The sequence below is a fragment of the Pseudophryne corroboree genome, chromosome 1 (assembly GCF_028390025.1).
Source record: "Pseudophryne corroboree isolate aPseCor3 chromosome 1, aPseCor3.hap2, whole genome shotgun sequence".
Taxonomy (NCBI): Eukaryota; Metazoa; Chordata; class Amphibia; order Anura; family Myobatrachidae; genus Pseudophryne; species Pseudophryne corroboree.
The window spans coordinates 140,775,018-140,908,742 of record NC_086444.1 but is presented as its reverse complement, the minus strand read 5'-3'; the positions used below and the strand labels follow the sequence as shown (position 1 = coordinate 140,908,742).

General features: G+C 48.3%; 1 protein-coding gene across 2 annotated transcripts; it reads left to right on the top strand.

The window, feature by feature from the left end:
- Positions 1 to 13,169: 13,169 nt before the first annotated feature.
- On the top strand, positions 13,170 to 92,228 carry KGD4 (alpha-ketoglutarate dehydrogenase subunit 4). Of its 2 annotated transcripts, none has more exons than XM_063963335.1 (4): positions 13,170 to 13,273; positions 39,166 to 39,229; positions 77,669 to 77,877; positions 91,977 to 92,228. In XM_063963335.1, exons 1-4 carry the CDS (start codon positions 13,172 to 13,174, stop codon positions 91,992 to 91,994), a joined length of 393 nt encoding a protein of 130 aa, XP_063819405.1. In that variant the 5' UTR covers positions 13,170 to 13,171; the 3' UTR covers positions 91,995 to 92,228. The 2 variants fall into 2 exon arrangements, with proteins under 2 accessions (XP_063819405.1, XP_063819410.1); XM_063963340.1 differs by lacking the exon at positions 13,170 to 13,273 and adding an exon at positions 13,302 to 13,630.
- Positions 92,229 to 133,725: the final 41,497 nt, after the last annotated feature.

The window sequence follows — 133,725 nt, the reverse complement described above, 5'->3', positions numbered from 1 at the left end:
CCCTCAATCCATACTTGAAAGTTTTCAAGTTCAAGATGGAATCCCTTCGAGCGGTAATTGCCAGCCTGGAAGGGGGGGATTTTATGGCGTCAGTCGACATAAAGGATGCCTACTTACATGTCCCGATATATCCTTTGCATCAGGCCTTCCTCAGGTTTGCGATACAGGATTCTCATTACCAATTTCAGACGTTGCCATTTGGGCTCTCCACGGCTCCGAGGATTTTCACCAAAGTCATGGCGGAAATGATGGTTCTTCTTCGCAAACAAGGGGTTACAATTATCCCGTACTTGGACGATCTCCTGATAAAGGCGATCCGGGGCAGTACGGATGGTGTAATTGTTAGCATTACTGCCTCACAGCACTGAGGTCATGGGTTCGATTCCCACCATGGCCCTAACTGTGCGGAGTTTGTATATTCTCCCCGTACTTGCGTGGGTTTCCTCCGGGTACTCCGGTTTCCTCCCACAATCCAAAAATATACTGGTAGGTTAATTGGCTCCCAACAAAATTAACACTAGTATGAATGTGTCTGTGTACATGTGGTAGGAAATATAGAATGTAAGCTCCACTGGGGCAGGGACTGATGTGAATGGGCAAATATTCTCTGTACAGCGCTGCGGAATATGTGTGCGCTATATAAATAACTGGTAATAAATAAATAATAAATAAATAAGACGAGGTCCAAGGAACGGTTGCTGAGAAGTGTAGATTTGTCACTGTCGGTTCTACGACAGCACGGTTGGGTACTCAATTTGCCAAAATCTCAGTTGATTCCGACCACTCGGCTGCCTTTTCTGGGCATGATTCTGGACACGGATTTACAGAAAGTATTTCTTCCAGAAGAAAAGGCTCTGGAACTGCAGGCGATGGTCAGGGAACTTCTGAGGCCGACGAGTGTGTCAATCCATCACTGTACTCGGGTTCTGGGGAAGATGGTTGCGGCGTACGAAGCCATTCCATTTGGCAGGTTTCATGCCCGGGTGTTTCAGTGGGACTTGCTGAGCAAATGGTCCGGGTCTCACCTGCACATGCACCGGAAGATAAGTCTATCTCCCAGAGCCAGAATTTCTCTCCTGTGGTGGCTACAAGATCATCACCTCCTAGGGGGACGCCGGTTCGGTATCCAGGATTGGGTGCTTCTAACAACAGAATCCTTCGCTGGGCGGAACAACACGTGAGCGCCCTGTCAGCAGTCTTCCTACCGGGAGTGGACAACTGGGAAGCAGATTTCCTCAGCAGACATGATCTCCATCCGGGAGAGTGGGCTCTTCACAAGAGGTATTTGCAGAGGTGACAAAACGTTGGGGAATTCCGTTGATCGACATGATGGCGTCTCGTCTCAACAAGAAGCTCCTGAGGTATTGTTCCAGGTCAAGGGACCCCCAAGCCAGTGCAGTGGACGCCCTGGTGTCTCCGTGGGTTTTCCAGTCGGTGTATGTGTTCCCTCCACTTCCTCTGATTCCAAAGGTACTGGGGATCATTCGACGAGCAAGGGTTCAGGCGATTCTCGTTGTTCCAGATTGGCCAAGAAGGGCCTGGTACCCGGATCTTCAGGAATTACTGGTGGAAGATCCTTGGCCGCTTCCTCTAAGAGAGGACCTGTTGTTGCAGGGTCCATGCGTGTTTCCAGACTTACCGCGGCTGCGTTTGACGGCATGGATGTTGAGCGCCAGATCTTAGCTCGTAAGGGTATTCCCAGGGAGGTCATTCCAACTCTCATTAAGGCTAGGAAGGAGGTTACGGCGAAGCATTATCACCGTATTTGGAGAAAGTATGTTTCCTGGTGTGAGTCTAAAATAGCTCCTGCGGAAGATTTTCACTTGGGTCGCTTTCTCCACTTTTTACAGGCGGGAGTAGATGCAGGCCTGAAATTGGGTTCCATCAAAGTGCAGATTTCGGCTTTGTCTATTTTCTTTCAAAAAGAGTTAGCTGTCCTCCCAGAGGTTCAGACTTTTGTGAAAGGAGTAATGCATATCAACCCTCCGTTTGTGCCTCCTGTAGCTCCATGGGACCTTGATGTAGTCTTACGGTTTCTCATGTCTTCCTGGTTTGAACCTTTGCATAAGGTTGAGTTGAAATTTCTCACTTGGAAGGTAGTTATGCTATTGGCACTGGCGTCTGCCAGGCGGGTGTCAGACTTGGCAGCCTTATCTCATAAGAGCCCGTACTTGATTTTTCATTCGGATAGGGCGGAATTGAGGACTCGTCAACAATTTCTGCCGAAGGTGGTTTCTTCGTTTCACATTAACCAACCTATTGTGGTCCCGGTGGCTACGGAAGCTGTGGCGATTTCAAAATCTCTGGATGTTGTAAGAGCGTTGAAGATCTACGTCACTAGGACAGCTGTTGCTAGGAAAACTGAGGCGCTGTTTGTCTTGTATGCTTCCAACAAAATTGGTCATCCTGCTTCAAAACAGTCTATTGCACGCTGGATTTGTAGTACGATTCAGCAGGCTCATTCTTCAGCCGGACTACCGGTGCCGAAGTCAGTAAAAACCCATTCTACCAGGAAAGTGGGCTCATCTTGGGCGGCTGCCCGAGGCGTCTCGGCGTTACAGCTTTGCCGAGCAGCTACTTGGTCGGGTTCAAACACTTTTGCTAAGTTCTATAAGTTTGATACCCTGGCCGATGAGGACCATGCGTTTGCTCAGTCGGTGCTGCAGAGTCGCCCGCACTCTCCCGCCCGCTCTGGAGCTTTGGTATAATCCCCATGGTCCTTTTGGAGTCCCCAGCATCCTCTAGGACGTAAGAGAAAATAGGATTTTGGTACCTACCGGTAAATCCTTTTCTCCTAGTCCGTAGAGGATGCTGGGTGCCCGTCCCAGTGCGGACTATTACTTGCAGTGTTTTCTTGCTGGTTAAATTAATTTATACACGGGTTGTGTATTTCTTGTTTCAGCTTGTTGCTGGTGTTAATTCATACTGTTATCTGGTTTAAAGTTACTCCGGTTGTACGGTATGTTTGTGGTGTGGGCTGGTATGTTTGTAGCCCTTAGTTTAAACAAAAATCTTTTCCTCGAAATGTCCGTCTCTCCTGGGCACAGTTCCTATAACTGAGGTCTGGAGGAGGGGCATAGAGGGAGGAGCCAGTTCACACCCAGATTAAGTCTTTTAAGTGGCCCAAGCTCTTGCGGATCCCGTCTATACCCCATGGTCCTTTTGGAGTCCCCAGCATCCTCTACGGACTAGGAGAAAAGGATTTACCGGTAGGTACCAAAATCCTATTTCTCTGACGTCCTAGTGGATGCTGGGAACTCCGAAAGGACCATGGGGAATAGCGGCTCCGCAGGAGACTGGGCACAACTAAAGAAAGCTTTAGGTCACCTGGTGTGCACTGGCTCCTCCCACCATGACCCTCCTCCAAGCCTCAGTTAGATTTTGTGCCCGGCCGAGGTTGGATGCACACTAGGGGCTCTCCTGAGCTTCTAGAAAGAAAGTATAGAATTAGGTTTTTTATTTTCAGTGAGACCTGCTGGCAACAGGCTCACTGCAGCGAGGGACTAAGGGGAGAAGAAGCGAACCTGCCTGCTTACAGCCAGCTTGGGCTTCTTAGGCTACTGGACACCATTAGCTCCAGAGGGATCGACCGCAGGCCCAGCCTTGGTGTTCGGTCCCGGAGCCGCGCCGCCGTCCCCCTTACAGAGCCAGAAGCAAGAAGAGGTCCGGAAAATCGGCGGCAGAAGACATCAGTCTTCACCAAGGTAGCGCACAGCACTGCAGCTGTGCGCCATTGCTCCTCATACACACTTCACACTCCGGTCACTGAGGGTGCAGGGCGCTTGGGGGGGGCGCCCTGAGCAGCAATAAAAACACCTTGGCTGGCAAAAATACGACAATATATAGCCCCAGAGGCTATATATGTGGTAAATACCCCTGCCAGAATCCAGAAAAAAGCGGGAGAAAAGTCCGCGAAAAAGGGGCGGAGCTATCTCCCTCAGACACACTGGCGCCATTTTCTCTTCACAGTGCAGCTGGAAGAAAGCTCCCCAGGCTCTCCCCTGTAGTTTTCAGGCTCAAAGGGTTAAAAAGAGAGGGGGGGCACTAAATTTAGGCGCAATATTATATATACAAGCAGCTATTGGGGAAATTTCACTCAGTTATAGTGTTAATCCCCACATTATATAGCGCTCTGGTGTGTGCTGGCATACTCTCTCTCTGTCTCCCCAAAGGGCTTTGTGGGGTCCTGTCCTCAGTCAGAGCATTCCCTGTGTGTGTGCGGTGTGTCGGTACGGCTGTGTCGACATGTTTAATGAGGAGGCTTATATGGTGACGGAGCAGATGCCGATAAATGTGATGTCGCCCCCTGTGGGGCCGACACCAGAGTAGATGGTTAGGTGAAAGGTATTAACCGACAGTGTCAACTCCTTACATAAAAGGGTGGATGACGTAACAGCTGTGGGACAGCCGGCTTCTCCGTCCGCGCCTGCCCAGGCGTCTCAAAGGCCATCAGGGGCTCAAAAACGCCCGCTCACTCAGATGGCAGACACAGATGTCGACACGGAGTCTGACTCCAGTGTCGACAAGGTTGAGACATATACACAATCCACTAGGAACATCCGTGACTTGATCCCGGCAATAAAAAATGTGTTACACATTTCTGACATTAACCTTCTAAAAATGGGTTTTTATGTTGGGGAGAAAAAGCAGGCAGTGTTTTGTTCCCCCATCAGATGAATGAATGAAGTGTGTGAAAAGCGTGGGTTCCCCCCGATAAGAAACTGGTAATTTCTAAAAAGTTACTGATGGCGTACCCTTTCCCGCCAGAGGATAAGTTACGCTGGGAGATATCCCCTAGGGTGGATAAGGCGCTCACACGGTTGTCAAAAAAGGTGGCACTGCCGTTTTAGGAACGGCCACTTTGAAGGTACCTGTTGATAAAAAGCAGGAGGTTATCCTGAAGTCTGTATTTACACACTCAGGTACTAGACTGAGACCTGCAGATCGTGCTGCTGCAGCGTGGTCGGTGACCCTGTCAAACATGAGAACATATTAAAGACGTCGTCTTATATATGAGGGATGCACAGAGAGGGATATTTTGCCGGCTGGCATCCAAAATGAATGTAATGTCCATTCTGTCAGGAGGGTATTAGAGACCTGTCACTGGACAGGTGATGCTGACTTTAAAAGGCGCATAGAGATTCTGCCTTATAAGGGTGAGGAATTATTTGGGGATGGTCTCTGGGACCTCGTATCCACAGCAACAGCTGGGAAGAAATATTTTTACCTCAGGTTTCCTCACAGACTAAGAAAGCACTGTATTATCAGGTACAGTCCTTTCGGCTTCAGAAAAGCAAGCGGGTCAAAGGCGCTTCCTTTCTGTACAGAGACATGGGAAGAGGGAAAAAGCTGCACCAGTCAGCCTGTTCCCAGAATCAAAATTCTTCTCTCGCTTCCTCTGAGTCCACAGCATGACGCGGGGGCTCCACAGGTGTAGCCAGGTATGGTGAGGGGCCGTCTCAAAAATTTCAGCGATCAGTGGGCTCGCTCACAGGTGGATCCCTGTTTCATTCAAGTAGTATTTCAGGGGTACAAGCTGGAATTCGAGATGTCTCCCCCCCGCCGTTTTCCTCAAATATGCCTTGCCGACAACTCCCTCAGGCAGGGAGGCTGCGCTAGAGGCAATTAATAAGCTGTATTCCCAGCAGGTAATACTCAAGGTGCCCCTACTTCAACAAGGACGGGGTTACTATTCCACACGGTTTGGGGTACCGAAACCGCATGGTTCGGTGTGACCCATTTTATATTTAAAATCCTTGAACACATATATATAAAAAAATTTAAGTTCAAGATGGAATCGCTCAGGGCGGTTATTGCAAGCCTGGACGAGGGGGATTACATGGGATCCCGGGACATCAAGGATGTTTACCTGCATGTCCCCATTTACCATCCTCGCCAGGAGTACCTCAGATTTGTGGTACAGGATTACCATTACCAAGTCCAGACACTGCCGTTTGGACTGTACATGGCACCGAGGGTGTTTACCAAGGTAATGGCCGAAATGATGATACTCCTTCGAAAAAAGGGAGTTTTAATTATCCCGTACTTGGACAATCTCCTTATAAGGGCGAGGTCCAAGGAGCAGTTGCTAGTCGGGGTAGCACTATTTTGGAAAGTGCTACAACAGCACGGTTGGATTCTAAACAGTCCAAAGTCACAGCTGGTTCCTACGACACGTCTACTGTTCCTGGGGATGGTTCTGGACACAGACCAGAAATAAGTGTTTCTCCCGGAGGAGAAAGCCAAGGAGCTGTCATCTCTAGTCAGAGACCTCCTGAAGCCAAAACAGGTATCGGTGCATCATTGCACGCGAGTCCTGGGAAAAATGGTAGCTTCCTACGAAGCAATCCCATTCGGCAGGTTCCATGCAAGAACTTTTCAGTGGGACCTGTTGGACAAGTGGTCCGGATCACATCTTCAGATGCATCGGCTGATAACCCTGTCTTCAAGGACCAGGGTATCTCTACTGTGGTGGCTGCAGAGTGCCCATCTTCAAGAGGGCCGCAGGTTCGGCATACAGGACTAGGTCCTAGTGACCATGGATGCCAGCCTTTGAGGCTAGGGGGCAGTCACACAGGGAAGAAACTTCCAGGGACTTTGGTCAAGTCAGGTGACTTCCCTACACATAAATATTCTGGAACTGAGGGCCATTTACAATGCCCTGAGTCAGGCAAGGCCTCTGCTTCAAAACCAGCCGGTACTGATCCAATCAGACAACATCACGGCAGTCGCCCATGTAAACCAACAGGGCGGCACAAGAAGCAGGATGGCGATGGCAGAAGCCACAAGGATTCTCCGATGGGCGGAAAATCATGTGTTAGCACTGTCAGCAGTGTTCATTCCCGGAGGGGACGACTGGGAAGCAGATCTTCTCAGCAGACACGACCTCCACCCGGGAGAGTGGGGACTTCATCCAGAAGTCTTCCAAAGGATTGTACACCATTGGGAAAGGCCACAGGTGGACATGATGGCGTCCCGCCTCAACAAAAAGCTATAAAAGATATTGCGCCAGGTCAAGGGACCCTCAGGCGATAGCTGTGGACGCTCTGGTAACACCGTGGGTGTACCAGTCGGTTTATGTGTTCCCCCCTCTGCCTCTCATACCAAAGGTACTGAGAATAATAGGAAGGCGAGGAGTAAGAACGATACTCGTGGTTCCGAATTGGCCAAGAAGAGCTTGGTACCCAGAACTTCAAGAAATTATATCAGAGGACCCATGGCCTCTGCCGCTCAGACAGGACCTGCGGCAGCAGGGGCCCTGTCTGTTCCAAGACTTACCGCGCCTACGTTTTGACGGCATGGCGGTTGAACGCCGGATCCTAAAGGAAAAGGGCATTCCGGAGGAAGTCATTCCTACGCTGATTCAAGCCAGGAAAGATGTAACTGCAAAACATTATCACCGCATATGGCGGAAATATGTTGCTTGGTGTGAGGCCAAAAAAGGCCCCAACAGAGGAATTTCAACTAGGTCGATTTCTGCATTTCCTACAAGCAGGAGTGTCTATGGGCCTAAAATTAGGCTCCATTAAGATACAGATCTCGGCTCTGTCGATTTTCTTCCAGAAAGAACTAGCTTCAGTACCTGAAGTTCAGACATTGTAAAAGGAGTGCTGCATATTCAGCCCCCGGTTGTGCCTCCAGTGGCACCTTGGGTTCTCAACGTGGTGTTGAGTTTTCTTAAAATCACATTGGTGCGAGCCACTAAAAACCGTGGATCTAAAATATCTCACGCGGAAAGTGGTCATGTTATTGGCCTTGGCTTCGGCCAGGCGTGTATCAGAATTGGCGGCTTTGTCATATAAAAGTCCTTATCTGATTTTCCATATGGATAGGGCAGAATTGAGGACTCGTCCCCAGTTTTCCCTAAGGTGGTATCAGCTTTTCACTTGAACCAACCTATTGTAGTGCCTGCGGCTACTAGGGACTTGGAGGATTCCAAGTTACTGGACGTAGTCAGGGCCTTGAAATATTATGTTTCCAGGACGGCTAGAGTCAGGAGAACTGACTCGCTGTTTATCCTGTATGCACCCAACAAACTGGGTGCTCCTGCTTCTAAGCAGACTATTGCTCGCTGGATTTGTAGCACAATTCAGCTGGCGCATTCTGCGGCTGGACTACCGCAGCCAAAATCTGTAAAAGCCCATTCCACAAGGAAGGTGGGCTCATCTTGGGCAGCTGCCCGAGGGGTCTCGGCTTTACAACTTTGCCGAGCTGCAACTTGGTCAGGGGCAAACACGTTTGCAAAATTCTACAAAATTGATACCCTGGCTGAGGAGGACCTGGAGTTCTCTCATTCGGTGCTGCAGAGTCATCCGCACTCTCCCGCCCGGTTGGGAGCTTTGGTATAATCCCCATGGTCCTTTCGGAGTTCCCAGCATCCACTAGGACGTCAGAGAAAATAAGATTTTACTCACCGGTAAATCTATTTCTCGTAGTCCGTAGTGGATGCTGGGCGCCCATCCCAAGTGCGGATTGTCTGCAATATTTGTACATAGTTATTGTTAACTAAAGGGTTATTGTTGAGCCATCTGTTGAGAGGCTCAGTTGTATTTCATACTGTTAACTGGGTATAGTATCACGAGTTATACGGTGTGATTGGTGTGGCTGGTATGAGTCTTACCCGGGATTCAAAATCCTTCCTTATTATGTCAGCTCGTCCGGGCACAGTGTCCTAACTGAGGCTTGGAGGAGGGTCATGGTGGGAGGAGCCAGTGCACACCAGGTGACCTAAAGCTTTCTTTAGTTGTGCCCAGTCTCCTGCGGAGCCGCTATTCCCCATGGTCCTTTCGGAGTTCCCAGCATCCACTACGGACTACGAGAAATAGATTTACCGGTGAGTAAAATCTTATTTTTTTTTGGCCACCTGGAACTTATCTCTGTCATTTACTGGTGTAGTTATGCTTAGTTACCCTGTACTTGTCCTATATTGTCTTCAACTGTATGTCACTGTTTTCCTGTTTTGATTATGTGCATATGTACTCTGTAATTGGGCGCTGCGGAACCCTTGTGGAGCCATATAAATAAAGGATAATAATAATATACACATCAATTCTCACCATAGAGGGTAGATGCTAGAATCAAGTTGGAAAAAGGACCTCTGATGTCAGGGGGAGGAGCTAGGTCAGCGGGATAGTTATTTTACTATCCACGTCATAAACTACTCCCTTTAGTAACCCGGTGGCGAGCGTACATTTCGGGTACCCTGTTCGGGCTTGGCCGACATCAGAGGTTCCTTCCCCCAACTTAGTTTTAGAACTAACACATCAAGAAGAGGGAAGCAGTTCCTCGTTCTAGCCTGGAGGGGTGGAGTTTCTATGTGATTGACAGGCTGAGCCTCCATGAGTAGGAGGAAAGGGAAGGGGTGGCCACCACACTGTCTGCATGTTCCAGAACACTGAATGCAGATTCCTGACAGCCACGAAGGTTCTTCTGACAAACCTCCCCTCTTCCCTAACTACGCACTGCACCTGACTCTCTGCACATCAATCAGTGACAGGGAAGAAGCAGGCAGTGTGGTGGCCACCACTTCCCTCTCTTCCAGTCATCTCCCCCTACCCGAGTCTCTGCTCCCAGCTCTGTTATAGAGAGCAGGCGCCTTCTGTCCCTGACGGAGCCTGGAGCTCGAGCTCCATTCGCTCCATCCTTGCTACGCCCCTCTATATAGGGTATATACATTGCCTCCCAACTTTACATTCTTGAGCCGTGGGACAGTTCTGCGCAGCCAAACCGCGCATGCCTGAAAAGGGGGCGGGCGTTTGCGGTAAATCCACGACCGCCTCCTATTATCGTCACAGTGGGGCATAGCCAGCGCTCTGTTAGCTGCAGGCATGCTCCCCAGTCCCTCTTGTCTCCTGTGAAGAGTCTATTCACTGCTGAGTGAAAGACCTCCCAACTGCCCACCACCACCACCTCGAGACACTGGTGGGACTGTTCCACAAAAATCGGGACAGTTGGGCGGTATGTGTATGTGTGTATATATATATATATATATATATATTTTAATATGTAGTGTGTGTGTGTGTGTGTGTGTGTGTGTGTGTGTGTATATATATATAGCACAAGTTGGTGGGCGGCACTCCAAGGGTTTGTAAAAAGATTACACAGCTTCACAAGCTTATTCAATCAACGTTTCAGACGCTTTTATTTGCGCCTTTCGTCAGGATACAAACAATGTACAAACCACATCCCTTTATACTACCAGAGCGTGAGAAATCCCTCTTGCCGCTCCCGCGTTTCCGGCACCAGCGCAATGACGTCATACGCCCGTCTCCGTCCCGATGGTAACCATAGGAACCGTGGGCGGGACTGTATCCACAGCAACCAGGGTAACAAACCCCCGGACCAACTGGCCCCACAGGTTTGCGCTAGCTAACGAATCATGGAGAACCAAGAGGTGATTTAGATAGAAAGACACCGCTAGATGCACATGCATAACTCCTATCTCCGCCACAATGAGCCTGCGCGACCGCACACACGGCCCATGCGACTCAAGGAATAAGTCCCTATTACTAAGTGCTACCTCCACCTCCAGCCACCTAGTACAGAAACCAAAGAGTGAGAGCATAAATTAATCCAAAACTGTCCAACCCCTGTGGGGGTACCGTCATCATGACCCAGGCCCATATATCAACCTAACAAAGGTTCCCAACCCCACAACAAAGGGGAGGGGATAATTGCACATACCGGCCCTGATGATAACCCCCCACAAGAGATGGAAATAAATTTTACAAAAGGTAATAATTTTCTTACAACCCTCATAACACCCATATAGAGCTTGGAAAGGCAAACGACACATAAAGAGAAAAAGGACAGGAAAAAACATGTCAAGGATAAACAAGCGAAGGCCCGCTCAAAGAAAACAAAGGTTCTCGTTGAGGCCAGAAGGTGCAACCGTATTGAATTCAAAAATCCATCGTGCCTCCAATTGCAACAACTTCCTGTTGCGATCTCCTCCTCTTGTCATTAATGGAACATGGTCGATCAATTTGTAACCCAAGGCCGCCATTGTATGTCTTGCTTCCTTGAAATGCCTGGCCACAGGCTGGTCGATCTCTTTGCCTTCCAAGGCCTGTCTTATAGCTGATCTGTGTTGCGCAGCCCTTTCCCTGAACGTACATGTGGTCTTGCCAATGTAGGCAAGGCCACAGGGACACTTGATGATATAAATTACAAATTTAGATGTACAAGTAAGAACATGTTTGATCGCTGTCTTCTTCCCCGAATGCGGGTGTAACACCACTGATCCGATTTCAAGGTATCTGCAGGTCGTGCAACCAGTGCATTTGTATGATCCCGGTGCCTTCGTAAGGAAGTGTGATCTCAATTCCCTTTTCAGGGCAGTGGTGTCATTGTGTACCAGCCAATCCTTAAGGTTACGTCCCCTCCGATGGCAGTTTCCTTTGCAGGAAAGAGAAAACGTCAAAGAAGGTGATTCCATTAGTAACCACTTACAGTACGGCCAGTACTATAGTAAGGAACAAAGCGAAGAAGCTGTGGCCAATTATCAAGACGGATAAGTCGTTGCCAGCCTTGAACCAATACAAGGTGTTGAACTGCCATCGGAGGGGACGTAACCTTAAGGATTGGCTGGTACACAATGACACCACTGCCCTGAAAAGGGAATTGAGATCACACTTCCTTACGAAGGCACCGGGATCATACAAATGCACTGGTTGCACGACCTGCAGATACCTTGAAACCGGATCAGTGGTGTTACACCCGCATTCGGGGAAGAAGACAGCGATCAAACATGTTCTTACTTGTACATCTAAATTTGTAATTTATATCATCAAGTGTCCCTGTGGCCTTGCCTACATTGGCAAGACCACATGTACGTTCAGGGAAAGGGCGGCGCAACACAGATCAGCTATAAGACAGGCCTTGGAAGGCAAAGAGATCGACCAGCCTGTGGCCAGGCATTTCAAGGAAGCAAGATATACAATGGCGGCCTTGCGTTACAAATTGATCGACCATGTTCCATCAATGACAAGAGGAGGAGATCGCAACAGGAAGTTGTTGCAATTGGAGGCACGATGGATTTTTGAATTCAATACGGTTGCACCTTCTGGCCTCAACGAGAACCTTTCCCTCCTTTGTTTTCTTTGAGCGGGCCTTCGCTTGTTTATCCTTGACATGTTTTTTCCTGTCCTTTTTCTCTTTATGTGTCGTTTGCTTTTCCACGCTCTATATGGGTGTTATGAGGGTTGTAAGGAAATTATTACCTTTTGTAAAATGTATTTCCATCTCTTGTGGGGGGTTATCATCAGGGCCGGTATGTGCAATTATCCCCTCCCCTTTGTTGTGGGGTTGGGAACCTTTGTTAGGTTGATATATGGGCCTGGGTCATGATGACGGTACCCCCACAGGGGTTGGACAGTTTTGGATTAATTTATGCTCTCACTCTTTGGTTTCTGTACTAGGTGGCTGGAGGTGGAGGTAGCACTTAGTAATAGGGACTTACTCCTTGAGTCGCATGGGCCGTGTGTGCGGTCGCGCAGGCGCATTGTGGCGGAGATAGGAGTTATGCATGTGCATCTAGCGGTGTCTTTCTATCTAAATCACCTCTTGGTTCTCCATGATTCCTTAGCTAGCGCAAACCTGTGGGGCCAGTTGGTCCGGGGGTTTGTTACCCTGGTTGCTGTGGATACAGTCCCGCCCACGGTTCCTATGGTTACCATCGGGACGGAGACCGGCATATGACGTCATTGCGCTGGTGCCGGAAACGCGGGAGCGGCAAGAGGGATTTCTCACGCTCTGGTAGTATAAAGGGATGTGGTTTGTACATTGTTTGTATCCTGACGAAAGGCGCAAATAAAAGCGTCTGAAACGTTGATTGAATAAGCTTGTGAAGCTGTGTAATCTTTTTACAAATCCTTGGAGTGCCGCCCACCAACTTGTGCTGTCTGCTGGGCTCTATAGTGCCACGGGAGGGCACCCAGGTATTTATGCTGTGCTGTTGGAGTGCCGGTCATACATGTGTGTGTATATATATATATATATATATATGTGTACTAGTTTGTGTCTGTGCGTGTAATATATATATTTACATGATAATTAAAAAGAAAAAAAAGTATGTACCCATAGACAGCAGTGGCACAGCACCATCAGCTGTCTGGGTCCCCACGAGCCAGGTGCAAGGTTATTCCAAAGTAGAAGGCTAACTTGAAGAAGGATGAAAGTCACATGGTCGCCTCGCTGTTACCCGGATGCGGAAGTGCCACTGGGGGTCGCCATCATGGGAAGTAAGATGGCAGCGGCCAGCAGGGTCGTACAGGTAAGGTTGAGAAACGAGAGCCCCCCCGGGCCTCATACCCCCAGTGCCCGGAGGGTAGGGCAATGTGCACATCACGGCCCAGCCGGACGGCGTATTGCTTCAGTGTCAGGGCCGGCTGCTCTGGCAGCAGAGGAGACCTGGGGGTGACCTGCACAGAATTAACCACCCTGGGACTCTAAGGTGTCTGTCTAACTAGAAGTCCCAGCATACTTCCTATGTAGTGACCACTGCTGCTTATCCGATTGTACAGCCCGGTTGTAAAATCGGGATTGCATTGCATCGCACAGATCGTGTAACCAGTGAAGGGCATGCGATGCAATTCGATCAGATCCTATGATCCTGCACGATTGCACTGTGGTACGTGTGATACTCGGTCCTGTTTTGTTCTGCAGCCAGTGGATCGGTGCTGTCTCTTAAATACGTTTGGGTTGCTTTTATTTATTTTATATTGCATCCTTAAAAAACAAACGTGTTCCATGTGTAATCATGGCCTCTGGTGGAGGAGACATGAGGTCAAACTGGAAATCCTTTCATTGCAAGAATAGAGAATGATGTAGGTGAGCCAGACCAGGCTTTGAGATGTTATTTACTAGAGTGACCATATTATCCCTTTTTCCTGGGACGCTCATGGATTACACAGGTTCTGTGGCTGGCTGACTTCAAGCCTACATTTCAGCTGGTTTTATTCAGCCACAGAACCTGTGTAATCCATGAGCGTCCCAGGTAAAAGGGATAATATGGTCACTATAGTTGCTCTATGAAGGTCGCAGCGCATACCCCTGACATCATGGCCCCATGAAGCCTGGTCTGTCCTGGAGATGTATGTAACCTGCTCACTGTACTGTCACGTTCCTAGGACTCCTGTAATGTGAAATAATTAGCATGGGTCAATCATTAGTGAGAAAGCTTAATACAGTTCTGTCATATCTGTCAGATCACAGTCAGGGTCACTATATACTGTATCATGCTAAACCTTTGTGATCTGTAGGGCCACTGTTGGCCAGAGCAAATGGACGGTCGCCACAGCTGTTCATTCCGGTACCACATTTCATTTTTAGTTATTGCTTGAAATACTTTAGTCGTTGATCAAATGCTCTGGGCACTGCCAGGCAGTAACTTGAGATTACCGAGAGGCAAACTGAGGCACTTATGGGGAGCCATGATTGGTCCTCAAGCCTTAAAAAAAAAAAAAAAAAAGCCACACAGCAGTAACTTTAAAAAAATGAATACATTTAATCAGAGACATCTTTTAAAGTGTCAGTCTATGTAAAATATGATAATAAAGCAGGAAGGTTCTAGGGGCTGCAGGTGAAGGCCAGTTGGCTGTGACTGCCTTACTGTAAACACCTTTCTCAGATAGTGCTAATAAGAATACACACATTTGCTTAACAGCAGTTGAACCTGATCTGTCAGATGTAGGTCGTTGACTGAGTTGAAGATACAGGTGTACTGTAGTAGGAGTTCCCAACCATGGTCCTCAAGACACACTTAGGCTGGGGCCACACATTGCGGCCAAGCGGCTTGGCCGGGAGGGGTGTTCTGTGTGTATACGGATCCTGTTCTGCCGGATCCCGCAGAACAGGATCCGGCCAGTGACACACGGGATTTCAATGGAACACAGGATTTCAATGAGAACACATACATTTCAATGTATGTGTTCACACGGCCGCACTGTCATCCAACGTTGGAGCTGGCGTCGGCGGGACTGCCGCACATGTGTGGGCGCCTGCATGGGCGTGCGTGTGCAGTCTCCTTGCGGCCAAGTGGGTCCCGATTGGCCCCTATGTGTGGCCCCACACTTATAGTCCAGGTTTTAAGTATAGCCATACTTGAGAACAGGTGTCTTAATTAGTACCTCAGTTATTTTGATTTAACCATCTGTGCTCAAGCATGGAGATCATTAAAACTTGGACCGTTAGTGTACCATCAGGACTGTGGTTGGGAATTCTGTTCTAAATCCTAATTTCTCTATCGTCCTAGTGGATGCTGGGGTTCCTGAAAGGACCATGGGGAATAGCGGCTCCGCAGGAGACAGGGCACAAAAAGTAAAGCTTTTAACCATGTGGTGTGTACTGGCTCCTCCCCCTATGACCCTCCTCCAAGCCTCAGTTAGGTTTTTGTGCCCGGCCGAGAAGGGTGCAATCTAGGTGGCTCTCCTAAAGAGCTGCTTAGAAAAAGTTTAGCTAGGTTTTTTATTTTACAGTGATTCCTGCTGGCAAAAGGATCACTGCAGCGAGGGACTTAGGGGAGAAGGAGTCAACTCACCTGCGTGCAGGATGGATTGGCTTCTTGGCTACTGGACATCAAGCTCCAGAGGGACGATCACAGGTTCAGCCTGGATGGGTCACCGGAGCCGCGCCGCCGGCCCCCTTGCAGATGCTGAAGACAGAAGATGGTCCAGAATCGGCGGCAGAAGACTCCTCAGTCTTCTTAAGGTAGTGCACAGCACTGCAGCTGTGCGCCATTGCTCCCAGCACACTTCACACGGCAGTCACTGAGGGTGCAGGGCGCTGGGGGGGGGCGCCCTGGGCAGCAATGAGAAACCTTTTTTAGGCATAAAATACCTCACATATAGCCTCCGGGGGCTATATGGAGATATTTAACCCCTGCCTGAATCCATTGAAGAGCGGGAGACGAGCCCGCCGAAAAAGGGGCGGGGCCTATCTCCTCAGCACACGGCGCCATTTTCCTCTCACAGCTCCGCTGGTCAGGAAGGCTCCCAGTCTCTCCCCTGCACTGCACTACAGAAACAGGGTAAAACAAGAGAGGGGGGGCAAAATTGTGGCATTATATATATTTAAAGCAGCTATATAGGGAGCACTTATTATAAGGCTATCCCTGTCATATATAGCGCTTTTGGTGTGTGCTGGCAGACTCTCCCTCTGTCTCCCCAAAGGGCTAGTGGGGTCCTGTCTTCGTTTAGAGCATTCCCTGTGTGTCTGCTGTGTGTCGGTACGCGTGTGTCGACATGTATGAGGACGATATTGGTGTGGAGGCGGAGCAATTGCCAAATATGGGGATGTCACCTCCTAGGGGGTCGACACCAGAATGGATGCCTTTATTTATGGAATTACGGGATAGTGTCAACACGCTAAAGCAGTCGTTTGACGACATGAGACGGCCGGACAATCAATTAGTGCCTGTCCAGGCGCCTCAAACACCGTCAGGGGCTGTAAAACGCCCTTTGCCTCAGTCGGTCGACACAGACCCAGACACAGGCACTGATTCCAGTGGTGACGGTGACGAATCAACCGTATTTTCCAGTAGGGCCACACGTTATATGATTTTGGCAATGAAGGAGGCGTTACATATAGCTGATACTACAGGTACCACTAAACAGGGTATTATGTGGGGTGTGAAAAAACTACCTATAGTTTTTCCTGAATCAGAAGAATTAAATGAGGTGTGTGATGAAGCGTGGGTTGCCCCCGATAAAAAAATGCTAATTTCAAAGAAGTTATTGGCTTTATACCCTTTCCCGCCAGAGGTTAGGGCGCGCTGGGAAACACCTCCTAGGGTGGACAAGGCGCTCACACGCTTATCAAAACAAGTGGCGTTACCCTCTCCTGAGACGGCCGCACTTAAAGATCCAGCAGATAGGAGGATGGAAAATATCCAAAAAAGTATATACACACATACAGGTGTTATACTACGACCAGCTATAGCGACAGCCTGGATGTGCAGTGCTGGAGTAGCTTGGTCAGAGTCCCTGATTGAAAATATTGATACCCTGGATAGGGACAATGTTTTACTGTCTTTGGAGCAAATAAAGGATGCATTTCTTTATATGCGTGATGCACAGAGGGATATCTGCACGCTGGCATCACGGGTAAGTGCTATGTCCATTTCGGCCAGAAGAAGTTTATGGACGCGACAGTGGTCAGGCGATGCGGACTCAAAACGGCATATGGAAGTTTTGCCGTATAAAGGGGAGGAGTTATTTGGAGTCGGTATATCGGATTTGGTGGCCACGGCTACGGCCGGGAAATCCACCTTTTTACCTCAAGTCACTCCCCAACAGAAAAAGACACCGACTTTTCAACCGCAGCCCTTTCGTTCCTTTAAAAACAAGAGAGCAAAGGGATATTCATATCTGCCACGAGGCAGAGGAAAGGGGAAGAGACAGCAACAGGCAGCTCCTTCCCAGGAACAGAAGCCCTCCCCCGCTTCTACAAAAGCTTCAGCATGACGCTGGGGCTTCTCAAGCGGACTCGGGGGCGGTGGGGGGTCGTCTCAAGAATTTCAGCGCGCAGTGGGCTCACTCGCAGGTAGATCCCTGGATCCTGCAGATAATATCTCAGGGGTACAGGTTAGAACTAGAGACGTCTCCACCTCGCCGTTTCCTGAAGTCTGCTTTACCAACGTCCCCCTCCGACAGGGTGACGGTCTTGGAAGCCATTCACAAGCTGTACTCTCAGCAGGTGATAGTCAAAGTACCCCTTTTACAACAGGGAAAGGGGTATTATTCCACTCTATTTGTGGTACCGAAGCCGGACGGCTCGGTAAGACCTATTCTAAATCTGAAATCCCTGAACCTGTACATAAAAAAGTTCAAGTTCAAGATGGAGTCACTCAGAGCGGTGATAGCGAACCTGGAAGAAGGGGACTTTATGGTATCCTTGGACATCAAGGATGCGTATCTCCACGTCCCAATTTACCCCTCACACCAGGGGTACCTCAGGTTCGTCGTACAAAACTGTCACTATCAGTTTCAGACGCTGCCGTTTGGATTGTCCACGGCACCTCGGGTCTTTACCAAAGTAATGGCCGAGATGATGATTCTTCTTCGAAGAAAAGGCGTGTTAATTATCCCAACCTTGGACGATCTCCTGATAAGGGCAAGGTCAAGAGAACAGCTAGAGATGGGAGTAGCACTGTCTCAAGAAGTGCTAAAACAGCACGGGTGGATTTTGAATATTCCAAAATCCCAGTTAATTCCGACAACACGTCTGCTGTTCCTAGGGATGATTCTGGACACGGTTCAGAAAAAGGTATTTCTCCCGGAGGAAAAAGCCAAGGAGTTATCCGAACTTGTCAGGAACCTCCTAAAGCCAGGAAAGGTGTCTGTACATCAATGCACAAGAGTCCTGGAAAAAATGGTGGCTTCTTACGAAGCAATTCCATTCGGCAGATTCCACGCAAGAATTTTCCAGAGGGATCTGCTCGACAAATGGTCAGGGTCGCATCTTCAGATGCACCGGCGGATAACCCTGTCTCCAAGGACAAGGGTATCTCTTCTGTGGTGGTTGCAGAGCGCTCATCTATTGGAGGGCCGCAGATTCGGCATACAGGATTGGATCCTGGTGACCACGGACGCCAGCCTGAGAGGCTGGGGAGCAGTCACACAAGGAAGGAACTTCCAGGGCGTGTGGTCGAGCCTGGAGATGTCTCTTCACATAAACATTCTGGAACTAAGAGCAATCTACAATGCTCTAAGTCAGGCAGAACCTCTGCTTCTAGGAAAACCGGTGTTGATCCAGTCGGACAACATCACGGCAGTCGCCCATGTAAACAGACAGGGCGGTACAAGAAGCAGGAGTGCAATGGCAGAAGCTGCGAGGATTCTTCGCTGGGCGGAGAATCATGTGATGGCACTGTCAGCAGTGTTCATCCCGGGAGTGGACAACTGGGAAGCAGACTTCCTCAGCAGACACGACCTTCACCCGGGAGAGTGGGGACTTCATCCAGAAGTTTTCCACATGCTTGTAACCCGTTGGGAAAGACCAATGGTGGACATGATGGCGTCTCGCCTCAACAAAAAACTGGACAGGTATTGCGCCAGGTCAAGAGACCCGCAGGCAATAGCTGTGGACGCGCTGGTAACGCCTTGGGTGTACCAGTTGGTGTATGTGTTTCCTCCTCTGCCTCTCATACCAAAGGTATTGAGAATTATAAGGAAAAGAGGAGTAAGAACGATACTAGTGGCTCCGGATTGGCCAAGAAGGACTTGGTACCCGGAACTTCAAGAGATGATCACGGACGATCCGTGGCCTCTACCTCTGAGAAGGGACCTGCTTCAGCAAGGTCCCTGTCTGTTTCAAGACTTACCGCGGCTGCGTTTGACGGCATGGCGGTTGAACGCCGGATCCTAAAGGGAAAAGGCATTCCGGAAGAAGTCATTCCTACTTTGATTAAAGCAAGGAAGGAAGTAACCGCGAAACACTATCACCGCATTTGGCGAAAATATGTTGCGTGGTGCGAGGATCGGAGTGCTCCGACGGAGGAATTTCAACTGGGTCGATTCCTGCATTTCCTGCAATCAGGATTGTCTATGGGTCTCAAGTTGGGATCTATTAAGGTTCAAATTTCGGCCCTGTCAATATTCTTCCAAAAAGAATTGGCCTCAGTTCCTGAGGTCCAGACTTTTGTTAAGGGTGTACTGCGTATACAGCCCCCTGTAGTGCCTCCGGTGGCACCGTGGGATCTAAACGTAGTTTTAGATTTCCTCAAATCCCATTGGTTTGAACCACTAAAAAAGGTGGATTTGAAATATCTCACATGGAAAGTGTCCATGCTACTAGCCCTGGCTTCAGCCAGGAGAGTGTCAGAACTGGCGGCTTTATCTTACAAAAGCCCATATCTAATTTTCCATTCGGATAGGGCAGAACTGCGGACGCGTCCGCATTTTCTCCCTAAGGTGGTATCAGCGTTTCACCTGAACCAGCCTATTGTAGTGCCTGCGGCTACAAACGACTTGGAGGACTCCAAGTTGTTGGACGTTGTTAGAGCTTTAAAAATATACATTTCAAGGACGGCTGGAGTCAGAAAATCTGACTCGCTGTTTATACTGTATGCACCCAACAAGCTGGGTGCTCCTGCTTCTAAGCAGTCGATTGCTCGTTGGATTTGTAGCACAATTCAACTTGCATATTCTGTGGCAGGCCTGCCACAGCCTAAATCTGTTAAGGCCCATTCCACAAGGAAGGTGGGCTCATCTTGGGCGGCTGCCCGAGGGGTCTCGGCATTACAACTCTGCCGAGCAGCTACGTGGTCGGGGGAGAACACGTTTGTAAAATTCTACAAATTTGATACCCTGGCAAAAGAGGACCTGGAGTTCTCTCATTCGGTGTTGCAGAGTCATCCGCACTCTCCCGCCCGTTTGGGAGCTTTGGTATAATCCCCATGGTCCTTTCAGGAACCCCAGCATCCACTAGGACGATAGAGAAAATAAGAATTTACTTACCGATAATTCTATTTCTCGGAGTCCGTAGTGGATGCTGGGCGCCCATCCCAAGTGCGGATTATCTGCAATAATTGTACATAGTTATTGTTGCCTTCATCGGGTTATTGTTGTAGGAAGCCATCTTTCAGAGGCTCCTCTGTTATCATACTGTTAACTGGGTTTTAGATCACAAGTTGTACGGTGTGATTGGTGTGGCTGGTATGAGTCTTACCCGGGATTCAAGATCCTTCCTTATTGTGTACGCTCGTCCGGGCACAGTACCTAACTGAGGCTTGGAGGAGGGTCATAGGGGGAGGAGCCAGTACACACCACATGGTTAAAAGCTTTACTTTTTGTGCCCTGTCTCCTGCGGAGCCGCTATTCCCCATGGTCCTTTCAGGAACCCCAGCATCCACTACGGACTCCGAGAAATAGAATTATCGGTAAGTAAATTCTTATTTTCTCTGACGTCCTAGTGGATGCTGGGACTTCCGTAAGGACCATGGGGAATAGCGGCTCCGCAGGAGACTGGGCACAAAGTAAAAGCTTTAGGACTAGCTGGTGTGTACTGGCTCCTCCCCCTATGACCCTCCTCCAAGCCTCAGTTAAGATTTTGTGCCCGGCCGAGAAGGGTGCAATCTAGGTGGCTCTCCTGAGCTGCTTAGAAGTAAAAGTATACTTAGGTTTTTTATTTTCAGCGAGTCCTGCTGACAACAGGCTCACTGCAGCGCGGGACTAAGGGGAGAAGAAGCGAACTCACCTGCGTGCAGAGTGGATTGGGCTTCTTGGCTACTGGACATTAGCTCCAGAGGGACGATCACAGGTTCAGCCTGGATGGGTCCCGGAGCCGCGCCGCCGGCCCCCTTACAGAGCCAGAAGAGCGAAGAGGTCCGGAGAAAGCGGCGGCAGACCTGTCTTCAGATAAGGTAGCGCACAGCACTGCAGCTGTGCGCCATTGCTCTCAGCACACTTCACACTCCGGTCACTGAGGGTGCAGGGCGCTGGGGGGGAGCGCCTTGAGACGCAATAAAACTTGATAAAAACCTTATGTGGCTAAAGAAATGCATCACATATAGCTCCTGGGCTATATGGATGCATTTAACCCCTGCCAGTTTTCCAGAAAAAAGCGGGAGAAAAGGCCGCCGTGAAGGGGGCGGAGCCTATCTCCTCAGCACACAAGCGCCATTTTCTTTCACAGCTCCGCTGGAAGGACGGCTCCCTGACTCTCCCCTGCAGACTACACTACAGAAACAGGGTAAAACAAGAGAGGGGGGCACTATTGGCAGCTAATATATAATACAGTAGCTATAAAGGGAGTAACACTTATATAAGGTTATCCCTGAATATATATAGCGCTCTGGTGTGTGCTGGCAAACTCTCCCTCTGTCTCCCCAAAGGGCTAGTGGGGTCCTATCCTCTGTCAGAGCATTCCCTGTGTGTGTGCTGGGTGTCGGTACGATTGTGTCGACATGTATGAGGAGGAAAATGATGTGGAAGCAGAGCAATTGCCTGTGTTAGTGATGTCACCCCCTAGGGAGTCGACACCTGACTGGATGGTTGTATTTAAAGAATTACGTGACAATGTCAGCACTTTGCAAAAAACTGTTGACGACATGAGACAGCCGGCAAATCAGTTAGTGCCTATTCAGGCGTCTCAGACACCGTCAGGGGCGCTAAAACGCCCGTTACCTCAGATGGTCGACACAGACCCAGACGCGGATACTGAATCCAGTGTCGACGGTGAGGAGACGAACGTAATGTCCAGTAGGGCCACACGTTACATGATCACGGCGATGAAGGAGGCATTGAACATTTCTGACACTACAAGTACCACAAAAAAGGGTATTATGTGGGGTGTGAAAAAACTACAAGTAGTTTTTCCTGAATCAGATGAATTAAATGAGGTGTGTGATAAGGCGTGGGTTTCCCCCGATAAAAAACTGCTGATTTCTAACAAATTATTGGCACTATACCCTTTCCCGCCAGAGGTTAGGGCACGTTGGGAAACACCCCCTAGGGTAGATAAGGCGCTCACACGCTTATCGAAACAAGTGGCGTTACCGTCTCCTGATACGGCCGCCCTCAAGGAACCAGCTGATAGAAGGCTGGAAAATATCCTAAAAGGTATATACACACATACTGGTGTTATACTGCGACCAGCAATCGCCTCAGCCTGGATGTGCAGCGCTGGAGTGGCTTGGTCGGATTCCCTGACTGAAAATATTGATACCCTGGATAGGGACAGTATATTATTAACTATAGAGCATTTAAAGGATGCATTACTATATATGCGTGATGCACAGAGGGATATTTGCACCCTGGCATCAAGAGTGAGTGCGATGTCCATTTCTGCCAGAAGGGCGTTATGGACGCGACAGTGGTCAGGTGATGCAGATTCCAAACGACATATGGAAGTATTGCCGTATAAAGGGGAGGAGTTATTTGGGGTCGGTCTATCAGACCTGGTGGCCACGGCAACGGCTGGAAAGTCCACCTTTTTACCCCAGGTCACCTCTCAGCAGAAAAAGACACCGTCTTTTCAAACTCAGTCCTTTCGTTCCCATAAGAACAAGCGGGCAAAAGGCCACTCATTTCTGCCCCGGGGCAGAGGAAGAGGAAAAAGACTGCACCAGGCAGCCTCTTCCCAGGAGCAGAAGCCCTCCCCCGCTTCTGCCAAGTCTTCAGCATGACGCTGGGGCTTTACAAGGGGACTCAGGCACGGTGGGGGCCCGTCTCAAAAATTTCAACGCGCAGTGGGCTCACTCGCAAGTGGACCCCTGGATCCTGCAGGTAGTATCACAGGGGTACAAATTGGAATTCGAGACGTCTCCCCCTCGAAGATTCCTGAAGTCTGCTCTACCAACGTCTCCCTCCGACAGGGAGGCAGTATTGGAAGCTATTCACAAGCTGTATTCCCAGCAGGTGATAATCAAGTTACCCCTCCTACTACAGGGAAAGGGGTATTATTCCACGCTGTTTGTGGTACCGAAGCCGGACGGCTCGGTGAGACCAATTTTAAATCTAAAATCCTTGAACACTTACATAAAAAGGTTCAAGTTCAAGATGGAATCACTCAGAGCAGTGATAGCGAATCTGGAAGAAGGGGACTATATGGTATCTCTGGACATCAAAGATGCTTATCTCCATGTCCCAATCTTCCCTTCTCACCAAGGGTACCTCAGGTTTGTGGTACAAGACTGTCATTATCAGTTTCAGACGCTGCCGTTTGGATTGTCCACGGCACCCTGGGTCTTTACCAAGGTAATGGCCGAAATGATGATTCTTCTTCGAAGAAAAGGCGTCCTTAATTATCCCTTACTTGGACGATCTCCTGATAAGGGCAAGGTCCAGGGAACAGTTAGAGTTCGGAGTAGCACTGTCTCGGGTAGTGTTACGTCAGCACGGGTGGATTCTAAATATCCCAAAATCACAGCTGATTCCAACAACACGTCTACTGTTCCTGGGGATGATTCTGGACACAGTCCAGAAAAAGGTGTTTCTCCCGGAGGAGAAGGCCAGGGAGTTATCTGAGCTAGTCAGGAACCTCCTAAAACCAGGCCAGGTGTCAGTGCATCAATGCACGAGAGTCCTGGGAAAAATGGTGGCTTCTTACGAAGCGATTCCATTCGGAAGATTCCATGCAAGAACGTTTCAGTGGGATCTGCTGGACAAATGGTCCGGATCGCATCTTCAGATGCATCAGCGGATTACCCTATCTCCAAGGACAAGGGTGTCTCTCCTGTGGTGGTTACAGAGGGCTCATCTTCTAGAGGGCCGCAGATTCGACATTCAGGATTGGATGCTGGTGACCACGGATGCCAGCCTGAGAGGCTGGGGAGCAGTCACACAGGGAAGAAATTTCCAGGGCTTGTGGTCAAGCATGGAAGCGTCTCTTCACATAAATATCCTGGAACTAAGGGCCATTTACAATGCCCTAAGTCAAGCAAGGCCTCTGCTTCAGGGTCAGTCGGTATTGATCAAATCGGACAACATCACGGCAGTCACCCACGTCAACAGACAGGGCGGCACAAGAAGCAGGAGGGCAATGGCAGAAGCTGCAAGGATTCTCCGCTGGGCGGAAAATCATGTGGTAGCACTGTCAGCAGTGTTCATTCCGGGAGTGGACAACTGGGAAGCAGACTTCCTCAGCAGACTGGTAACACCGTGGGTGTACCAGTCGGTGTATGTGTTCCCTCCTCTGCCTCTCATACCAAAGGTACTGAGAATCATAAGAAAGAGAGGAGTAAGAACTATACTCGTGGCTCCGGATTGGCCAAGAAGAACTTGGTACCCGGAACTGCAAGAGATGCTCACGGAGGATCCGTGGCCTCTACCTCTAAGAAAGGACCTGCTCCAGCAGGGACCTTGTCTGTTCCAAGACTTACCGCGGCTGCGTTTGACGGCATGGCGGTTGAACGCCGGATCCTGATGGAAAAAGGCATTCCAGATGAAGTCATCCCTACCCTGATCAAAGCCAGGAAGGATGTAACTGCGAAACATTATCACCGCATTTGGCGAAAATATGTTGCGTGGTGTGAGGCCAAGAAGGCCCCCACAGAGGAATTTCAACTGGGTCGTTTCTTACATTTCCTGCAAGCAGGACTGTCTATGGGCCTAAAATTAGGATCCATTAAGGTTCAAATTTCGGCCCTGTCGATCTTCTTCCAGAAAGAACTGGCTTCAGTGCCTGAAGTTCAGACGTTTGTCAAGGGGGTACTGCATATACAGCCTCCTTTTGTGCCACCAGTGGCACCTTGGGATCTCAATGTAGTTTTAGGGTTCCTAAAATCACATTGGTTTGAACCACTCACCACTGTGGACTTGAAATATCTCACATGGAAAGTGGTAATGCTGTTAGCCCTGGCTTCAGCCAGGCGTGTCTCAGAATTGGCGGCTTTATCATATAAAAGCCCTTACCTAATTTTTCATTCAGACAGGGCAGAATTGAGGACTCGTCCTCAATTTCTCCCTAAGGTGGTTTCAGCGTTTCACATGAACCAACCTATTGTGGTACCTGCCGGCTACTAGGGACTTGGAGGACTCCAAGTTACTGGACGTAGTCAGGGCCCTGAAAATATATGTTTCCAGGACGGCTGGAGTCAGAAAATCTGACTCGCTGTTTATCCTGTATGCACCCAACAAGCTGGGTGCTCCTGCTTCTAAGCAGACGATTGCTCGTTGGATTTGTAGTACAATTCAGCTTGCACATTCTGTGGCAGGACTGCCACAGCCAAAATCTGTTAAAGCCCATTCCACAAGGAAAGTGGGCTCATCTTGGGCGGCTGCCCGAGGGGTCTCGGCTTTACAACTTTGCCGAGCAGCTACTTGGTCAGGGGCAAACACGTTTGCAAAATTTTACAAATTCGATACCCTGGCTGAGGAGGACCTGGAGTTCTCTCATTCGGTGCTGCAGAGTCATCCGCACTCTCCCGCCCGTTTGGGAGCTTTGGTATAATCCCCATGGTCCTTACGGAAGTCCCAGCATCCACTAGGACGTCAGAGAAAATAAGAATTTACTTACCGATAATTCTATTTCTCGTAGTCCGTAGTGGATGCTGGGCGCCCATCCCAAGTGCGGATTGTCTGCAATACTTGTATATAGTTATTGTTACAAAAAATCGGGTTGTTTATTGTTGTGAGCCATCTTTTTAGAGGCTCCTAAGTTTTATCATACTGTTAACTGGGTTCAGATCACAGGTTGTACGGTGTGATTGGTGTGGCTGGTATGAGTCTTACCCGGGATTCAAAATCCTTCCTTATTGTGTACGCTCGTCCGGGCACAGTATCCTAACTGAGGCTTGGAGGAGGGTCATAGGGGGAGGAGCCAGTGCACACCAGCTAGTCCTAAAGCTTTTACTTTGTGCCCAGTCTCCTGCGGAGCCGCTATTCCCCATGGTCCTTACGGAAGTCCCAGCATCCACTACGGACTACGAGAAATAGAATTATCGGTAAGTAAATTCTTATTTTCTTTAACGTCCTAGTGGATACTGGGGTTCTGTACTTTAGTACCATGGGGTATAGATCGGGTCCACTGGAGCCTGGCACTTTAAAAACCTTTAGTGTGTGTATGTGTGTGCTGGCTCCTCCCCTCTATGCCCCTCCTACCAGACTCCATTTTAGAAAATGTGCCCAAGGAGCCGGGTGCATTTCTCTGGAGCTCCAGAGAGTTTCCTTTATTTTTGTTTTAGTTTGTTATTTTCAGGTAGCCCTGGCTACCTGCTTCGTGGGACTTAGAGGGGGGGGACCGAACTAACCTCCTGAGGGTTAGTGGTTCGTAATCCCAGCTGACAGGACACTGAGCTCCTGAGGTACTGATCACACATCGTTAGTATGTGTGCCCACACCAGCAGCTAGCCGCCACCTTCTAACAGATGCTGAAGTTTCAAGGTGCGGTGAGTGTTACACCAGGGTCCCGGTTAGCGGGTCCCCTGTGCAGTTTGGCAGCAAGTCATGCGGGGCCCAGAGCTGCGGTGCCCAATGCGGACAAACTGGCTCAGGGCTGATGCCCCACAGTGTTCACTGTCACTGAAGGCTTTGTGTGCACTGTATACATTTTCTGATGTGTAAATAACTTGGCCAGTATAATCTATTACTCGGGGATCGTGTGCCATTACAGGCGGCAGGGATTCCCGGAGCGGGACCTGAGGCGGGAAGGCACCATTTCCTGCTGCTGCGGATCAGTCAGGCTGCATGTACGCTGCTCCTGCGGTGACCCACGCTGCTACAAGACTCTGTACTGGTACCAGGGGGCCATAGAAGGGGGAGCATACCAGCGGCAGCGCTACTGCACTATTGTCAGGTCATACATTTACGTTAAACATTTTACTTCTGTGTGCTGGTGTCCACTCCTCCGTTTCACTCTAGGGGATCTCTAGGGTCTGTGTGGGGTTTTGGTCAGTGGGCTGAGCTGTATTACAGTTGTGTAAGATGTCTGTTGACATGGTTCTGTCTGCTGCTTGTATCTAAACCCCGTCTTCAGCGGGGTCACTCAAGTGTGAACAATGTTCCTTACTCCACAGGGACACAGTTCACAGGCACCTGACTGGCTAGATAGTTTTAAAAGCATGATTCAGAATTAACTGCAGCTAAAAAAAGGGAGAAAGGTGTTAAAACACTATTGATAGTGTGGCCAAAGCAGCAGATACCAGAAAGGCTTCTAAGCCCCCTCTAGTGGTTTCACATAAATGCTCACTGCCTCAGGTGCTCCAGTCTGATTCTGATCAGCCTGATGTGGATGATGATGATATGGATGAGGACAGCTCTCTGTCCCATGGGGTGGAGGCTCTCATTTTTGCTGTAAGAGAGGTCCTTCACGTACCGGATCGGGAGGCAGAACGCGATGAGGAGTTTTACTTTAATGTTAGACCAAAGACCTCAGCAACTTTTCCTGTGTCTAAAGAATTAAACTCCCTGGCCAGGGAGGCTTGGTTAAACCCTGATAAAAATGTTTACATTTCTTAGAGGTTTTTAACCAATTTTTTCCCTCCCAGCTGAGGACAGAAAGATATGGGGGGAAAAAACCCTGTCAGTCGATACGTCTGTATTAAGACTGGTGCTGCCTGTACCAGGGGCTATATACCTTAAAGAGCCAGCTGACCGTAAAATTGAGACCACACTCAAGGCAGTTTATATGGCAGCGGGCGTAGCACAACGCCCCACAATTGTTTGTAGGTGGATTTCCAGGGCAGTAGTCAAGTGGTCTGATATAGTTATTGACGGTTTATACTCTCTGCCCCGTGAAGAGGTCATTACTCAGCTGCAACATAGACATGATTCTGCAAAATTTATGAGCGAGGCTATTAAGGAGTTGTGTACGATAAATGGCCCCACTTCTGCTATGGCTGTTTCGGCGTGCAGAGCTCTGTGGGTACGTCAGTGGTTGGCAGACGCTGATTCCAAAAAGGGTGTAGAAAATCTTCCTTTTACAGGTGATGCCCTGTTTGGAGACCAATCAAATAAATGGATCTCCCAAGCAACGGCGGGTAGGTCTGCCTATCTGTCGTCGGCTGCGCCACCTGCTAGACGTTCTTACACAGGACCCTCCTTGCAGTCCTTTTTGTGTGGCAAGGTTCAGAGGCAGGGGCCGAGGGGTCTCCACCACTTCCAGAGGATCTCGTGGTAAGTCCCGTAAGCCTGCCACTGCTGTCTCCCTGGACCAGACCACCGGATCCCCAGCCGCTAAGCCTTCCTGTGTGACGGTTTGCCCCAGCAACAAGGCGACTTTCAGGTAGGTGCTTGTCTTCAACACCTCGCCCAGGTGTGGGTGGAGTCCTGCCGGGACCCTTGGGTGAGGGACCTCATTTCCCAAGGTTACTGGCTGGAATTTCAAACACTCCCTCCTCACAGATTTTTTAAGTCTGGCTTACCAGCTTTACCCGCAGCAAGAGTTTCCTTGCAAGAAGCTATGCAAAAACTTTTGCAAACAGGGGTGGTGGTTCCAGTACCTCCTCCGTTACGCAACAGGGGTTTTTACTCCAGTCTTTTTGTCATTCCCAAACCAGATGGTTCAGTATGCCCCATCTTGAACTTGAAGTCTCGAAACCTGTATCAGTGGGTGTTCAAATTCAAGATGGAATCCCTGCGGGCGGTGGTGTCCTCTCTGGAGGAGGGGGAGTACCTGGTATCTCTGGATGTCAAGAATGCTTACCTACACATTCCCATGTGGGCTCTCCCATCAGGCTTACCTCAGGTTCGCCATATTGGATGACCATTTCCAGTTTCAGGCCTTACCCTTCACCAAAGTCATGGCGGAGATGATGCGGCAACTGCGCAGGATGGATGTCAACATATTTGGACGATCTCCTTATAAAGGCTGTGTCCAGGGAGCGTCTGCTGCACAGCATCGATCTGACGACTCGCCTACTTACGGATCATGGGTGTATCCTAAATTTTCAGAAATCTCACCTGGAACCGACCCAACGTCTTCAGTTCCTGGGAAGGATACTGGATACAGTGTCTCAAAAGGTGTTTCTCCCGATGGACAAGGCCTTGTCTATCCAGGCTATGGTTCGCTCGGTGCTCAGTCCTCGCAAGGTATCCATACATTTTTGCATCAGGTTACTGGGCAAGATGGTGGCTGCTTACGAGGCAATCCAATACGGCAGATTTCATGCCTGACCATTTCAGCTGGATCCGCTGGACAAATGGTCGGTGTCTCACCTCCTACATGCATCAGGAAGTGATATTATCTCCGAGAGCCTGGATTTCTCTGTTATGGTGGCTACAAGTTCCTCACCTGGTGGAAGGCAGGAGTTTCAATATCCACTCGTGGATTCTACTGACAACGGTTGCCAGCCTCCGGGGTTGGGTGGCTGTGACTCAAGGGACCCAGTTCCAGGGGATGTGGTCAAGACAGGAATCTGCTCTACCAATAAACATCCTGGAACTCAGGGCAATCTACAATGCTCTTCTGCAGGCTTCTCATCTACTGAGGGATCGGGCGATCCAGGCTCAATCGGATAACGCCACGGCGGTGGCGTACATAAATCGACAAGGGGGAACAAGAAGCAGAGCAGCGATGCAAGAAGTGTCAAAAATCCTACTCTGGGCAGAGGCCAACGCAAGGGCCGTCTCAGCCATATTCATTCCAGGAGTGGACAACTGGGAAGCGGACACAACCTCCATCTGGGGGGATGGGGTCTACATCCCCAGGTGTTTCAACACTTAATTTACCGGTGGGGCTGTCTGCAGATAGACCTGATGGCTTCTTGTCTCAACAAGAAGCTATGCCACTACTGTTCTAGAACGAGGGATCCCAGGCGGTAGCAGTGGACGCGCTGACAACACCTTGGCCGTCCAGTTTGTGTATCTGTTCCCTCCTCTACCGCTCATCCCAAGAGTTCTCAAAAGACTACGAAGGGAAAGCGTTCTAGCAATTTTAATTGCCCCGGATTGGCCTCAACGGGTGTGGTACTCGGACCTCCTAACCATGGCTCTAGAGGATCCTTGGCCTCTACTGCTCCAAAAGGATCTTCAACAAGGTCCGTTCATCTATCCAGACTTACAGCAGTTACGTTGGACGGCTTGGAAGTTGAGAGGGAGATTCTAGCAAGAAAAGTTCTTTCCTCCCGGGTTTCCACCATGATCCAAGCAAAGAAGATGGTGACGTCCAAACATTAACATCGTATCTGGAAGAAGTATGTTCCTGGTGTGAAAGTAGAAAGGTGTCCCTTTTCCTGCAAGCGGGAGTGGATCTGGGCCTACGTTTAGGCTCTTATCAAAGTACAGATTTGTGCACTTTCTATTTTCTTCCAAAAGCAACTCGCCTTATTGCCGGAAGTACAAACTTTCCTTAAAGGTGTTTTTCATATGCAACTGCCCTTTGTACCTCCCACGGCTCCGTGGTATCTCAATGTGGTTCTATCCTTTCTTCAGTCGTATTGGTTTGAACCCTTACATAGGGTGGAGTTAAAATTTCTCACCTGGAAGACGGTGATGTTATTGTCATTGGCATTTGCCAGATGTGTCTCTGAATTAGGGGCATTATCCAGTAAGAGCCCTTATTTGACTTTTGCCTAAAATGGTGTCAGCTTTTCATGTGAATCAACCTATTGTGGTTCCAGTGTTGTCTGATGTCCTTGGATGTGGTCAGGGCTTTGAAGATTTATGTCAAAAGGATGGCCCGTCATTGGAAATCTGACTCGCTGTTTGTCCTTTATGACGCCTCCAAGATTGGTCGGCCGGATTCTAAGAAACTATTGCTCGCTGGCTCTGGTTGACTATTCAACAGGCCTATACTTTGGCGGCTCTGCCTTTGCTGACGTCTATTCAAGCCCACTCGACGAGGTCTGTGGGTTCTTCCTGGGCGGCTGCCCTGGGTGTCTCGGCCTTACAATTGTGCCGAGCCGCAACTTGGTCGGGTTCGAACACGTTTGTTAAATTCTATAGGTTCGACACCTTGGCCAAGCATGACCTTCAATTTGGTCAGGCGGTTTTACAGGGGTTTCAGCGCACTCCCACCTGCTTGGGAGCTATGGGACCTCCCCATGGTACTAAAGTACAGAACCCCAGTATCCACTACAGAAAAGGAATTACCGGTAGGTATTAAAGTCCTATTTTCCCCAAACACATTCCTCAAAAGCCATTTTACAGTCCAGGCTTTTAATGACACCCATGGTTGGGCTGAGATTGTTAACTCAAAATCAGTGAGGTGCTAATTAAGTCACCTGTGCTCAAGCATGGATATCCTTAAAGACAGGACTGCGAATGGGCTTTCTCTGACGTCCTAGTGGATGCTGGGGACTCCGTAAGGACCATGGGGAATAGCGGCTCCGCAGGAGACTGGGCACAACTAAGAAAGATTTAGGACTACCTGGTGTGCACTGGCTCCTCCCACTATGACCCTCCTCCAGACCTCAGTTGGAATCTTGTGCCCGGCTGAGCTGGATGCACACTAGGGGCTCTCCTGAGCTCCTAGAGATAAAGTATATTTTAGGTTTTTTATTTTACAGTGAGATCTGCTGGCAACAGACTCACTGCAGCGAGGGACTAAGGGGAGAAGAAGCGAACCTACCTAACTGGTGGTAGCTTGGGCTTCTTAGGCTACTTGACACCATTAGCTCCAGAGGGATCGACCGCATGGAACCGGCCATTGATGTTCGGTCCCGGAGCCGCGCCGCCGGCCCCCTTACCGAGCCAGAAGCAAGAAGTGATCCGGAAAATCGGCGGCAGAAGACTCCTGTCTTCAACAAGGTAGCGCACAGCACTGCAGCTGTGCGCCATTGCTCCTCATGCACACCTCACACTGTGGTCACTGATGGGTGCAGGGCGCTGGGGGGGGGGGGCGCCCTGAGCAGCAATATAAACACCTTGCCTGGCAAAATGATCACAATATATAGCCCCAGAGGCTATATATGTGATAATTTACCCCTGCCAGTATTCCTGAAAAATGCGGGAGAAGTCCGCGAAAAAGGGGCGGAGCTATCTCCCTCAGCACACTGGCGCCATTTCTCCCTCCGCTCCGCTGGAAGGAAGCTCCCTGGCTCTTCCCTGCAGTCTACACTACAGAAGGGTAAAAAAGAGAGGGGGGGGGCACTAATTTTAGGCGCAATATACATATATAGCAGCTATAAGGGGAAATCATTTAGTTAATCCCTGTATTATATAGCGCTCTGGTGTGTGCTGGCATACTCTCTCTCTGTCTCCCCAAAGGGCTTTGTGGGGTCCTGTCTTCTGTCAGAGCATTCCCTGTGTGTGTGCGGTGTGTCGGTACGGCTGTGTCGACATGTTTGATGAGGAGGCTTATGTGGAGGCGGAGCAGATGCCTATAAATGTGTTGTCACCCCCTGCGGGGCAGACACCTGAGTGGATGGACTTGTGGAAGGAATTACGTGAAAGTGTCGACTCCTTACATAAAAAATTTGACGACATGCCAAATGCGGGACAGCCGGCTTCTCAGCTCGTGCCTGCCCAGACGTCTCAAAGGCCATCAGGGGCTCTAAAACGCCCGCTACCTCAGATGGCAGACACAGATGTCGACACGGATACTGATACCAGTGTCGACGACGAAGAGACTAATGTAATGTCCAATAGGGCCACTCGTTACATGATTGAGGCAATGAAAAATGTTTTACACATTTGTGATGTGACCCCAGGTACCACAAAAAAGGGTATTATGTTTGGAGAGAAAAAACTACCAGTAGTTTTTCCCCCTTCTGAAGAATTAAATGAAGTGTGTGAAGTAGCGTGGGCTTGCCCCGATAAAAAATTGGTAATTTCTAAAAAGTTACTAATGGCGTACCCTTTCCCGCCAGAGGATAGGTCACGTTGGGAAACACCCCCTAGGGTGGATAAAGCGCTTACACGCTTATCAAAAAAGGTGGCACTACCGTCTCTGGATACGGCTGCCCTAAAGGAACCTGCTGATAGAAAGCAGGAGGCTCTCCTGAAGGCTATATATACACACACTGGTATTATACTGAGACCAGCTATTGCTTCAGCATGGATGTGCAGTGCTGCAGCTGCGTGGTCAGATTCCCTGTCAGAAAACATTGACACCCTAGACAGGGACACTATATTGCTAAACATAGAGCATATTAAAGACGCTGTCTTATACATGAGAGATGCACAGAGGGATATTTGCCGGCTGGCATCTAAAATAAGTGCACTGTCCATTTCTGCCAGGAGAGGGTTATGGACTCGGCAGTGGACAGGTGATGCAGATTCAAAAAGGCACATGAAAGTTTTGCCTTATAAGGGTGAGGAGTTGTTCGGGGATGGTCTTCCAGACCTAGTGTCCACAGCAACGGCTGGGAAGTCAGCATTTTTACCACATGTCCCCTCACAACCAAAGAAAGCACCGTATTATCAGGTACAGTCCTTTCGTCCCCAAAAGAGCAGGCGGGGTAGAGGCGCGTCCTTTCTGCCCAGAGGCAGAGGTAGGGGAAAAAAGCTGCAGCATACAGCCAGTTCCCAGGAACAAAAGTCCTCCCCCGCTTCTTCTTTTAAGTCCGCCGCATGACGCTCAGGTACGGTGGGGGCCCGTCTCAAAAACTTCAGCAATCAGTGGGCTCGCTCACAAGTAGATCCCTGGATCCTTCAAGTGGTATCTCAGGGGTACAGGCTGGAATTCGAGACATTTCCCCCCCGCCGTTTCCTCAAATCTGCCTTGCCAACAACTCCCTCCGGCAGGGAGGCTGTGATAGAGGCAATTCACAAGCTGTATTCCCAGCAGGTGATAGTCAAGGTGCCCCTACTTCAACAAGGACGGGGTTACTATTCCACAATGTTTGTGGTACCGAAACCGGACGGTTCGGTGAGACCCATTTTAAATTTGAAATCCTTGAACACATATATAAAAAAATTCAAGTTCAAGATGGAATCGCTATTGCTTCAGCATGGATGTGCAGTGCTGCAGCTGCGTGGTCAGATTCCCTGTCAGAAAACATTGACACCCTAGACAGGGACACTATATTGCTAAACATAGAGCATATTAAAGACGCTGTCTTATACATGAGAGATGCACAGAGGGATATTTGCCGGCTGGCATCTAAAATAAGTGCACTGTCCATTTCTGCCAGGAGAGGGTTATGGACTCGGCAGTGGACAGGTGATGCAGATTCAAAAAGGCACATGAAAGTTTTGCCTTATAAGGGTGAGGAGTTGTTCGGGGATGGTCTTCCAGACCTAGTGTCCACAGCAACGGCTGGGAAGTCAGCATTTTTACCACATGTCCCCTCACAACCAAAGAAAGCACCGTATTATCAGGTACAGTCCTTTCGTCCCCAAAAGAGCAGGCGGGGTAGAGGCGCGTCCTTTCTGCCCAGAGGCAGAGGTAGGGGAAAAAAGCTGCAGCATACAGCCAGTTCCCAGGAACAAAAGTCCTCCCCCGCTTCTTCTTTTAAGTCCGCCGCATGACGCTCAGGTACAGTGGGGGCCCGTCTCAAAAACTTCAGCAATCAGTGGGCTCGCTCACAAGTAGATCCCTGGATCCTTCAAGTGGTATCTCAGGGGTACAGGCTGGAATTCGAGACATTTCCCCCCCGCCGTTTCCTCAAATCTGCCTTGCCAACAACTCCCTCCGGCAGGGAGGCTGTGATAGAGGCAATTCACAAGCTGTATTCCCAGCAGGTGATAGTCAAGGTGCCCCTACTTCAACAAGGACGGGGTTACTATTCCACAATGTTTGTGGTACCGAAACCGGACGGTTCGGTGAGACCCATTTTAAATTTGAAATCCTTGAACACATATATAAAAAAATTCAAGTTCAAGATGGAATCGCTCAGGGCGGTTATTGCAAGCCTGGACGAGGGGGATTACATGGTATCACTGGACATCAAGGATGCTTACCTGCATGTCCCCATTTACCATCCTCACCAGGAGTACCTCAGATTTGTGGTACAGGATTGTCATTACCAATTCCAGACGTTGCCGTTCGGCCTGTCCACGGCACCAAGGGTATTTACCAAGGTAATGGCCGAAATGATGATACTCCTTCGAAAAAAGGGAGTTTTAATTATCCCGTACTTGGACGATCTCCTGATAAAGGCGAGGTCCAGGGAGCAGTTGTTGGTCGGCGTAGCACTATCTCAGGAGGTGCTACACCAGCACGGTTGGATTCTAAATATTCCAAAGTCACAGCTGGTTCCTACGACTCGTCTACTGTTCCTGGGGATGGTTCTGGACACAGTCCAGAAAAAAGTGTTTCTCCCGGAGGAGAAAGCCAGGGAGCTGTCCTCTCTAGTCAGAGGCCTCCTGAAACCAAAACAGGTGTCGGTGCATCACTGCACGCGAGTCCTGGGAAAGATGGTAGCTTCCTACGAAGCAATTCCATTCGGCAGGTTCCATGCCAGAACTTTTCAGTGGGACCTGTTGGACCAATGGTCCGGATCGCATCTTCAAATGCATCGGTTGATAACCCTGTCTCCAAGGACCAGGGTGTCTCTGCTGTGGTGGCTGCAGAGTGCTCATCTCAAAGAGGGCCGCAGATTCGGCATACAGGACTGGGTCCTGGTGACCACGGATGCCAGCCTTCGAGGCTGGGGGGCAGTCACACAGGGAAGAAACTTCCAAGGACTTTGGTCAAGTCAGAAGACTTCCCTACACATAAATATTCTGGAACTGAGGGCCATTTACAATGCCCTAAGTCAGGCAAAACCCTTGCTTCAAAGCCAGCCGGTACTGATCCAGTCAGACAACATCACGGCAGTCGCCCATGTAAACCGACAGGGCGGCACAAGAAGCAGGACGGCGATGGCAGAAGCCACAAGGATTCTCCTATGGGCGGAAAATCACGTGTTAGCACTGTCAGCAGTGTTCATTCCGGGAGGGGACAACTGGGAAGCAGACTTCCTCAGCAGACACGACCTCCACCCGGGAGAGTGGGGACTTCATCCAGAAGTCGTCCAACTGATTGTAAACCGTTGGGAAAGGCCACAGGTGGACATGATGGCGTCCCGCCTAAACAAAAAGCTAGAAAAATATTGCGCCAGGTCAAGGGACCCTCAGGCGATAGCTGTGGACGCTCTAGTGACACCGTGGGTGTACCGGTCGGTTTATGTGTTCCCCCCTCTTCCTCTCATACCCAAGGTACTGAGGATAATAAGGAAAAGAGGAGTAAGAACCATACTCATTGTTCGGGATTGGCCAAGAAGAGCTTGGTACCCGGAACTTCTAGAATTGATCTCAGAGGACCCATGGCCTCTGCCGCTCAGACAGGACCTGCTGCTGCAGGGGCCCTGTCTGTTCCAAGACTTACCGCGGCTGCGTTTGACGGCATGGCGGTTGAACGCCGGATCCTAAAAGAAAAGGGTATTCCGGAGGAAGTCATTCCTACGCTCATTAAAGCTAGGAAAGATGTAACCGTACAACATTATCACCGCATATGGCGAAAATATGTTGCGTGGTGTGAGGCCAGGAAGGCCCCAACGGAGGAATTTCAGCTGGGTCGATTTCTGCACTTCCTACAGTCAGGGGTGACTATGGGCCTAAAACTGGGTTCCATTAAGGTCCAGATTTCGGCTCTGTCGATTTTCTTCCAAAAAGAACTGGCTTCACTGCCTGAAGTTCAGACATTTGTTAAGGGAGTGCTGCATATTCAGCCTCCTTTTGTGCCTCCAGTGGCACCATGGGACCTCAACGTGGTGTTGGGTTTCCTAAAGTCACATTGGTTTGAGCCACTTAAAACCGTGGATTTAAAATATCTCACGTGGAAAGTGGTCATGCTTTTGGCCTTGGCTTCGGCTAGGCGAGTGTCAGAATTGGCGGCTTTGTCATTTAAAAGCCCCTATTTGATTTTCCATATGGATAGGGCAGAATTGAGGACTCGTCCCCAGTTTCTCCCTAAGGTGGTATCAGCTTTTCACTTGAACCAACCTATCGTTGTGCCTGCGGCTACTAGGGACTTGGAGGACTCCAAGTTACTGGACGTAGTCAGGACCTTGAAAATTTGTTTCCAGGACGGCTGGAGTCAGGAAGACTGACTCGCTATTTATCCTGTATGCACCCAACAAGCTGGGTGCTCCTGCTTCGAAGCAGACTATTGCTCGCTGGATTTGTAGCACAATTCAGCTTGCGCATTCTGCGGCTGGCCTGCCGCAGCCTAAATCGGTAAAAGCCCATTCCACGAGGAAAGTGGGTTCTTCTTGGGCGGCTGCCCGAGGGGTCTCGGCTTTACAACTTTGCCGAGCTGCTACTTGGTCAGGGGCAAACACGTTTGCAAAATTCTACAAATTTGATACCCTGGCTGAGGAGGGCCTTGAGTTCTCTCATTCGGTGCTGCAGAGTCATCCGCACTCTCCCGCCCGTTTTGGTGCTTTGGTATAATCCCCATGGTCCTTACGAAGTCCCCAGCATCCACTAGGATGTCAGAGAAAATAAGATTTTACTCACCGGTAAATCTATTTCTCGTAGTCTGTAGTGGATGCTGGGCGCCCGTCCCAAGTGCGGACTGTCTGCAATACTTGTATATAGTTATTGTTAACTAAAGGGTTATTGTTGAGCCATCTGTGAGAGGCTCTGTTATGTTCATACTGTTAACTGGGTATAATATCACGAGTTATACGGTGTGATTGGTGTGGCTGGTATGAGTCTTACCCGGGATTCAAAATCCTTCCTTATTGTGTCAGCTCTTCCGGGCACAGTATCCTAACTGAGGTCTGGAGGAGGGTCATAGTGGGAGGAGCCAGTGCACACCAGGTAGTCCTAAATCTTTCTTAGTTGTGCCCAGTCTCCTGCGGAGCCGCTATTCCCCATGGTCCTTACGGAGTCCCCAGCATCCACTACGGACTACGAGAAATAGATTTACCGGTGAGTAAAATCTTATTTTTAGTGCAGAGTTTGGGAAACAACCAATTACCGTAGCTTTACATTGCTGTTTCCACAATACTGTGCATTCCAAGCTTTAGAAAGGTATCCAATTCAACCGATGCTCTTCCGGCAAACAGGCTGATTGCGCGAAATATGACCAATGGTCAGTATAAGGCTATCCAATTACTGCCCGTTTTTTTTCCGGTGAAAAAGGTCCTCTTTTCGGGTGATGTTCCCAGACCCATGTGTTATCGCGGATCCAGGGGCTGCTTATCATGAATTATGCTTCGGGTGCCTGAAACATAATCCCTGGTATCTGCTGGGTACTGGGGGCTACTTCGATAGACCCCGGCGAATCAGTTAGCTGCGATAATTTACAGCAGCTAATTGGGTATCGCCCTAAGTATAAGTTCTGCAGTAATAATGCTTAAAATCTGATTTGACCGTATGCATGCCTAAAAATGAATTTTTAATATGCACCATTATGGTGATCTGGTTTCAGATGCTTAGGGTTATGTGGTGTAGTAGACTGAAGACCTTGGGCCAGGCTATTAATGATGCTTACATATAGGTAGGAGGTCATGGAACTTTGAAATATAAAAATATGAATGTAATGTTATAATTAAATACATTACACAATTTGCTGAGCGCAAATTAAAAATGAAAGCCATTTTAATACAGACTGCAGAGACTCTATTCATCAGGACATTTGGTCTGTATAAAGTACTGTAGGTTGATGTGGCTTGGCCTCAGGAAGGGAGTAGAAAGGAAAGTGGGTAGTCTCAAATATTCCTTATATTTTGCTTCATAAACAGCTTTTGAAGAACTTACGATGAGCTGAATTTAACTTTTGCACTGAAGTTGTCAGTGTCTCACTAGTAACTAATATTACAGCTGGACAATTCAGTAATTGATAGCCATGAAGCATGCATTCCGGAATTCAGTACTTTATTTTAATATCAAACTCCTGTCCATTTTTATCTAGGTTGTGAAGCCGCACGTACCCATCATAAGGTTCCCAGATAGAAAGAACAGTCCGAAACCGAACGGTGAGTTGTTAAGAAAGCCCGATTGATTGTTGTGTGACTTCAGTTAACCCTCAGTCAGGTGCCGCTGGCCTGATAGGCGCCGCAAAGCTGTTCTCGCTCCCCTCTCCACCCCATGGGTGCGCAGGAGCCTGTCCCTCCTAGTACCTTCCTATCTGTAGGTGCTTTTCGAAACCCCCATAGTCATTTTTCCTGCCACCTGCATGGAGTGCAGTAGTGACCCTCCTGGCCTCTCGGGCACACTGCGCCAAAACTCCTCCGACTTTTGAAGGTTTGCTTTTCCTTTTTATTTTCATCTATTAATTGTTTATTTTGCTCATTTTATGAATGAAAATTACAAAGGTTGTGGATATTTTGCGGGAATATGTAGGTTTGTCCAGAGTGGCCTCTCAGGCACACTGCGCCCAAACTTATACTCATGTTCGTGTTTTCTCTTTTTTTTTGCTTCAGATTTTCTGCTGAAATGGCCAGTAAAACCTACGATTTCTCTCTTTGTATGTCCTAATGAAGGTCACTGATCACTTTAAGAGCATTAGAATTTAGTTAAATAGGTGCTAATGACTATTTTCTAACAGGCGCCTGGCCTGTCAGGCACACTGCGCCTGAGCCCGGGAGTCCCAGAGGTGCGCCTGACGGTTAATGCAAAATTCCTGTCACAGCAATGGCTAGTATGTGACCTATATGAGACCTACTAGAAATGAAGGGTGAATACAGCACATAGCCAAAAAGTGTACAGACATCACTTCACTCCAACCCCATGGGCATTAATATGTAGTTGGTTTCCCCCTTTGCTGCCATTACAGTTCCCACTCTTCTGAGAACTGTTTCCACTAGATTTTGGAACATGGCTGCAGGGATTTGCATTCAGCCAGCCACAAACACATTAGTGAGATTGTGCAATGATGTTGGTGGGGTCGAGGTCAGGACTCTGTGTAGGCCAATTAAGTTGGACTTGGCTTTGTGTCATGGTGAAGCAGGAAATGGTTTTCCCAAAACTGTTGCCACAAATTTGGAAACGTCCAATTCTGTAGAATGTCACTGTCTGCTGTAGCATTAAGGTTTCCCTTCACTGGAACTAAGGGGCACAGACCAAACCATGGACAAACAGCCTCAGATCATTCTTTCTCCTCCACCAAACATTACAGTTGGCAGCACGCCGTCACAGAGTGTTCTCTTGGCATCTGCCAAACACAGATTCTTCTGCCAGACTGCTAGATTGTGAAGGGTGATTGGGCTTCCAGAGAATGCAGCTAGGCCATGGGGACGCTATGTGTGAATAAAGCTCCTGGTGTACAGTCCATGTGCTGGCGTTGCTTCCAGAGGCAGTTTGGAAGTGTGTAGTGAGTGTTGCAGATTATTTTTATACCCGAGGTCAGTGGTTTCCAAACTTTCTTGAATTGCGCCCTAGAGTATCAGCATTTTCTGCTGCGGGGTACACTGGGCTCCACAAGGATAGACATAGGGGTGTAGAGTAGGATCTTGATCCGAAGCACCAACAGGCTCAAAAGCTTTGACCTTCTTCCCAAGATGCATAGCGCCGCCTCCTATATCACCCCGCCTCCGTGCACAGGAGCTCAGTTTGTAGTTGTTGCTTGCAGTGCAAGCATGTAACAGGAAGAGCTGCTCACAGCAGCTCTAGAAAAAGCTTTCTCTTACGTCCTAGAGGATGCTGGGGACTCCGTAAGGACCATGGGGTATAGACGGGCTCCGCAGGAGACATGGGCACTACAAAGAACTTTAGAATGGGTGTGCACTGGCTCCTCCCTCTATGCCCCTCCTCCAGACCTCGGTTAGATCTTGTGCCCAGAGGAGACTGGGTGCATTACAGGGAGCTCTCCTGAGTTTTTCTGTAAAAAGACTTTTGTTAGTTTTTTTATTTTCAGGGAGCACTGCTGGCAACAGGCTCCCTGCATCGTGGGACTGAGGAGAGAGAAGCAGACCTACTTAAATGATAGGCTCTGCTTCTTAGGCTACTGGACACCATTAGCTCCAGAGGGAGTCGGAACGCAGGACTCCCCTCGCCATTCGTCCCGGAGCCGCGCCGCCGTCCTCCTCACAGAGCCGGAAGATAGAAGCCGGGTGAGTATAAGAAGAAAGAAGACTTCAAAGGCGGCAGAAGACTTCAGATCTTCTCTGAGGTAACGCGCAGCGATAACGCTGCGCGCCATTGCTTCCACACACAACACACATGGCAGGCACTGATGGGTGCCCTGGGCAGCAATTTTAAACCTCTCTAGGATTGGCTTAAATGAATATATAGGCTCCGTGGGCTGTATATAGTAAATCCCCCGCCAGTATTTAAAGAAATTGAGCGGGACCGAAGCCCGCCGCTGAGGGGGCGGAGCTTGATCCCTCAGCACTAACCAGCGCCATTTTCTCCACAGACACTGCAGAGAAGCTGGCTCCCCGGACTCTCCCCTGCTGAACACGGTGACACAGGGCTGAAAAGAGGGGGGGAGGGGGCACTTGCAAGGCGCAGTGGGTGTATTATATGCACGTAAATATATAAAAGCGCTATTTAGCTGGGAATTGGTTTTTCTCTTACGTCCTAGAGGATGCTGGGGACTCCGTAAGGACCATGGGGATAGATGGGCTCCGCAGGAGACATGGGCACTTTAAGATAGACTTTAGGTATGGGTGTGCACTGGCTCCTCCCTCTATGCCCCTCCTCCAGACCTCAGTTTACTGCTGTGCCTAGAGGAGACTGGGTGCATTACAGGGAGCTCTCCTGAGTTTCATGTCAGAAAGTATATTTGTTAGGTTTTTTATTTTCAGGGAGCCTGCTGGCAACAGACTCCCTGCATCAAGGGACTGAGGAGAGAGAAGCAGACCTACTTCTGTGAGTTTCAAGGCTCTGCTTCTTAGGCTACTGGACACCATTAGCTCCAGAGGGATCGGTACGCAGGTCTCACCCTCGCCGTCCGTCCCAGAGCCGCGCCGCCGTCCTCCTCACAGAGCCGGAAGGTAGAAGCCGGGTGAGATTAAGAAGAAAAGAAGACTTCAGAGGCGGCAGAAGACTTCATGATCTTCACTGAGGTAACGCACAGCGGTGAAGCTGTGCGCCATTGCTCCCATACACGTCACACACGGCAGTCACTGTAAGGGTGCAGGGCGCAGGGGGGGCGCCCTGGGCAGCATATAAACCTCTCTCTGGCTAAAATATATATATATACAGCTGGGCACTGTATATATAAAGAGCCCCCGCCAGTTTTTAGTAGATTTGAGCGGGACAGAAGCCAGCCGCCGAGGGGGCGGGGCTTCTCCCTCAGCACTCACCAGCGCCATTTTCTCCACAGCACAGCGCTGAGAGGAAGCTCCCCGGACTCTCCCCTGCTTATTCCACGGTGAAAGAGGGTTTTGAAGAAGGGGGGGCACATAATTTGGCGCATATATATATATGTAAAAACAGCGCTACTGGGTAAACATATATTTATATAGCGTTTTTTCCTGGTTCATATAGCGCTGGGTGTGTGCTAGCATACTCTCTCTCTGTCTCTCCAAAGGGCCTTGTGGGGGAACTGTCTTCAGATAAGAGGATTCCCTGAGTGTGTGGTGTGTCGGTATGCGTGTGTCGACATGTCTGAGGTAGAAGGCTTTCAGGGGGAGGATCAGGAGAAAATGAATGTGGTGTCTCCGTCCACAACGCCGACACCTGACTGGATGGATATGTGGAATGTTTTAAGTGCTAATGTAAATTTATTGCACAAAAGATTAGACAAAGCTGAAGCTAGGGAACAGCCAGGGAGTCAACCCATGTCTGTCCCTATGTCGCAGGGACCTTCAGGGTCTCAAAAGCCCCCACTATCCCAAATAGTAGACACAGTTACCGACACGGATTCTGACTCCAGTGTCGACTACGATGATGCCAAGTTACAGCCAAAATTGGCTAAATGTATTCGATATATGATTATTGCAATAAAAGATGTTTTGCATATCACAGAGGAACCCCCTGTCCCTGACACGAGGGTACACATGTATAGGGAAAGAAACCTGAGGTAACCTTTCCCCCCTCACATGAGTTGAACGAATTATGTGAAAAGCTTGGGAATCTCCAGACTAAAAACTGCAGATTCCCAAAAGGATTCTTATTGCGTATCCTTTCCCGCCAACGGACAGGATATGGTGGGAATCCTCCTCTAGGGTGGACAAAGCATTGACACGCTTATCCAAAAAGGTAGCGCTGCCATCCCAAGATACGGCTACCCTCAGGGATCCTGCTGATCGCGAGCAGGAGGTTACCCTAAAGTCCATTTACACACATTCTGGTACCTTACTCAGACCGGCGATTGCGTCGGCCTGGGTTTGTAGCGCTGTAGCAGCATGAACAGGTACCTTATCAGCGGAACATGAGACCCTAGATAAGGATACCATTTTATTGACCCTAGGGCATATAAAATATGCTGTCATATATATGAGGGATGCTCAAAGGGACATTAGTCTACTGGGTTCTAGAATCAACGCTATGTCGATTTCTGCTAGACGAGTCCTATGGACCCGGCAATGGACAGGTGATGCCGACTCAAAGAGGCATATGGAGGTTTCTCTAACGTCCTAAGTGGATGCTGGGGACTCCGTAAGGACCATGGGGATTAGCGGCTCCGCAGGAGACTGGGCACAACTATAAAGAAAGCTTTTAGACTACTGGTGTGCACTGGCTCCTCCCACTAAGACCCTCCTCCAGACCTCAGTTAGATTCTTATGCCCGGCCGAGCTGGATGCACACTAGGGGCTCTCCTGAGCACCTAGAAAGAAAGTATATTTAGGTTTTTTATTTTCAGTGAGATCTGCTGGCAACAGACTCACTGCAGCGAGGGACTAAGGGGAGAAGAAGCGAACCTACCTAACAGGTGGTAGTTTGGGCTTCTTAGGCTACTGGACACCATTAGCTCCAGAGGGATCGACCGCAGGACCCGACCTTGGTGTTCGTTCCCGGAGCCGCGCCGCCGTCCCCCTTACAGAGCCAGAAGCACGAAGAAGGTCCGGAAAATTGGCGGCAGAAGACTTCAGTCTTCACCAAGGTAGCGCACAGCACTGCAGCTGTGCGCCATTGCTCCTCATGTACACCTCATACTTCGGTCACTGATGGGTGCAGGGCGCTGGGGGGGGGCGCCCTGAGGGCAATAAATAACACCTTGGCTGGCAAAATATACATCATATATAGTCCCAGAGGCTATATAGATGTAAAATCACCCCTGCCAGTATCACAGAAAAAGCGGGAGAAAGTCCGCAGAAAAGGGGGCGGGGCTTCTCCCTCAGCACACTGGCGCCATTTTTCCCTCACAGTTCCGCTGGAAGGAAGCTCCCTGGCTCTCCCCTGCAGTCTGAGAAAACTACAGAAGGGTAAAAAAGAGAGGGGGGGGCACTAAATTTAGGCGCAGTATAGATATATATATATATATGTAATATATATAAAAAAGCAGCTATAGGGAAATCACTCATTGATAGTGGGATCCCAGTGGTATATAGCGCTCTGGTGTGTGCTGGCATACTCTCTCTCTGTCTCCCCAAAGGGCTTTGTGGGGTCCTGTCCTCTGTCAGAGCATTCCCTGTCTGCTTGCGGTGTGTCGGTACGGCTGTGTCGACATGTTTGATGAGGAGGCTTTATGTGGAGGCGGAGCAGATGCCTGTAAATGTGATGTCACCCCCTGCGGGGTCGACACCTGAGTGGATGGTGCTGTGGAAGGAATTACGTGATAGTGTCGACTCCTTACATAAAAGGTTTGACGACATACCTAATGTGGGACAGCCGGCTTCTCAGCCTGTGCCTGCCCAGGCGTCTCAAAAACCATCAGGGGCTCTAAAACGCCCGCTACCTCAGATGGTTGACACAGATGTCGACACGGATACTGACTCCAGTGTCGACGACGAAGAGACTAGTGTAACTTCCAGTAGGGCCACACGTTACATGATTGAGGCAATGAAAAATGTGTTGCACATTTCTGATGTTAACCCCGGTACCACAAAAAAGGGTATAATGTTTGGAGAGAAAAAACTACCAGTAGCTTTTCCTCCATCTGAAGAGTTAAACGAAGTGTGTGAAGAAGCGTGGGCTTCCCCTGATAAAAAGATGGTAATTTCTAAGAGGTTACTAATGGCGTACCCTTTCCCGCCAGAGGATAGGTCACGCTGGGAAACATCCCCTAGGGTGGATAAAGCGCTCACACGCTTGTCGAAAAAGGTGGCACTACCGTCTCCGGATACGGCCGCCCTGAAGGAATCTGCTGATAGAAAGCAGGAGGCTATCCTGAAATCTATATATACACACACAGGTGTGATACTGAGACCGGCTATAGCTTCAGCCTGGATGTGCAGCGCTGCTGCTGCGTGGTCAGATTCCCTGTCAGAAAATATAGATACCCTAGACAGGGACACTATTTTGCTGAACGTAGAGCATATAAAAGACGCACTTTTATACATGAGGGATGCACAGAGGGATATTTGCCAGCTGGCATCCAAAATTAGTGCTATGTCCATTTCTGCCAGGAGAGGGTTATGGACTCGGCAGTGGACAGGTGATGCAGATTCCAAACGACACATGGAAGTTCTGCCTTATAAAGGTGAGGAATTGTTCGGGGATGGTCTCTCGGACCTCGTTTCCACAGCAACAGCTGGGAAGTCTACATTTTTGCCCCATGTTCCCTCACAACCAAAGAAAGCACCGTATTATCAGGTACAGTCCTTTCGGCCCAATAGGGGCAAGCGGGTTAAAGGCGTGTCCTTTCTGCCCAGAGGCAGAGGTAGAGGGAAAAAGCTGCAGCATGCAGCCAGTTCCCAGGAGCAAAAGTCCTCCCCCGCTTCCTCTAAGTCCACAGCATGACGCTGGGGCTCCACAGGCAGAGCCAGGTACGGTGGGGGCCCGTCTCAAGCATTTCAGCAATCAGTGGGCTCGCTCACGGGTGGATCCTTCAAATAGTATCTCAGGGGTACAAACTGGAATTCGAGACGTCCCCCCCCCCCGCCGTTTCCTCAAATCTGCCTTGCCAACCACTCCCTCAGGCAGGGAGGCAGTGTTACAGGCAATTCAAAAGCTGTATTCACAACAAGTGATAGTAAAGGTGCCCCTACATCAACAAGGAAGGGGTTACTATTCCACAATGTTTGTGGTACCGAAACCGGACGGTTCGGTGAGACCCATTTTAAATTTGAAATCCTTGAACACATATATCAAAAAATGCAAGTTCAAGATGGAATCGCTCAGGGCGGTTATTGCAAGCCTGGACGAGGGAGATTACATGGTATCGCTGGACATCAAGGATGCTTACCTACATGTCCCCATTTACCATCCTCACCAGGAGTACCTCAGGTTTGTGGTACAAGATTGTCATTACCAATTCCAGACGTTGCCGTTCGGTCTCTCCACGGCTCCGAGGGTCTTTACCAAGGTTATGGCGGAAATGATGATACTCCTTCGAAAGAAGGGAGTTTTAATTATCCCGTACTTGGACGATCTCCTGATAAAGGCGAGGTCCAGAGAGCAGTTGTTGGTAGGGGTAGCACTATCTCGGGAAGTGCTACAACAGCACCGCTGGATTCTAAACATTCCAAAGTCACAGCTGGTCCTAGGGATGGTTCTGGACACAGAACAGAGAAAAGTGTTTCTCCCGGAGGAGAAGGCCAAGGAGCTGTCATCTCTAGTCAGAGGCCTCCTAAAACCAAAACAGGTGTCGGTGCATCACTGCACGCGGATCCTGGGAAAAATGGTAGCTTCCTACGAAGCGATTCCATTCGGCAGGTTTCATGCAAGAACCTTTCAGTGGGACCTGTTGGACAAGTGGTCCGGATCGCATCTTCAGATGCATCGTCTGATAACCCTGTCTCCAAGGACAAGGGTGTCTCTGCTGTGGTGGCCGCAGAGTGCTCATCTTCAAGAGGGCCGCAGATTCGGCATACAGGACTGGGTCCTGGTGACCACGGATGCCAGCCTTCGAGGCTGGGGAGCAGTCACACAGGGAAGAAACTTCCAAGGACTATGGTCAAGTCAGGAGACTTCCCTGCACATAAATATTCTGGAACTAAGGGCCATTTACAATGCCCTAAGTCAGGCAAAACCCCTGCTTCAAAACCAGCCGTTACTGATCCAGTCAGACAACATCACGGCAGTCGCCCATGTAAATCGACAGGGCGGCACGAGAAGCAGGACGGCGATGGCAGAAGCCACAAGGATTCTCCGATGGGCGGAAAATCACGTGTTAGCACTGTCAGCAGTGTTCATTCCGGGAGTGGACAACTGGGAAGCAGACTTCCTCAGCAGGCACGACCTCCACCCGGGAGAGTGGGGACTTCATCCAGAAGTCTTTCAAATGATTGTAAACCAGTGGGAAAAACCACAGGTGGACATGATGGCGTCCCGCCTAAACAAAAAGCTAGAAAAATATTGCGCCAGGTCAAGAGACCCGCAGGCGATAGCTGTGGACGCTCTGGTAACACCGTGGGTGTACCGATCGGTTTATGTGTTCCCTCCTCTTCCTCTCATACCAAAGGTACTGAGGATAATAAGGAGAAGAGGAGTAAGAACTAATACTCATTGTTCCGGATTGGCCAAGAAGAGCGTGGTATCCGGAACTTCAAGAAATGATGTCAGAGGACCCATGGCCTCTACCGCTCAGACAGGACCTGCTGCAGCAGGGGCCCTGTCTGTTCCAAGACTTACCGCGGCTGCGTTTGACGGCATGGCGGTTGAACACCGGATCCTGAAGGAAAAGGGCATTCCGGAGGAAGTCATTCCTACGCTGATAAAAGCTAGGAAAGAAGTAACCGCAAACCATTATCACCGCATATGGCGAAAATATGTTGCGTGGTGTGAGGCCAGGAAGGCCCCAACGGAAGAATTTCAGCTGGGCCGGTTCCTGCACTTCCTGCAGTCAGGGGTGACTATGGGCCTTAAATTGGGTTCCATTAAGGTCCAGATTTCGGCTCTATCGATTTTCTTCCAGAAAGAATTGGCTTCACTACCTGAAGTTCAGACTTTTGTTAAGGCAGTGCTGCATATTCAGACCCCTTTTGTGCCTCCAGTGGCACCTTGGGATCTCAACGTGGTGTTGGATTTCCTAAAGTCACATTGGTTTGAGCCACTGAAAACCGTGGATTTAAAATATCTCACGTGGAAAGTGGTCATGTTGTTGGCCTTGGCTTCGGCCAGGCGTGTTTCAGAATTGGCGGCTTTGTCATGTAAAAGCCCTTATCTGATTTTCCATATGGATAGGGCAGAATTGAGGACTCGTCCCCAGTTTCTCCCCAAAGTGGTATCAGCTTTTCATCTGAACCAACCTATCGTGGTGCCTGCGGCTACGAATGACTTGGAGGCTTCCAAGTTGTTGGATGTAGTCAGGGCCCTAAAAATTTATGTTTCCAGGACAGCTGGAGTCAGGAAGACTGACTCGCTTTTTATCCTGTATGCGCCCAACAAGTTGGGTGCACCTGCTTCTAAGCAGACTATTGCTCGCTGGATCTGTAGTACAATTCAGCTTGCACATTCTGCGGCTGGACTGCCGCATCCTAAATCAGTGAAAGCCCATTCCACGAGGAAAGTGGGATCTTCTTGGGCGGCTGCCCGAGGGGTCTCGGCTCTTCAACTTTGCCGAGCTGCTACTTGGTCAGGGGCAAACACGTTTGCTAAATTCTACAAATTTGATACCCTGGCTGAGGAGGACCTTGAGTTCTCTCATTCGGTGCTGCAGAGTCATCCGCACTCTCCCGCCCGTTTGGGAGCTTTGGTATAATCCCCATGGTCCTTACGGAGTCCCCAGCATCCACTTAGGACGTTAGAGAAAATAAGAATTTACTCACCGGTAATTCTATTTCTCATAGTCCGTAGTGGATGCTGGGCGCCCATCCCAAGTGCGGATTGTCTGCAATACTTGTATATAGTTATTGCTTAACTAAAGGGTTATTGTTGAACTATCTGTTGAGAGGCTCAGTTGTTATCATGCTGTTAACTGGGTATTGTATCACGAGTTATACGGTGTGATTGGTGTGGCTGGTATGAGTCTTACCCGGGATTCAAAATCCTTCCTAATTGTGTCAGCTCTTCCGGGCACAGTATCCTAACTGAGGTCTGGAGGAGGGTCTTAGTGGGAGGAGCCAGTGCACACCAGTAGTCTAAAAGCTTTCTTTATAGTTGTGCCCAGTCTCCTGCGGAGCCGCTAATCCCCATGGTCCTTACGGAGTCCCCAGCATCCACTACGGACTATGAGAAATAGAATTACCGGTGAGTAAATTCTTATTTTTACCTTACAAGGGCGAGGAATTGTTTGGGGAAGGTCTCTCGGACCTGGTCTCCAGAGCTACAGCTGGAAAATCAAATTTTTTGCCTTATGTTCCCTCACAGCCTAAGAAAGCGCCACATTATCAAATGCAGTCCTTTCGATCACAAAGAAACAAAGTACGAGATGCGTCCTTTATTGCCAGTGGTAAGGGCAGAGGAAAAAAGCTGCACAACACAGCTAGTTCCCAGGAACAGAAGTCCTCCCCGGCTTCTACAAAATCCACCGCATGACGCTGGGGCTCCGCTACAGGAGTCCGCCCCAGTGGGGGCACGTCTTCGACTTTTCAGCCACATCTGGGTTCACTTACAGGTGGATCCCTGGGCAATAGAAATTGTTTCCCAGGGTTACAAGCTGGAATTCGAAGAAGTGCCTCCTCGCCGGTTTTTCAAATCGGCCCTACCAGCTTCTCCCCCGGAAAGGGAGATAGTCTTAAATGCAATTCACAAATTGTATCTTCAACAGGTGGTGGTCAAGGTTCCCCTGCTTCAACAAGGGAGGGGATATTACTCAACCCTGTTTGTAGTCCCGAAACCGGACGGTTCGGTCAGACCCATTTTAAATTTAAAATCCCTGAACCTATACTTGAACCTTTTCAAGTTCAAGATGGAATTGCTAAGAGCGGTCATCGCCAGCCTGGAAGGGGGGGATTTTATGGTATCTCTGGACATAAAGGATGCATACCTTCATGTCCCCATTTATCCTCCTCATCAGGCGTACCTGAGATTTGCGGTACAGGATTGTCATTACCAATTTTAGACGTTGCCGTTTGGGCTTTCCACGGCCCCGAGGATTTTCACCAAGGTGATGGCGGAAATGATTGTGCTCCTGCGCAAGCAAGGTGTCACAATTATCCCGTACTTGGACGATCTCCTCATAAAAGCGAGATCAAGAGAGCAATTGCTGAACAGCGTCTCACTTTCACTGAAGGTGTTACAGCAACACGGCTGGATTCTCAATATCCCGAAGTCGCAGTTGGTTGCTACGACTCGTCTGACCTTCTTGGGCATGATTCTGGATACAGACCAGAAAAGAGTTTATCTTCCGATAGAAAAAGCTCAGGAACTCATGACTCTGGTCAGGAACCTATTGAAGCCAAAACAGGTGTCAGTGCATCACTGCACTCGAGTCCTGGGAAAGATGGTGGCATAATACGAAGCCATTCCCTTCAGCAGGTTCCATGCGAGGACTTGCCAATGGGACCTACTGGACAAGTGGTCCGGGTCACATCTACAAATTCATCAGTTGATCACCCTTTCCCCCAGAGCCAGGGTATCTCTCCTGTGGTGTCTGCAGAGTGCTCACCTTCTAGAAGGCCGCAGGTTCGGCATTCAGTACTGGATCCTGGTGACCACGGACGCGAGCCTCCGAGGTTGGGGAGCAGTCACACAGGGAAGAAACTTCCAAGGTCTTTGGTCAAGTCAGGAGACTTGTCTTCACATCAACCTCCTGGAACTGAGGGCCATATACAACGCCCTACGTCAAGCGGAGTCCTTACTTCGCGACCAACCAGTTCTGATCCAGTCAGACAACATCACCTCAGTGGCTCATGTAAACCGCCAAGGCGGCACAAGGAGCAGAGTGGCAATGGCGGAAGCCGCCAGGGTTCTTCGCTGGGCGGAAAATCATGTAAGCGCACTGTCAGCAGTGTTCATTCCGGGAGTGGACAACTGGGAAGCAGACTTCCTCAGCAGACACGACCTGCATCCAGGAGAGTGGGACTTCATCAGGAAGTCTTCGCACAGATTGCAAGTCAGTGGGGACTGCCCCAGATAGACATGATGGCATCCTGCCTCAACAAAAAGCTACAGAGGTATTGCGCCAGATCAAAAGACCATCAGGCGGTAGCTGTAGACGCCCTAGTGACACCGTGGGTGTTCCAGTCGGTCTATGTGTTTCCTCCTCTTCCTCTCATACCGAGGGTGTTGAGAATAATAAGAAAAAGAGGAGTGAGAACAACTCTCATTGTTCCAGATTGGCCACGAAGGACCTGGTATCCGGATCTGCTGGAAATGCTCACAGAAGATCTGTGGCCTCTTCCTCTGCGACAGGACCTGTTGCAACAGGGGCCCTGTCTGTTCCAAGACTTACCGCGGCTGCGTTTGACAGCATGGCGGTTGAACGGCGGATCCTAGCGGAAAAAGGCATTCAGGATGAGGTCATTCCTACTCTGATAAAGGCTAGGAAGGACGTGACAGCTAAACATTATCACCGTATATGGTGAAAATATGTTTCTTGGTGTGAGGCCAGGAATGCTCCTACGGAAGAATTCCATCTGGGCCGTTTCCTTCACTTCCTACAGACTGGAGTGAATTTGGGCCTAAAATTAGGCTCCATTAAGGTTCAGATTTCGGCATTATCCATTTTCTTTCAAAAATAATTGGCTTCTCTCCCAGAAGTACAGACTTTTGTGAAGGGAGTGTTGCATATTCAGCCTCCTTTTGTACCTCTGGTGGCGCCTTGGGACCTTAATGTGGTGTTAAGTTTCCTTAAGTCGCACTGGTTTGAACCGCTTCAAACGGTGGAGTTAAAATGTCTCACTTGGAAAGTGGTCATGTTATTAGCCTTGGCTTCGGCTAGGCGAGTGTCGGAATTGGCGGCTTTGTCTCATAAAAGCCCCTATCTGGTTTTCCATATGGATAGAGCGGAATTGCGGACCCGTCCTCAATTCTTGCCTAAGGTGGTGTCCATTTTTTCATGTGAACCAACCTATTGTGGTGCCTGTGGCTACGCGAGACTTGGAGGATTCCGAGTCCCTTGATGTAGTCAGGGCTTTGAAAATTTACGTGGCCAGAACGGCTAGAGTCAGAAAAACAGAAGCACTGTTTGTCCTATATGCGGCCAACAAGGTTGGCGCCCCTGCTTCAAAGCAGACTATTGCTCGCTGGATCTGTGACACGATTCAGCAGGCGCATTCTACGGCTGGATTGCCGTTACCAAAATCTGTTAAGGCCCATTCAACTAGGAAGGTGGGCTCGTCTTGGGCGGCTGCCCGAGGGGTCTCGGCACTGCAACTATGCCGAGCTGCTACTTGGTCAGGTTCAAACACCTTTGCAAAGTTCTATAAGTTTGATACCCTGGCTGAGGAGGACCTCCTGTTTGCTCAATCGGTGCTGCAGAGTCATCCGCACACTCCCGCCCATTTTTGGAGCTTTGGTATAATCCCCATGGTCCTTACGGAGTCCCCAGCATCCTCTAGGACGTAAGAGAAAATAAGATTTTAAACCTACCGGTAAATCTTTTTCTCGTAGTCCGTAGAGGATGCTGGGCGCCCGTCCCAAGTGCGGACTACTTCTGCAAGACTTGTATATAGTTTTGCTTACATAAGGGTTATGTTATAGTTTTCATCGGTCTTGGACTGATGCTATGTTGGTTTCATACTGTTAACTGGTTAGTATATCACAAGTTATACGGTTTGATTGGTGTGGCTGGTATGAATCTTGCCCTTGGATTAACAAAAATTCTTTCCTCGTACTGTCCGTCTCCTCTGGGCACAGTTTATCTAACTGAGGTCTGGAGGAGGGGCATAGAGGGAGGAGCCAGTGCACACCCATACCTAAAGTCTTTCTTAAAGTGCCCATGTCTCCTGCGGAGCCCGTCTATCCCCATGGTCCTTACGGAGTTCCCAGCATCCTCTACGGACTACGAGAAAAAGATTTACAGGTAGGTTTAAAATCTTATTTTTTCCAGTGTCAGTTGGCGCTGGGTGTGTGCTGGCATACTCTCTCTCTCTCTGTCTCTCCAAAGGGCCTTATTGGGGAACTGTCTCCATATAAATATCCCCGTGTGTGTGGGGGTGTCGGTACGAGTGTGTCGGCATGTCTGAAGTGGAAGGCTCTTCTAAGGAGGAGATCGAGCAGATGATTGTGGTGTCTCCGTCGGCAACGCCGACACCTGATTGGTTGGACATGTGGAATGTTTTAAATGCAAATGTGACATTATTACATAAGAGGTTGGACAAAGCAGAGTCCAGGGAAAAAGCAGGGAGTCAATCCATGGCTTTGACTGTGTCACAGGGCCCTTCAGGGTCTCAAAAACGTCCCCTTTCCCAAATGGCAGACACGGATACCGACACGGATTCTGACTCCAGTGTCGACTACGATGATGCAAGGTTACACCCAAGGGTGGCAAAAAGTATTCATTATATGATTATTGCAATAAAAGATGTTTTGCATATCACAGATGACCCCTCTGTGCCTGACACGAGGGTACACATGTTTAAGGAAAAGAAACCTGAGGTGACATTTCCCCCATCTCATGAGCTGAACGCATTATTTGAAAAAGCTTGGGAAACTCCAGACAAAAAACTGCAGATTCCCAAAAGAATTCTTATGGCGTATCCTTTCCCGGCACAGGACAGGGTACGGTGGGAATCCTCGCCCAGGGTAGACAAAGCTTTGACGCGCTTATCCAAGAAGGTGGCGCTACCGTCCCCAGACACGGCAGCCCTCAAGGATCCTGCTGATCGCAGACAGGAAACGACTTTTTAAAATCAATTTATACACATACGGGTGCTTTGCTCAGACCGGCAATAGCATCGGCTTGGGCTTGTAGCGCGGTAGCAGCTTGGACAGATACCTTGTCAGCTGATATGGATACCCTAGATAGGGATACCATTTTGTTGATCTTGGGTCACATCAAAGACGCAGTCTTATATATGAGGGACACTCAGAGAGACGTCGGCCTACTAGGTTCAAGGGCCAACGCCATGGCGATTTCTGCTAGGCGAGCACTGTGGACCTGCCAGTGGACAGGTGATGCCGACTCAAAAAGTCATATGAAAGTTTTACCTTACAAAGGTGAGGTTTTATTTGGGGAAGGTCTCGCGGACCTGGTTTCCACAGCTACCGCGGGTAAATCGACTTTTTTGCCTTATGTTCCCCCACAGCAAAAGAAAACGCCACAGTATCAGATGCAGTCCTTTCGGTCGCATAAGTCCAGAAGAGGTCGAGGCTCTTCCTTCCTCGCCAGAGGTAAGGGTAAAGGGAAAAGAATGCCTGCTACGGCCAGTTCCCAGGAACAGAAGTCCTCCCCGGCTTCTACTAAATCCACCGCATGACGCTGGGGCTCCACTGGGGGAGTCCGCTCCGGTGAGGGCACGTCTTCAACTCTTCAGCCACATCTGGATTCAGTCGGATGTGGATTCTTTGGTGATGGAAATTGTATCCCAAGGCTACAAGCTGGAATTCGAAGACGTGCCTCCCGGGAGATAGTTTTTGCGCCAATTCAAAAGCTGTGTCTACAGCAAGCGTTTATCAAGGTTCCCTTAATACAACAGGGAAAAGGGTACTATTCAACCCTATTTGTGGTCCCGAAACCGGATGGCTCGGTCAGAATCATTCTAAACTTAAAATCATTGAACCTGTACTTAAAAAGGTTCAAGTTCAAGATGGAATCGCTAAAGGCAGTGATCTCCAGCCTGGAAGGGGGGGATTTTATGGTGTCACTAGACATAAAGGATGCATATCTTCATGTCCCCATTTATCCTCCTCATCAGGCGTACCTGAGATTCGCTGTACAGGACTGTCATTACCAATTTCAGATGTTGCAGTTTGGGCTTTCCACGGCCCCGAGGGTTTTCACCAAGGTAATGGTGGAAATGATGGTACTCCTGCGCAGGCAAGGAGTCACAATTATCCCGTACTTAGACGATCTCCTGATAAAAGCGAGATCAAAGGAACAGTTACAGAAAAGCGTGTCTCTCTCCCTGAGAGTGCTGCAGCGACATGGCTGGATCCTAAATCTACCAAAGTCACAGTTGGTTCCACCAACTCGGCTGTCTTTCTTAGGCATGATTCTGGACACAGAACAAAAGAGGGTTTTTCTCCCGATGGAAAAAGCCCAGGAACTCCAGAACATGGTCAGAGACCTGTTAAAACCAAAAAGAGTGTCAGTACATCAATGCACTCGGGTACTGGGGAAAATGATGGCGACCTACGAGGCCATCCCCTTCGGCAGTTTTCATGCGAGGACTTTTCAGTGGGACCTTCTGGACAAGTGGTCCGGGTCCCACTTTCAAATACATCAGAAAAATAACACTATCCCCCCAGGGCCAGGGTGTTTCTCCTGTGGTGGCTGCAGAGTGCTCACCTTTTTGAAGGTCGCAGGTTCGGCATTCAGAACTGGGTTCTGGTGACCACGGACGTGAGCCTCCGAGGATGGGGAGCAGTCACACAAGGCAGGAATTTTCAGGGACTGTGGTCAAGCCAGGAGGTTTGTCTACACATCAACATACTGGAATTGAGGGCCATATACAACGGCCTACGACAAGCGGAGAATCTTCTTCGCGACCTACCGGTTCTGATTCAATCAGATGTCACAGCCGTGGCTCATGTAAACCGCCGAGGCGGGGCAAGGAGCAGAGTGGCAATGGCGGAATCCACCAGGATTCTGCGCTGGGCAGAAAATCACGTAAGCGCTCTGTCAGCAGTATTCATTCCGGGAGTGGACAACTGGGAAGCAGACTTCCTCAGCAGACACGATCTCCATCCAGGAGAGTGGGGTCTTCATCAAGAAGTCTTTGCAGAAATAACAAGTCTTTGGGGACTTCCTCAAATAGACATGATGGCATCACGCCACAACAAGAAACTTCGGAGGTATTGTGCCAGGTCAAGGGACCCTCAGGCAGTAGCGGTGGACGCCCTGGTGACACCATGGGTGTTTCAGTCGGTCTATGTGTTCCCTCCTTTTCCTCTAATCTCAAGAATCATAAGACGGCAAAGAGCACGGACAATACTCATTGTTCCAGATTGGCCTCGAAGGGCTTGGTATTCAGATCTTCAGGAGATGCTCACAGGAGATCCGTGGCCTCCTCCTCTCAGAGAGGACCTGTTGCAGCAGGGGCCCTGCGTGTTCCAAGACTTACCGCTGTTACGTTTGACGGCATGGCGGTTGAACACCGAATCCTAGCGGGGAAGGGTATTCCGGAAGAAGTCATCCCTACTCTGATAAAGGCTAGGAAGGAAGTAACGGCGAAACATCACCGTATCTGGATAAAGTATGTATCTTGGTGTGAAGCCAAGAATGCTCCTACGGAAGATTTCCACTTGGGCTGTTTTCTCCACTTTCTACAGACAGGAGTGGATATGGGCCTAAAGCTAGGCTCAATTAAGGTACAGATTTCGTCCCTATCTATATTCTTCCAGAAGGAATTGGCTTCTCTCCCAGAAGTCCAAACTTTTGTAAAGGGAATGCTACACATCCAGCCTCCTTTTGTGCCCCCGGTGGCACCTTGGGACCTTAACGTGGTGTTACAGTTCCTAAAATCTCACTATTTTGAGCCTCTTCAAACCGTTGAATTAAAGTTTCTCACTTGGAAGGTGGTCATGTTGTTGGCCTTGGCATCTGCAAGGCGGGTGTCCGAATTGGCGGCCTTATCTCATAAGAGCCCCTATCTCATTTTCCATGAGGATAGAGCGGAGTTGAGAACTCGTCCTCAATTTTTGCCTAAGATGGTGTCATCATTTCATATGAACCAACTTATTGTGGTGCCTGTGGCTACGGGAGACTTGGAGGATTCCAAATCCCTTGATGTAGTCAGGGCCTTAAAAATTTACGTAGCCAGGACGGCTCGGGTTAGGAAAACAGAGGCACTGTTTGTCCTGTATGCAGCCAACAAGGTTGGCGTTCCTGCTTCTAAGCAGACTATTGCTCGCTGGATCTGTAACACTATTCAGCAGGCTCATTCTACGGCTGGATTGCCATTACCGACTTCTGTGAAGGCCCATTCCACTAGGAAGGTGGGCTCTTCTTGGGCGGCTGCCCGAGGTGTCTCGGCCTTACAGCTGTGTTGAGCAGCTACTTGGTCGGGTTCAAACACTTTTGCAAAATTCTACAAGTTTGATACCCTGGCTGAGGAGGACCTCATGTTTGCTCAATCGGTGCTGCAGGGTCATCCGCACTCTCCCGCCCGGTTTGGAGCTTTAGTATAATCCCCATGGTCCTTACGGAGTCCCCAGCATCCTCTAGAACGTAAGAGAAAATAAGATTTTAAAACTACCGGTAAATCTTTTTCTCCTAGTCCGTAGAGGATGCTGGGTGCCCGTCCCAGTGCGGACATATTTCTGCATGGCTTGTATATAGTTATTGCTTGCATAAGGTTTATGTTACAGTTAAGATCAGTCGTTGGCTGATACTGTTTTGTTTCATACTGTTAACTGGTTGCGTATATTCCAGGTTATACGGTGTGGATGGTGTGGGCTGGTATGAATCTTGCCCTTAGATTAACAAAAATCCTTTCCTCGTACTGTCAGTCTCCTCTGGGCACAGTTTCTCTAACTGAGGTCTGGAGGAGGGGCATAGAGGGAGGAGCCAGTGCACCCCCATTCTAAAGTTCTTTGTAGTGCCCATGTCTCCTGCGGAGCCCATCTATACCCCATGGTCCTTACGGAGTCCCCAGCATCCTCTACGGACTAGGAGAAAAAGATTTACCGGTAGGTTTAAAATCTTATTTTTTCTGAGGAAAAAAGAAGACTACAAGGGCTGCAGCAGAGGCACAGATTGTGCTGGATGTCAGTAGACTTTGCCTGCTGCAGCTCCATCTCTCCCCCAGCGGCGCTGTACACTCCCGTGCCCTGGTTGCCGGGTACCTACAGCAGGAGGCTCCAGTTTTCTTCCAAGTTAGTCACACACGGCTGGGGCTCTCCGGGATCGCGTGGCCGCACTTCGGGGGGAGGTAATTGGGTCCTGCTCGCGGGACCCGCACTTTATTACGATCCGGCGCGGCCGGTGGGATGCGGGCCGCGCACGCTGGCGGTGGACACTGGCAGTACAGGCGATCCCACTAGATCACCAGGGCATGGGTGCAGGTCAGGTTTTCTCTCTAAACCTTTTTTACAAGTAGCCCACAGTACCCAGTGGTTTTGCCAGCAGAGGGGATAAGGCTTAGACCTGGAGCCACTCCCCCAGCCCCAGGGCGCCATTTCCCGCAAATGTTCCCGCCCTGGAGCTGCATATCTGTCTCAACCTCACTCCCTGGCAGTGTCTGCGGCGCCATTATTCCTCAGTTCACTGTTCCTGGGAATGCTTGGGCAAATCCTCCTATGTAAAGCCGCCTGGTTGTCAGTGCTGTGACTTTACAAGACACTTAAGTATTCTACCTGCCTTTTTAGACAGTGTTAGTTAAGAAAGAGTGCATTTAGTCAGGGGTTTATAGTACAATTACCCTGTGATATACATCCAGTTCTTACTGTGTACTGTTATATCTATTGCTATATAGCTGTGTAAGCTAGTCCAGTGCAGTATTATTGTCAGTAATAACCTCTGCATTGTACTGGTGGTCTTCAGTATGCCGAATGTCGGGATCCCGGCGCACAGTATACCAGCGCTGGAATCCCGACACCAGGAATACCGACATATATTCTCCCTCGTGGGGGTCCACGACCCCCCTGGAGGGAGAATAAAATAGCGTGGCGCACGTAGCGCGCCACCATGCCCGCAGCGTGGCAGTATGCCAGCGGTCGAGCTCCCGGCGCCGGTATGCTGGTCGCCGGGAGCCCGGCCGCCGGCATACCATACTACACCTCATTGTACAAACGGTGACTTTCTGTGTGTGCATTTGATAGCTGAGTGGTGTCCATTTCGTGTCTTTCACTCAACCTGCTATCCCTATATTCTATAACCTGAGGGGGCTTGGTGCTTCAGGTTTTATCTAATATATAGGATTTTCACAAAGATATACTGTATTACGTATTTCTCTAACGTCCTAGTGGATGCTGGGGACTCCGTCAGGACCATGGGGATTAGCGGCTCCGCAGGAGACAGGGCACAAAAAGTAAGCTTTTAGGATCACATGGTGTGTACTGGCTCCTCCCCCTATGACCCTCCTCCAAGCCTCAGTTAGGTTTTTGTGCCCGTCCGAGCAGGGTGCAATCTAGGTGGCTCTCTTAAAGAGTTGCTTAGAAAAAGTTTTTAGGTTCTTTATTTTCAGTGAGTCCTGCTGGCAACAGGCTCACTGCATCGAGGGACTTAGGGGAGAGAAGTGAACTCACCTGCGTGCAGGATGGATTGGCTTCTTAGGCTACTGGACACCATTAGCTCCAGAGGGAGTCGGAACACAGGTCTCGCCCTGGGGTTCGTCCCGGAGCCGCGCCGCCGACCCCCCTTGCAGATGCTGAAGATTGAAGAGGTCCGGAACCAGGCGGCAGAAGACTTTCAGTCTTCATCAGGTAGCGCACAGCACTGCAGCTGTGCGCCATTGTTGTCAGCACACTTCACACAGCGGTCACGGAGGGTGCGGGGCGCGGGGGGGGGCGCCCTGGGCAGCAATGTATAATACCTGTATGGCGAAAAATACATCACATATAGCCCTTGAGGCTATATGGATGTATTTAACCCCTGCCAGATATCACAAACTCCGGAGAAGAAGCCCGCCGAAAAGGGGGCGGGGCCTATTCTCCTCAGCACACAGCGCCATTTTCCCTCACAGAAATGCTGGTGGGAAGGCTCCCATGCTCTCCCCTGCACTGCACTACAGAAACAGGGTTAAAACAGAGAGGGGGGGCACTGATTTGGCGATATGAATATATATTAAATGCTATAAGGGAGGAACACTTATATAAAGGTTGTCCCTATATAATTATAGCGTTTTGGTGTGTGCTGGCAAACTCTCCCTCTGTCTCCCCAAAGGGCTAGTGGGTCCTGTCCTCTATCAGAGCATTCCCTATGTGTGTGCTGTATGTCGGTACGTGTGTGTCGACATGTATGAGGAAAATGTTGGTGAGGAGGCGGAGCAAATTGCCTGTAATGGTGATGTCACTCTTTAGGGAGTCGACACCGGAATGGATGGCTTATTTATGGAATTACGTGATAATGTCAACACGCTGCAAGCCGGTTGACGACATGAGACGGCCGGCGAACAAATTAGTACCTGTCCAGGCGTCTCAAACACCGTCAGGGGCTGTAAAACGCCCATTTACCTCAGTCGGGCGACACAGACCCAGACACGGACACTGATTTCAGTGTCGACGGTGAAGAAACAAACGTATTTTCCTTTAGGGCCACACGTTAAGGGCAATGAAGGAGGTGTTACATATTTCTGATACTACAAGTACCACAAAAAAGGGTATTATGTGGGATGTGAAAAAACTACCTGTAGTTTTTCCTGAATCAGATAAATTAAATGAAGTGTGTGATGATGCGTGGGTTTCCCCCGATAGAAAATTATTGGCGGTATACCCTTTCCCGCCAGAAGTTAGGGCGCGTTGGGAAACACCCCTTAGGGTGGATAAGGCGCTCACATGCTTATCAGAACAAGTGGCGGTACCATCTACAGATAGGGCCGTACTTAAGGAGCCAGCTGATAGGAGGCTGGAAAATATCCTAAAAAGTATACACACACATGCTGGTGTTATACTGCGACCAGCGATCGCCTCAGCCTGGATGTGCAGAGCTGAGGTGGCTTGGTCGGATTCCCTGACTAAAAATATTGATACCCTTGACAGGGACAGTATTTTATTGACTATAGAGCATTTAAAGGATGCATTTCTATATATGCGAGATGCGCAGAGGGATATTTGCACTCTGGCATCAAGAGTAAATGCGATGTCCATATCTGCAAGAAGATGTTTATGGACACGACAGTGGTCAGGTGATGCAGATTCCAAACGGCACAAAGATGTATTGCCGTATAAAGGGGAGGAGTTATTTGGGGTCGGTCCATGGGACCTGGTGGTCACGGCAACTGCTGGAAAATCCACCGTTTTTTACCCTAAGTCACATCTCTGCAGAAAAAGACACCGTCTTTTCAGCCTCAGTCCTTTCGTCCCTATAAGAGTCATATCTGCCCAGGGATAGAGGAAAGGGAAGAAGACTGCAGCAGGCAGCCCATTCCCAGGAACAGAAGCCCTCCAACGCTTCTACCAAGTTCTCAGCATGACGCTGGGACCGTACAGGACCCCTGGATCCTACAAGTAGTATCCAAGGGGTACAGATTGGAATGTCGAGACGTTTCCCCCTCGCAGGTTCCTGTAGTCTGCTGTACCAATGTCTCCCTCCGACAGGGAGGCAGTATTGAAAACAATTCACAAGCTGTATTCCCAGCAGGTGATAATCAAAGTACCCCTCCTACAACAAGGAAAGGGGTATTATTCCACACTATATGGTGGTACTGAAGCCAGAAGGCTAGGTGAGACCTATTCTAAATTTGAAATATTTGAACACTTACAAAAGTTCAAATCCAGATGGAGTCACTCAGAGCAGTGATAGCGAACCGGGAAGAAGCGGACTATATGGTGTCCCGGGACATCAGGGATGCTTACCTCCATGTCCCAAAAATTTGCCTTTCTCACCGAGGGTACCTCAGGTTCGTGGTACAGAACTGTCACTATCAGTTTCAGACGATGCCGTTGGATTGTCCAAGGCACCCCGGGTCCTTACCAAGGTAATGGCCGAAATGAGGATTCGTCTTCAAAGAAAATGGACGACTTCCTGATAAGAACAAGGTCCAGAGAACAGTTGGAGGTCGGAGTAGCACTATCTCAAGTAGTTCTACGACAACACGGGTGGATTCTAAATATTCCAAAACCGCAGTTGTTCCGACGACACGTCTGCTGGTCCTAGGGATGATTCTGGACACAGTCCAGAAAAAGGTGTTTCTCCCAGAGGAGAAAGCCAGGGAGTTATCCGAGCTAATCGGGATCCTCCTAAAACCAGGAAAAGTGTCAGTGCATCATTGCACAAGAGTCCTGGTAAAAATGGTGGCTTATTACGAAGCGATTCCATTCGGCAGATTTCACGCAAGAACTCTTCAGTGGGATCTGCTGGACAAATGGTCCGTATCGCATCTTCAGATGCATCAGCGGATAACCCTATATCCAAGGACAAGGGTGTCTCTCCTGTGGTGATTACAGAGTGCTCATCTTCTAGAGTGCCGCAGATTCGGCATTCAGGATTGGGTGCTGGTGACCACGGAGGCCAGCCTGAGAGGCTGGAGAGCAGTCACACAGGGAAAAAATTTCCAGGGAGTGTGATCAAGTCTGGAGAATTCTCTCCACATAAATATACTGGAGCTAAGAGCAAATTTATAATGCTCTAAACTTAGCAAGACCTCTGCTTCAAGGTCAGCCGGTATTGATCCAGTGGGATAACATCACGGCAGTCGCCCACGTAAACAGAAAGGGCGGCACAAGAAGCAGGAGGGCAGTGGCAAAACTGCAAGGATTTTTCGCTAGGCGGAAAATCATGTGATAGCACTGTCAGCAGTGTTCATTCCGGGAGTGGACGACTGGGAAGCAGACTTCCTCAGCAGGCACGACCTCCACCCGGGAGAGTGGGAACTTCATCGGGAAGTTTTCCGCATGATTGTGAACCGTTGGGAAAGACCAAAGGTGGACATGATGGCATCCCGCCCGAACAAAAAACGGGACAGGTATTGCGCCAGGTCACGAGACCTTCAGGCGATAGCTGTGGATGTCCTGGTAACACCGTGGGTGTAACAGTCGGTGTATGTGTTCCCTCCTCTGCTTCTCATAACCAAGGTATTGAGAATTATAAGACGTAGAGGAGTAAGAACTATACTCGTGGCTCCGGATTGGCCAAGAGGGACTTGGTACCCGGAATTTCAAGAGATGCTCACAGAGGACTAATGGCCTCGGGAGCTAAGAAGGGACTTGCTTCAGCAAGTACCATGTCTGTTCCAAGACTTACCGCGGCTGCGTTTGACGGCATGGCGGTTGAACGCCGGATCCTAAGGGAAAAGGCATTCCGGAAGAGGTCATACCTACCCTGGTCAAAGCCAGGAAGGAGGTGACCGCACAACGTTATCACCACATGTGGTGAAAATATGTTGCGTGGGTGAGGCCAGGAAGGCCCCACGAAGAAATTTCAACTAGGTCGATTTCTGCACTTCCTGCAAACAGGAGTGTCTATGAGCCTCAAATTGGGGTCCATTAAGGTTCAAGTTTCGGCCCTGTAGATTTTCTTCCAGAAAGAATTGGCTTCAGTTCCTGAAGTCCAGACATTTGTCAAGGGAGTATTGCATATACAGCCCCTTTTGTGCCTCCAGTGGCACCGTGGGATCTCAACGTAGTGTTGGGATTCCTCAAATCATATTGGTTTGAACCGCTCAAATCTGTGGATTTGAAATATCTCACATGGAAAGTGACCATGCTGTTGGCCCTGGCCTCGGCCAGGCGAGTGTTAGAATTGGCGGCTTTGTCTTACAAAAGCCCATATTTGATTTTCCATTCGGACAGGGCAGAACTGCGGACTCGTCCCCAGTTTCTTCCTAAGGTGGTGTCAGCGTTTCACCTGAAACAACCTATTGTGGTGCCTGCGGCTACTAGGGACTTGGAGGACTCCAAGTTGCTAGACGTTGTCAGGGCCCTGAAAATATATATATATATATATATATATATATAATTCCAGGACGGCTGGAGTCAGAAAGTCTGACTTGCTGTTTATATTGTATGCACCCAAAAAGCTGGGTGCTCCTGCTTCTAAGCAGACTATTGCTCGTTGGATTTGTAGTACAATTCAGCTTGCACATTCTGTGGCAGGCCTGCCACAGCCAAAATCTGTAAATGCCCATTCCACAAGGAAGGTGGGCTCATCTTGGGCGGCTGCCCGAGGGGTCTCGGCTTTACAACTTTGCCGAGCAGCTACGTGGTCAGGGGGGAACACGTTTGTAAAATTCTACAAATTTGATACCCTAGCTGAGGAGGACCTGGAGTTCTCTCATTCGGTGCTGCAGAGTCATCCGCACTCTCCCGCCCGTTTGGGAGCTTTGGTATAATCCCCATGGTCCTGACGGAGTCCCCAGCATCCACTAGGACGTTAGAGAAAATAAGATTTTACTTACCGATAAATCTATTTCTCATAGTCCGTAGTGGATGCTGGGCGCCCATCCCAAGTGCGGATTGTCTGCATTACTTGTACATAATTATTGTTACAAAAATCGGGTTATTATTGTTGTGAGCCATCTTTTCAGAGGCTCCTTCGTTGTTATCATACTGTTAACTGGGTTCAAATCACAAGTTGTTCGGTGTGATTGGTGTGGCTGGTATGAGTCTTACCCGGGATTCAAGATCCTTCCTTATTGTGTACGCTCGTCCGGGCACAGTACCTAACTGAGGCTTGGAGGAGGGTCATAGGGGGAGGAGCCAGTACACACCATGTGATCCTAAAAGCTTACTTTTTGTGCCCTGTCTCCTGCGGAGCCGCTAATCCCCATGGTCCTGACGGAGTCCCCAGCATCCACTACGGACTATGAGAAATAGATTTATCGGTAAGTAAAATCTTATTTTTTCTCTGTGATTTAGTGACCATATCTCTCCTTTATCTCTGCTGGTGCTGACTACACTGCGCAGGGGTTTGGGCTAGAGGTATTGTGCTGCTGACAAATTGTACTGTGTTACCTGATACTGCAAGTTATATCATTTCTGCTTCTGCGGGTAACGGTTCTGGGGCTGAACACACTGCCGGTGTTGCTGACGCCGCAGATACCTATGAGGCGAATATAGCAGCTTTGGGCTCTGGTTCTGGGGGCTCCTTGCCCCCCAGTGGGACGGTGGCAACGGGGGCAAATAATGACCCGCCGTGGGACGCTTTTTCCACGCTTCTGCATACGCTAGTTCATAAACTAACACCCCCTATGGGATCCCCAATGCCGGTGCAACCGTTTGTGGTCCCTGCAGCTAACCCGCCGTGGGCGGACGATTTATCTGCTCAAATAAAGAAGTTGAACCAGTCCCTGACTACTGAAAAGTCTGACCGTCGCTCGCCTACGTCCAAGTGGTCCTCTAAGCGAGCGCTTGTCTCCTCACAATCCACTGCTGTCACTGACACCTCGTCGGATGAAGACTGCACTTACACTGACCCCACAGGTTCTGACTCAGATACGGCTGATGGGGACGGTGGTTCATATGTGGATGTTCCTGATCTTTTGGAGGCTATTAAGTTAATTTTACAGATTACTGATGATCCCGAGCCATCCGTTCCTTCTAAGAAACCAGATAGGTTCAAGCGTCAGAAGGTGATTAAACAAGTTTTACCTCACTCTGACCACCTAATTGATATACGTCAGGAACCCTGGGAAAACCCGGGTACGAAGTTTGTGCCTCAAAAGAAGATGCTGGCTCGCTATCCCCTCGCGCCGGAGCTGTCTAAGAATTGGGAAACGCCTCCTCCAGTGGACTCACATGTGGCTAGGATGGTGGTTTCCTCAGCTCTACCGGTCACCACCGTCACATCTCTAAAAGAGCCTATGGATAAACGTGTGGAGGGTTGTCTGAAAGCGGGTGCTGCACAAAGGCCCACTATTGCAGCTACTTGGGCTGCAGAGGCCATTGAAGCATGGGCCTTGGAGTTAGATGTTGAAATCTCCTCTGACCATGCTAGACAATGCTTGTCTTATATTGTCACAGCTTCTCGTTGTATTAAAGAGGCGGCTTCTGATGCCGGTATCCTGGCAGCCAAGGCCTCTACTACGTCAGTCCTGGCTCGCCGGATATTGTGGCTGAGATCCTGGTCTGTGGATCTGGACTCTAGAAAAACCCTGGAGGTACTCCCTTTTAAGGGAGATATTCTGTTTAGGGGAGGATTTAAATAAGATTGTGTCTGACTGTCTGCCAAGTACTGCTCCTTCTGTGTCGAAGGCTAAAGGTACTTCCTTTCGCCCCTTTCGTCCTTCAGGAAAAAGCAAAAGGTCAGGCGTACAACAAGCAGGCCCGCACTTCCAAACCTGGTAAGCCTAAGCCCAAAAGAGCCTGGGCGGCCCGTCAGCCAGCTTCCAAGACAGATGAGCCTGCCGCATGATGGGGCGGGCCTCCCTCTGGGGGATCCCAGGGTGAGGGGCCGGCTTCTAGGGTATACCCAGGAATGGTTGAAGACCACTTCAGATGCCTGGGTACGGGAAGTCGTCACTCGAGGTTACGCCACATAGCCTTCAAAAACCGACCCCCTCATCGATTTTGCCAGAAAGATGTCCCTTTGGACAAGACAAAGGCAAACACTCTACATTCGGTGGTACAGACCCTCCTGGATACAGGAGTCGTAGTACAGGTGCCTCTTGCGCAGAGGGGCCGGGGGTACTATTCTCCGCTGTTTCTAGTCCCGAAACCGAATCCTCCCGGCCCATTCTCAACCTCAAGGCATTGAACAGGTTTGTGAAGGTTTCCAAGTTCCGGATGGAAACCCTTCGCTCTATAGTTCTTGCCTTGGAACCTGGGGACTTCATGGTCTCCCTGGATATACAGGATGCTTACCTGCATATTCCTATAGCAGTGTCTCATCAGCAATACCTGAGATTTGCGATTGGCAACTGCCATTACCAGTTTCGGTCGTTACCTTTTGGTTTAACAACGGCTCCGCGAGTCTTTACAAAAGTCATGGCGGTGATGACGGTGGTACTCCGCTGTCAAGGGGTCAGGATACTGCCGTATTTGGACGACTTGTTAATCTTGGCAAATTCCTCAGAACTTCTCCTGCGTCATCTAGATGTGACGGTCCGGTTTCTGCAAGCCCACGGGTGGCTCATCAACTGGAAGAAGTCATCCCTGATCCCTGCTCAGAGCATGGTGCATCTGGGAGCACTATTGGACACTCACAACCAGCGGTTGTTCCTGTCTCAGGAGAAAGTCCTGAAACTTCAGGACAGGATTCGTTGCTTCCTATCTTGTCCGCAAGTGTCGATACATTCGGCGATGCAGGTGCTGGGCCTCATGGTGTCAGCATTCGACATGGTGGAGTACGCTCAATTTCACTCTCGCCCTCTCCAGAGGCTGATTCTAGCCAAATGGGACGGCCTGCCTCACCGGATCAGGTCTAAAATTATCTCATTCACTCCGGAGGTCCGTCTGTCGCTGCTCTGGTGGCTCCGGGACCAGCAACTGTGCAGGGGCCGTCCGTTCTGGATATCCGACTGGGTCCTGTTGACAGATGCCAGTCTAAGAGCTTGGGGTGCGGTGCTGGAGCAACACTCCCTTCAGGGGCGGTGGACCAAGGAGGAGTCCCTCCTCTCGATCAATATTCTGGGGTTTTGGGCCGTCTTCAATGCCTTGAACGTAGCCTAGCATTTAATTCAGAACCGTCCTGTTCAAGTACAGTCGGACAACACCACCACAGTGGCTTACATAAATCATCAAGGTGGCACTCGAAGCCGTTTGGCAATGAAGGAAGTCTCACGGTTTCTACATTGAGCGGAACGCCATCTACTGGCTATATCGGCAATATTCATTCCGGGAGTCCTGAATTGGGAAGCGGACTTTCTCAGTCGTCAGGATGTGCATGCCCGCGAGTGGGGCCTCCATCCAGAAGTGTTTCAACTCCTAGTGGAAAGGCGGGGCCTTCCAGACGTAGATCTGATGGCGTCTCGACACAATCACAAGGTTCCGGTCTTCGGAGCAAGGACAAGGGATCCGCAAGCAGCATTCGTGGATGCGCTGGCGGTACCGTGGAGGTTTTGGCTGCCGTACGTGTTCCCTCCGGTGTCACTCCTGTGTAATTCGGAAGTTCAAGCAAGAAAAACGAATTCTGCTTCTCATAGCTCCAGCATGGCCCAGACGGCACTGGTTCTCAGACCTGCAAGGCCTATCGTCAGAGCGTCCAATTCTACTTCCACAACACCCAGACCTCCTCGTTCAGGGCCCCTGTGTCTACCAGGACCTAGCCCGGCTGTCTTTGACGGCGTGGCTCTTGAAGCTTCTGTCTTAAGGGCTAAAGGGTTTTCTGAGGCGGTCATTCAAACTATGTTGCGGGCCCGGAAACCGGCTTCGGCTCGGATTTACTATAGGGTATGACCTCCCTCAAGGTTCAAATATCTGCCTTGTCGGTGTGGTTTCAGAGAAAGATTGCGACCTTACCTGATGTGCATACCTTTACTCAGGGCGTGTTGCGTATCCAACCTCCCTATGTCCCGCCTGTGGCTCCTTGGGACTTGTCGGTGGTTTTGGAGGCGTTACAAGAGTCTCCATTTGAACCTCTTGGTTCAGCTGACCTTAAGTGGCTTTCCCTTAAGGTGGTGTTTCTGCTGGCTATTGCTTCAGCTAGAAGAGTGTCGGATTTGGGTGCCTTGTCCTGTAGTTCCCCATATCTGATATTTCACCGTGACCGGGCGGTTCTTAGGACTCGACCCGGCTATCTACCTAAGGTGGTTTCTTCGTTCCACCTTAATCAGGAGATTGTAGTTCCGGCACTTGTTTCTCCTGATCTGTATCCCAAAGAGCGGTCTTTGGATGTGGTACGGGCTCTCTGTATCTATGTGAAGAGAACTGCTTCTATTAGGAAATCTGATTCTCTCTTTGTGCTGTTTGGATTTCACAAACGGGGCTGGCCCGCTCACAAGCAAACTTTGGCCAGATGGATTAGACTGGTGATTGCACATGCTTATGTGAAGGCTGGTCTCTCTGCTCCTGATCACATTAAGGCCCATTCTACTCGGTCTGTTGGACCTTCTTGGGCGGCCCGCCGTGGTGCGACCCTTGAACAATTGTGCAAGGCGGCTACGTGGTCCTCAGTGAACACGTTCATAAGGTTCTATGCCTTTGATACTGCCGCTTCCCAGGATACTTCCTTTGGACGCAGGATTCTTGTGCCCGCTACAGTGCGTCCCCTCCCATAGGAACTGCTTTAGGACATCCCCTATGTCTATCCTTGTGGAGCCCAGTGTACCCCGCAGCAGAAAACGAGTTTTATGGTAAGAACTTACCTTTGTTAAAACTCTTTTTCTGCGAGGTACAGTGGGCTCCACAAGGCGCCCACCCTGACGCACTTAGCTACTTTGGGTTGGTATGGCATTAGCCGCTGACACTTCTCCTGTCGGGAGAGTGTGGTGTTTGTGGCAACTGGCAGTTGTCGTCTTTTATTTGCTACTGCATTGGGCTGGTTAACAAAACTGAACTCCTGTGCACTGAGGCGGGGTGATATAGGAGGCAGCGCTATGCATCTTGGGAAGAAGGTCAAAGCTTTTGAGCCTGTTGGTGCTTCCGATCAAGATCCTACTCTACACCCCTATGTCTATCCTTGTGGAGCCCAGTGTACCTCGCAGAAAGAGTTTTAACAAAGGTAAGTTCTTACCATAACTCGTTTTTTTTTTCATGACACCACAAGGATAAAAAATGTTTTATTGTGCTAGCTGTGTTCACTGCCCAGTAACAGCACTTACTTACTTACAGCCCAGGACAGCTCTAGCCTGAAAGTCACTGAGCTCTTCGCTATAACCAATTCTATTGTAATTTTCACTATGGAGATTGTATGGCTTTTTGCATCTGATAGCGGTGAAGGTGGCTGAAATGGGCGAACACTGATTAGATGGGTACATTTGGCCATGTAGTGTATGTAAGTGGACAGGCTATGGCCTAAAGTGACGTTAGGCCATTCAGCGTTGCATGTAAACTGGATTACGCACAGCTGAGATATTTACAAAACAGTGCATGTTCAGGGCCTGTACAGCGCATGCAGCGATGGTCGTGATAGTGATCCGGTGCTTGGATCTGCAATGCTGGCAGAAGTAGTTTTTTTTGTTTTTTTCTTCAAGCGACTCCTGCAGCATTAATATATTTTAGCATTACTGCTGCGTCCAAAGAGTAGAATCCTATTGAGGTTTTTTATTGTGAAAAGAGAAAATACTTAGATGAAAGAGGGGAGACGGGCTGGAAGCATTGACCAAAGAGAAACATTACCATAGTTATAAAACAAATGACATGCTAGTTTAGCAACCTCAGAACATATCATGTACTGTAAAATCACATGCCAATAGCAAGAAGAGTGGAAAATGCCAAAATTGATCATAATGTTCACTGTTTGGACAGAAGAAAGACAGGCTCAGCCTAGAAAGGCAAATCCAAAGGCGCTAGTGGAAAACACTGTACCCCTATCACGTATAGCAGGGCTTGAGAAAAACCCAGGGGCCAGGTCACCATGGCCCCTAGATTTCTCTATCGTCCTAAGTGGATGCTGGGGTTCCTGAAAGGACCATGGGGAATAGCGGCTCCGCAGGAGACAGGGCACAAAAGTAAAGCTTTTACAGGTCAGGTGGTGTGTACTGGCTCCTCCCCCTATGACCCTCCTCCAGACTCCAGTTAGATTTTTGTGCCCGGCCGAGAAGGGTGCAATTCTAGGTGGCTCTCATAAAGAGCTGCTTAGAGAGTTTAGCTTAGGTTTTTTATTTTACAGTGATTCCTGCTGGCAACAGGATCACTGCAACGAGGGACAGAGGGGAGAAGAAGTGAACTCACCTGCGTGCAGGATGGATTGGCTTCTTGGCTACTGGACATGAAGCTCCAGAGGGACGATCACAGGTACAGCCTGGATGGTCACCGGAGCCACGCCGCCGGCCCCCTCACAGATGCTGAAGCAAGAAGAGGTCCAGAATCGGCGGCTGAAGACTCCTGCAGTCTTCTTAAGGTAGCGCACAGCACTGCAGCTGTGCGCCATTTTCCTCTCAGCACACTTCACACGGCAGTCACTGAGGGTGCAGGGCGCTGGGGGGGGGCGCCCTGGGAGGCAAATGAAAACCTTTAAAAAGGCTAAAAATACCTCACATATAGCCCCAGAGGCTATATGGAGATATTTACCCCTGCCTAAATGTACTAAATAGCGGGAGACGAGCCCGCCGAAAAAGGGGCGGGGCCTATCTCCTCAGCACACGGCGCCATTTTCTGTCACAGCTCCGCTGGTCAGGAAGGCTCCCAGGTCTCTCCCCTGCACTGCACTACAGAAACAGGGTATAACAGAGAGGGGGGGCAGAATAAATGGCAATATATTAATATAAAAGCAGCTATAAGGGAGCACTTAATCATAAGGCTATCCCTGTCATATATAGCGCTTTTTGGTGTGTGCTGGCAGACTCTCCCTCTGTCTCCCCAAAGGGCTAGTGGGTCCTGTCTTCGTATAGAGCATTCCCTGTGTGTCTGCTGTGTGTCGGTACGTGTGTGTCGACATGTATGAGGACGTTATTGGTGTGGAGGCGGAGCAATTGCCAAATATGAGGATGTCACCTCCTAGGGGGTCGACACCAGAATGGATGCCTTTATTTGTGGAATTACGGGATAGCGTCAACTCGCTTAAGCAGTCGTTTGCCGACATGAGGCGGCCGGACACTCAATTAGTGTCTGTCCAGGCGCCTCAAACACCGTCAGGGGCTGTAAAACGTCCCTTGCCTCAGTCGGTCGACACAGACCCAGACACAGGCACTGATTCCGGTGGTGAAGGTGACGAATCAACCGTATTTCCAGTAGGGCCACACGTTATATGATTTTGGCAATAAAGGAGATGTTACATTTAGCTGATACTACAGGTACCACTAAACAGGGTATTATGTGGGGGTGAAAAAACTACCAGTAGTTTTTACCGAATCAGAAGAATTAAATGACGTGTGTGATGAAGCGTGGGGTGCCCCGATAAAAAACTGCTAATTTCAAAGAAGTTATTGGCTTTATACCCTTTCCCGCCAGAGGTTAGGGAGCGCTGGGAAACACCTCCTAGGGTGGACAAAGCGCTAACACGCTTATCAAAACAAGTGGCGTTACCCTCTCCTGAGACGGACGCACTTAAAGATCCATCAGATAGGAGGATGGAAAATATCCAAAAAGGTATATACACACATGCAGGTGTTATACTACGACCAGCTATTGCGACTGCCTGGATGTGCAGTGCTGGGGTAGTTTGGTCAGAGTCCCTGATCGAAAATATTGATACCCTGGACAGGGACAATATTTTACTGTCGTTAGAACAAATAAAGGATGCATTTCTTTATATGCGTGATGCACAGAGAGATATCTGCACACTGGCATCACGGGTAAGTGCTATGTCCATTTCGGCCAGAAGAGCTTTATGGACACGACAGGGGACAGGCGATGCGTAGAGGAGTTATTTGAGGTCGGTCTATCGGATTTGGTGGCCACGGCTACGGCCGGGAAATCCACCTTTTCTACCTCAAGTCACTCCCCAACAGAAAAAGGCACCGACCTTTCAACCGCAGCCCTTTCGTTCCTTTAAAAATAAGAGAGCAAAGGGCTATTCATATCTGCCACGAGGCAGAGGACGAGGGAAGAGACAGCAACAGGCAGCTCCTTCCCAGGAACAGAAGCCCTCCCCGGCTTCTACAAAAGCCTCAGCATGACGCTGGGGCTTCGCAAGCGGACTCGGGGGCGGTAGGCGGTCGTCTCAAAAATTACAGCGCGCAGTGGGCTCACTCGCAGGTAAATCCCTGGATCCTGCAGATAATATCTCAGGGGTACAGGTTGAAATTAGAGACAGAGCCACCTCGCCGTTTCCTGAAGTCTGCTTTACCAACGTCCCCCTCAGAAAGGGAGACGGTTTTGGAAGCCATTCACAAGCTGTATTCTCAGCAGGTGATAGTCAAGGTACCTCTTCTACAACAAGGGAAGGGGTATTATTCCACTCTATTTGTGGTACCGAAGCCGGATGGCTCGGTAAGGCCTATTCTAAATCTGAAGTCCTTGAACCTATACATAAAGAAGTTCAAGTTCAAGATGGAGTCACTCAGAGCAGTGATAGCGAACCTGGAAGAAGGGGACTTTATGGTATCCTTGGACATCAAGGATGCGTATCTCCACGTTCCAATTACCCCTCACACCAGGGGTACCTCAGGTTCGTTGTACAAAACTGTCACTATCAGTTTCAGACGCTGCCGTTTGGTTTGTCCACGGCATCTCGGGTCTTTACAAAGGTAATGGCCGAGATAATATTTCTTCTTCGAAGAAAAGGCGTATTAATTATCCCATACTTGGACGATCTCCTAATAAGGGCAAGGTCCAGAGAACAGCTAGAGATGGGTTTAGCACTATCTCAAGAGGTGCTAAAGCAGCACGGATGGATTCTGAATATTCCAAAATCCCAATTAATGCCGACAACTCGTCTGCTGTTCCTGGGGATGATTCTGGACACAGTTCAGAAAAAGGTTTTTCTTCCCGAAGAAAAAGCCAAGGAGTTATCTGACCTGGTCAGGAACCTCCTAAAACCAGGAAAGGTGTCTGTACATCAATGCACAAGAGTCCTGGGAAAAAATGGTAGCTTCTTACGAAGCAATCCCTTTCGGCAGATTCCATGCAAAGGGATCTGTTGGACAAATGGTCAGGGTCGCATCTTCAGATGCACCTGCGGATAACCCTGTCGCCGAGGACAAGGGTATCCCTTCTGTGGTGGTTGCAGGAGGCTCATCTATTGGAGGGCCGCAGATTCGGCATACAGGATTGGATCCTGGTGACCACGGATGCCAGCCTGAGAGGCTGGGGAGCAGTCACACAGGGAAGAAATTTCCAGGGAGTGTGGTCGAGCCTGAAAAAGTCTCTTCACATAAGCATTCTGGAACTAAGAGCAATCTACAATGCTCTAAGCCAGGCGGAACCTCTGCTTCAAGGAAGACCGGTGTTGATCCAGTCGGACAACATCACGGCAGTCGCCCATGTAAACAGACAGGGCGGCACAAGAAGCAGGAGGGCAATGGCAGAAGCTGCCAGGATCCTTCGCTGGGCGGAGAATCACGTGATAGCACTGTCAGCAGTATTCATCCCGGGCGTGGACAACTGGGAAGCAGACTTCCTCAGCAGACACGACCTTCACCTGGGAGAGTGGGGACTTCATCCAGAAGTTTTCCACATGCTATTAAACCGTTGGGTAAAACCAATGGTGGACATGATGGCGTCTCGCCTCAACAAAACACTGGACAGGTATTGCGCCAGGTCAAGAGATCCGCAGGCAATAGCTGTGGACGCGCTGGTAACACCTTGGGTGTACCAGTCGGTATATGTGTTTCCTCCTCTGCCTCTCATACCAAAGGTATTGAGGATTATACGGCAAAGAGGAGTAAGACTAGTGGCTCCGGATTGGCCAAGAAGGACTTGGTACCCGGAACTTCAAGAGATGGTCACGGACGATCCGTGGCCTCTACTTCTGAGAAGGGACCTGCTTCAGCAGGGTCCTTGTCTTTTTCAAGACTTACCGCGGCTGCGTTTGACGGCATGGCGTTTGAATGCCAGATCCTAAAAGGAAAAGGCATTCCAGAAGAAGTCATTCCTACCTTGATAAAGGCAAGGAAGGAAGTCACCGCGAAGCATTATCGCCGTATTTAGCGAAAATATGTTGCGTGGTGCGAGCAGCGGAGTGCTCCGATGGAGGAATTTCAACTGGGTCGTTTTCCTACATTTCCTGCAATCAGGATTGTCTATGGGTCTCAAATTGGGATCTATTAAGGTTCAAATTTCGGCCCTATCAATATTCTTCCACAAAGAATTGGCCTCAGTCCCTGAGGTCCAGATTTTTATCAAAGGAGTACTGCATATACAGCCTCCTGTGGTGCCTAAGGTGGCACCGTGGGATCTAAATGTAGTTTTAGATTTCCTCAAATCCAATTGGTTTGAACCACTAAAGAATGTGGATTTGAAATATCTCACATGGAAAGTGACTATGTTACTGGCCCTGGCTTCGGCCGGGAGAGTATCTGAACTGGCGGCTTTGTCTTATAAAAGCCCTTATTTAATTTTCCATTCGACATAGGGCAGAGCTGCGGACGCGTCCGCATTTTCTCCCTAAGGTGGTATCAGCGTTTCACCTGAACCAGCCTATTGTAGTGCCTGCGGCTACAGACGACTTGAAGGACTCCAAGTTGTTGGACGTTGTCAGAGCCTTAAAAATATACATTTAAAGGACGGCTGGAGTCAGAAAATCTGACTCGCTGTTTATACTGTATGCACCCAAAAAGTTGGGTGCACCTGCTTCTAAGCAGTCGATTGCTCGTTGGTTTTGTAACAAAATTCAACTTGTACATTCTGTGGCAGGCCTGCCACAGCCTAAATCTGTTAAGGCCCATTCCGCAAGGAAGGTGGGCTCATCTTGGGCGGCTGCCCGAGGGGTCTCGGCATTACAACTCTGCCGAGCAGCTACGTGGTCAGGGGAGAACACGTTTGTAAATTTTTACAAATTTGATACCCTGGCAAAGGAGGACCTGGAGTTCTCTCATTCGGTGCTGCAGAGTCATCCGCACTCTCCCGCCCGTTTGGGAGCTTTGGTATAATCCCCATGGTCCTTTCAGGAACCCCAGCATCCACTTAGGACGATAGAGAAAATAAGAATTTACTTACCGATAATTCTATTTCTCGGAGTCCGTAGTGGATGCTGGGCGCCCATCCCAAGTGCGGATTATCTGCAATACTTGTACATAGTTATTGTTAACTAATTCGGGTTATTGTTTAGGAAGCCATCTTTCAGAGGCTCCTCTGTTATCATACTGTTAACTGGGTTTAGATCACAAGTTGTACGGTGTGATTGGTGTGGCTGGTATGAGTCTTACCCGGGATTCAAAATCCTCCCTTATTGTGTACGCTCGTCCGGGCACAGTACCTAACTGGAGTCTGGAGGAGGGTCATAGGGGGAGGAGCCAGTACACACCACCTGACCTGTAAAAGCTTTACTTTTGTGCCCTGTCTCCTGCGGAGCCGCTATTCCCCATGGTCCTTTCAGGAACCCCAGCATCCACTACGGACTCCGAGAAATAGAATTATCGGTAAGTAAATTCTTATTTTTGCTGCCTGGTTACCAGATTATGCTGAAAGGGCAGAAACAGATCTCCAAACTCTGGCTACTTAGAGCTTTCCGATAAGGGGGCCTCGGCGTGGCCAGGGATTGCGTCTTCAAAGGGTATAGTGATGTGGCCACAGGGTGGGGGGTATTCTTTGCCGGGGGGGGGGGGGGGGGGGGGGGGAGATGGCTGCGGAGTGGTGGTTTGCCTCGGGGTACCCCCTTAGGTTTGTGGTGGGTAGCTGCTCACTAACGGGGGGGTTGTTTACCCATGGGGAAGCTGCACAGCACTGTGGCTGCTGAGGGCTGTGGGGGATTGTTTGCCTGGGGGGTTAGGGGAAGCTGCTCAGTCATGTAGTCTGGCTTCTACACTTTTTTCCTGGCTCCTAGATTTTAGAAAAATTTGTCAAGCCCTGACGTATAGTCTTAACTGACCCACTATACAGGACTGCCGCTGCTCCCGGGCGAAGAGCTGACCCTAAAAAAAAAAAAAAAAAAAATTGACATCAAAAGAAAAAATTTAGGGAGCGCTGTCCAAACACAATAGGTAAATCAATATAAATTTATTACAATAAATAAATCTTTAAATACATTCTAAATGCAGTTAAAAGCACTACAATAACAACATCTGTGTTATGCCATAATAAACATTTTCACATGAATAACAAAAAATTAGAATATTAATAACTCATTAAGTACCAAGATATATATTAGTTATCAGCAACCTCTATCTCTTAATGGATAGAAGCAGTCAGACATTTGTTAATATTGTCTGATTGTTTCTATCCATTAACAGATAGAGGTTGCTGATTAGTAATACATATGTTTGTACTTAATAAGTTATACATTTTTTTGTATTCATGTGGAAATGTTTTTATGGCATAACCAGACTTTTTTTATTGAGGTTCTATTAATTGCTTTTTTTTATTTTAACTTAGAAAAGTCAGAGAGAAAATAGATGGGAATGTTAGTGCAGGAGCCGGAAAGGGAAGAGAATTGGGCTTTACAATTGTTAATACATTTTATAGTAATTGTGCAGGGATACGTACGATTTGCCGGTGAACGGGATTCCGGCTGTCATCCTGACAGCGGGATCCCATCCGCCAGAATGCCGGCAGCTGCGCTCGCCACAGGTTATATTCTCCCTCTATGGGCTGTAACACACGCGCCGGATTCTCGCGGATGGCAAAAGGCCGGACAAACTTTGTGTGTGATGCTGTGCGCATGCGCAGCATTAGACACGGCTTGGAAAAAACCCGTTGTGTGTGAAAGCTCCCCTTCACACACACGGTTCACTGGCTGCAAAGACGGCCCGGCAGCCGGACCTTCCAGTGGATAGTTCCGGCTGCAACCCGGCAGCTGGGCCGGGGCCGTGCACTGTGTAAGGACACTAGACCTGGCACTGTTCATTACAATGCCGGCACGGGTAAAAGCCATCCGGCTTTTACCCGGCCGGCAAAATCCGGCCCGTGTGTTTTAGCCCTATGGGTGCCGTGGGAACCCATTTAAGGAGAATAGCCTGTGTCGCTGGTATTCCAGTGGTGGCATTTCACCGGCTGTCGGGATTTCAGTGGCAGTATTGTGAGCGCCAGAATCTCGACTAGCGGTATTTTAACCGCTTCCCATTGTGTGAACAATTTTCCCATTTCTATATTTCTTTTGAATGAACAGTTATAATTCACAACCATTTTTGTACTTTTATTTTCAGTGCAAGAAGCCTTGAAGTCTATGATTTTTCCATTCACTGCACCTTCGTCGCCAGCTTTTAAAGCAGCAAGTGATAACCCGCTAGGTATTCAGAGCCCTGCAGCCTCCCGTAAAGTGCAGGGATCACCGGACACTTCTGACTTGCTGAGATCACTTCCTCAGAAGTACAGGAGAAAAGCTGTACCCAGCGAGGAGATGGAATATATACAAGTAATGCTCACAGGATCACTGTTCTGTATTTGTCCTCAGGAGGTCGTCAAGGATCTGGAAACCTCCAGCTAGAAAAGCTGATCTAGTGATCAGCTGGGAGACTATGAAACAGCAGGCATTCTTGGCCCAAATCTGTGACGTGATTGGTTGTGACTATCATGTGATTGCCTTAGTACCGGGTGATCTTGCGACAGGTCTATATGATGTATCGATATATCGTACCTGCGTGCACACTTCACAGTCTGCTTTACAGTGGCACGATATATCGTTATATGGTGAATGTAACTGAACCACGTTGTGTGTCGCATCACCCCGTCTAATGTGCAGTGCTTCAGATAGCAAGATGTGACCATACAATTCATCTATTATGAATTGTGTATACACTACATGATGGCGCAGAGTAGTCTCAGGAACCATGATAGCACAAAATATTATGTAGTGTGTACCCAGCTGTACACTCAGTGACGCAATGCTTTCTGTGGTCAAGAATCCTGGCTGCTTCAGTCTCTCCCAGCCCTTTTAGTTAGATACAATGGGGGGGAATGTGATATGGTGTGCGAATCAGAATGTGAGAGATTTTGGGAGAGTTCTCCTGTTTTTTTGGGGGTTTTTTTTAAAGTGGCAATCATTTACATAGCAAAACCAATTGATTTATATTCCCCCATATGATTTGCTGGAGATATTCCCAATCTGTTACATGGCTTAAGAATTTTATTTTCCTATTTATAGTTGTATTTGAGATCAGAATGTATTTCAGTTTCTCTTACGTCCTAGAGGATACTGGGGGTCCATTTAGTACCGTGGGGTATAGACGGGTCCACTAGGAGCCATGGGCACTTAAAGAATTTGATAGTGTGGGCTGGCTCCTCCCTCTATGCTTCTCCTACCAGACTCCGTTTAGAAAATGTGCCCAGAGGAGCCGGTCACGCTGCAGGAAGCTCCTGAAGAGCTTTCTGCATTTATTCTCTATGTTTGTTATTTTCAGGCAGGGCTGGTTGGCACCATTTCCCCGTTCCCCGCTGACAGGACACTGAGCTCCTGAGGGAACTATTCGCAAGCCCTACCACGGCAAGCGTACATTCCCGCAGCACACCGCCACCCCTAACAGAGCTAGAAGAATAAAGAGTTGAGTACTAAGCCGGCATCCCGGCTAGCGGGGCGCCGGCCATTATGGCGGCATGAGGGTACGGAGACGCACGGCTTCTACACAGGGCGGAATGCGTCTCTGGACACAGTACACAACTGCGTCCTCGTACACTGTACAGAGTACCCATACTGGCACAACAGCCTTAAAACGTTTTTCTCCATTTCAAGCACCAGATTCCTCAGCCAGTATAAAAAAATAAAAAAGTGCGAAGACCACGGGCCATTTAAGGGGCGCGGCTTCACTATGAGAGGATCCAGCAGCTCCCCAGCCTCATTTTCCCTCTGCAGTGGACACAGACACTGACAGGATAGGGATGCGCAGATCCTCCAGTGTGACTCCACATTACCTCAGCGGTACCAGGGGGTCATAGCAGGGAAGATCGACTATTAGTGTACCAAGTCGGGGTACTTAGCCTGCGACCCGGCTAAGCTTGGCATTAGCGATAAGGGTGCGGTGGGGGCTGGCTCCAAACAACTCCTGTGTCTCCCTGAAGGGCTATTTGTGGGTTAATTGCGCTTAACCTTTCTCTAACGTCCTTGAGGATGCTGGGACTCCGTAAGGACCATGGGGAATAGACGGGCTCCGCAGGAGATAGGGCACTTTAAGAAAGCTTTGGATTCTGGGTGTGCACTGGCTCCTCCCTCTATGCCCCTCCTCCAGACCTCAGTTTTACACTGTGCCCAGAGGGAAATGGGTGCACTGCAGGGAGCTCCCCTGAGTTCTCTGCCTAGAAAGCATTTTTGTTTGGATTTTTTCTATATTTTTACAGGGAGCACTGCTGGCAACAGGCTCCCTGCATCGAGGGACTGAGGAGAGAGGGGCAGACCTTCTTAAATGATAGGCTCTGCTTCCTCGGCTACTGGACACCATTAGCTCCAGAGGGGGTGAACACAGGTTCGTCCTGGGCGTTCACTCCCAGAGCCGCGCCGCCGTTCTCCTCACAGAGCTAAAAGAAACGAAGTCAGAAGACGTCTCAGGCGGCAGAAGCCTTCAGAGCTTCACTGAGGTAACGCACAGCACCGCAGCTGTGCGTCATTGCTCCCATACACCTCACACACTCCGGTCACTGTAAGGGTGCAGGGCGCAGGGGGGGGCGCCCTGGGCAGCAATATAACACCTCTCTTATGGCAAAAGACAATATACATGTACAGGTGGGCACTGTACATGTATATAAAAGAGCCCCCGCCATTTTTTAATAACTTTGAGCGGGACAGAAGCCCGCCGCCGAGGGGGCGGGGCTTCTCCCTCAGCACTCACCAGCGCCATTTTCTCTCCACAGCACCGCTGAGAGGAAGCTCCCCGGACTCTCCCCTGCTTTACACACGGTGTAAGGGGGTTTTGAAGGAGAGGTGGGGGGGGGGGGGCACATAATTGGCGTATTATTACTACACAGCGCTTCTAGAAAGGGGCATTCTGTGTTTTTTTACAGGGGTATAGCGCTGGCGTGTGTGCTGGCATACTCTCTCTCTGTCTCTCCAAAGGGCCTTAAAGGGGATACTGTCTTCAGAAAAGAGTTTCCCTGTGTGTGTGAAGTGTCGGTACGCGTGTGTCGACATGTTTGACGAGGAAGGCTCGCTTAATGTGGAGGGGTAGTGCTTGAATGTCATATCGCCGTCGGCAACGCCGACACCGGAATGGGTGGATATGCAGAATGTCTTAAATGCAAATATCAATCTATTGCATAAAAGGTTAGACAAGGCTGAAGCTAGGGATCAGTCAGGTAGCCAGACCATGCCTGTCCCTTTGGCGCCAGGACCTTCGGGGTCTCAGAAGCGCATCATATCCCAGATCGATGACACAGCTACCGACACGGATACTGACTCTAGTGTCGACTATGAAGATGCAAAATTACAGCCGAGGGTGGCAAAAGGTATTCGGTACATGATTATTGCCATTAAAGAGGTTTTGCATATTACTGAGGAACCCCCTGTCCCTGACACGAGGGTACACATTTATAAAGGGAAAAAGCCTGAGGTCACCTTTCCGTCCTCATTTGAGCTGAGCGAATTGTGTGAAAAGGCTTGGGAATCTCCAGATAGGAGACTACAAGTTCCCAAAAGGATTCTTATGGCGTATCCTTTTCCACAAACGGATAGGATACGATGGGAATCTTCGCCTAAAGTAGACAAGGCGCTGACACGCTTATCCAAAAAGGTGGCACTGCCTTCTCAGGATACGGCTTCCCTCAAGGATCCTGCTGATCGCAGGCAGGAAATTACCATGAAGCACATTTACACACATTCAGGTACTATTGTTAGACCGGCTATGGCGTCGGCCTGGGTTTGTAGTGCGGTTGTGGCATGGGCAGATTCCTTATCTACGGAGATTGACACCTTAGATAGGGATGCCATTTTAATGACCATAGAGCATATCAGAGATGCTGCCTTGTATATGAGAGATGCTCAAAGAGACATTTGTTTATTAAGCTCCTGAATAAACGCTATGTCTGTTTCTGCTAGGCGGCTCTTGTGGACCCGACAGTGGACGGGAGACGCCGATTCAAAGCGGCATATGGAGTCCTTGCCTTACAAAGGGGAGGAGTTGTTTGGAGACGGCCTCTCGGACCTTGGCCCTCATTCCGAGTTGTTCGCTCGCAAGGCGAATGTAGCAGAGTTACACACGCTAAGCCGCCGCCTACTGGGAGTGAATCTTAGCTTCTTAAAATTGCGACCGACGTACGCGCAATATTGCGATTACAAACGAGTTAGCAGTTTCTGAGTAGCTTCAGACTTACTCTGCCTGTGCGATCAGTTCAGTGCTTTTCGTTCCTGGCTGACGTCATAAACACACCCAGCGTTCGCCCAGGCACTCCCACCGTTTCTCCGGCCACTCCTGCGTTTTTTCCGGAAACGGTAGCGTTTTCAGCCACACGCCCATAAAACGCCTTGCTTCCGCCCAGTAACACCCATTTCCTGTCAATCACAATGCGAACGTCGGAGCGATGAAAATGCCGTGAGTAAACTTACTTTCATCATAGTAAAGTTACTTGGCGCAGTCGCAGTGCGAACATTGCGCATGCGCACTAAGAGAATTCTCACTGCGATGCGATGAAAAACTCCGAGCGAACAACTCGGAATGAGGGCCCTTGTCTCTACTGCTATGGCTGGTAAGTCGAATTTCTTACCTTGTGTCCCCCCGCAGCATACAAAAAAGGCACCTCATTATCAAATGCAGTCCTTTCGTTCCAATAAGAGCAAGTAGGTATGGGGATCGTCCTTTGTTGCCAGAGGTAAAGGCAAGGGGAAAAAAAAGCTGCACACAGCTAGTTCCCAGGAGCAGAAGTCCTCCCCTGCATCTGCAAAGTCCACCGCATGACGCAGGGGCTTCCCGGGGGGAGGCAGATCTAGTGGGGGCTCGTCTTCGGTTTTTCAGCCACGTCTGGGTTCGCTCACAGGTGGATCCCTGGGCATTAGAGATTGTTTCTCAGGGATACAGGCTGGAATTCGAAGACTTGCCTCCTCGCCGGTTTTTCAAATCGGCTCTGCCGGCTTCCCCGTCAGAGAGGAAGCTAGTGTTGACAACAATCCAAAAATTGTATATTCAACAGGTGATAGTCACAGTTCCTCATCTCCAGCAAGGAGAGGGATATTACTCAACCCTGTTTGTGGTCCCGAAACCAGATGGTTCGGTCAGACCCATTTTAAATCTAAAATCCCTGAACCTGTACTTGAAGAGGTTCAAGTTCAAAATGGAATCACTCAGGGCGGTCATCGCCAGCCTGGAGGGGGGGGGATTGGATGGTGTCCCTGGACATAAAGGATGCTTACCTTCATGTTCCGATATTCCCCCCTCACCAGGCGTTCCTGAGATTTGCAGTGCAGGACTGTCACTACCAATTTCAGACGTTGCCGTTTGGGCTTTCCACAGCCCCGAGAATTTTCACCAAGGTAATGGTGGAAATGATGGTGCTCCTGCGCAAGCAGGGCTGTCACAATTATCCCATACTTGGACGATCTCCTCATAAAGGCGAGATCTCGGGAGAAGTTGCTGGACAGCGTGTCGCTGTCCATGAAGACGTTGCAGTTACACGGCTGGATTCTCAATATACCGAAGTCCCAGCTAGTCCCTACAACGCGTCTGACCTTTTTGGGCCTGATTCTAGACACAGACCAGAAAAAGGTTTTTCTTCCGATCGAAAAGGTTCAGGAGCTCATAGCCCTGGTCAGGAACCTATTAAAGCCAAAAAAGGTTTCAGTGCATCATTGCACACGGGTTCTGGGGAAGATGGTGGCTTCATACGAGGCCATCCCCTTCGGAAGGTTCCATGCGAGGACTTTTCAATGGGACCTCTTGGATAAGTGGTCCGGGTTCCATTTACAAATGCATCAAAGGATCACCCTGTCTCCCAGGACCAGGGTATCTCTCCTGTGGTGGCTGCACAGTGCTCACCTACTAGAGGGTCGCAGGTTCGCCATTCAGGACTGGGTCCTAGTGACCACGGACGCAAGCCTCCGAGGCTGGGGAGCAGTCACACTGGGAAGAAATTTCCAAGGTCTCTGGTCAAATCTAGAGACTTATCTCCACATCAACGTCCTGGAGTTGAGGGCCATATACAACGCCCTGCGTCAAGTGGAGGAATTGCTTCGGGAAAAACCGGTTCTGATTCAGTCAGGCAATATCACGGCAGGGGCTCATATAAACCGCCAAGGCGGAACAAGGAGCAGAGTGGCCATGGCAGAAGCGACCAGGATTCTACGCTGGGCGGAAGGCCATGTAAGCGCACTATCAGCAGTGTTCATCCCGGGGGTGGGCAACTGGGAGGCGGACTTCCTCAGCAGGCACGACCTGCATCCGGGAGAGTGGGGACTTCATCAAGAAGTCTTCGCACAGATCACGGGTCGGTGCGGACTGCCTCAAATACACATGATGGCATCCCGTCTCAACAAAAAGCTAAACCGGTATTGCTCCAGGTCAAGGGACCCTCAGACGGTAGCAGAAGACGCTCTGGTGACACCTTGGGTGTTCAGATCGGTCTATGTGTTTCCTCCTCTTCCTCTCATGCCCAAGGTGTTGAGAATAATAAGAATAAGCAGGGTCAGAACAATCCTCATTGTTCCAGATTGGCCACGGAGGACTTGGTATCCGGAGCTACAAGAGTTGCTCACAGAAGATCCGTGGCCTCTTCCTCTAAGGCAGGACCTGCTGCAGCAGGGGCCCTGTCTGTTCCAAGACTTACCGAGGCTGCGTTTGACGGCATGGCGGTTGAACGCCGCATCCTAGCGGAAAAAGGGATTCCGGAGGAGGTCATTCCTACCCTGATCAAGGCTAGGAAAGACGTGACGTTGAAACATTATCACCGTATATGGCGAAAATATGTTTCTTGGTGTGAGGCCAGAGCTGCTCCTACGGAGGAGTTCCATTTGGGCCGTCTACTTCACTTCCTTCAAACAGGAGTGAATTTGGGCCTAAAATTAGGGTCCATAAAGGTCCAAATTTCGGCCTTATCCATTTTCTTTCAAAGAGAATTGGCCTCTCTTCCTGAAGTACAGACTTTTGTGAAGGGGTGCTGCATATTCAGCCTCCTTTTGTACCTCCGGTGGCGCTTTGGGATCTTAACGTGGTATTAAGTTTCCTCAAGTCACCTTGGTTTGAACCACTCAAAACAGTGGAGTTGAAATACCTCACGTGGAAAGTGGTCATGTTGTTGGCATTAGCTTCGGCAAGGCGTGTTTCAGAATTGGCGGCTTTATCACATAAAAGCCCATACTTGGTTTTTCACGTGGATAGGGCAGAGTTGAGGACTCGTCCTCAATTTCTGCCAAAAGTGGTCTCATCTTTTCATGTGAACCAACCTATTGTCGTGCCTGTGGCTACACGGGACTTGGAGGATTCCGAGTCCCTGGATGTGGTCAGGGCTTCTAAGATTTATGTGACCAGAACGGCTAGGATCAGGAAGACTGAAGCTCTGTTTGTTCTGTATGCGGCCAACAAGGTTGGCGCTCCTGCTTCAAAGCAGACTATTGCTCGCTGGATCTGTAACACGATTCAGCAGGTGCATTCTACGGCAGGATTGCCATTGCCTAAATCGGTTAAGGCCCATTCCACTAGGAAGGTGGGCTCTTCTTGGGCGGCTGCCCGAGGGGTCTCGGCATTACAGTTGTGCCGAGCAGCTACTTGGTCGGGGTCGAACACCTTTGCAAAGTTCTAGAAGTTTGATACCCTGGCTGAGGAGGATCTCCTGTTTGCTCAATCGGTGCTGCAGAGTCATCCGCACTCTCCCGCCCGTTTGGGAGCTTTGGTATAATCCCCATGGTCCTTACGGAGTCCCAGCATCCTCAAGGACATTAGAGAAAATAAGATTTTACTTACCGGTAAATCTATTTCTCGTAGTCCGTAGAGGATGCTGGGCGCCCGTCCCATGTGCGGACTTCTTCTGCAAGACTTGTATATAGTTATTGCTTACATAAGGGTTATAGTTTATTGGTTGACCCGAGGCTATGTTGTTGTTCATACTGTTAACTGGGTAGTTTATCACAAGTTATACGGTGTGATTGGTGTGGCTGGTATGGATCTCGCCCTTAGATTTACAAAAATCCTTCCTCGTACTGTCCATCTCCTCTGGGCACAGTTTCCCTAACTGAGGTCTGGAGGAGGGGCATAGAGGGAGGAGCCAGTGCACACCCAGAATCCAAAGCTTTCTTAAAGTGCCCTATCTCCTGCGGAGCCTGTCTATTCCCCATGGTCCTTACGGAGTCCCAGCATCCTCTACGGACTATGAGAAATAGATTTACCGGTAAGTAAAATCTTATTTTTCCTGTGTGTGTATGTGCTGTCACATTTACATTATGTCAAGCAAGGAGTGTGTTTCTTGTACAGCGGAGTGTTCCTTTTCACCAGGGGGCTCACTACTGGGTACTCAGGGTTCACAGACTAGCGGGGCTGAACCAGAATGGGTTAATTCTCATAAGGGAAATATCTCCACTCTTTCTACAAAATTGTCCCGCAATGAGAGAGCCGCAATACTTAAAATAGACTGTGGATGAGTTTATGAACAGAGACTCAGTCCCCAAAGCCGCCTCTCAATCACCTCCCACTTGTCCGCAGAAGCGATCTCTGGCCCATATCCTGCAGTCTGACGCTGACAGGTCAGACATGGAGGAGAGGGAGGTGGACTCAGAGGGGGGAGGCAGCTCTGTCACAGGGAACAGAGGCTCTTATAGAGGCTATCAGAGATGTTCTGCAGATTCCTGTTAAGGTGTTAGAGGAGTGTGAGGAATCTTATTTTAATGTAAGAAAGAAGTCCTCAGTCACTTTTCCTGTGTCAAAGGAATTGAATACCCTGTTTCAAGAACCATGGGTCAATCCTGATGAGAAGTTTCAGATCCCTAAAAGGTTGCTCTCATATTTTCCTTTTCATCTGGAGGATAGGAAAAAATAGGAAAATCCACTGATAGTGGACGCATCAGTCTCTAGGCTATCACGTAAAATTGTATTGCCTGTTCCTGGTGCAGCCTCCCTGAAAGACACGGCTGAGCGTAAAATTGAGACTACGCTCAAATCATTGTACACAGCTACTGGGGTGGCCCAAAGACCCACTATTACATTTGTGTGGATCACTAAAGCCATTGCTAAATGGTCAGGTAACCTAATTGAGGGGTTAGATTCCTTATCTAGGGGGGATGTTGTCTTACTCCTGCAGCATATACAGAACTTTGCAAAGTTTGTTGTGGAAGCCATAAAGGTAAGTGTCGGCACGCAGGGGCTTGTGGCTACGCCAGTGGACTGCTGACGCGGACTCCAGGAAAGGCGTGGAAGACCTACCATTCACTGGAGAGGCCTTGTTTGGAGATGAATTAGACAAATGGCTCTCCATAGCTCCTGTGGGTAAGTCTGCGTATCTTCCTTCCGCAGCCCCCTTAACAAAGAAGACTTATTTAGCTTCTACGTTTCAGTCCTTTCGGACGGCCAAGTTCAAGGGCAAATCCAGAGGTGCTTCTATGTCCTCCAGCGGCGCAAGAGGTAAACCACGCATACCACCAACTACAGGTGCTCAGGAACAGAGCTCAGACTCGGCTTCCTCAAATTCTTCTGCATGACGGTGGACCGCAATGCATGGAGGGCTGTCCGGTGGGAGTCTAACTACAATTCTTCAGATCTGGTCAAATTCGTACCAGGATCCCTGGGTCATATATTTTATTTCCCAGGGCTACAGACTGGAATTCCAAAGGATCCCACCTCAAAGATTCTTCAAATCAGGCTTGCCAGTTTCACTTTACAGCATGCCATCCAAAAACTGGTACAGACTCGGGTCATTGTGCCAGTTCCACCTCATCTACTAAACAAGGGATATTATTCCAACTTGTTCGTAGTACCAAAGCTGGACGGTTTGGTAAGACCACTTCTGAACCTCAAGTCTTTGAACCCGTACTTATGAGTGTTCAAATTCAAGGTGGAGTCTCTGAGAGCGGTGATCTCAGGTCTGGAGGAGGGGGAATTCCTAGTATCTCTGGATCTCAAGGATGCATACCTTCATATTCCAATCTGGCCGCCTCATCAGGTTTATCTCCGGTTTGCACTGCAGGACTGTCACTACCAGTTCCAGGCCCTGCCATTTGGTTTCTCCACGGCACCGAGGGTGTTCACCAAGGTGAGGGCAGAGATGATGTTTCTACTCCGCAAACAGGGAGTGGACATAATTCCGTACCTGGACGATCTCCAGATAAAGGAGACGTCCAGGGAAAGGTTGCTGGATAGCATTGCTCTCTCAACCAATCTCCTCCAGGATGACGGGTGGATTCTGAACCTTCCGAAATCTCGCCTAGAGCCAACACGGAGGCTCCCGTTCCTGGGAATGATACTGGACACAGAGTCACAAAAGGTGTTCCTTCCGTTGGAAAAGGCGTTGGTAATCCAGTTGATGGTTCGGGATGTCCTGAAGCCAACCCAAGTGTCGGTGCATCTGTGCATTCGCATTCTGGGGGAAATGGTGGCCTCTTACGAGGCACTTCAATACGGAAGGTTTCACGCAAGACCCTTCCAGCTCGATCTGTTGGACAAATGGTCCGTATCACATCTGCCCATGCACCAGAGGATCTGTCTGTAGTCAAAGGCCATGATCTCCCTTCTGTGGTGGCTACAGTTTTCTCAACTCGTCGCAGGACGGAGGTTCGGAATTCAGAACTGGATTCTGTTAACCACAGATGCAAGCCTCAGAGGTTGGGGAGCAGTCACTCGTGGGGTGCAGTTTCAGGGAAGATGGTCAAGTCAGGAAGGTATCCTTCCACTCAACATTCTGGAGGTGGCGATAGACGCCCTGACAATTCCGTGGGTTTATCAGGTGGTGTACGTGTTTCCTCCACTTCCTCTGATCCCAGGAATTCTAAAACGACTAAAAAGGGAAAAGGTTCAAGCAATACTCATTGCTCCGGACTGGCCAAGAAAGGCCTGTTACGCAGACCTTCCGGAGATGCTCCTCAACGATCCATGGCCTCTACCTCTTCGCAAAGATCTTCTGCAACAGGGCCTGTTCATTTATAAGGACTTACTGCGGCTACGTTTGACGGCATGTTGAACGGCTGATTCTAGCCAAGAAAGGGATCCCTAACAAGGTTATCCCGTCTATGATCCAAGCCAGGAAGGGGGTAACGTCTAAGCATTACCATCGTATTGGAAGAAATACGTCTCTTAGTGTGAGAGCAGAAATTATTCTGCGGTTGAATTTCATCTGGGACATTTCCTGCTTTTTCTGCAGGCAGGAGTGGATGTGGGCCTGCGTCTGGGCTTGTCCATTTTCTTTCAGAAACAATTGGCTTCTCTCCCTGATGTCCAGACATTCTTGAAAGGTGTTCTGCACATCCAACCTCCCTTTGTGTCTCCCACGGCACCTTGGGATCTCAATGTGGTGCTGCAGTTCCTCCAATCGGACTGGTTTGAGCCTTTACAGGAGATGGATGTAAAATATCTTGCGTGGAAGAACGTCACACTGTTGGCCTTGGCTTCAGCAAGATGTGTGTCGGATCTGGGGGCTTTGTCTCACAAAAGTTCCTGTTTAATTGTCCATGAGGACAGAGCTGAACTCAAAACTCGTCAGCAATTTCTTCCTAAAGTGGTGTCCGCATTTCACACCAACCAACCTATTGTGGTTCCGGTTGTCACCGACTCCTCTGCTACTTCGAAGTGTTTGGATGTTGTGAGGGCTTTGAAGGTGTATGTGAACAGAACAGCTTGTCACAGAAAGACGGACTTGCTGTTTGTTCTTTATGATCCCAATAAGATTAAGTGTCCTGCTTCAAAGCAGACAATTGCACGCTGGATCAGACTTTCTAACCAGCATGCTTATTCCACGGCAAGTTTGCCGTGTCCAAAATCTGTACAGGCCCACTCTACTAGGTCGGTGAGTTCTTCCTAGGCGGCCGCCCAGGGTCTGTCTGCTTTTCAGCTCTGCCGAGCAGCTACTTGGTCAGGTTCGAACACGTTTGCTAAGTTTTGCAAGTTCAATACTTTGGCCTCTGAGGACCTTCAGTTTGGTCAATCAGTTCTGCAGGAACCTCAGCACTCTCCCACCTGGTTTGGGAGCTTTGGTACATCCCCATGGTACTAAATGGATCCAGTATCCTCTAGGACGTAAGAGAAAATAGGATTTTAATTACTTACCGGTAAATCCTTTTCTCGTAGTCCGTAGAGGATACTGGGCGCACGTTCAGTGCTTCGTTCTTCCTGCACTGTTACTTGGTTAAGTAATGTTGCTTCAGCCGTTGCTGTTCCTGTTTCAAGTTTGGTTAGCTTTGCTTTTCTCTTGTTGTGTGTTCTGGTTCGGAATCTCACCACTATCTTTCTCTATCCTTCTCTCGAAGTATGTCCGTCTCCTCGGGCACAGTTTGCTAGACTGAGTCTGTTAGGAGGGTATAGAGGGGGGAGCCAGCCCACGCTATAAAATTCTTAAAGTGTCCATGGCTCCTAGTGGACCTGTCTATACCCCATGGTATTAAATGGACCCCAGTATCCTCTACAGACTACGAGAAAAGGATTTACCGGTAGGTAATTTAAAATCCTATTTTTTTCTTCTCTCCCATCTTCCAAACACTTTTGTCATAATACCTATATGAAAACATTATTTGGTGTCTCAGATTTTCATTCACCTTTCTTAGAGAAGCTCATTTTGGATGAAGTCAAGTTTATTAAAGTCTGCTGTACTTGTTTCCAGATCTCTGCTTAGAGCATTAGCTAGAAGAACAGGATTAAGTGGTTTGGGAGCTATCCTCCAGGGTTGTGTGACTGGTCCCACCGCCCACGGAGCAGGGTGCTTGGGGGTGCCTAGGACGGTATCATGCAGCCTGGAGGGGCACACAGCGGTACAGCCTGGAGACTCACACGGTGCCCATTACCTGGCTGCTCTTGACCCGTCTGCCTGCATGTTGTCATGCCACATATATCCTAGGGAAAGGGCACTTGGGGGCTGGCATTGATGTATAAGCACCTTGCATTGGTCGTGCCATCTTCTGTGACTGGCAACCTATTAAACACAGGGCCATAGGACAGTGATAAGTAACTATTAACACTTCAAGTGCTGAGGAATATTCTGACATAATAGACTTTTTTCACTAATGAGCTGAGGATGCTGCAGAGTTTAATAAAATGGAAAGCATAGCTATGCATCATCCTATATCAGTGGTTCCCAAACGTTTTGGAATCATGGCCCCCTAGAGTATCAGCATTTTATTCATGGCACCCCTAGGCCAAAAAATTCTTAGCGAGAAATTTTGTAATAAATATTTATTCAAAGATTGTGTTTATATGTCATCTTTAGTTTGCATTATGTGAGGAGAAACAAGATTTGCTTCTGTTTGTCCACATATTTTATGATTGGCAGCCACCAGCACTGGTTTTGCCTATTACATTGACCAGAAATAATTTTGATTGGTCCTGGACCACCAAACCAGGGCACCCCTGCAAGTGTTCTGAGGCACCCCAGGGTGCCTAGGCACACAGTTTGGGAACCACTGTCCTATATAATAAAAAGCTAACTGTGCTCTTTATCGCTATGGGGGAATTCAAGTGTTTTGTGTGCCGGCGCCCAGACGAAGCAATTGAAGTTCGGGCACGCACAGCCGTTGGCGCTGACATTACTGTCATATTTTTCCGTCATTTTGATGGCTGGTTACTAGTATTATTTTAATTTATCCTCCCAAAATTTTCTGAACAGTATAATAATGTTGTGAGAATGATAACCAAGAATGTATTCATTTCATTGAGCAACCATAAATAATAATATAACAATTTTATTTTATTAGAACAGAATGCACAATATTGAACATGTTTTAATTTAGTATGTTTCACTAGATGACTTGGACACTGGCTAAAGCTTGCTATCAATAGCTGTAGCGAATATGGTTTAACTTGCAAAATAAGTATCGTTTTTAAATTGAATGTGATTTTACTAAGCTTTATACTTTGAGAACCTGTGGACTAACTAAAATACAAACGCAAACCTCAAGGCACACTAATGGTCCAGGTTTTATCAAATTGATTGAGGTACTATTTAAGTCACCTGTGGCCAAGCATATGGATATACTTAAAACCTGGACCATTGGGGTGCCTTGGGGACTGTGTTTAAGAACCTCTGAGTTAGGCATCTGTTTTGGTGCACTGATTGGTGATTACTTTGTAAGACTAATGGGCCCTACACATTAGGCGATATCAAACCAGAACGAATGAACGAGATAACGTTCATATCTTTCAGTGTGTAGGCACCAACGATGAACGATGCGCAGCCCCGCATTTGTTCATCATTGGTGCTGGGTCAGTTATGTATTGCTATGGGGCCGGGTGGAGAAACTTCACTAAACCCCCCTCTCCCCCACACATGCTACCGGGTCGCCCGCCGGCCGTATCGGCCATTGGGCACCGCGGCGACATATCGCCTAATGTGTACGGCCCTTAAGAGATACCTTCTGTTCTGTATATACGTAGTGTTATTTTTATGATTGTTCTTATCTCTTTTTGTGTTCTTCAGCGTGGAGGTCCTGAATGAGAAGCCAAGACAACCAAAACCGCCGCCAGTATACAAATATTGTTACCAAGCTTACTTGGTTCTGTGTAATCCTATACAATTGTAAACTAGTAGATTTAATAAAATAAGCTTCCAACCTCTGTGTTCATAAAACGTTCTACAACAGCATTTTCTATAAGAAGCATCTGTAGAAAATTGTGTATTTACATTTTTTTTGTATAATGTAATTATTCAATTAAATTGCCTAATTTGTAATATATTAGTCCCGTAATTTAATGGTAAACTGCAATAATGAATTTTCTAGAGTGTTTAGAGAGTACAAAGGTTTTATGTCTACTTACGATGTTAGGCATGACTTGTGTATAGCATATGGGCTAAACACTGCACATAGGGCATGATTCATTATTGAAAGTAAAGCAAATTATCAAGAAACTTGACAGAATCATGTTGCACTGCAGGTGGAGCAGATGTAACATGTGCTGAGAGATTAGATTTGGGTGGGGTGTGTTCAAACTGAAATCTAAATTGCAGTGTAAAAGTAAAGCAGACAGTATTTTCCTTGCACAGAAACAATATAACCCACCCAAATCTAAATCTCTCTCTGCACATGTTACATCTGCCCCACCTGCAGTGCAACATGGTTTTGCCCATTAGTGTGCTTTTTTGGTTTGCTAATAAACCTTAGTAACCCCCTATGTTTGAAGACATAGTTCCTCTGACACTGGCAGCCAAATAACGTTGTATATTCTGAGCAACGATAGTGTTGCTCAGAAGTTCAGCGGAGCAGCTGATATCTTCTTGATGGCGCACCTTTATGTGAACCATGGCAGATTAGTGCTGGAGCGGGTGGGCGTCTCAATAGACAGCCCATTGGCTGCATTATTACTATAATATTGTAGTAGCTGCTGCTTTACTGAATAGGAGCAGATTCAATTGGCAGAGAGGTAAAAAAAAAAAAAAAACTTTCATATTTTGCATCCAATTTTAGATTACTGTGGGTATGCACGCTCCTGACACCCACAGTATCTAATAAAATTAAAAAAATATTGGTTGTTGGGTTTTCAGCGACCACTGGGGGCTGCTGGGAGGCGTAAGTGCTGCTGGGATATGTAGTTCTCCCAGTGGCCAGTTTTGGGGAGGGTCACATACTCACACATACTCATACATACTTATACACACTAATCATCAATGAATGTTAACAGTTAATGATCAACCTTTAATAGAACAACTAGTCGGATCAGTTGGATGTCCGCAGCAGCGGGGAATGAGCTGCGAGAGGCTATGACCCATCCACTGGTGGGATTATAAATTACAGAGGATAGGGCATTTTGCATGATGTGAGGAGTGTAATGTAGACAGAGCAGCAGGAAGGATCATCACAATTGCACTGTGAGCATAAGCATATACACCAATAGACTCTAGTCTCCTCACCCTGGAGTACAGGCAAAGACCAAAGGTAAGTTACACAGCATGCAGCGGGTGGATCTTTTAAGTGGCTGCGTATATATTGCTTAGCTGGCCCTGATCATTATCACTGAGACCAAAGAGCAGCAGCCTAATCAGGACTGGATTTCAGGGTAAGCTTAATAGGCTGCAGCCTAGGGACCCCCAGCAAAAAGGGTCCTACACAAACAAGTAGCAGGAGCGTATGCTGTATTGCTGCTGCTTTACATTACATTACCGCTCCTGGAAGGATCTGCTGTGAAGGCTCCATGCTGACATTTTCTTGAGGCATCCAGCTGTAACCCTATACAGGCACCTAGTTATCTCTCTTTGGAACCTGGCTAAAGGGCCCCACAGCTTTTTAGCATAGGTGTCCCTGCAGTCCTTAATTCAACCCTGAGCTATGGATGGCCATTGGTGGGTTATCCATCGATGGTCGCCATCACTGGTACCATTGATGACTAACATCCATGATCTAAAACCATCTGCTAGTGAACCATCAATGGTTTCATCCCTACTTTACTATGGAGTGGGCTACTGGACAGTCAGTGACTGGGGGTGTGGCTATGCTCCGTAACCCAACACAATGGAGAAGAGAAGTGTACCATCAATGGCAGGAAACCATCTGGTTCTCCCCCATCGATGGCTAAAGTATTCAACATTGGTCATAGACTGTCGATGATTTTGAATTGGTAGATGGCTATCCCTACCCTGAGCCTTATATGTCATTGACCTCTGCCTGTCTGTCCCACTAGGTTAAAAATAACAGGGGAGGTAAGGGTGGGGCTGGTCAGGGGGTCCTTACATAACAAACAATAGCTGCCTATGAGAAAGGGGATATTCGTTTAAATCTCAAGGCAGCTGGCACTGAATAAGTGTATGCCATTCAGTCAGCATTTTCATACTCCTTAAGCCTCGGTACCTGCCTTTGTTCACCTAGTTCTGCCTTTGTTCACCTAGCCCTGGTGGTACTTATGTTTCTTGTATTAGTCTGGAGCAGATGCCTGAGTGACAGGCTAGCATTTTCCCAGCAAGAGCAGGACCAGTGAAGTGACCGCAAGAATAACTGCTATGCCTTGCTTTGCCATTTAAGCTTTTTGTACAGTATCAGCGCCCTTATTATACTGTGTAAGAACTAGTTTCTTGTTTGTAATGGAGAAGCAGCATTACAGTTTATATTTTACCAAAGTTGCAGAATAAAGTCAGAGTAAAAGGGAGCAGTTCATATGCATGTAACAATTGGAGAATTCTTTTTTGGGGAATTAAGAGTTGTCAATAAACCTGATATTTTGTGTTGTTGATATGGAGTTGATCTAGCCATCTCTCAGTCTGAGTAGCATCCACTGGTGTGCTTACTTCCTGTAAGACGTCAAGAATACGAACACTGTATTTTAGTTAAAGATATGAATCACTAGAGACTTGGGAGTAATACATAGATCTTTGTAAAAGCCTATACACCATAATAATTCCTTAAAGGGTGCAGTACTGCAGGTGGTTTGCTGTCAGCGTTTTATCTGTTTCACATAGACAATAGCAGGGATTTTGCATCTGAGAATCTGTGCATTTTACTATTGGATCATTCTTCCTGCAAGATCACTAATTACAGGTAAGTGCGCGTTACATCTGGGAAAAAGGTAAGGAGATGTGAATAGTCCATGCTTAGTGTGAGTGTGCCAGAGTGAGAGAGGATTTATTAATAGCTGGGTAATGCTTCAAATATATTTGTTATGCGCTCTAATAACTAGACAAGGAATGTGGCTTGTACAGTATATACAGACAGAGATGTTGGATGAGAAAAACATGTTTTCTGCCTTTGGAAAAGTTTTGTACACTGTCTAACTATCTTCATCGTCCACTAACCAAGGGCTGTAGTGTTCCAAAAGGGGCAGCTAAAGCTTGAAGGTTTATTTTGCTTTATAAAAGTTAAAGACATCACCTCTCCAAAAGACAGTCTCTTGTAGGAAGGACACAGCTGTACTCACCCCACATCTGAGTCTATTGCCAAAGGTATATTATGGTAGGTAGCAGTGGTGATTGCGTGTAAGCTACAAGCAGGGGCGGATTTAGGAATCAGGGCGCCCGTAGGCACAACTGTTATAAGCCCTCATTATGTATTAATATAATAAAAGAGGTATGAACTATAACATTTAATTTTAATTATGAATACATATTTACTAAGTAGGACAGCTTAGTGGGGGCAGTCTATGTATGTCCCACCCATTTACACTTCACTCAAGTTGGTGTATAGTATGGTAGAGTCAAATGTGTTGTACTCACTGGTACATTTCAGACTGACAAGTGTCACCCCTAGGCATATGCCTAGTGGGAAATTCACAGCTGGCTACAAGACAGTTTGGGTTCCTGACCTTTTAAAAAAAAAAAATCAGTCTCTTGTATGAGTTTAGTGACATGACCTGATGGTCCATTTACAACTTTCCTTTTTAGGAAGGACAAATATAATTAAAATGATATATTTTCCTAAGCTCCTTTACCCATTACAAGTTCTCCCCCTTTTGCTCTGTAGATATGACCTCTTACAGATAACATCGGCTTTTAGGAAATTTATCTGGAACAATAAGCGCGCGAGAATTGGTCTATTTAAATTGGGTCAACCTAAAACAAACGGGGGAGTTAATTTTCCAGACATTATGACGTATAGCTATGCTTCCCATATTCGCTATATCAAGGACTGGTTATCTAGTACCCAAACTTACACTGACTCACTTCTCGAACAAAACTTCATTCCTCGTGTCCCTGATAGCTTTTCTACACTTAATCGATGCTGAGATCTCTACATATTTAATTAATAACCCCCTCCTAATAATTACGAGGAAAGTTTGGCTATCCCTGAGACATAAAGTTACAGAAACACCTATCTATTCATTTGCCTTTCTTACAGAATCCGGGTTTCCAAAATGGAGAGGCCACCTATCCTTTCACTGAATGGAAATCATTAGGAATTTGCAGTATAGGCCAGCTAATCAATCTTGTATCCCATAAACCATTATCTTACACGGAGGCCTTATCTAAATACCCATATATTGGCCCCCAGAACTTTGCTTTTTTTCAAGCCCAACATTATGTTAGCACGGTTTTTAGACTATTACCTGCGACTGATTGGGATAATCAACTGGACCGAATATTATTGCGACCGAAACTATCCAAAGGGGTTATTTCCTTTTACTATAAACACCTTTACACTATAATAGACCATTCTACATATAAAACTGGGATAGCCCAATGGTTGGAAAATTTTTCCTAATTTGGATGTTGATGGGTTACTGCACATGCTACATTTCTCAATAGCTATGTTCCGCGCTGCTAAATACACGGAAATGTATCTTAATATCTTTCACAGATCTTATATTTCTCCCCATAGAGGTTTCTTAATAGGCCTTTTAAGCGATCCTTCTTGTCCCAAATGTGGCCATCAATCGGCAGACCTTTATCATTGTTTATGGGCCTGTCCACTATTAAGACGGTTCTGGTTAGCAGTTTGGCGTTTTTGCCTCCCTACATTTAGTGAACTACATCCCCTTTACGCCGGAATGGGCTATATTTGGCATCATACCCCCTGGTACCAGAGCTCCCAAAGCCGTTAAAAAATTACTCTTAGCAATCTCATCGGCAGCTAGAAAAGCTGTTTTGCACATGTGGGTTCATAGTTCCGTCCCGACTCTAGAAATGTTCAAGGAAAAACTATTTTTTATTTGTCATATGGATTGGTTGGAGGCCTCCCTCCAAAAAGAATCTTGCACCGAATCCTTTTTCGCAACATGGGAAAGTTTTATTGAAACACTACCTACTCATACTAGAGAGGCCATTAGCTTATGTTTTTTTGCAGCACACTCTGGTATGAAACTAGAATTTTTCTCAGAGACCCTCCCATCGCTCTTGTTAGCACTGGCTAGCGGTCATGACGTGTTCCCGTCTCTCTGAAGGTCCAGAATGTACCTGTGGGTGTCGCTTGTTATTCCATGATATTGTACATGTTGCCCTTTTTTGTGCTCCTCCCTACATCATGCATTATGTTTTGTATCTATTACATTATGTTTTTTCTATTATTCCCCACAATGTTCCTGTAACTACTGCTAATTTCTTTACGGAAATGCTTCAATAAAGAAAGAAATGTTTAGTGACATGACCTAGTCATAATCCCCTTCTTCCATCACAATTTATATAGACTTTAAATGTATGATAATGTATTATTTTGCTACAATTTAGGCTAAAACCATGTACAATAAAACATACTGTATACTATATGCATCTAACATGTATACAGACATAGGTCACGTTCTGCAGTATTCAGATAGGATTACAAATACCTAAAACACCTCCTGAGCTATAGGCATGTATCATAGCTGACAAATCAATAACCCTACTCTCATGGATTGCCATGTGTAGTTCCTTGACACCACTAAAGCTCCATCCATTTACTCTTGCTCCTTAAAGTCTCCTAGCAGGGGCATACATAGAAATTTTGGGTGGCTTTCAAGGTTTACTGGGAGATATTACGTCCTCTCCCTTCTTTTACTGTACCCTAACCATACCATTGCCATACAATGACTCTGCCAGGTGCTGTTCTGCCCTTCCTTCACAGGGCGTAAGCCAGCATCAGAGATCCCGTCTTTGCTGGACAGAATTACATTTTGGAGCCCAACAATAAAGACACACAGCACCCAGGTTCTTTCATTAAATGCCTTGTGGTGCCTGCATCATATCACATGGCGCTTGTTAAACACAGTGCTCAGAGGATATGGCAGAGGGGAGCAGCACAGTTGGAAGCTATATGGGAAGCAGAAGCACAGAGGCCCTTATTGGTATCCTGAATTGCTGGGCCCTGAGTTAGCTGTTAACCCCCATTGCGCCCATGTCTGATAGCACTGATAGTCATTTTACCATAACATTTTACATATTCTGATTATAGCTTTAAATTATTGACCGTCAGGTTCCCGGTCCCTGGGATCACATACTGATCCCGCTTGTATAGTGTCTCCCAATGCCTATAGATGTAGCTCTAGCTGAAGCAGGTAGCTAGAACACTGTAATCAGGTTCCCTGAACTATTAGCGGTAATAAATACTTTTTATTTTTTTTAACTCTTGAGCTATAGCTCTCTATACTCTCTTTTCGCTAGTATAATTAAAATATAATAAATCATTTGGGATCAGTATGTGATCCCAGCTACCGGGATCCTGGCGGTCGTTATACCAGCGTCGGAATCCCTGTCATTAGAATGCCGGCAGGGAGGGGCACAAGCAACAAAGCCCCTTGTGGGCTCAGTGGCAAGCATGGCTCACCGCCGGTTCTATTCTCCCTCCATGGGTGTCGTGGACACCCACAGAGGGGGAATCATCTACCTCACCGGTATTCTGGCAGCAGTATGGTGCCCCTGCCGGGATCCCGGCATCGGTAATGTGACAACCGGGATTTCATCCATTGGTATGCTGACCGCTTACCATACATATCCATACAAGAAATGACATTATTTATTAAGATGCATAAGCAAATTAATTATCAATATACACATAATTTCTCTTACGTCTTAGAGGATGCTGGGGACTCCGTAAGGACCATGGGGATAGACGGGCTCCGCAGGAGACATGGGCACTAAGAAAGAACTTTAGGTATGGGTATGCACTGGCTCCTCCCTCTATGCCCCTCCTCCAGACCTCAGTTTATTACTGTGCCCAGAGGAGATTGGGTGCACTACAGGGAGCTCTCCTGAGTTTTCCTGAAAAAGAAAGTATTTGTTAGGTTTTTTATTTTCAGGGAGCCTGCTGGCAACAGACTCCCTGCATCGAGGGACTGAGGGGAGAGAAACAGACCTACTTTAATGTTAGGCTCTGTTTCTTAGGCTACTGGACACCATTAGCTCCAGAGGGAACGTAACGCAGGTCTCACCCCGCAGTTCGTCCCAGAGCCGCGCCGCCGATCTCCTTGCAGAGTCGGAAGATAGAAGTCGGGTGAGTATGTGAAGAAAGAAGACTTCAAAGGCGGCAGAAGACCTCAGATCTTCACTGAGGTAACGCACAGCGGTAGCGCTGTGCGCCATTGCTCCCACCCAGCACACACAAACGGCAGTCACTGTAAGGGTGCAGGGCGCAGGGGGGGCGCCCTGGGCAGCAATATGGACCTCCAAAGGTGGTAATAACCTTATATACAGGCTGGGCACTGTATATAAGAGAGATCCCCCGCCATGTTTTGAAATTTTAAGCGGAACCGAAGCCTGCCGCTGAGGGGGCGGAGCTTGTTCCTCAGCACTCACCAGCGCCATTTTCTCCACAGCACACCGCTGAGAGGAAGCTCCCCGGACTCTCCCCTGCTTAACCACGGTGAAAGAGGGTTTTAAAGAAGGGGGGGGGGCACATAATTTGGCGCAAAATAGATATTACAGTGCTATCTGAGTAAACATATAGTGTGTTTTTTTTCCTGGGTCATTAGCGCTGGGTGTGTCCTGGCATACTCTCTCTCTGTCTCTCCAAAGGGCCTTTGTGGGGGAACTGTCTTCAGATATGAGGTTTCCCTGAGTGTGTGGTATGTCGGCATGTCTGAGGTAGAAGGCTTTCCTAGTGAGGAGGTGGAGCAAATGAATGTGGTGTCTCCGTCGGCAACGCCGACACCTGACTGGGTGGCTATGTGGAATGTTTTAAGTGCTAATGTAAATTTATTGCACAAAAGGTTGGACAAAGCTGAGTCCAGGAATTATGCAGAGAGTCAGGCCCTGCCTGCCCCTATGTCGCAGGGACCCTCGGGGTCTCAAAAGCGCCCACTATCCCAAATAGTAGACACTAATACCGACACGGATTCTGACTCCAGTGTCGACTACGATGATGCAAAGTTACAGCCAAAATTGGCTAAAAGTATTCAATATATGATTATTGCAATAAAGGATGTTTTGCATATCACAGAGGAACCCCCTGTCCCTGACACGAGGGTACACATGTATAGGGAAAAGAAACCGGAGGTAACCTTTACCCCTTCTCATGAGCTGAACGAGTTATTTGAAAAGGCTTGTGAATCTCCAGACAAGAAACTGCAGATTCCCAAAAGGATTCTTATGGAGTATCCTTTCCCGACTAAGGACAGGATACGGTGGGAATCCTCCCCAAGGGTAGACAAAACGTTGACATGCTTATCCAAAAAGGTAGCACTGCCATCCCAAGATACGGCTACCCTCAGGGATCCTGCTGATCGCAAGCAGGAGGCTACATTAAAGTCCATTTACACACTCTCTGGTACCTTACTCAGACCGGCGATAGCGTCGGCTTGGGTTTGTAGCGCTGTAGCAGCGTGGACAGATACCTTATCTGCGGAATTGGATACCCTGGATAAGGATACCATTTTATTAACCCTGAGTCATATTAAAGATGCTGCCTTATATATGAGGGATGCTCAAAGAGACATTGGCCTACTGGGTTCTAGAGTCAACGCTATGTCGATTTCTGCTAGACGAGTCCTATGGACCCGGCAATGGACAGGTGATGCCGACTCAAAGAGGCATATAGAGGTTTTACCTTACAGGGGTGAGGAATTGTTTGGGGAAGGTCTCTCAGACCTGGTCTCCACTGCTATGGCAGGTAAATCAAATTTTTTGCCTTATATTCCCTCACAGCCTAAGAAAGCGCCACATTATCAAATGCAGTCCTTTCGGTCACATAAAAACAAGAGAGCACGAGGATCGTCCTTTCTTGCCAGAGGTAAGGGCAGAGGGAAAAAGCTGCCATCCACAGCTAGTTCCCAGGAGCAGAAGTCCTCCCCGACCTCTACAAAATCCACTGCATGACGCTGGGGCTCCACTGAGGGAGTCCGCCCCAGTGGGGGCACGTCTTCGACTTTTCAGCCACATCTGGGTTCACTCACAGGTGGATCCCTGGGCAATAGAGATTGTTTCCCTGGGTTACAAGCTGGAATTCGAAGAGGTGCCTCCTCGTCGGTATTTCAAATCGGCCTTACCAGCTTCTCCCCCAGAAAGGGAGATAGTCTTAAATGCAATTCAAAAATTGTGTCTTCAACAGGTGGTGATCAAAGTTCCCCTGATTCTACAAGGGAGGGGGTATTACTCAACCCTATTTGTAGTCCCGAAACCGGATGGTTCGGTCAGACCCATTTTAAATTTAAAATCCTTGAACCTATACTTGAAAAGGTTCAAGTTCAAGATGGAATCGCTCAGAGCGGTCATCGCCAGCCTAGAAGGGGGGGATTTTATGGTGTCCCTGGACATAAGGAATGCATACCTTCATGTTCCCATATATCCACCTCATCAGGCGTACCTGAGATTTGCGGTACAGGATTGTCATTACCAATTTCAGACGTTGCCGTTTGGGCTTTCCACGGCCCCGAGGATTTTCACCAAGGTAATGGCGGAAATGATGGTGCTCCTGCGCAAGCAGGGGGTCACAATTATCCCATACTTGGACGATCTCCTAATAAAAGCGAGATCACAAGAGCAGTTGTTGAACAGCGTGTCACTTTCACTGGAGGTGTTACAGCAACACGGCTGGATTCTCAATATACCGAAGTCACAATTAGTTCCTACGACCTGTTTGACCTTCTTAGGCATGTTTCTGGATACGGACCAGAAAAGGGTTTATCTTCCGATAGAAAAGGCCCAGGAACTCATGACTCTGGTCAGGGACCTATTGAAGCCAAAACAGGTGTCGGTGCATCACAGTCCTGGGAAAGATGGTGGCATCTTACGCGGCCATTCCTTTCGGCAGGTTCCATGCGAGGACCTTCCAATGGGACCTACTGGACAAGTGGTCCGGGTCACATCTACAGATTCATCAGTTGATCACCCTGTCCCCCAGGGCCAGGGTATCTGTCCTGTGGTGGCTGCAGAGTGCTCACCTTCTGGAGGGGCGCAGATTCGGCATTCAGGACTGGGTTCTGGTGACCACGGACGCGAGCCTCCGAGGTTGGGGAGCAGTCACACAGGGAAGACACTTACAGGGTCTTTGGTCAAGTCAAGAGACTTGTCTCCACATCAACGTCCTGGAACTAAGGGCCATATACAACGCCCTTCGTCAAGCGGAGACTTTGCTTCGCGACCTACCGGTTCTGATCCAGTCAGACAACATCACCGCAGTAGCTCATGTAAACCGCCAAGGTGGCACAAGGAGCAGAGTGGCTATGGCGGAAGCCACCAGGATTCTTCGCTGGGCGGAAAATCATGTAGGCGCACTGTCAGCAGTGTTCATTCCGGGAGTGGACAACTGGGAAGCAGACTTCCTCAGCAGACACGATCTACATCCAGGAGAGTGGGGACTTCATCGGGAAGTCTTCGCACAGATTGCAAGTCAGTGGGGCCTGCCCCAGATAGACATGATGGCGTCCCGCCTAAACAAAAAATTACAGAAGTATTGCGCCAGGTCAAGAGACCCTCAGGCGGTGGCAGTGGACGCCCTAGTGACACCTTGGGTGTTCCAGTTGGTCTATGTGTTTCCTCCTCTTCCTCTCATCCCCAAGGTGTTGAGAATAATAAGAAAAAGAGGAGTACAGACAATTCTCATTGTTCCAGATTGGCCAAGAAGGGCCTGGTATCCGGATCTGCAGGAAATGCTTACGGAAGATCCGTGGCCTCTTCCTCTAAGACAGGACCTGCTACAACAGGGGCCCTGTCTGTTCCAAGACTTACCATGGCTGCGTTTGACGACATGGCGGTTGAACGCCGGATCCTAGCGGGCAAGGGCATTCCGGATGAGGTCATTCCTACTCTGATAAAGGCTAGGAAGGAGTCCGAAGGACGTGACAGCTAAACATTATCACCGTATATGGCGAAAATATGTTTCTTGGTGTGAGGCCAGGAATGCTTCTATGGAGGAATTCCATCTGGGCCGTTTTCTTCACTTCCTACAAACTGGAGTGAATTTGGGCTTAAAATTAGGCTCCATTAAGGTTCAGATTTCGGCCCTATCCATTTTCTTTCAGAAAGAATTAGCTTCTCTCCCAGAAGTACAGACTTTTGTGAAGGGAGTGCTGCATATTCAGCCTCCTTTTGTACCTCCGGTGGCGCCTTGGGACCTTAACGTGGTGTTGAGTTTCCTTAAGTCGCACTGGTTTGAACCACTTCAAACAGTAGAATTAAAATATCTCACTTGGAAAGTGGTCATGTTGTTAGCCTTGGCTTCGGCTAGGGGAGTGTCGGAATTGGCGGCTTTGTCTCATAAAAGCCCCTATCTGGTTTTCCATATGGATAGAGCGGAATTGCGGACCCGTCCTCAATTCTTGCCTAAGGTGGTTTCCTCTTTTCATATGAACCAACCTATTGTGGTGCCTGTGGCTACGCGAGACTTGGAGGATTCTGAGTCCCTTGATGTGGTCAGGGCTTTGAAAATTTACGTAGCCAGAACGGCTAGGGTCAGGAAAACAGAGGTGCTGTTTGTCCTGTATGCTGCCAACAAGGTTGGCGCTCCTGCTTCAAAGCAGACTATTGCTCGCTGGATCTGTAACACGATTCAGCACGCTCATTCAACGGCTGGATTGCCGTTACCAAGATCGGTTAAGGCCCATTCCAGTAGGAAGGTGGGCTCTTATTGGGCGGCTGCCCGAGGGGTCTCGACGTTGCAATTGTGCCGAGCTGCTACTTGGTCGGATTCAAACACCTTTGCAAAGTTCTACAAGTTTGATACCCTGGCTGAGGAGGATCTCCTGTTTGCTCAGTCGGTGCTGCAGAGTCATCCGCACTCTCCCGCCCGTTTGGGAACTTTGGTATAATCCCCATGGTCCTTACGGAGTACCCAGCATCCTCTAGGACGTACGAGAAAATAAGATTTTAAACCTACCGGTAAATCTTTTTCTCCTAGTCCGTAGAGGATGCTGGGCGCCCGTCCCAAGTGCGGACTACTTCTGCAAGACTTGTATATAGTTTTTGCTTACATAAGGGTTATGTTAGAGTTTTCATCACTCTCGGTCTGATGCTGTGTTGTTTCATACTGTTAACTGGTTCGTATATACCCTAGTTATACGGTGTGAATGGTGTGGGCTGGTATGGATCTTGCCCTTGGATTAACAAATCCTTTCCTCGTACTGTCCGTCTCCTCTGGGCACAGTTTCTCTAACTGAGGTCTGGAGGAGGGGCATAGAGGGAGGAGCCAGTGCACAACCATACCTAAAGTTCTTTCTTAGTGCCCATGTCTCCTGCCGAGCCCGTCTATCCCCATGGTCCTTACGGAGTCCCCAGCATTCTCTACGGACTAGGAGAAAAAGATTTCCCGGTAGGTTTAAAATCTTATTTATCCTATGATACAATGTATAATCACAGTATATTTTGCGAACAAATGTATTGATATAAATGTTACTTTACATTTATTGTGTCGTTAACAAATCAAAGTTTCTGTATATACTGTATACTGATTTATCATTCTAATATTACTGACATTTTAAAAATAGAACAGAATGTGACAATGTTGTTATACAAGTGAATGTTGCATACTACAATGTAAGTTACATGATATAAGTTCTAACGTTGTAATATATAATTTTCTTAGCAATAATGTCATTTCTTGGGTGGACTTAAATTGCATTATGTTTGGATATTAGCTCTTGGTGCCTGTATTAGGATGTCCCTTTGAAGAGTGTAGCTAGGGGACACTTAAATTGCTTTACTTGTTCATTGACGTGCTTGATATGCTCATGTTCCCTGATATCTCATAAGTACAGTGCAATATAGGGATTTTAATAATACACATCTACCAGTAAGAGATCTGTCAACACCTTCAAAGTCTCTAACGGCTGATGTCAGCCCACATTTATGGACTTAAGTAACAGGAAACGTATCTAAAATAATGACTCAGATGTAATTTGCATAATTTATTTAAGAAAAAGGGAAAAAGTTATAGGGGGGGGGGGGAATAGAACCTCTCAGTGCAGTGTAGGAGAAGACTAAAGGTGCCCATACGGCTGCAATCGTCATTTATTGTTTCACAGATCCTTCTTCCCAGATTTATTGTTTTTACAATGCAGCTGACTTTGCCCACATATTGCAGATAATTTTCAGTGATTTGCAGATCCTTTTCAGTTAAACAGATCTTCCAATCGTGAAAGACTCATCAGTTTACCAGAAATGGTCTGTAGATCTGCTGATTGTTACCATACACTAGCAATCTACAGCCCCAATTGCTCTGTGAAATTAAACATGTTGATAAACCTGATTTGACAATACCAATTGATTTGTGGCAGATAGCTGCGATCTTGGAACCCCATACATTGCAGATTTATTGACACAATCATCTGCAAAATATCAGATTGGTCCAATTGATTGCTGGTGTATGGCCCCCTTTACTCTTAACATATAATTGAATACCAACTGCCAACTCATAATGACATCAATAGAACCTAAAAGGAGGCCAACTGTCAGCCCATCCTCACCAATCAAACTTGAACAGCATCAACACTCCCTTCCCAATGACACAAGAAGCCCACCTGGACTGGCGGTGCTGCAGATATTAACCTGACTAATGCATTAGTGGATAGGTTACAAACCAGTAAGTACTACAACTAGGGTGCCCAATCGGAGGATTGGGATCGGTGGGATCCCGGGATTTAGGCCAAAAATAGGCCGGCATTCAATCACGGTTTTGGAAGATCCAATCCTTGGGATTGAGGGATCAGGTGGCCCTTTAATGCCGGGCAGCATTGAGCGTCCTTAGGATTCTTAATGCTGGCCGGCTCCCCCCGCGCAGCCGCAGCGTGACATCTGAACGCTGACCGGCTCCCTCCTCCACCTGCACATTATGACCTCTGACTCTGTGGTCACACTGCGAAGTCACCAGCCCGTCACCTGCCGCCGCTGAGACCGATGGTACAGCGGTCGTCACCCCCCCCCCCCCCGCCTCCTCCTGCAGACAATACAGCGCCCGCATGAAGTTTCTACACCCACCCGCCTCTGCAGTTCGGTTTGGACACACAGTAAGAAAGCTAATCCCGGGTATCCCGGCAATCCCAGGATTGACCATTTTTCAATCCCGATACCCGGAATTTAAAAAATGGCCCAGGATTGGCCCCCCTAACTACAACTACAGTTCTTTCCCGCAAAGGCCACTACTGGGCGGAGGGTGGTCAACGGCTTTGAAAAAACAGACCTTTCCACTAGCCCTCGATACTAATATAAACTGACAACATGTCCACAACACACCCATAACACCTTTTCCTAATAAATAAGCCCCTTATGCTTCTAATACCCCTTTCACACAGCCCAAAATTTCCCGGGTTAAAACACATGAACGTGAACCGGGAAATTTCTCAGTGTGAAAGGGTACAGCGACAAAATCCCAGGATTTCTGTCCCCGCATTTCAACCCTGCAATCGACCAGGGTTGGTCCGGGGTTATTCCCTGGAACCTGGACAGTGTGAATGGTGCAGGGACATGTCCCACCTTCCCGGGTTGCCTCTGCTGATGCTGATTGGCTATTCAGGGCACTTCCTGGTCTTGTGTTTTTTCTGAGATGCCCATTTTCAGAAAATGCAGGGCCATCCCGGGTTCAGTATGAAAGGTGCCGACCCGGGATGTCTCGGCTCCAAATGCTGGTATAAACGGGCCCAACCCGGGAATGTCCTGCATGAGCCCGTGGCAGAATTCACGGGTTTTGCCCCTGCATTTCTGGTGTGAAAGGGGTATAACTGTGCTGACCCCAGCCTGGAGGCTTAAATGATGACAGGCATATTACAGAGAATACATATGGTTATTCACATCTAAGCCTGCCATAGACTACGCCCGGCCAACAGATGACAGAAGGAGCGGCAGCCCATTAATCGGAGCTCTTCTATACACTGCACAATGTATGGGTTTGATCTGTAATAATGACGTAGAGTCAGCTGAATGACGGCCAGGAGGATCGGACAGATTTGATAAACAAACCAAACTGTTCAGTTTTCACTCAGGCTGTTGAATGATTGTCATTCATGACCACCTGCTGAACGATAACCAGAGCAGTTGTTCCATCTTCCAATCTGAATGAGCACGCACAGTGTATGGCCAGCTATATTGGGGGTCATTCCGAGTTGATCGCTAGCTACTTTCGTTCGCAGCACAACAATCAGGCAAAAAATCGGCACTTCTGCGCATGCGTATGATGCGCAGTGCGCACGCGCGACGTACTTTCACAAAAGCCGATGCAGTTTCACACAAGGTCTAGCGACATTTTTCAGTCGCACTGCTGATCGTTGAGTGATTGACACGAAGTGGGTGTTACTGGGTGGTAACTGCCCGTTTTCATGGAGTGTGCTGAAAAGCACAGGCGTGCCAGATAAAAACGCAGGAGTGGCTGGGGAAACGGGAAGAGTGGCTGGCTGAACGCAGGGCGTGTTTGTGACGTCAAAACAGGAACTAAATAGTCTGAAGTGATCGCAAGGAAGGAGTAGGTCTGCAGCTACTCTGAAACTGCACAATTTTTTTTTGTAGCAGCTCTGCGATCCTTTCGTTCATAATTCGGCTAAGCTAAGATACACTCACAGAGGGCTGCGGCCTAGCGTGTGCAATGCTGCTAAAAGCAGCTAGCGAGCGCACAACTCGGAATGAGGGCCATTGTCAAGCCAAATTACTATTTATGTCTGATGGAATTTCTCAAGTGAACCAAACATTTATCCACATAGGAGCTCTGGTTCTCAAATCAGGATGCTAGCTAGATTGCTTGGCAGTTATTCCTACCTTTCCCCAGTGGTGCCAAGAGGGTGGGGAGCAGGTACTATTTACCCGAGCCCAGGCCTAATGGAGGGGCTCAGAGGTAGCCCAAGCCACCACCACCACCACCCCCACCACCCTCCCTTTACCTGGCAGCAGCACCTGCAGCTCTCCTCCTCACCCCATTACATGCTGCTGTGTGCTGGGCTGCAGTGTGGCCAAAGGTGGTCATTCCGAGTTGTTCGCTCTGTAAATTTTTTTCGCATCGCAGCGATTTTCCGCTTAGTGCGCATGCGCAATGTCCGCACTGCGACTGCGCCAAGTAAATTTGCTATGCAGTTAGGAATTTTACTCACGGTTTTTTCTTCGTTCTGGTGATCGTAATGTGATTGACAGGAAGCGGGTGTTTCTGGGCGGAAACAGGCCGTTTTATGGGTGTGTGGGAAAAAACGCTACCGTTTCTGGGAAAAACGCGGGAGTGGCTGGAGAAACGGAGGAGTGTCTGGGCGAACGCTGGGTGTGTTTGTGACGTCAAACCAGGAACGAGCTACTCAGAAACTGCACAGAGATGTATTTTCGCAATAATGCAAATCTTTCGTTCGCAATTTTAAGAAGCTAAGATTCACTCCCAGTAGGCGGCGGCTTAGCGTGTGCAATGCTGCTAAAAGCAGCTTGCGAGCGAACAACTCGGAATGACCCCCAAAGTACCATTTTTTTCTGTGTTTTTTTTCTACGTGTGCTGGGCCGCGCCTCCTATGATTAGACCACACCCCTGAAAAGTACCTGGGCCCCTGCCTTTCCCAGTATGTCCTTTTATTTATGTGTATAGTGTTTTTGTCTTATACTGTAGGTCAATATTTTTTTATAATAATATATTTGTATGTAATGTTGATGTTTGCATTTTTCTCCTCATGATAATTTTTTGTACTGATACAAATGGATATAGAAATTAATGAGTAAGGGTCAGATAAAAAATAAAATAAAACCCAATGTAAACTAAATAAAATACAGTATGTATAAAGTACTGACTACAAACTGACACAAATAGCCATCATCTTTTTTTACTTTCATTTTAGGACAATCATGAAACCTATGTTGTTGTTGCTAATAGTCACTATGCACTGTGACCCAGGTAAGGCGATACTTGGATGTGAAATTATGAATATATTTACATATATTATAGGGGTAACGTAAACACTGAGTTGCAGAATTAATCTTTGTAATTTTCATGTTTGTTTTAAAAATTGTGACCCTCGAGTTTTTCTCTCACGTTTCCTTTTAATTATTCATTAGATTAGGTAAATGTACACATTGCAATTGCTGATATCTTATTGGGAGATCATTGTGGTTCATGCTGTAAAAAGGTGGGTGTGGGTTCAGCCAGTAAAGAGGATGTGGTGTTAGGGTGTGAAGTGTAGAAAGGTTTGGGAACATGATAGATTTTAATGTGATTGTGTACAGCAGAACCAATTACAGTTATTTTACTGGAGGAAATAATAACCCCAAATTGCCCACACAGAATTTACAGTGCCAGATTAATGTACACATGGGCCTGGAGCTGAAATTTATGAGCGAGCTATTGTTTGCTGCTGCAGGGGGTGTGACCAATACTGCGGGGTGTGACCAGTGCTGGGCAGGGGAGTGACCAGTGATGTAGGGGGCGTGGCCAGTGCTGCAGGGGTGTGATCAGTGATGTAGGGGGCGTGACCAGTGCTGTGTGGATATGCATACCTCCCAACTGTCCTGATTTGCGCAGGACAGTCCCGTACTTTTGGGATTGTCCTGCTGTCCCACTGTGGAGGGGCAGTTGGGAGACTCCTGCACTTGCTGTGAATAGATGCTGTGTGCATGCGCACAGCATTTATTCACATGAGACAGAGGGACTGGAGGCATGCCAGCAGCTCACAGAGCACTGCCCATACCTCCACAGCTACAAAAATTGGAGGCGTGGCCGCAAAGCCATGCCCCCTTTCTTTAAGACATGCCCTCTTTTTGGGTGGGCGTGTGTCTTTGCCTCGCAAGAAGAGTCCCTCTTTACCGAGTCCACATGTTGGGACTCGGAGGTATGGATATGGTCACTCTACACAAGATATGTGGCTAGCTCCATAGAAGGCAAAACTGTCTGGCGCCTACCTTCAACCACTTAAAAGTGGAGCTAGAACAAGAAAAACATTTATTTATTTATTTTTTGGGAAAGGGTGTAAACTGTACTGTCTGCCTTTCATTGAATACTACAATTGTTTAGACTAAAATAATACAAAAAAAAAAAAAGAAATCCAAGATTGTTCACTGATCATTGATATATGTTCATCCCACATCCCTAGCCATGCAGTAAATTAATAAATTAACTGTCTTCATGGCTGTTGCTTTTTTACAATACTGGATTTAAGTAATGTTAAATGCACGCAGAATGGCCCTCATTCCAAGTTGTTCGCTCGCTGCTTTTAGCAGCAGTGCAAACGCTAAGCCGCCGCCCTCTGGGAGTGTATCTTAGCTTAGCAGAAGTGCGAACGAAAGGATCGCAGAACAGCGTATACATTTTTTCAAGCAGATTCTGAGTAGCTGCAGACCTACTCCTACCTTGCGATCAGTTCAGACTATTTAGTTTCTGTTTTGACGTCACAAACACGCCCTGCGTTCGGCCAGCCACCCCCCCCCCCCCCGTTTCCCCAGGCACGCCTGCGTTTGTATCTGACACACCTGCGCCTTTCAGCACACTCCCATAAAACAGTCAGTTACCTCCCATAAACGCCCCATTCCTCAGCGGTTAACAGTGCAACTGAAAACCGTTGCTAGACCTTGTGTGAAACTGCACATCGGCTTTTGTGAAAGTACGTCACGCGTGCGCAGTGCGCACCATACGCATGCGCAGAAGTGCCGATTTTTAGTCTGATCGCTGCGCTGCGAACAACGCCAGCTAGCGATCAACTCGGAATGAGGGCCAATATTCGTTAGCATCACTGCGATACTAAACAAAATATGGCACTGGTATTAAGACACTTTGTTACCAGTGTGTATAGAAAAAGTCACTGAGCAGGATTGATTGTGCATATTATTATTATTATTATTATTATTATTATTATTATTATTATTACTGGAGATAGCTAAAACATTTTTGTGTTGCCTTCTATGTTTATGGTAAAGTGCAAGTTTGCCTTGTACCAACCTCTTGTACCTTAAAATTGCACTTTCTGAAAATGTTCTTAATTTTCAACCTTTACACTGCATCTGGAAAGTATTCACAGCGCTTCACTTTTTCCACATTTTGTTATGTGTGACAAGAACACTGGGATAGTGTTTGAGGGCAGGTATATTTGTCCCAGGTTCTTGTCTTACATGTTTTAGAAAATGTTAACTTCTAGGAAAAATGCTTTTTGTTTTGTCTGAACCTTTTCAGTTTGCTGTAAAAGCTGGGTAAAGGCTCTGAGAGAGAGATAAGGCGAGTTCTAGACATTGGGCCCAGTTCGGGTCTTTGGCCTCACAGAGGGCTAATCAGGGTTTCAGCTGTGTAAGAGTGTTATAGTGCTGCTAACCTGATTAGTATGGGCAGACTGCCTGGGAAGGCTGAGGGATCTGTGTGTGAGAGACACGCTTTCTGATGCAAGTGAGCTATACAGTATGTACTGAAGAACTCTGTGTTTTGTTTAGTGACAGTTAGGAATATCTTATGTTTAGTTAGTGCCGGACAGGCAAGGTATTTTTATTTTGGGGTTTGTTTTATTTTCTGTTTCAATAAAACTGGCCGGGGTCAGTTGTACCAGAAACTGGACTTGTGTTGTTCCTCAGCTGCTGCGTGCTACCATATTCCCCAGGAAAAGGCGCCTTGCACCCCTACAGTGTTACAACTTGGTGGAGAATGCGAGCAACCCCGTTCTGCGCATAAGTGAAAGCAGCAGCTTTGTGAGGCCTGCAGAAAACGGTGGTTTATGCAGATACAGCCCAGTGTGAAGTTACTGAGACTCACCCCTGAGGGTTTGATATATGTCTTGGGTGAAAGCAGCTACAAAGCCGCCTGAAAAATCTGTCGACATGGAGGATCTGCTTAAAGCCTTGCTGCAAGCTACAGCGGCTCAGCAGGAGGCCAACCGACAGCAGCAGGTGGCAATGGAGGAAAATAGGAGACAGCAGCAGGTGGCTATTGACGAACTTTACCGGCAACAGCGTCAGGATAGAGAGGCCTTAACAGAAGTGGTGCAGAGCCTTGCAGCCCGGATTGGAGATGTGGCCGTCAGTGCTCCGACCAGCTCTAGTTCTATACGGGCCAGTCACTTCTTGCAGAAAATGACAGAGGCTGACGATGTGGAGGCCTACTTGACCACGTTTGAAAGGACTGCAGAGCGTGAGAACTGGCCAAAAGCACAGTGGGCCAGTCTGCTGGCACCTTTTCTGTCAGGTGAGCCCCAAAAAGCGTACTTTGATTTAAGCCCTGCTGAGGCTCGGGACTATGATAAACTAAAGACTGAGATCCTGACCCGCCTGGGAGTCACGCTGTCAGTACGAGCACAACGGGTGCACCGTTGGGTGTACGCCATGGAGAAGCCTCCGCGCTCTCAGATGCACGACCTTATTCAGCTAACAAAAAAATGGCTACAGCCAGAGACATTAACTGGTCCCCAGATGGTTGAAAGAGTCGTCATGGACCGCTACTTGAGATCTTTGCCCATGGTCCTGCGCAAGTGGGTGAGCCATGGAAACCCGGGTACTGCTGACCAATTAGTAGACATGGTAGAGCGGTATTTGGCAGCAGAGGAACTACTGATGACCACCCAGCAACCCATAGATCCTCGACAGCGCCCTTCAGTAAAGACTGGTAAGACTGTTCCGTGGGAAAACGTTGCTGGGCGGTTAAGAGAACGCAAGGCTGGAGAGACTGTAAACACTGGCCCTGGAGACAGGCCAATGGGGCTAGAACGGTCTATGTTGCCCAAACGGGTTGATAATCGTGTGGTTAAATGTTTTAGATGTGGTATGCCAGGTCATGTTGTTGCCAATTGCCCAGTCATGCAAGAACCCATGCAATGTGATGCTGCCTTTGAATGTCGCAGAATGTCTTTCTTTGCTAGGTTAGCCTGTACTGTGGTACCTTCACCTGAGCTGGAAAAACAAATGTGTGATGTGTTCTTAGAGGGTAACCGGGTAGAGGCCTTGCTAGATTCAGGAAGTTTAGTTACCCTCGTGAAAGCTGGGTTAGTGAACCCCTTAAAGGTCCAGCAAATACCTATTGGGGTAACTTGCATACATGGGGATACCCAACATTATGCCACTGCTGAGGTGAATATAGAAACTTGTTGTGGGTCAGCAATGGTTAAAGTGGGACTGGTCCCTACCTTGGTGCATGAGGCCATAATAGGGAGGGATTTTCCTCATTTTTGGAAACTGTGGGAATCACGGTTATCAACAGATGTGAGAAGTAAAAAGCCAGTTGATAATACCGGTGATTTTATGGATGTACGTGGGTCTTCGGAACTTTCTGGCCCTTTGCCTTTTGCTAGTTTGGCTGGGGAAGTGACAGATGGGGAGTCCAGTGAGGACCCTCTTGCCGGGAACAGAGACATAGTAGTTAGAACTGAAAGCGTGCCTGACCTGGAGGTAAAGAAGGATCTGTTTGCGTCTGAACAGTTAAAGGATCCTACCTTAATAAAGGCTAGAGAGAATGTTAAGATTGTTAATGGGGAACCTGTGGTACCAGGTGACAGGGTTACGTATCCCCACATGGCCATCTGTAATGAGCTCTTGTACCACATTGTCAAAAGGGGTGAGGATGTGGTAGAACAGCTGGTAGTTCCCCAGCCTTATCGGAGAACGGTACTAGATTTAGCTCATAGTCACGTTACCGCAGGACATTTAGGGGCAGAAAAAAACACTGAAAGAGTTTTACAAAGGTTCTTTTGGCCAGGGGTTTATAAAGAAGTGTCTGAATATTGTTCTTCCTGTCCTGAATGCCAGTATCATGCCCCTAGACCCCATTTCAGGAGCCCACTAGTTCCCATGCCTATTATAGAGGTCCCGTTTGACAGAATAGCCATGGATCTCGTGGGGCCCTTGTTAAAGTCTGCTCGGGGCCATCAGTATATCCTGGTAATTATGGACTATGCCACTCGATATCCTGAGGCTGTCCCTTTACGCACTATCACAACCAAGGCGATAGCTAAGGAGCTGGTGCAGGTATTTAGTAGAGTGGGAATACCAAAAGAAATTTTGACTGACCAAGGTACTCCATTTATGTCAAGGATCATGAAAGAATTGTGCAAGTTATTTAAGGTCACTCACCTCAGGACGTCCATCTACCATCCCCAAACTGACGGGTTGGTGGAAAGGTTTAATAAAACATTAAAAAGTATGTTAAAAAAGGTTGTTGAGAGAGATGGGAAAAACTGGGATTGTTTGTTGCCCTACTTGTTAATGGCCATCAGAGAAGTTCCTCAGTCCTCTACGGGGTTTTCTCCATTTGATTTGTTGTATGGTAGACACCCCAGAGGGCTGTTGGATATTGCCAAAGAGACGTGGGAAGGACAGCCCACTCCTTATAGAAGCGTTATTGAGCATGTAACACAAATGCAGGATAGGATTGCAGCCGTGGTACCTGTTGTCAGAGAGCACATGGAACAGGCCCAAAGTGCTCAACAGAGGGTCTATAACCGGAGTGCCAAGATACGGGAATTTGCTCCTGGAGATAGAGTTCTTGTTTTGGTACCCACTGTGGAAAGCAAATTCCTAGCTAAATGGCAGGGTCCATTTGAGATTAGGGAAAAAGTGAATGAGGTTAATTACAAAGTATACCAGCCGGGAAAGAGAAAACCCGAACAGATTTACCATGTTAACTTAATCAAACCCTGGAAAGATAGGTTGTCTCTGTCAGCGGAGCCTTGCCCTTCGGTGTCTTCACCCCGGTTGCTTCCCGCAGTGAAGGTGTCAGAGACATTATCAGCTGATCAGAACAATCAGGTTAAAGAATTTCTCATCCAAAATAGGGAGGTATTTTCAGAGCTGCCTGGCCGAACGACCATAATAAAACATGACATTGTCACAGAACCAGGGGTCAGGGTTCATTTAAAGCCATATAGGATTCCTGAAGCTCAGCGAGAAGCTATTTCTAAGGAAGTTAAAACCATGTTAGAACTTGGAGTCATAGAGGAGTCTAACAGTGAGTGGTCCAGTCCCATAGTGCTCATCCCGAAGCCCGACGGTAGCATACGCTTCTGTAATGACTTTCGTAAGTTAAATGAGGTGTCCAAGTTTGACGCATACCCCATGCCCCGTGTGGATGAGCTTGTAGAAAGGCTGGGAACAGCCAGGTTTCTCACCACATTGGACCTGACCAAAGGTTACTGGCAAATACCTTTATCTGATAGCGCCAAAGAAAAAACAGCCTTTTCGGTTCCGGAGGGGCTGTACCAGTATAAGATGTTACCCTTTGGGTTGCATGGGGCTCCAGCAACCTTTCAACGGGCGATGGATAAAATTTTGAGGCCCCATAGAAAATATGCAGCTGCCTATTTGGATGATGTGGTAATTCACAGTACAGACTGGGGGTCCCATTTGGTTAAAGTACAAGCAGTACTGGACTCAATCAGAGAGGCAGGGTTAACTGCTCACCCAAAGAAGTGCTGCCTCGCAATGGAGGAGGTCAAATACTTGGGCTTCACCATAGGCAGAGGTCTGATTAGGCCCCAATTGAATAAAGTTGATGCTATTCAAAACTGGCCTCGTCCAGTGAATAAAAAACAGGTAAGGGCTTTTTTGGGAATTACTGGGTACTATAGACGGTTTATTCCTAATTTTGCGACCACAGCGGTGCCGTTGTCAGACCTTACCAAAGGGAAGCAGTCAAATGTGGTGAAATGGAACCCTGATGCAGAAAAGGCGTTCCAAGCGTTAAAAGTGGCTTTGTGTTCACAACCGGTGTTGATAACACCAGATTTTTCAAAAGAATTTGTGGTACAGACAGATGCCTCAGAGGTAGGGATAGGTGCTGTGCTGTCCCAAACCAGAGATGGGGACGAACACCCTATCATTTATTTGAGTAGGAAACTCAATGAGCATGAAAAAAGGTATGCCATTGTGGAAAAGGAGGCTTTGGCCATTAAGTGGGCACTAGATACCTTGAGATATTACCTCTTGAGTAGACAATTCAGACTAGTGACAGACCATGCCCCTTTAAAATGGATGTATGTAAATAGAGGCAAGAATGCTCGTGTAACTAGATGGTTTCTAGCGTTGCAGGACTTTAAGTTTACTGTCGAACATAGACCGGGAACACAATTGGCCAACGCAGATGCATTGTCTCGCATCTTCTGTTTGGGGGCTACAAGTGTTCCGGCCCCTAGGTCGAAACAGGGGAGGGGGATATGTGACAAGAACACTGGGATAGTGTTTGAGGGCAGGTATATTTGTCCCAGGTTCTTGTCTTACATGTTTTAGAAAATGTTAACTTCTAGGAAAAATGCTTTTTGTTTTGTCTGAACCTTTTCAGTTTGCTGTAAAAGCTGGGTAAAGGCTCTGAGAGAGAGATAAGGCGAGTTCTAGACATTGGGCCCAGTTCGGGTCTTTGGCCTCACAGAGGGCTAATCAGGGTTTCAGCTGTGTAAGTGTGTTATAGTGCTGCTAACCTGATTAGTATGGGCAGACTGCCTGGGAAGGCTGAGGGATCTGTGTGTGAGAGACACGCTTTCTGATGCAAGTGAGCTATACAGTATGTACTGAAGAACTCTGTGTTTTGTTTAGTGACAGTTAGGAATATCTTATGTTTAGTTAGTGCCGGACAGGCAAGGTATTTTTATTTTGGGGTTTGTTTTATTTTCTGTTTCAATAAAACTGGCCGGGGTCAGTTGTACCAGAAACTGGACTTGTGTTGTTCCTCAGCTGCTGCGTGCTACCATATTCCCCAGGAAAAGGCGCCTTGCACCCCTACAGTGTTACATATGTTACAGCCTTATTTGAAAAAGGAATAAATACATTTTGCCCTCAAAATTCTACACACAATACCCCATAATGACAATGTGAAAAAAGTATTTTTGAGATTTTTGCAAATTTATTAAAAGTAAAAAACTAAGAAATCACATGTACATAAGTATTCACAGCATTTGCCATGAAGCTCAAAATTGAGCTCAGGTGCATCCTGCTTCCACTGATCATCCTTGAGATGTTCCTACAGCTTAATTGGAGTCCACCCGTGGTAAATTCAGTTGATTGGACATGATTTGGAAAGGCACACACATGTCTATATAAGGTCCCACACTTGACAGTGCATGTCTGAGCACAAACCAAGCATGAAGTCAAAGGAATTGTCTGTAGACCTCAGAGACAGGATTGTCTCGAGGCACAAATCTGGGTAAGGGTACAGAAAAAATATCTGCTGCTTAGAAGGTCCCATTGAGCATAGTAGCTGCCTGGAAATGAATTTATTCCATTTTGGAATAAGGCCTGTAATAACATAACAAATCGTGGAAAAAGTGAAGTGCTGTGAATACTTTCCGGAAGCACTGTATCCGGAAGCACTGTATGTATGTGTGTGTGTATGTATGTATGTATGTATGTATGTATGTATGTATGTATATATATATATATATATATATATATATACACAACTTAAAGAAATAAGAGGCGGCACTCAGAGGCTTTGAAATCAGTGAAAAAAACTTATATTCGTGACCTCACGAATATAAGTTTTTTTCACTGATTTCAAAGCCTCTGAATGGCGCCTCTTATTTCTTTAAGTTGCACATGTCAGGGACTGGTTCCCTGGGGAAGGCACCTGAGCAAGGTACACCCTGAGGGGGAGGACTGGAGTGCCGGAGTTCATCTACTGCATATATATATATATATATATATATATATATACTTTAAATCAGACTACACCCAACCCCCCATTTCAGGTGAAGTCACAGCATTGCCAATATTTGACACTATTCTGTGGAAATGTACACCACACTTGCCGACATCCTTATTTGACACTATTCTGTGGAAATGTACACCACACTTGCCGACATCCTATCTGCTGTCTCCGGGAGAAAATGGGGGCATGGTTACAAAGTCGCATCAATGAAGCCACACACCCCGCTCTGTAATGCCAATATTACCAGCATTATACTGCAGGGGGCGTAGCTATGATGACGGAATCAGCAAGAATTGCGCCATCAACTTCCCAGACCGCCCACTTTACTCACTAAGTGGGTGGCCAGGCAGGGGGAAAACCTTAAAAATCTGGAGACTTGCCTGCTCTTCCGGGGGGCCAGGAGGGCCACCCGATTTTCGGAAGCTTTGGACAGAGATAAAGTACTAGCCGTTCAGCTCTAACTGACATGTTACAAGCTATGTTTGAAAAATGACAGTTAGGAGCTGGTTGTTTGGTACTTTATCTCTCTCCAGAGCTTAGCACAAGAATCTCCAAATTACAGTAACATCTTGTTAACTAAATGATAGTTAGTCTTACTATGTAAACCTACTACTAATGTAATACCCCCAATAATGGAGGTACTACAGCTGTCACTCAACATTTTGCTTTTCTGCACATTAACAAGCAGAGAGAAACCCTGTGATTGGTCAGCAGGAAGGCTGGCAACAACTGGTAGAAGAGAAAAGGCAGTTGGTAAGTGGCAGTTGGTCTAAGGAAAGTATGAGAACAGCTCTGGTGGCCATCTTGTGAGGTGGAGACATCAGGGTTGAGTGAAGACACTACAAGATTAATACAGGAGCAGAAACCTTTACAGTGACTTCCAGCAAAGCCACTGGGATTTCAGTGGGAAGTAGAGCTGAGAGAAAAGAAACAAGGTTCAGAGATCACTGCTGTGGCTGCATTTGGAGGAAGAGTCTGACCCTGAGGAGCAGATCGTTTGGGTGGTAATATTCCAGTTGTTATATACACTGTCTGCTAATAATACACAAAGGGGGGGCATTTATCATAGATCGCAAATTGCATGCGATCTGGGCAGGATCTTACCACCAGGATTGCATTGCAATATGCGATCCTATCGGTGGAATGTATCATCCCACACATGCATGGACAAGGGCTTCGAAAGGAGCCCGTCCCTACTATGTGCTGTGAGGGCTGGCGCACAAGCACAGGCCACACAAATACAGAGGTCACATCATAGAAGGTTTCAGGGGAATCCTCTGCTGGCTACTAATGCGATCTATAGCCCATAAGCTACAATGGACTACTGCCATCTTCAGATGGTGCTAGCTGCGAGGACCAATATCCAAAATACATCACATTCCGGATATTGGTAAATCGGCAGCATCACATCCCCCACAGAAACCTGCGGTCAGCAATGGAGGAATCGCAACAGGTATCAAAGAGTGTTTGGGTGTTTTCGGGGATATAGACAAAAATATGGAATGATAAATGGGCCCCAAAGTGTTATATTCCTGCAAGCTATGCTGCCATCTCACCACCTCGGGCTACCACATAACGTAATAGATATCGGGATATGTAGTATGGTTACTACACACTCTGAGGAATGTGGTTACATTTGAATTCAGGTGCAAGATTCCCAAAGGCAATGGAGACGCCTGTCTCCGGGCTCCAAGCCCTGAAGGGGCATCTGCATGCACAGCAGCACCTGCGTGTTATACATCGAGATCCAAGTGTGACTGCTGCTCTTACAACTAAGCTCTGTGCCAGAGTTAATCGACTCTGTCCCAGGGGTATCCGGCTGATAGACACCATATGTTAAACAGACATTAGGTCGACAGGGCCAAAAGGTCGACATGAAAAAGGTCGACATGTCAAAAGGTCGACATGAAAATGGTCGACATAAAAAGATAGACAATTTAAAAAATAAAAATTAACATGTTTTTGGACTATTTCATACCTTCTTTATCCATGTTGGCATAGAGTTGGTTATAAACCTTGTGGCGAGCGCAGCGAGCCACCGAACCCGAAGCGTGGTGAGCGTATGCCTTTTTACAATTAGGGGTCCCAGATGACAAAACTATCCACACAAACCACACAAATGCAAAAAACATGGTGTCTATCTTTTTCACGTCGACCTTTTGAACTGTCGGCCTTTTGAACTGTCGACCTTTTGACCCTGTCGACCTAATGTCTGTCTAACATATGGTGTCTATCTATTGACTGTCTAACTAAACACTATCTATCTTTTATACCGTAACCGTCCCAGGAACCCCGCTAACACCTACATGAAGGGGACATGATAACTTTCCTCTGATATCACTCAGTCTGTGCTGCAGCAAGCAACGGTGTAACTACCGCTTCTGCTGGATAGTGAGATCGGACCCACCAGTGAAAGCGGATTCTGCATGCTACAGACGGCTGAATCTCATGAGTCTGACTCTGTCACACAGCGTAGCTGGAGCCCTGGCAATTCACTGTGTGCTTCAGACCCTGTAGGCCAGCTGAGTGTGCTATCTAAGAGTCATATATATATGTGTGCATGTGTGTGTGTATGTATATATATATATATATATATATATATATTGCGCAAATGTGTGAATAAGCCCCAAAGCCGCATCAAGGCATCTCTGTATATTTGGGGTCCCTAGCGCTATATCTAGGTGCAGGGTGTGGCACCCCAAAACACCAGCATAAGCCAGAAAGCCCAGGGTAGCATACCAGTGAAAAAACAATAGTGTTAATAAATTAGTATTTAGGAAACCGAAGCTATAGCGAAGGTGATACAAAAATGAAATGTAATTAGAATAGAGAAATAGTGTTAAAAAATTAATACGTGAAAAGTGTTAATAGAATCTAAAGGTATGCCACACTAAGGCCATCCAGCTCAGCCAGTCCAGAGGCACCACACCCCACACCTCCATTACCCCAATCTGGGTCTAAGATAAACCAGCAAGGAGCCACATGATAATGGCTCCTTACTACAATATGTCTAAGCTAAGAGCTACCTACCTTGGAGCAACCCCATAATGCTCCATGTGGCATGTCAGGGCCTGCACCTCCTCCTAATGCAGGAACCTCTCTGCCTCTCACAACAGACATATATAATGGTAGATGCTCAATCGGCTTAATGATATCATTCAGGTGCTCGAAAGGGAGGGGTATTTCTAAGCAAGAAAAAAAAGAGAGACATTGTTTCCCCCAGCACCCTGAATGATAACAGTAACCAGATATAAATCCCACATAATATCATTCAGGGTGCTGGGGGAAACAATGTCTCTCTTTTTTATATATATATATATATATATATATATATATTGTGACAAGAACACTGGGATAGTGTTTGAGGGCAGGTATATTTGTCCCAGGTTCTTGTCTTACATGTTTTAGAAAATGTTAACTTCTAGGAAAAATGCTTTTTGTTTTGTCTGAACCTTTTCAGTTTGCTGTAAAAGCTGGGTAAAGGCTCTGAGAGAGAGATAAGGCGAGTTCTAGACATTGGGCCCAGTTCGGGTCTTTGGCCTCACAGAGGGCTAATCAGGGTTTCAGCTGTGTAAGAGTGTTATAGTGCTTCTAACCTGATTAGTATGGGCAGACTGCCTGGGAAGGCTGGAGGATCTGTGTGTGAGAGACACGCTTTCTGATGCAAGTAAGCTATACAGTATGTACTGAAGAACTCTGTGTTTTGTTTAGTGACAGTTAGGAATATCTTATGTTTAGTTAGTGCCGGACAGGCAAGGTATTTTTATTTTTGGGTTTTGTTTTATTTTCTGTTTCAATAAAACTGGCCGGGGTCAGTTGTACCAGAAACTGGACTTGTGTTGTTCCTCAGCTGCTGCGTGCGGCCATATTCCCCAGGAAAAGGCGCCTTGCACCCCTACAGTGTTACAATATATATATATATATATATATATATATATATATATACACACACACACACACACACACACATATCATATTTGTTTTCCATTTTTCAAGGGGGGAGGCACCAAAATCCAACTTGCAACTTGCCTCCGGGGCGACTGGGAACTTACACTACTGTTTGAATTGCTATATACTAAAATCTCAAAGTTACAATAATATACATTTCTTTGTTTTCTTTTTAATAATTGTGTGTTATGTCTATAAGTAAAGGTACAATTAACATGAGAATTTGTGAATTGACTGAATTTGTGAATTAGATTAATACTTGAATTCAATACTTTATATTTTCTATATCTTTTGTGTGTGGTTGTTATAACCAATAAATTGTACTTGAACTTTTTTTTATCCTATCTATGTGGGTTTGTCGCTTTGTCATATTACCCGAGGACACCAGTTACCACGCACCTGGGTGGACACTAGCCCCTGTATTCAGGGCCGGATTAACAATGTGGCTGATGGAGCTGCAGCTCCAGGCCCACCAGCAAAATAGGCCCACAGCAAATTCATACTGCTGTGCTGCTGTAACCAGGAAAAAAAATTCCTGCTACAACAGCCTGCCAGTGACGCTGCAGTCTGGTGGGCACAGCTGCAGAGCCACAGCGCCAGCATCTCTATTTACTGCCGGGCAATGCAGGGCACTGGGATGATCCAGCGGCTCTAGGACCAAGCAGCACCGCTCAGCTGCTGCAGGCACCGCCACAGTATAGAGATGAGTGGAAGGGGACCAGGGCCAGCCCTACTATTACATGATGTACGCGCTGATAAGGCAGAGAAGGGCACCGGGCAGACTGGTCCACGCCCCCAGCCTATCCAGTAGCCCATGATGCATCGCTGGCTCTGGTGGTGGCTCCCGCAGTGCTCCTTTTTCAGCCACGGCTCCCTCTATATGCTATGCCAGCCGGCCAGCGCGGCTGTGCAGTGATTGGCGGTCGCGGAAGGCTGGGCCTCCATTGTTACTATAACTGTGTCCGGTGCTGATAAATCAGATATTTTGGAGCGCCCTATTCCTGCATTACCGGAGCTGCCAGTGACAGGTAATAGGTATTGTAATAATAAGAATTTACTTACCGATAATTCTATTTCTCGTAGTCCGTAGTGGATGCTGGGAACTCCGTAAGGACCATGGGGAATAGCGGCTCCGCAGGAGACTGGGCACAAAAGTAAAGCTTTAGGACTACCTGGTGTGCACTGGCTCCTCCCCCCATGACCCTCCTCCAAGCCTCAGTCAGGATACTGTGCCCGGATAAGCGTACACAATAAGGAAGGATTTTGAATCCCGGGTAAGACTCATACCAGCCACACCAATCACACCGTATAACCTGTGATCTGAACCCAGTTAACAGCATGATAACAGAGGAGCCTCTGGAAAGATGGCTCACAACAATAATAACCCGATTTTTGTAACAATAACTATGTACAAGTATTGCAGACAATCCGCACTTGGGATGGGCGCCCAGCATCCACTACGGACTACGAGAAATAGAATTATCGGTAAGTAAATTCTTATTTTCTCTGACGTCCTAGTGGATGCTGGTAACTCCGTAAGGACCATGGGGATTATACCAAAGCTCCCAAACGGGCGGGAGAGTGCGGATGACTCTGCAGCACCGAATGAGAGAACTCCAGGTCCTCCTCAGCCAGGGTATCAAATTTGTAGAATTTAGCAAACGTGTTTGCCCCTGACCAAGTAGCTGCTCGGCAAAGTTGTAAAGCCGAGACCCCTCGGGCAGCCGCCCAAGATGAGCCCACCTTCCTTGTGGAATGGGCTTTTACAGATTTTGGCTGTGGCAGGCCTGCCACAGAATGTGCAAGCTGAATTGTACTACAAATCCAACGAGCAATAGTCTGCTTAGAAGCAGGAGCACCCAGCTTGTTGGGTGCATACAGGATAAACAGCGAGTCAGATTTTCTGACTCCAGCCGTCCTGGAAACATATATTTTCAGGGCCCTGACTACGTCTAGCAACTTGGAGTCCTCCAAGTCCCTAGTAGCCGCAGGTACCACAATAGGCTGGTTCAAGTGAAACGCTGAAAACCACCTTAGGGAGAAATTGAGGACGAGTCCTCAATTCTGCCCTGTCCGTATGAAAAATTAGGTCAGGGCTTTTATAGGATAAAGCCGCCAATTCTGAGACACGCCTGGCTGAAGCCAGGGCCAACAGCATTACCACTTTCCATGTGAGATATTTTAAGTCCACAGTGGTGAGTGGTTCAAACCAATGTGATTTTAGGAACCCCAAAACTACATTGAGATCCCAAGGTACCACTGGAGGCACAAAAGGAGGCTGTATATGCAGTACCCCCTTGACAAACGTCTGAACTTCAGGAACTGAAGCCAGTTCTTTCTGGAAGAAAATCGACAGGGCCGAAATTTGAACCTTAATGGACCCTAATTTTAGGCCCATAGACAGTCCTGTTTGCAGGAAATGCAGGAAACGACCCAGTTGAAATTCCTCTGTAGGGGCCTTCCTGGCCTCGCACCACGCAACATATTTACGCCAAATACGGTGGTAATGCTGTACGGTTACATCCTTCCTGGCTTTGATCAGGGTAGGGATGACTTCATCCGGAATGCCTTTTTCCTTCAGGATCCGGCGTTCAACCGCCATGCCGTCAAACGCAGCCGCGGTAAGTCTTGGAACAGACAGGGTCCCTGCTGGAGCAGGTCCTTTCTTAGAGGTAGAGGCCACGGGTCCTCTGTGAGCATCTCTTGAAGTTCCGGGTACCAAGTCCTTCTTGGCCAATCCGGAGCCACGAGTATAGTCCTTACTCCTCTCCTTCTTATGATTCTCAGTACCTTGGGTATGAGAGGCAGAGGAGGGAACACATACACTGACTGGTACACCCACGGTGTTACCAGAGCGTCCACAGCTATTGCCTGAGGGTCCCTTGACCTGGCGCAATACCTGTCTAGTTTTTTGTTGAGGCGGGACGCCATCATGTCCACCTTTGGTTTTTCCCAACGGTTCACAATCATGTGGAAGACTTCTGGGTGAAGTCCCCACTCTCCCGGGTGGAGGTCGTGTCTGCTGAGGAAGTCTGCTTCCCAGTTGTCCACTCCCGGAATGAACACTGCTGACAGTGCTATCACATGATTTTCCGCCCAGCGAAGAATCTCTGCCATTGCCCTCCTGCTTCTTGTGCCGCCCTGTCTGTTTACGTGGGCGACTGCCGTGATGTTGTCTGACTGGATCAGCACCGGCTGACCTTGAAGCAGAGGTCTTGCTAGGCTTAGAGCATTGTAGATGGCCCTTAGCTCCAGGATATTTATGTGAAGTGATGTCTCCAGGCTTGACCACAAGCCCTGGAAATTTCTTCCCTGTGTGACTGCTCCCCAGCCTCTCAGGCTGGCATCCGTGGTCACCAGGACCCAGTCCTGAATGCCGAATCTGCGGCCCTCTAGAAGATGAGCACTCTGCAACCACCACAGCAGAGACACCCTGGTCCTTGGTGACAAGATTATCCGCTGATGCATCTGAAGATGCGACCCGGACCATTTGTCTAGTAGATCCCACTGGAAGGTTCTTGCGTGGAATCTGCCGAATGGGATTGCTTCGTAAGAAGCCACCATCTTTCCCAGGACCCTTGTGCATTGATGCACTGAGACTTGGCCTGGTTTTAGGAGATTTCTGACTAGTTCGGATAACTCCCTGGCTTTCTTCTCCGGGAGAAACACCTTTTTCTGGACTGTGCCCAGGATCATCCCTAGGAATAGAAGTCGTGTCGTCGGGATCAGCTGCGATTTTGGAATATTGAGAATCCAACCGTGCTGGCGCAGCACTATCTGAGATAGTGCTACTCCGACTTCCAACTGTTCCCTGGATCTTGCCCTTATCAGGAGATCATCCAAGTAAGGGATAACTAAAACTCCCTTCCTTCGAAGGAGTATCATCATTTCGGCTATTACCTTGGTAAAGACCCGGGGTGCCGTGGACAATCCAAACGGCAGCGTCTGAAACTGATAGTGACAGTTCTGTACCACAAACCTGAGGTAGCCTTGGTGAGAAGGGTAAATTGGGACATGTAGGTAAGCATCTTTGATGTCCAGAGACACCATATAGTCCCCTTCTTCCAGGTTTGCAATCACTGCTCTGAGTGACTCCATCTTGAATTTGAACCTTTGTATGTAAGTGTTCAAGGATTTTAGGTTTAAAATTGGTCTCACCGAGCCGTCCGGCTTCGGTACCACAAATAGTGTGGAATAGTACCCCTTTCCCTGTTGTAGGAGGGGTACCTTGATTATCACCTGCTGGGAATATAGCTTGTGAATGGCTTCCAATACTGCCTCCCTGTCTGAGGGAGACGTCGGTAAAGCAGACTTTAGAAAACGGCGAGGGGGAGACGTCTCAAATTCCAATTTGTACCCCTGAGATACCACCTGAAGGATCCAGGGGTCCACTTGCGAGTGGGCCCACTGCGCACTGAACTTCTTGAGACGGGCCCCCACCGTGCCTGAGTCCGCTTGTAAAGCCCCAGCGTCATGCTGAGGACTTTGCGGAGGCGGGAGAGGGCTTTTGTTCCTGGGAACTGGCTGTTTGTTGCAGCCTTTTTCCTCTCCCTCTGCCACGGGGCAGAAATGAGGCGCCTTTTGCCCGCTTGCCCTTATGGGGCAGAAAGGACTGCGCCTGATAATACGGTGTCTTCTTAGGTTGAGAAGCTACCTGGGGTAAAAATGTGGATTTTCCAGCAGTTGCCGTGGCTACCAGGTCTGATAGACCTACCCCAAATAACTCCTCCCCCTTATAAGGCAATACTTCCATGTGCCTTTTAGAATCCGCATCACCTGACCACTGCCGCGTCCATAAACCTCTTCTTGCAGAAATGGACAGCGCGCTAACTCTTGATGCCAGTCTGCAAATATCCCTCTGTGCATCACGCATATATAGAAATGCATCCTTCAAATGCTCTATAGTCAGTAATATACTGTCCCTATCTAGGGTATCAATATTTTCAGTCAGGGAATCCGACCACGCCAGGCCCGCACTGCACATCCAGGCTGAGGCGATTGCTGGTCGCAGTATAACACCCGTGTGAGTGTATATTCATTTTAGGATATTCTCCAGCTTTCTATCGGCAGGTTCCTTTAGGGCGGCCGTATCAGGAGAGGGTAGTGCTACCTGTTTAGACAAGCGTGTGAGCGCTTTATCCACCCTAGGGGGTGTTTCCCAACGTGCCCTATCCTCTGGCGGGAAAGGGTACGATGCCAATAACCTTTTAGGAATTATCAGTTTTTTATCGGGGGAAACCCACGCCTCATCACACACTTCATTTAATTCCTCGGATACAGGAAAAACTACAGGCAGTTTTTTCTCACCAAACATAATACCCTTTTTAGTGGTACTTGTATTATCAGAGATATGCAATACATTTTTCATTGCTTCAATCATGTAACGTGTGGCCCTAGTGGAAGTCACGTTTGTCTCCTCATCATCGACACTGGAGTCAGTATCCGTGTCTGTGTCTGCCATTTGAGGTAACGGGCGTTTTAAAGCCCCTGATGGCGTTTGAGACCCCTGGACAGGCACAAGCTGAGTAGCCGGCTGTCTCATGTCGTCAACTGTCTGTCGTAAAGAGCTGACACTGTCACGCAATTCCTTCCATAAGCTCATCCACTCAGGTGTCGACTCCCTAGGGGGTGACAACTCTATAATAGGCAATTGCTCCGCCTCCATCTCATTTTCCTCCTCAAACATGTCGACACAATCGTACCGACACACCGCACACACACAGGGAATGCTCTGATAGAGGACAGGACCCCACTAGCCCTTTGGGGAGACAGAGGGAGAGTATGCCAGCACACACCAGAGCGCTATATATAGACAGGAATACCACTATAAAATGTGCGTTTCCCTTTATAGCTGCTGTTAGTATCAAAACTGCGCCAAATTAGTGCCCCCCTCTCTTTTTTTTACCCTTTTCTGTAGTGCAGGACTGCAGGGGAGAGTCAGGGAGACGTCCTTCCAGCGGAGCTGTGATGGAAAATGGCGCCCGTGTGCTGAGGAGATAGGCTCCGCCCCCTTCTCGGCGGCCTTTTCTCCCGCTTTTTGGTGAGTTCTGGCAGGGGTTAAAATACATCCATATAGCCCTGGGGGCTATATGTGGTGTATTTATGCCAGCCAAGGTGTTTACATTGCTGCTCAGGGCGCCCCCCGCTAGCGCCCTGCACCCTCAGTGACCGAAGTGTGCCTGAGTAACAATGGCGCACAGCTGCAGTGCTGTGCGCTACCTTGTTGAAGACTGATGTCTTCTGCCGCCGATTTTTCCGGACCTCTTCTTGCTTCTGGCTCTGTAAGGGGGCCGGCGGCGCGGCTCTGGGACCGAGCTCCGAGGCTGGGCCTGTGTTCGGTCCCTCTGGAGCTAATGGTGTCCAGTAGCCTAAGAAGCCCAATCCACTCAGCTCGCAGGTGAGTTCGCTTCTTCTCCCCTTAGTCCCTCGATGCAGTGAGCCTGTTGCCAGCAGGTCTCACTGAAAATAAAAAACCTAAAACTAAACTTTCACTAAGAAGCTCAGGAGAGCCCCTAGTGTGCACCCTTCTCGGCCGGGCACAAAAATCTAACTGAGGCTTGGAGGAGGGTCATGGGGGGAGGAGCCAGTGCACACCAGGTAGTCCTAAAGCTTTACTTTTGTGCCCAGTCTCCTGCGGAGCCGCTATTCCCCATGGTCCTTACGGAGTTCCCAGCATCCACTAGGACGTCAGAGAAATACAGAAACTCTGCATTATGTAGTAGCAGCACAAGTGAAAGTGCCTCCTGCAATCCCCTCTCCTCCCCTTGTTACCAGGATAACCCCCCCCCCTTCACCAGGCTAACCCCCCCCCCCCCCTCAACAAGCTAATCCCACCCCCTCCTCCCCCTGTCACCAGGCTAATCCCACCCCTCCTCCCCGTCACCAGTTTTATCCCCCTTCCTCCCCATGTCACCAGGCTAATTCCCCCCTCCTCCCCCTGTCACCAGTCTTATCCCACCTCCTCCCCTGTCACCAGGCTAATCTCCCCCTCCTCCTCTGTCACCAGTGTAATCCCCCCTCCTCCCCCTGTCACCAGTCTTATCCCACCCCCTCCCCTGTCACCAGGCTAATCTCCCCCTCCTCCTCTGTCACCAGTGTAATCCCCCCTCCTCCCCCTGTCACCAGGCTAATCCTTCCTCTCAACAATCTAATCCCCCCCCCCCCTCCTACTCCGTCACCTGGCTGCCCCCCCCCCCTTACCAGAAAACCAGACTGTTCTTCCCCCTGTCTTCCTCCCGTCCTCCATTGTTCTTTCCCATTTCTCCCTCCCTTCTTCCTCCCATCTAGCCTCTGTTCTTCCTCCCGTGTTCCACTGTTCTTCCACCTGTCTCCCTCCCTTTTTCCACCTGTCTCCCTCCCTTCTTCCTGCCATCTTCCCGTCTCTCTCCCGTATTCCTCCTATCTAGCCCTTATTCTTCTCCCTGTCTCTCTCCTGCCTTCCTCCTATCTAGTCCCTGATCTTCCTCTTTTTTCCTCCCCTCTTAATAAAATAATACTGTAATATAATAGTTTAAGTGCCAAAATGTTCCGTTTCATACACACACATATATAGCACTAGTCACACCCCCATATCAATAGCCACACCCCCACCTTGCTGGTCACACCCCTTGCAGCAGCACACAATAGGCCCTTCATAAATATCAGCTCCAGGCCCATGAGGACCTTAATCTGGCACTGCCTGTATTCACCAATACCGTCTCAGAGACACCTTTATGTGAACATAGGGCACCTTGTTACGGTCAGTCTGGTGGGAGTCTGAAATTTGGTGTGGTTCTCTTGTGGTTGTTAACCAATTCAGCAGGTCATACTCATGACCAGGGTCATCTTAACAGCAGTGTAGGCCCCCTGGCAAAGCAATGCACTGGGGCCCCTACCCATCCTCCAGAGGTAGGGGTGGGGGGTGCTATCAATGGCAGTTGTGGTGTCCCACAGGCGGTAAGTAGTGTTCTATCCTCCGCTCAGCATGTAGGACGTGGAGCAGTAATTTCTGCTAATTCTTTACTGCACAGATGGTGGGAGATGGTGTGGGAGAGAGAACACTAAACTGTAGAAGGGGGCATTGGGCTGAATGAAACGGCCCCTGGTACAGGACTTCCAGATTGGTATGGGGTGTTTAATATGCAGGGGAGAGGTCGATAGTGAAGTGGGCTTAATATTCATCATTCTCCGGTGGGAGGTCAGCTTGCTTGACTGCAGATATCTCCAGTTCCTGGAAATAGATTTCTTAGCTCTCAATGGGAAAAAAAACTAGAGAGTCCCATCTTTAAGGAGGTAGTGGGAACTCGGGGATTAGAGTTCAGGAGCCGGAGCAATCCACTGATGAAAATATTAAACTGCATACCAGGCATGTGGAGCTGGAGCAGGGACCATCTGCTGGAAGGCTGATATCTCTGGTTCTGGGCATAGCAGAGACAAGCTACCAGTGTCCACCGAAAGGGGAGAGTCCCAGCTTTTGGAGTATACGCTCAGAAAAATGCTAAGTCAGACAGAACCTGAGATATATGGATGGGAAGAGCAATTAACAAGCTTGGCTGGGGACCACTGCTTTGAAGTCTCCGTTTCTCAAGGGCAGATTTTCAAAAATCTTTATACTCCAGGCGCCCTCGAGCAACTGCCCATTGAGCCCATAAAAAAGATTGCCCTGCACATGAGCATAAAAAAACATTAAGTGAAAATAGGGCACTCCTTTAAGAACAGTGGGGGTCATTCCGAGTTGTTCGCTCGCTAGCTGCTTTTAGCAGCATTGCACACGCTAGGCCGCCGCCCTCTGGGAGTGTATCTTAGCGTAGCAGAATTGCGAATGAAAGATTACCAGAATTGCGAATAGAAAATTCTTAGCAGTTTCTGAGTAGCTCCAGACCTACTCACAGATTGCGATCAGCTCAGGCCCTTTCGTTCCTGGTTTGACGTCACAAACACACCCTGCGTTCGGCCAGCCACTCCCCCGTTTCTCCAGACACTCCCGCGTTTTTCCCTGACATGCCTGCATTTTTCCGCACACTCCCTGAAAACGGGCAGTTTCCGCCCAGAAACACCCACTTCCTGTCAATCACACTCCGATTACTTCAACGATGAAAATTCTTAGTTCAGACGTGAGTAAATCTACTAAGTTTTGTGCTAAAATACTTAGCGCATACGCACTGCGTACCATGCGCATGTGCATTTTTGCCTTAATCGCTTCGTTGTGAAAATGGGCAACGAGCGAACAACTCGGAATGACCCCCAGTGTCAAGGAGGTGCTTGACACTGCTTAGCGTGACTTTCCTTAGCATATTTACCCTTGAGACGGGAGTAGATACTTGGAAGGCTTGTTTGAAGATCACCACACCTACTACTACAGTCCACTTTTAGGAAGTGGATGTTCATAGTGTTTTCTGTCCTAAAGTACCTGGTTCTGAGATATTGACTGACCATGCCTTGGTTCTGTTTTGTTGTTTTTTTTAATTAGGTATTTTGTTGGAGCAGGAGTGTGGAATAGGACCAGGCAGCGGTCCTTTGCGCAAGTTATAAACCGCTAATTCTTTTATTGTAAATAATTGTCAATATGATCTAAACAAATAGCTCTACTAAACGCAGGTACATAATCACCAAATTGCATTATTTATCATCTATTCCCAATTTGAAGAAACTCACAATTGCTAATGATTAGATCTGGGTATAATAAATTCATACACAAAGTTGATATCACGTGTATTGGAAAAACACTATTAATAAACTCTATATAAAACTCTTAAATATCTCAGGATCATTTGTCATATTAATTTATGAGCCAGAATCAACACTCCTTTGTTGAACTTTATTGACATAATGGCCCTCATTCCGAGTTGTTCGCTCGCTAGCTGCTTTTAGCAGCATTGCACACGCTAAGCCGCCGCCTACTGGGAGTGTATCTTAGCTTAGCAGAATTGCGAACGAAAGATTCTCAAAATTGCGAATAGAAATTTCTTAGCAGTTTCTGAGTAGCTCGACACTTACTCTGCCACTGCGATCAGTTCAGTCAGTTTCGTTCCTGGTTTGACGTCACAAACACACCCAGCGTTCGCCCAGACACTCCCCCGTTTCTCCAGCCACTCCCGCGTTTTTCCCAGAAACGGCAGCGTTTTTTCACACACACCCATAAAACGGCCAGTTTCCGCCTAGAAACACCCACTTCCTGTCAATCACACTCCGATCACCAGAACGAAGAAAAATCCTCGTAATGCCGTGAGTAAAATACCTAACTGTTGAGTAAAATAACTAAGCGCATGCGCTCTGCGAACATTGCGCATGCGCAGTAAGCGACTAATCGCAATATAGAGAAAATCGGCAATGAGCGAACAACTCGGAATGAGGGCCAATATTTGGATGCAATATGAGAAATTCACATACATATATAGTCAATAAAGAAGCGCAATAAACAAATAGTGAGTTAAACATTGTAATTATCACTGTCTATTCAATACTTTTTGTTATACATTTTTTGTGATCTTACTTTTCACATATCAAGGCGATATTAATAAATACGAAATAAATGTTATATTTTATTATACAAGAATAAACGTTTATTTGTGGCAACAAATAGAAAATCTTTTCTTTTTGCTGCTATCTTCCATTCTTATTGTCTTTGGCAGCACCCCCATTTCTAAGATTGGACCATGATATATTACTATTAATTGCGGTTTATATACAGGTTATCCAATACCTACCGGTGCAGAAATGTGCAAAGAGCAGTGTGGGTCCCCCTGCCTGAGGGACCTACCCCTTACCTTAGGAAGGCCGGGATGACCTTGTGTGTGTCAAACTGATAGAGGAGTCCTGCTACATATCAGCGTTGATAAACACAGCCACTTACTGCCTCTAATTAAGGGCAGGGGCACCTGTCACAGACAGAGCAGAGGCAACTGTGTTCCTGCCCTCACCAAGGTACATGCCCCCTGTTCTCCACACTGTGCAGGACATTGTGCTTGTACCCCTGTCACCCTTTGCCTTCCCCCTGCCTTCTGCTGTCAAACTCTGACTCCCCCTGCCTTACGCTGTCACCCGATGCCTTTCCCTGTCATCCACTGCCATGTGACATATTCTAAACTTGGGTTGTAGTGGAGGACGGGGCCCCAAATGATATGTTTGCACCTGGGCCTACTACTCACAAGTTCCACCACTGGTGCCAGAGTGTGCTGAGGGGCGCAGTAGCCTGTCTGATGGTGCCGAGAGTCTTCTGGCCTGTGATGGAGGGCATGCTGGCCTGTCTGTTGTTGGCGGGGGTCTTCTGGCCTGTGCTGGTGTCCCCACTGGCCTGTCTAATGGCACCGGGAGTCTTCTGGCCTGTATTGGTGGGCCCGCTGGCCTGTCTGATGGTTCCAGGGTGGGCCCGCTGCCTGTCTGATGGCATTGGGGGTCTTTTGGCCTATGCTGGTGAGCCCACTGACCTGTCTGATGGTGCTCGGGGTTTTCTGGCCTGTGCTGGTGGGCCCGCTGACTTGTTTGATGGCACTGGGGCTCTATTGGTGTCACGATCCGGGTATCTGGACGCCATTTCTTACCCATCAGATGCCTCCTAAGGCTGGCTCAGCGCTCCAGGACCGGATTCTATCTGTTATCCTGATGTGTACATTCCTGTATCCTCTCCTGTCACTCTGGGACGCTGTCACAGTAAACGCCATATTACACCTGGCATGGCGTCTCCCGCGGCCTCCGCCGCCGTCCCTGAACTTCTGCATGCAGAGTGTCTGAGTGGCGATTACGTCAGCCGCGGCCTCCGCTGTGTCCGCGTGGTTGGATGTGCATCTGTCAGCCTGGCGCCTCCTGTCTCCGGTGGCCGGCGCCGCCATTACTGTTTTCATTACCACATGGATTACAAACCAAACTTCCCTCCAAGTGTCTGCATGGGCGCAGCCATCTTGGATTCTGTCAGCTGATCAATTCCACCAA

What these genes read in the sequence shown, in the direction of transcription:
- KGD4 (XM_063963335.1), top strand. Translation starts at nt 13,172, where the DNA reads ATGAAAGTCACATGGTCGCCTCGCTGTTACCCGGATGCGGAAGTGCCA. An exon ending in CGGCCAGCAGGGTCGTACAG is followed by an intron (nt 13,274 to 39,165) that starts GTAAGGTTGAGA and finishes ATTTTTATCTAG; the next exon opens with GTTGTGAAGCCGCACGTACC. An exon ending in GAACAGTCCGAAACCGAACG is followed by an intron (nt 39,230 to 77,668) that starts GTGAGTTGTTAA and finishes TTTTATTTTCAG; the next exon opens with TGCAAGAAGCCTTGAAGTCT.